Source organism: Chelmon rostratus, chromosome 18, assembly GCF_017976325.1.
Source record: "Chelmon rostratus isolate fCheRos1 chromosome 18, fCheRos1.pri, whole genome shotgun sequence".
Taxonomy (NCBI): Eukaryota; Metazoa; Chordata; class Actinopteri; order Chaetodontiformes; family Chaetodontidae; genus Chelmon; species Chelmon rostratus.
This window is the reverse complement of record NC_055675.1, coordinates 364,160-503,883: the sequence shown is the minus strand read 5'-3', so window position 1 is coordinate 503,883 and position 139,724 is coordinate 364,160. Positions and strand designations below refer to the sequence as shown.

Sequence of the window (139,724 nt, the reverse complement as noted above, 5' to 3'; positions counted from 1 at the left end):
GTAGGAGCAGTGTGAACTGGCACTAGGGGGGGTGACTCTGGGACGCCGGAGTTCACTGCCTAACCTCCTGGAGGTGCAGTGGGACTAAGTAGGCGAAACACTGTTGAAGGGAGGTTTCCACCTGATGACCCCCAGAGACGTGTTAGGAATCACTGCTCTTTGGCATGTATAGAGGCAGATTACAGCTCCAAGGTTCTTCACTGAGAATGAATCCTCTTTTTGAGCACAAGTATCTTGTGTTTAAATTAACTTACAGCAGTTCTAGGTGAAAATAAAACAGATCCAATTCGTGAAGGTAGTGAAAATCACAACATAAAATAGTGGAGTAAAATAGTACAATGGAAAATATTTACAATTTCAGAGTAATATGCTTTCCAAACACATAAAAACTACTACAGCTAAATAAACTAAGCTAAATTGTCCGTAGGTGTGAATGAGCGGTGTGCGTGGTTGTTTGTCTGTATGTCTGTATATGTAGCCCTGTGGTAGGCTGGCGACCTGCCCAGGGTGTCCCCTGCCTTCGCCCGGACTGTGTGAGGTGTCTCGGTGTGAAGGAGGAGCTGTGTTCGCCATCTCTTTCATGCTTTCTACAACAGTAAGATCGTTCCATCAGTAGCGACTGGGTGGACCACCTTCAAAAGTGACCTTAGAACTGAACTAAAGTTGTGCACAACTAAAATAAAATAAGGGATTAAAGCTACAGAAGTAATACAAATTATTATTGTATTGTTTGTGAAACAATACAATAATAATTTTGTTACACCATAAATTTCGGTTTGTGTCTGTCACTCTCTGTGTGAAGTCATTCCATTTCTATGGCCTGAGACTAATTAATTATTCTTTATAAATACATTGTCTTTACCCTCGAACCAGGACTTCATTAGTTAACTGTGATGATCCCAGACCTTGAGTTTATTTTTCGCAGTTTTGTATAGATCTGGTTACACAGACTCAACACACAAAAGGTCTCACACAAATTAATTAACAAAAAGGCACTTGGGATATTACAAGACAAAAACAAAATAATAACGGCGCAAGGTTCTCTGCAAAAACGCAACTAAATACTCAAAATACTCTCACAGACAAAGGATCTCTTGGACTACTCACTTTTCTCAAAAAAGGCAAAAACAAGGAATCAAGGAGCTTTTTGGCAAGGAAGGTCAAGGCTGCTTCAAGACCTGGCACACAAGACAATCTGGCTCAGGACAAAGTGAAACACGGACTATATATACACGAGGTAACAAGGAACAGGTGGAAACAATCCGCCCTGCGCTTCGTCCTCTGCTCACCCTCTCTCTCCCTCTCTCTCTCTCTCGCTGTCAGCTGCTGCCTGGATTAGTAGGCGGTGCTTGGGGTATATATGCGCAGGTACGCACCTGTCCCACATCAGCCAGTGTAAGGTTGTGGTGTGGGATACTGGTCTGTTTTCGGTGTCGGCTGGATTTTTGTACGTCAAATCTGCTTAAATGGTAAGCATCGACACCCTCCTGTCTGTCTGAGCGTTGTGTGGCTGCAGCAGGTGCATTGTTTGGCTGGTGGCAGGTGATCACGCTCATCCTCTGCGTGAGATCAGCTGATCATGGTGGTTTTTCCATCTGAGGTAGGGCTGTTTTGTTGCTGCTGCAGTTGTTTTGTAACAATGAGCTCCAATAATGGCTGCATTTCTTATTTTATCCTAGCTCTCTGTGTGGCTTTAGAGCCGTCCGCATGTCGGTTTCCGGTTCCCCCCACGCCAACTCATCATTCGGCTCCAAGCCAAGTCGGTGTGCGGCCCCGTTAAAGCCAGTCACCACTCTTAACAGAGCTGCTGTTTTACCAATTACCTTTGTTTAACATTAGTTTTATCTCCTCCCAGATCTGAACCTGAGCGGCGTTCTGTTATTCGACTTCTGAGCTAGTCACAGTTTGTCCATAACAAACACCATATTCAAGCACAAGAGTGTCCATCAGTGCACGTGGCACCAGGACACTCGAGGCTGTCCCAGTGATCGACTTTGTGGTCGTGTCATCTGACCTTCGGCCATATGTCTTAGACACTCGGCTGAAGAGAGGGGCTGAGCTGTCAACTGATCACCACCTGGTGGTGAGTTGCATCCGCTGGTGGAGGAGAAAGCTGGACAGACTTGGCAGGCCCAAACGGGTAGTGAGGGTCTGTTGGAACGTCTGGCGGAACCCTCTGTCAGAGGGGTTTTCAACTCGCACCTCCGGGAGAGCTTTGACCAAATCCCGAGGGAGGTTGGAGACATTGAGTCCGAATGGACCTTGTTCTCCACCTCCATTGTTGACGCAGCTGTTCGGAGCTGTGGCCAAAAGGTCTTTGGGGCCTGTCGTGGCGGCAATCCCCAAACCCGGTGGTGGACACCAGAAGTAAGGGATGCCGTCAGGCTGAAGAAGGAGTCCTATCGAGTGTGGTTGGTTCGGGGATTCCTGAGGCAGCTGACGGGTACCGGCAGGCCAAGCGTGCTGCGGCACGGGCGGTTGTGGAAGCAAAAACTCGGGTATGGGAAAAGTTTGGGGAGGCCATGGAGGAGGATTACTGGTCAGCCACAATGATATTCTGGCAAACCGTCCGGCGCCTCAGAAGGGGGAAGCAGTACCTTGCCAACACTGTTTACAGTGGAGGTGGGGAGTTGTTCACTTCGACTGGGAATATTTTGGCGGATGATTTTGTCCTGTTGGCATCTTCGAACCAGTACCTACAGCATGTGTTGGGCCGGTTTGCAGCCGAGTGCAAAGCAGCTGGGCTGAGAATCAGCACCTCCAAGTCCGAGGCCATGGTTCTCGACCAGAAAAGGGTGGCTTGTTCCCTCTGGATTGGAAGAGAGTTCCTGCCTCAAGTGGAGGAGTACAAGTATCTTGGGGTCTTGTTCACGAGTGAGGGAAGGATGGAGCATGAGATTGACAGGTGGATCGGTGCGGCGGCAGCAGTAATGCGGTCATTGTGCCGGTCTGTTGTGGTGAAGAAGGAGCAGAGCCGAAAGGCAAAGCTCTCGATTTACCAGTCAATCTACGTTCCTACCCTCACCTATGGTCATGAAGGTGTACTCCAGGAGGATAGCTCATCGCTTCAGCGACAGCAGGGATACGCAGAGCCTGTGGCGAGGGATACAGACCATCACGGACTACAAATCCCCACCGCAGACCTGTGACAGCTCCACCTCCCTGCTAAATGAGCTAAATGACTTCTTTGCTCGCTTCGAAGCACACAACAGCACACCGGCACAAAAATCCCCATGCCCTCCCGGCGAACAGGTGCTGTCGCTGTCCCCTGACAGTGTGAGGAGGACACTCAGCAGGATCAACGCTCGCAAAGCTTCTGGTCCTGACAACATTCCTGGTCGCGTGCTGAGGGACTGTGCCGGAGAGCTCACTGATGTCTTCACTGACATCTTCAACATCTCGCTGAGCCAAGCTGTTGCCCCCACATGCTTCAAAACCACCACCATCATCCCTGTCTCGAAGAAGTCGTCGCCCTCCTGTTTCAACGACTAGCGTCCGATAGCACTCACCCCCATCCTCATGAAGTGCTTTGAACGGCTAGTGTTGAAACACATCAAGACTGTCCTCCCACCCTCCCTGGACCCCTTCCAGTTTGCTTATCGGCCCAACCGCTCGACCGATGACGCCATCTCCACTGCCCTCCACTCAGCCCTCACACATCTGGACAAAAAAGACTCTTACGTCAGAATGCTTATCATAGACTTCAGCTCAGCATTCAACACAATCATCCCACAACAGCTCATCAAAAAACTGAACCAGCTGGGATTAAACACCTCTCTGTGCAACTGGCTGCTGGACTTCCTGACTGGGAGACCTCAGGCAGTTCGGGTCGGCAGGAACACATCCAGCACCACCACACTGAACACGGGGGCCCCCCAAGGATGTGCGCTGAGCCCCCTCCTCTTCACTCTGCTGACCCATGACTGCACACCGTCCCACAGCTCCAACCTCCTTGTCAAGTTCGCCGATGACACAACTGTGGTGGGTCTCATCAGCAACGACGACGAGGCGGACTACAGGAGCGAGGTGAGCCGCCTGGCCTCGTGGTGTGAACACAACAATCTCTCTCTGAATGTGGAGAAGACAAAGGAGATTGTTGTGGACTTCAGGAGAAGACGCCCCCAGTATGCCCCCCTTACCATCAATGGTGCTACGGTGGAGAGGGTAAGCAGCACTAAATTCCTGGGTGTCCTGCAGGAAGAGCCTCCAGCGCATTGTGAGAGCAGCTGAGAAGATCATCGGTGCTTCTCTCCCCCCCTCCACGACCTCTACACCTCCCGCCTCACTCGCAAAGCCCTCTGCATTGCGAGTGACCCCACCCACCCGTCACACAGCCTCTTCAGCCTGCTACCATCAGGGAGGAGACTGCAGAGTCTGCGGGCCAAGACCAGCAGACTGCGGAACAGCTTCGTCCACCAGGCTGTCAGGATGCTGAGCTCTCTCCCTGCCCTCCCCCTCCTCCACACAAACACTCAACCTGGACTATAACTCCCTGCTGCGCAGGGGCGCACCAGGGAGCAGCTCGATGGTGCAGTCTGAGGATCTGTGGGAGGTAGAGATGTGGCTTTATCTTTATGAAAAACCTCCTTCAGATCCCAGTAGCACCACGGCACCCGGGCCAAATCAGGGTACTGCTCCATCTCTTCCTTCGGAGGCATGACTGGATCTGCGATCTGGGTGTTCACGCTGTGAAAAGATATGCAGGAACAGTTCGTGACACAACCCTCCATCCTCCATCTTGAGGAACCTTGTTGAGGCCAGAAATGTTTCGAATTCAAAAAGAGATGTGAATTTGTCAGCATTCTCTAAGTTTCCACGTGAGTTTCCATGGGGCTGAGCAAGTGCTTTGCAGCTGTATAATTGGTATTACAAGGTGTTTTCTCAATATTTTTAAAATTTGGTTTATATTTGTCACAGACCTGCATATATTGTGGCTGTATGCTGGGAAACACTGATGCAATCTTGTTGCATTGCTATGGTGAACCAGCTGACAAGAGACTACCCATTGTGATTGTCATTCCAGTCTTTTCCAAAGATGTCCAAATGAGGCTTGATGCCAAAGAACCATGTCATGTAGTGCTGAAGCTATACAACGAATAATCAATGCTGTATGAACCGATGGCAGAATACAACCTGTAAGTACTGTAATTAACACTTCTGCTACTAGTAAATTACTACTACTACTACTAATAATAATAATACATTTTATTTGTTAAAAGCACCTGTCAGGACACTCAAGGACACTGTACATCACAAGAAATATCAAACAACAATATGATAAAACACAATAAAATAAAATAAAATAAACAAGTTATAAAACAAATTAGTGTAAAATCAGACTGACCAGTTGACCTCATGTAGGATAAGCGAGTCTGAACAGGTGTGTTTTGAGTGTGGATTTAAAATGGGAAAATGAATCAATGTTTTTAATTTCGGGTGGTAATGACTTCCAGAGCCGGGGAGCAGAGCAACTGAATGCTCTGCTCCCCATTGTGGTGAGACAGGCGGAGGGGACAGACAGGTTGATAGTAGAGGAAGATTTGAGGGAGCGAGGGGGGGGTGTGGACGTGGAGGAGAGCTGACAGGTAAGGAGGAGCGAGGTTATGAATGGCCTTGAATGTTACCAGGAGGATTTTGAAGTCAATGCGAAATTTGATGGGAAGCCAGTGGAGCTGCTGAAGGACAGGAGTGATGTGGTGGATGGAGGGGGTTCTGGTGATGATGCGGGCAGCTGAATTCTGAACCAGTTGAAGTTTATGAAGTGACTTGACAGGAAGACCAAATAGAAGGGAATTACAGTAATCCAAACGAGAAGTGACAAGGCTATGGACAAGGATGGCAGTGGTATGGGGGGTGAGGGAGGGACGAAGGCGATTAATGTTGCGTAGGTGGAAGTACGTAGACCGGATAACATCATTGATGTGCGATTTGAAAGACAGAGTGCTGTCGAGGATGACACCCAGACTCTTAACCTGTGGGGAGGGGGAGATAGAGGAGTTGTCATTTTAAATAGAAAAGCTGTCTGTTTTGGATAGTGTTGACTTAGTGCCGATAAGGGGGAACCTCAGTTTTGTCACTGTTTAATTGGAGGAAATTTGAGGTGAGCCAGGTTTTTACTTCAGTAATGCAATCAGTAAGGGAGGAGGGTGGGAGAGTGGAAGAAGGTTTACTTGAGAGGTAGAGCTGGGTGTCATCCGCGTAGCAGTGGAAGTGAATGTTATGTTTTCGGAAGATATTGCCAAGGGGGAGGAGGTAGATAATGAAGAGCTGGGGCCCCAGTACAGAGCCCTGGGGCACACCTGTACTGACGGAGGAAAGGTTGGACCGGAAAGATTTCAGTTGAATAAACTGTGTGCGATCTGAGAGATAGGATGTGAACCAGTGAAGTGGGGTGTGAGTAATGCCGATGGAAGATAACCTGTTTAGTAGAGTGTTGTGACAGATGGTATCAAATGCTGTGCTCAGGTCAAGGAGGATGAGAATAGTGAGGAGGCCAGAATCAGCTGCCAGTAGGAGATCGTTTGTTATTTTAATGAGTGCTGTTTCTATACTATGGAGGGGGCGGAATCCAGACTGGAACTGTTCATACAGGTTATTGCGAGATAAGTGAAAAGGGGGCTGGGTGGCTACTGCTTTTTCAAGAATTTTGGAGATGAAAGGTAGATTAGAAATAGGACGGAAGTTATTGAAGTTGAATTAGTCAGCACCAGGTTTTTTCAATATTGGGGTAATTGCAGTGGTTTTGAGGGATGCAGGAACGGTTCCAGTGGAAAGAGAGGAGTGGATGATAGCAGAAATGAGGGGGACCAGAGAGGGGAGGGAGGCCTTAACCAGAACTGTGGGGAGGGGGTCCAGCTGACAGGTGGACGGTTTGGACATATGGATTATGTCTGATATTTCAGAGAGGGTGATGCAGGTGAAACGGAAGGAGAGGAGCTATGGCAGAGATTCTGGTGGATTTTGTGGATTTTTGCATCAAAGAAGGACATCAATGAGTTACAGAAGACAGTGGAGTAGAAATGTGGTGGCAGAGAATCCAGGGGACGGATGAGATTGTTAAACAGTGAGTACAGTGACTTTTTGTTACCTTTATGTAAAGAAATTAAACCAGAATAGTAGCGGGATTTGGATTGAGTAATACAGTCCTTATAATGTAAAATATGGGTTTTGTACATTTCTTTATGAATAAAAAGTCCAGTTCTTTTAAAAAGCCGCTCAAGTCACCGACCTTTGGCTTTCATAAGCCGAAGATCATGCGTGTACCAGGGGGCGGAGGTGGAGAAGGACACAGACCTGGTCTTTAAGGGCAAGGGAGTTAAAAATGTTTTGAAGTCCTGTGTTATAATATGAGACCAGTTCATCAGGGGTGGATAGGTTGTGAAAGTCCAGGAGGCAGCCAGTCCGAGAGGAGAGAGCGTCAGAGTTAATGTCCTTAATGTTACGGAATGAAATGACACGTGGGAGCTTAGCGGTAGAGACAGTTAGCGGGATGTTGAATGAAAGGAGGAAGTGATTAGATATTGAGAGGTCCTCAGCTGACACCAGAGCAGCAGATTAAATCCAGAATATGTCCTTTTGTGTGTGTGGGAATGTTGGTATGCTGCTGAAATCCAAGGCTCTCTAAGCAGGATGAAAAATCTCTAGTGACAGGGTGAATGATGTTGTCCATATGAATATTAAAATCCCCCAGCAGTATTGCGTTTGGGGACAGAGTGGATAGATGGGTGAGAAAGGCAGCAAAATCATTGAAAAAGTCAGTGTTTGGGTGTTTAGGAGGGCGGTATATAGTTGCAATAATGGTAGGAGTAGGTCCAGACAGTTCACACACAGTGGATTCAAAGGAGCTGAACACAGGGACAGACAACTGCGAGACTTTCAGTTTCTTACTGTAAATCATCGCGAGACCTCCTCCTCGGCCAGAACCACGAGGTTGACAGATGTAAACAAACCCCGGTGTGGTCGAGTCATTGAGCTGTGAGAAGTCATTGCGTTGTTGCCAGGTTTCGGTTAAACAGAGAAAATCCAGTTTACGGTCTGTAAGGACACTTGGATGAGGTGAACTACTTACAGCCTTCATAGATTGTAAAATAGTTTACATTTTACTTTACACAAATGTATGAGGTTGAGGTATCCTGAGAGATATGGAGGGGAATGGCTATGTTGGGTTTTGGGTTTTTTGTTTTTTTTTTACATATTAATTTATCTGTATGTATACCACATGCCCCTAAAGTGAAAATTTAAAGCAGAATCTGCACCACTTCTATGACAGTGAAGTCAAAAGATGAGATAAGATAAAATAAAATGGGTATTACATTTTTTCTATTTATTTATTTAAAAGGGACAATACAAATTAATGAACATCAGTGTAGGAGCCTAAATGCAGTTTATTTAGTAAGGATAATTTTTATTTTAAAAATATACAAATTCATAAGTAAGATAACTAATAAAGATAAATAATTTCATGATACAGAAAGATTTGAATATTATTACATATGTACATTTCATTTATAGTGTATGAGTAAGATAGGACTCTTATTGTGATATTTAAACCCATCAGTTAACCTGGTTGCCATGGAAACGGGGTCAGTTCCGGGGTCAGCAGGAACAGAAAGGAGACTGGAGCAATATAGTTTTTTGACCTCGCTATCTCTCTGCACATAATTTCTTTACGGTGTGGAAGGTTTTATTTGTGTATGTTTTCAACGTTATGTAATGTTGCTTTAAGTTTGCAAGTAAACAGTTAAAATCAAGAAGTGGATTTATTTTTTGAAGTGTTTTGGATACGAGGGAGTCTGACGAGTGTCAAGCTAAAGCTACAGTAAGGACCTATATTTTCAGTCAAAAAACTTGCTCTACACGGATTACTGGATGCCGAAACTGGACTGGATGATTAAGGACAACGATAACGGAACACTCCGGCATGGATGCGGAGGTTTGTCATTCGAAAGAAGACGACAACTGTAAGTTAAAGCTGCTACGGATTGGCCGTGTTGTTAAGATTAAAAAGATGTCTATCTGTTGAATGACGAAGTGGAACGCATTGGAAAGCTAAACGCTCAACAGTTTGCCAACTAATGTGAAAGATTTAAACTAACATGGAAGATCCAGAACAGAAACGAGCTGTAAAAATGACCGAAAAGGGCACGGAAGATCGTAAAACCAGGCTGTTGAATGCACGCAAAGGCAAGCTCGCTCAGCTTACAAGCATAACTAAGCAACTTGAGGAATTAATGACAGACGATGCGTGCGTCGACCTCGTTAAGAACAAGCTGCATGTCGACTTCAGTGGTTTGCAGACCGAATTTACAGACATAAACTACAGTTTGCAGCAATATATGAGTGAGGAGGAATTCTTGGAAAACCAAGCTAAATATTTTGAGCCCAAACAAGCCTCAATGAACGATTTCTTTTGGAAAATACGAAAATTGGATGAAAGAAGTTATGAAACGTGCTGAACAGGAATGTGGTGCAGAGCAAACTGATAACAGATCAGTGTGCACTAAAAGGTCTAGCTCAAGACATTCAACCATAAGGTCAGCTTCATCAATGAAAATAAAAACAGAGCTGCAGCGTGCATCACTTCAAGCTAAGGCAGCAGCTGTAATGAAAAAATAGCCATTGAACAGGAGGAAGTAGAGCTTCAGGCAGAGTTGAAAGGAAAGGAAGCTGCCATCAAGGCTAAGAAAGAAATGCACGAAATTCAAACAAAATTAGCTGAATCAGATGCAAAATTGGAAGTTTTACAAAAATATGAAGAGGAGCAGGATGGTGTGAGCAGCTGTGAGTCTGATGCTTTGGATGACAAAGGAGCAGTGAAAACCTCTCCACCTGTATTGCCACAACATGCTGTGCCAGCACTGAATTATTCCCAACGTGATTCATTTAATCACAGCTTGCCTGTTAGACCAAAAGTAAACTTAACTGATGCAAGAAAGAATGAAAATAATGCAGTGGTACTGGATAGCTTGTGCCAAGCCATGACACAACAGGCTAATGTCACAGAGTACTTAGTGACGAATCACAAGGCATCTCTGCTTCCTGATCTCACTATTAAAACATTCAAAGGAGACCTACTGGAATATAAATCATTTATTAGATCCATTGAACATGGCATTGAAAGCCGTACTGAGGATGAGCGTGACCGTCTGCAGTTTTTGCTGCAGTGCAAGTGGACAGCCACACAAGTTGGTGAAGAGCTGCATTCACATGCCACCTTCAACAGGATATGCCAAAGCAAAGCAAATGTTGCAAGAATATTTCGGTGATGACTACAAGATTGCAGAGGCATACTTGAAGAAAGCCATGGACTGGCAGACAATCAAACCAGAAGATGGCGCTGCACTGCAGGCATTCGCATTGTTCTTGACTGGTTGCTCCAACACAATGGCAGATATTAGCTACATGGAGGATTTGGACAATGCAGCTTGCATTAAGGCATTAGCTAGCAAGCTACCCTACAAGCCTGCGACCTGCAAGAAAAAACAAAGACAAGAGTTAAATTCAAGGAATTTGTTGAATTTGTGAACAAACAAGTCAAGTACTTACTACACCCTCTCTATGGGAACATTAAAGACAACACCACCAACACAAAAGATTCTGTTCGACAGAAACCAAAGGCACAAGAGAAAGACATGGCTAAATCCAAGAAGGTTTTTACAACATCTGTTGCGTCGTCAGCAGAAAACAAAGACAAGAAGGAAAATGAAGGCTCAACATCTACCAAAACAAAATCAGTGGATGCCAATGGAAAACCATGTCTTTACTGCAGTGGAGAACATCACAGTCTCGCAGTCTGCAAAGGATTTCAGAAGAAGCCACATAAGGAAAAGCTTGAGTTTTTGAGAAGTAAAGGGCTGTGCTTTGCATGCTTGAAACATGGCCATATGAGTAGCAGCTGTACAGAGAAGGCTCAATGTCAAGAATGTGCTCGTCCACATCCGACACTGCTGCACATCCCGTTTAAAGAGTCAAAGGACGAAACGACGAAAGGCAAAGAAGGGCAAGCTGTCACCAACGCTCTTGCTCAAGCATCTGAACTATGCAGTGTCACCGGGGCCGGTAAAGAAGATTGCTTCCTGTCCATAGTTCCGGTGCAAGTCAAGGCACAGATAGGAACCAAGATAGCGACCACGTATGCGTTTTCGGACCCAGGCAGCTCAGCCACTTTTGCTACGGAGTCACTAATAAATGAACTGAACCTGAATGGACGCCACACAAGCATCTTCTTGCGAATCATGGGGAATGAGTCTGTGGTGAACACGCGCATAGTGACAGGACTGGAAATCAGTAACCTGGAAGGTGACCAGTTTATTGAACTTTCAGAGGTGTATTCTCAGAAGGCCATTCCTGTGACGAGGGATAATATCCTGCGCCAAGAGGATGTCAGCAAGTGGCCTCACTTAAAGGATAACTTTCGTTTTTTACAACCTGGACTTTATTTGTAGCATTAAATACGACCATATAGACACCCAGACAACTTTGGTGGCATTTGGAGTCGTTTTGAAGAAATTAGCCACAGAAGAGCGGCGCGTATATCCGTATAATGCGAGTAATTGGGGCACCCGTGCGTAGCCTCTATAAACGCATAATCTGCGGCGAAACTCGTTCATATTCCAATATTTTGTTATGATATGCTGGCGCTATTCCCCTCTGAGCCCATGGTGGCATGTTATCAACATCCAGTGTCTCTAGACAACCACCTCTGACGTGGATGACGTCATTTTCAAGTGCCGCACGCTGTGAGCAACCAGCCACAACATGGCTAACTCTGCAGCGGTCGGCTAGTAGTTTGCGACTGTTATTTTTCACAAAATGGATGAATATTTTTCCGACTCTGAGGTGGTGGACGATGACTTTGTTTACGATGGACGTCCTTACCGTTTGAGCCAGAGTACACGGACAAGGGGCTCGTTGAAAGGAGGACGCAGAGGCAGAGAGAGGAACAGCTGGTCAAACAACAACAAACGGCTGCACGAGTAGACGGTAACTGGTGGTGTTCTTGTGGACAATGTTCATCGGAAAGAAAGGAAGGAAATCATGAGCTTGCCGAATTCAAGATGACGGTGCACATCTTTGGTGCGACCTCATCGCCAAGTGTTGCAACCTACGCCATGCAGAAGTGTGCAGCCGATTTCGAGGATGAATTCGGGCATGAAGCCACCACCACAGTGAAGAAAAACTTTTATGTAGATGACTGCCTCAAGTCAGTAGCTGATGAGGACACAGCAGTCACTCTGTGTTCCAACTTACGAGGCATGCTGGCAAGAGGTGGTTTTCGGCTAACCAAATGGGCAAGCAATAGCAGGAAGTTGCTCAACTCAATTCCTGAAGATGAGCGAGCACAAGGATTTCAAGATCTCGTCTTGAACATGGACAGTTTACCAATGGAGCGAGCACTGGGTATCCAGTGGTGTGCTGAGACGGATCAGTTTAAGGTCAAGATCAAGCACAAAGAGCGTCCGCACACCAGGAGAGGCCTGCTCTCCTTCCTGAGCTCCATCTTTGACCCTCTAGGGTTCATAGCTCCAGTGGTACTGCCCGCCAAGAGAATTCTGCAAGATCTGTGCCGGCAAAGGTACAGCTGGGATGACCGCCTACCAGAGGATGTCATAAAGGAATGGACAAAGTGGACGTCGGACTTGCAGCAGCTAGAGGGGTTTGGCGTTGACAGATGCATCAAAATGGAGACTGGTACACCAGTCTTCGCTCAGCTACACCACTTTGCTGACGCAAATGAAGACGCTTATGGAACAACAAGCTACCTTGTACTACGCTCCTCAGATGGTGAGACGCAGTCCACTCTGATGATGGCAAAGGCACGGGTAGCGCCCTTGAAATCCCCAACCATACCAAGGATGGAGTTAACTGCGGCCTCGGTTGCAGTAAAGATGGACAAGCTGCTGAAGAAAGAGCTTGAAATGGAACTCCACGACTCAGTATATTGGACAGATAGCACAGTTGTGCTCAAGTACTTGAACAGTGAAAGCTCCAGATTCAAGACTTTCGTGGCCAATAGGGTGTCAGCCATCCTGCAGCACTCTCAAGCTTCACAGTGGAGGTATATCAATACCAGCCTGAATCCAGCAGATCATGTGTCCCAAGGTCAGTCTGTTGAAGCATTCTTGAAGTGCGAAAGCTGGCTTTCTGGACTGGATTTCCTTTGCTGCGAGGAAGACCAGTGGCCACAGAATCCAGATCCTGGAATGATACGGATGTGGATGACCCGGAGGTCAAAAGAATTCAGTCTCATGCTATACAAGTGCAAGACTTCAAGGACCCGCTGGATCAGCTGATGCTGTACTACTCATCCTGCATGAAGCTGAAGCAGGCTGTAGCCTGGTACCTGAAATTGAAAGATCTGCTGAAAGAACTGAATGCAAGCAAAAAGAAGGAACCAAGCAAGGAAAGAATGGACAGATTTAAGAAAGAATACAAGGGAACCAGACTTAAATGTGAAGATTTGACTAAAGCAGAGACCGAAATTCTAAGATACAAACAAAAGAAAGGATTCCAAAAAGACCTGGAAATGCTAAAACAGCAACAAAGGGTGAAGAAAAGTAGTTCGCTTCACAAGCTGAACCCAGTGCTACAAGATGGACTCATAAGAGTGGAAGGTAGGCTGAGCCGCGCAGCGATGCCAGACAACTGCAAGCAGCAAGTCATCTTGCCAAAGGACTCGCATGTCACAAGGCTCATTCTTAGACACATTCATGATGTAACAGCACATGCAGGAAGGAATCACATGCTGGCTCAGTTGCGGCAGAGATTCTGGATCCCTGGAGCAAATGGAGCCATCAGGAGAATGTTGTCTAAGTGCATCATCTGCAAGAAGCTGCATGGCACAACTGGCAAGCAACTTATGGCAGATTTACCAACATGCAGAGTTCTGCCTGACGATCCTCCATTCACGTGAGTTGGTGTTGACTACTTCGGCCCATTCCTGGTGAAAAGAGGAAGAGGACACGTAAAAAGATACGGTGTCATTTTTACTTGTCTCGTAGTTCAAGCAGTGCACTTGGAAGTTGCGTCCTCGCTTGACACTGATGCATGTCTGAACGCAATCAGAAGATTCATATCAAGAAGAGGACAAGTCCGAGAAATGTATTCAGACAATGGGACGAACTTCAGAGCAGCTGAAAGCGAGATGAGGAAAATGATAAGCAAGTGGAACACAAGCAAGATTGAAAGGCACCTGCAACAGAAAGATGTACAGTGGCACTTCCAACCCTCCGACAGGTTCCCACCATGGAGGAACCTGGGAGCGGCTCATCCGCTTTGTGAGAAAGGTTCTGAATGCCACAGTGAAGGAGCAGATAATGGATGAGGAAAGCCTCCACACCCTGTTGTGTGAAGCGGAGGCCATCATAAACAGTGGGCCCATTACCAAGGCGTCTTCTGACATCAATGATTTAGAGGCCTTAACCCCTAATCACCTTTTGCTACTGAAAGTCAAGCCTGAGTTGCCTCCAGGAGTGTTCAGCAAGGACGATCAGTACACGACCCGAAGATGGAAACAGGTCCAGTACCTCTCGGACATATTCTGGAAGCGCTGGTGCAGGGAGTATCTCATGCAACTCCAAGAGAGTGTGTTGTTAGGCTCCTTGTGATTTAAGTTTGAGTAATTGTTTCAAGGCATTGATAACAATTAGGGGCCGGAAATGTAGGAGCCTAAATGCAGTTTATTTAGTAAGAATAATTTTTATTTTAAAAATATGCAAATTCATAAGTAAGATAACTAATAAAGTTAATTTCATGGTACAGAAAGATTTAAATATTATTACATATGTATATTTCATTTATAGTGTATGAGTAAGATAGGACTCTTATTGTGATATTTAAACCCATCAGTTAACCTGGTTGCCATGGGAACGGGGTCAGCAGGAACAGAAAGGAGACTGGAGCGATTTTTTTGGAGTTTTTTGACCTCGCTATCTCTCTGCACATAATTTCTTTTCGGTGTGGAAGGTTTGATTGTTTTGTGAGTTAGATTCTTGTTCCTCCAGTTTTTTAGGAATGTATTTTGTTTTGGTAGTATTTCTAGTTCGATTCATTCTGTTGCTCAGTTAATCTTTTCATAGCCATTGTGTTCTCCTTTGCAAGCGTTCACAAAAACAGTTTCTTTCCACAAGCTCTCACCTGATCAACAGTTAGCTAGTCGCAGTTATTTTTAACATACATTACATACATTCATCACTCCCCTGTCACTGTCAATGCAACTTTTAAACCTGTGCCACCTTGCTATCTTATTCAGTTGGATTTGGATGGTAAGGCATGTCAGCACTATATCTCACGAAAGCAAACACTAAGGCCATGTTATGTCATTTCCAGTCATTGCTCGTCATGGTTAGCACTACTCAGCCTCTGAAAATAGTTGTACTGTTGTATTTCTTCTGTGGTTCTGGAGGAATTTTGTCAAGTCTAAGAAACTAACAGTGATGTCATCAGGACAAACTGGAACTGTGGACTTAGGAAGACTTTGGAAGGTGTTTACCTGGCAAGGAGGGTTGACTAGAGTTGCAAAGTGAGAGGGACTGCAGGTTTTGGAAGTGTTTTCATTCTGTGTTCCCATTTTAATTTCCATTTTAAATTATCTCCTCAATCTCAACACAGAAACACAAGACTGTCCAGGATAATGTAAAAATCCTATTTATGTTATGGCCACCGGTTTTAATTATTTTAACTTCAAAATCATGGTCATTTTTGCATTGCAAATGGGTCCAAATACTCCAATACCCAGGCCACCATTGGCATGGAGGAGAGGCAGTCAGGTGCGATACAGTTTTTACAAATTCAAAACACTTTATTACATTTGACAACAAAGTTAAGGAACTCACCCACAGTTCAACCAGAAACAACTTTTAAACCTGTGCCACCTTGCTATCTTATTAGTTCCATGGTATAATTTCCTGGGGGTGGCGTTGTGACAACAGCTTAACTCTCCCCACTCATGTCACACTAAATACTAAGTTATTGTTCACAGTAACATAAATTGTGACCAGACAACAACAAATGAATGGACTAAATGGAAATTTATTAAAAGTTCACACAATTTATTAAAACAATCCCCAAATAAGTTCCAGGCAGTAACTGTAAAAGCCACTCGAATGTCCTCAAAGTTAGTCATACTCACACCTCTAGACCCCTAAAAAATGAAACTCAGGTTCTCTGAGGTTGAGTTGGCAATGGTAACTGAGTTGCTTGGAGTTTCTGATCCTTGGCCGTTGGACCCGCAATTCAGTTCTTTCACAGAAGTCCATTGCGTCCACATACAGTAGTGCTCTTGTTGCTGACTGGGCATGTTAACTCTGCCCTACTCGAACTGGCTGCTGGCCGGTGGCCAAGTCCATTGCCTGCAAGCAGACCCTCCTCTGCAGACTACTGGACCAGCCCTGAGTTATGCTGCTACAGTATAGGATTAGACTGCCAGGGGACTTCCAATGATACACTGAGCTCCTCTGTTCTCTCCATCTATCTGCATGCATTAATGTCATACTAAGGCATGTTAATAACTTAGCTTCTTCCCTTGAGTCTTTGTGCTTTCTCGTCACAATGTCGCACAGCAACGTGTCATTTGACAACATCATTTGATATCAGTAGCACACATGTGCTATATAGTCAGAAGATGTAATGAAGGTATCGTAGCTGATCTGGGGAGTGACTGACAAAAAGTTGCTTTTTGGAGATTTTGACTATGGGAAATAGGAGAGTGGTCTATTCTGTGCCACCAGTGTTTGGACTTACATAGAAAACTATACGTTTTGGCAGGCATCAAAGAATGTTCATGTCTTTAATGCAAAAGAACTTTAATTTGCCATAGTCACACTTTTTTTGAAGTAAAAACTACCAGTACAATGAGTGGGCGGGGGTCTAAGGCATCATGGAGCGGGACCACTAAGCCTGGTCGGCCAAACAGGACTAAAGCTGCCAGTCGGTTAAAAATTCACATCAACAGACAGCAGCAGCTATTGCTTCTTCGTGTTCCTGAATGTCTTCCCTCGTGCCCTCTCTCAGCCAATTGCCGCCTTCTTGTTGAACATCGTCTTCTTCTTGAGCAGCGTCTCGGCGTTGCTTCCTCGGATCCAGTCGTCATGCTGAGCCTCCCACTTCAGCTGCTTCAGGCCTTTAGTGCCCGCTATATTACAAAAGTTATACATGCTCATTTAAAACTCAACTTACTTCAATTCTTCCAGTGGGAATTGTTCAAATGTTGAATTTAAATTGCAACACATAAATTGAACTGAAGTACATTTTTAAATTTGACACTGCTCACAAACCTGGTGGGCTTGGTGTTCCGACAAAGATGCTTTATTTTACATTGTTTACAAGTACATTGCTGACAGTAACTCCAATGCACTACATCAAACAGGATCCAAAAGCCATTGAAAAGAAGAAAAATGAAGGTCCTTTGAAATAATCCAGGCAGGAAATTATATGCAGTCATGAAGTGGACAAAGAACCAGACCAAACCAACTATACAGTAACAACTATGTTCAGTTTTTCTCCTATGAATAAAAGTGCAACAGGAAGATATATTGCTTGCAACATTACATTTGAACAAGGTTTCAATTAGGACTACAATAGTAAGAACAGACAAACAATGCTCTTAGGCCTGGAACACACTGTATGACTCATTATTCACCAGTCTTTTTTATCAGTGTACTGGTAGGTGCACAGAGCAGTAAGAACCAGACAAGGTTTTAACCACTTATTCAGTTGGATTTGGATGGTAAGGCATGTCAGCACTATATCTCATGAAAGCAAACACTAAGGCCATGTTATGTCATTTCCAGTCATTGCTCGTCATGGTTAGCACTACTCAGCCTCTGAAAATAGTTGTACTGTTGTATGTCTTCTGTGGTTCTGGAGGAATTTTGTCAAGTCTAAGAAACTAACAGTGATGTCATCAGGACAAACTGGAACTGTGGACTTAGGAAGACTTTGGAAGGTGTTTACCTGGCAAGGAGGGTTGACTAGAGTTGCAAAGTGAGAGGGACTGCAGGTTTTGGAAGTGTTTTCATTCTGTGTTCCCATTTTAATTTCCATTTTAAATTATCTCCTCAATCTCAACACAGAAACACAAGACTGTCCAGGATAATGTAAAAATCCTATTTATGTTATGGCCACCGGTTTTAATTATTTTAACTTCAAAATCATGGTCATTTTTGCATTGCAAATGGGTCCAAATACTCCAATACCCAGGCCACCATTGGCATGGAGGAGAGGCAGTCAGGTGCAATACAGTTTTTACAAATTCAAAACACTTTATTACATTTGACAACAAAGTTAAGGAACTCACCCACAGTTCAACCAGAATGTTAAAGTAAATTGATAGACCTCTGCCTTTGACGTTTTATCAGAGATGAAAGTAACAGTCCAACGTCTTTTTTACTGCTGATTTAACTGGGAGAGTTTCATGCCCATCTAAGCAGTAGTGTTCCAACTGTGAGTCATATCAGACTGTCTTTGAGAAAAATGAATGGGACTTTTACTTTGAGAACCAGGGGCACACAAAATAACTCCTTCCACTTTGCAAGTCTATAAAGGACACTATTAAGTTGAATTATCAGAAGTGTAGAATCCATTGTTTATAAGATGCCCCACACTAGATACTAAATGTCTGCATATCTAACCTCTCTGTCTTCACTTTTTTTAGTCTGTTATGTTGTTAAGCCAAATATCCTGGCTTCATGAAAGTTAACCACTAAACCACTGGAGTACCCCTTTAAAATCTATTTCACATCTGACTGACTGTCAAGAGATACTGCAATAGGGATTATATGGGGTTTTGTTGGGAACAAGTCTTAGCTGCAGCATTCTGAAAAATTAGAATCTGGTGATTTTCTTTCATTAGGAGACGAATACATCAAGTTAAAAAAATATCTAAATATGTCGCGATTACTGTATGGACAACCTTCTCCTGGACTGAGAAGGATCAAATCGATGAAATGTAGTCTTTAACATTTACTGTGCACCCAGCCTTGATTTTATTTTGAGAAATCATTTTTTCTTTACCAGAAGAACTAATCCAGGGTCACTGCCGGGATTCCAAAGTCATGAGTCCAGCTACCCCAAATGCAACTCAACCCCACCACCTGACCAGACACGAAAAAAAAGTCTTTATTTTTTATTCTTTATTATTCTTTAATATTTATTGATTTTATCATCTGTAAATGCTACTTCTCAAGATGAAGCTCTAAATGCTGTTTTAACTTCATCACACTGTCAGAATGACATTCTGATTTTTTGGTGTAAAAGTAGTCAAACTTAAATATATTAAGTCTAAAATTATTTGTACCAACCTATAAAATATCCACCATGTGAAAAATACACAGAGGAACCTTCAGTAGCTTCAAGTGGTATGGCCCTGATGCAATATTTACATACCAGCATCACTTTGTATGATACAAAGTTGGTAAATGAACTCAGTGAACTGTAGGGGGACTTATATTCTTGTTTCTCCCACTACAATGTAAGTAAATTTGAATCCAGTCTGTATTACCTACCAAGCTTGTTATTGAATGTGAGCAGGTGGATTTAGAAAACCTGTAGGATGTAAAACTTTAGCATATACATGGGTATGAAGCACAAAATTTTTGACTGATATAAAAAGAAAGCATGATATTAAATAAAATTACAATGCCATCTATTTATATGAATGAACATTTTCAGTCACTACTGTCTGCTGTGTTTGATCACAGTGAATTCAACATTTTCACTCACTTTGCTATTTAATTACATTCTGGCACGTCATTTTAAGGTACATTATTTTGGTACATGAATTTCTATCAATTTGGTCATTGAGTGGGTGGAGACTCCATCCATCAATACAGGCCATAAAATGAAAACCTAGACCTACCTGGGTGATCACCTAGCTGCACTGTTCAGCAGACTAGGTACAGTCAGCAGTATTTCTCTGTGTACAACTGTGAGCAGAACCTGGAGGCTACAGCTTACTCACTGAGCCACCAAGTTTACAGACTAAACTCCCTCCCACATTATTTTAGGCTACACGTACAGGAAGCTCGTCTCCTGCCTCTGGGCTCAGGCTGGTGTAGGTTACGGAGGGCTCCAGGACTCCAGGACTGAGCGGGGGCCTGTTGGTGGCTGGCTGGCTGGCTGTGTTCCTGAACTGTTTGTAGACTCGTGGGTCCTGGGCCACATAGGTAGATGAGGAGGAGTACAGCACCAAGCCCAAGGCAATAATGAAGAATGACAACAGATAGAGGCCAGAGAACTGCAACAAAGAGACAGACAGACTTCAGCCTAAAGGCTGTATTTCTACAATGCTTCTTTATGCCAGTTCAAATCTTATCTTGTAAACAGAAATCGCTGCGTAGGGATCAATAACATAGAGACACCATGTCCCATGCTTAGCGGTGATGTCAGTGTTCCTGCGGGATCCATCCACTTCTGTGTATGTACAGAAATGATCTGCCTTTAGCATGTATTGCAGCTGATGTTGAAATGTATGCTTCAGTTTTTTATGTATCAGCTCAGAACCTACAAGTGGTTTCAAACTTCAATTTCCTTTGTGTCACCTTAGCCCTGCCTCTGTGCTTCAAGAAAAAAAAGGTAAATGGGAATGGACTGTATTAATATAGTGCTTTTCGAGTCTGATGATCACTCGCTTTCACAACACAAGTCTGCATTCACCCATTCACACTCACATTCATAATACGTGGCTAGATAGATAGATAGATAGATAGATAGATAGATAGATAGATAGATAGATAGATAGATAGATACTTTATTTATCTCCAAGGAGAAATTTGCATTTTTTTTTTTTTTTTTAAAGGCCACCTGTGAGCTTTTAACCATTCACACACACTGACACACCAATGGCACAGCATCAGTAGTGTGAATCAGTGAATTCAGTATCTCGCCAAAGGATATCAAACCATCAACCTTCTGAGAAGTGGACGACCACTCTACCTCCTGAGCCACAGCCGTCCTTTGTATGTATGATATGCATGTTGTGGTAAAAGATGTTTATTCTGATTGACATGGCCTTAGGGACTGGAATTAACCAGGCTCTTCTATAAATGAGTGGATTTCCTAAGACAGACACAGGGCCATTTTGTAATTTGAAATTAAAACAGGATGGCATTGTTCAGCCATACTGTAAACTGACTTCTGCCTTTCATTTCAACTTTGTCAACTAAAGACTTGACACAGACTCGTTAATAGACTTTTCATGATTCTTTGTGACAGTCACAAACTAGGAAAGAGATCACATTTCCCCCATATTAGCTTCTCTCCCCTGTTCCCTGTAAAATATAGAATTAAAAATTCTTGCAGGCTTACTTGTGGTTCCTTAAGTCTCCAATAACAATACTGCCATTGGTATTGGATAGCCTTCAGCTATCAAACTCCCCCGTAGAACCATCTTCCAGCCTCGGCCTGGGGGCAGACACCCTGTCTACGTTTAAGAGTAGGCTTAAAACTTTCCTTTTAAAGCTTCCAGTTAGGGCTGGCTCAGGCTTGCCTTGGACCAGCCCCTAATTATGCAGCTATGGGCTCAGATTTCTGGGGAACTTCCCATGATACACTGACCCCCCCTCCTCCTCTCCCTCTCCATCTGCACATATTCATATCCCATTAATACATGTTAAAAACTTGGCTTCTCTTTGTGCTTTCTAATCTTGTTCGTTCCCATGGATTGTGCGCTTGATTTGTAAATCATGGTTGTGATTACTGCTGTGGCCCTGTTTGACGGCCACTGCAACTGTTATTCAGTATTGGTCATAAATTATTATTATTATTATTATTATTATTGCTGTTGTTGTTGTTGTTATGTACATATATTATAATAGCTTCTCACATATTAGTATATACATATATTATCATATTATTATATTATACTAGTTCTGACTATGACTATGATAGATGTCATTATTATTGTCATTGCTATGTATATTGCTCTCTCTCTCTCTCTCTCGGGTATCTGTGCATGAAAGAGTATGGTCTCAACCTGCTCTGTCTGGAAAGTGTCTTGAGACAGCTTTTGTTCTGATTTGGCACTGTCTTTGTGTCCTGTATAGAGACTCTGTAGTTAACAGGGGACAGGCTTGACTGTCAGTTAACTGTTACTGCGACAGTCAAAGCTGAACAGTGTACAACAGATTTGTCATTGCACTCATGTGGCACTAGCTGCGTTTCCATTACAGTTGTTCGCAAAATAAAAGCGATATTTCTGAAATTTCGGCAAAGTTCAAATGCTATTTGCAGGTGTTTCCATTGAACAGTGAAAATTCTCTGACGTCCCATGAGATATCATTTTGAGGAAATGGCCGAAAGTGTTTTTCGTCCGCTGACCTTGGTGACGTGTAAATGCGAAAAAAGTGTTTCCATTACACTTTTGCGATACACTTTTATATCGATATTTGAGAGGAAATATAGGTGTTTCCATTACCAGTTTTTTATTGCGATATTTAGGATTTGCGCATTTCTAGGGGCAATGGAAACAGAGCTACTGTCAGATTCATGATGGACTGTTAAAAATAAATCGATGCAGATACCGTCTGTTTATTCAACATATTCTTCTTCCTTGTCAAGACATCTTTTGACCTGTACATCACCAAATGAATGCTTCCTGGCAGTTTGGTCTTACCTTGTAGTGAAAGAGGAAGAGGCCACAGAAGAGGCTGTATAGGTCAGCAGTGAGCAGAGAGAGATTGACTGAGGTGGCACTCGTTCTCTTCATCACCACTGGCATGAAGCTGTATAGGCTGAACATGAAGGCACTGAAACCAACATAGAAAAGACCTACAAACACACAGAGACAGCAAATGATTTTACATTGCATTTACACTGCTATTTAAGACAACTTTTGGATTACCTCTCGATTACATTGTGTGGTAATATTACTTGTGTGTATGAATCCATGTTCTGTGTATGCATATGTGTTTGTATGTGCACGCTCACCTATTTGCCAGTCCCAGGGTACCTTTAGCAGTTCCTTGTGTTCCATGATGGCCCTACAACAGAGCCCATACAGAGAGAGAAGAGGGTCGTATTCCACATTCTCTGCACATACAGTACAGATTTCATGGTATCTACTAAGATACTAAGGTTGTCCCACTAAGCTGTACAAGTGTGTTTATAGACAGTCTCTACATGCATTGGTCCAAACCACTCCCCCTGCTTTATACACACCTGTTACTGATAACTGTGGAATCCCTTTGTAGGATGTAACATGATAACTAACTCATTCATGGTATTAACACTCACTTCAGGCTTCATATTTGCTGGTAATCACAACAATGGAGAATCCCAATGAAGCCCTTGAGCTGCTTGTCCAGATTTGTGGGAATAATCTGGAACTCTGTCTTCTGGACCTCTGTCCAAATTTCAGGACATTAATCTGTCTTGTATTACTTAGGTTAAAGTCTTGTTTATTTTCAATAATACATTTTAAGTTGGAAATAGATAAACTCCAATAATTACTCTGAAATGTGGTATAAAGCAGAATAACAAGAAAATACTCAAGTAAAGTACATTAACATCGACATTGTACAGTACTTGAGCACTGTTAGTTACTTAGTTACTTTCCACTACTCTCTAGCTATCATGGGGTATATCTCTATCTATCCCACCCCAAAAACTCACAGCTGGATGCCACTGAAGAAGGATCCGAAGAGTCCCATCATACCAAGAAACTCAACTCGGCTCAGGTTCTTCACGATGAACTCCTCACAGACATTGGAGATCCCATACAGTGTTGCTCCTCCCAGAACCAACAGATCCCCAAACAGCTTCTGCTCTCCTACACAGATGAGGGAGATTTACAAGAGACATTGACAGAAGGAACAAAGCATGAGCAAGACTGCTTTAAGCAAATGAGTAAGAGACTTACAATGTTGCGTTATTGGTTAATCGCTATGTTGTAAGTTTATTTTGAAAAGACAGGCTTTATTTTGAAAACAGGAAATACATGTCAGGTCAAGTGACTTGCCTATAACCAGGAAGTGAGGAGAAGTATGCTCCAGAGAAGCTGTTTTTGTTAACAATTTCATCCTGTTGAATTTGCTGCATCTTCTGCTCTTTGATGGCATCATACAGTATTATGTTGTTAATTAGCACAGATGATTATTTTGTGATAATGTTTACTTTTGAGAAGTTTATGCAGGGAGTCTGTGTCGTCATTATAGTCACTGACCACTCCGCTACAACTGTTGTCAAAATGTGAATCAATAGTTGATAATAATCTAAATATCTAAATATGCTATGTTAAAATACAGTGGTTTACAAATAAATAAGTAACAAATACATGAAAGGTAACAGTTAAAAACAAGCACTTTAGTTCATTTAGGAATCAGTATATTTTCATTGTATGCGTGCAAGCATAAAAAAGAAGCAATTTTATTTGTATTCATTGTATGTTTTGTCTGTTCTTAGTTTTACTCTTTCTTGCGTCAATAAACCTGTGGACAACGGACGACTGTCTTCAGAGTCCTGATGTCAGGAGTTTCTCTGTCTGCCAAAGTGTATCATAGTAGGCTACTTATTCTGAGGGCAGAATATAAAGAAATCCCAAGAAATTGGCAACATCTTAACACATCTGCACCCTGAGCTTGAACATGTGCCTGTATGTACAAGTATGATATGCCATATGCTATAGATATGCCATGTCAAGGTCAGGAGTGCTTATGTGTTTTCTCAGAGTAAAACTTAAAACTATCTGTATCTTGAAGCCTAGATGAGCTGATTACCATCAAATATACATTTGTAGTGCTGTGTACTGCAAGTATTTATGTGAGTGTGTGTGGGTCCTCACCAACGCCTTGCTGCCGACCAAGTAGAACGTCGGCTCCCACCATGCAGCCAATACCCAGCAGACACAGTCCTGCCCCAACAAAGTGGACAGCCTTGTACCTCACCAAGAGAAAGAACCAGGACAGCAACAGAACCACTGGGATGACAAAACAATCTAACAGCTGAGAGGACAGACAGAGACACAGAGAGAAACACATGCATGAGTTCTTTCATTTAGGATTCAGTTACCAACTCCCTCTGCCTGAACAACTACCTGCCAGCAGCACTCACCTTCAACCATCATAAAGTGCCCTGAGCGGTTAGTCAAAATTTTTATCACCTCATCCTCCCTGACTCACTGGACCCACTGCAATTTATGTACACACCAACCAGTTATAGAGACAACACCATTACCCTAGCCCTCAACACTGCCCTCTCCCACATGGAGCAGAGGAATACACATGAAAATACCGTTCAGTGACTACAAATAGTCCAGCATTCGATGCCATTGTACCATCTAAGCTTGTCTTCAAGCTCTGAGATCTGGGACTCATCACCAGCATATGTAATTAGATCTTGAACTTCCTGATGGGTAGACCTCAGGCTGTGTGCTCAGCCCACACCTGTACACCCTGCTCATGCACAACTATGTGACTACACACACCTCCAACACAATCATCAAGTTTGCTGATTATACGACCGCCATCTAGAATCAAAAAGCTTGTCTATCAGTGTCAAACTGAGTGTTTTTGTTTGCTTCATGGGATCCTGAAGAGGAATTCTTATCGACCCCTGGCCTTGGCAGCCTATATGTCAAAGTATCCTTGGGCAAGATACTGAACCCCAAATGCTCCTTGTGTGTTTGTGTGTGTTAATGACGAGCAGGTGGGCTAACTACCATTGTGTGAATGGGTGAATGCAGGCTTGTGTTGTAAAAGCGCTTTGAATGGTCGTCAGACTAAAAAAGCACTATATAAGTCGTCCATTTACCCGTTCATTGGTAGTTGAACTGTGGGTTCACCCGTTCTACAGAAACTAATACTACAAAGAATCACAAAGCTTGTCTATTAGATGCAAGAGGTGTCACTTGGGCTTTTTTTTATCAGCCAATTGTTGTATTGAGCCAAAGAAGAGGGTTTTTTGTTGAGATAAGGACTGATTCATTGTTCATATTTCATTTGTTGAACTGTGGGTTTTGTATGGAGCACTGAGGTCTTTTCTAGTTCAGTATCTAGTTATCATTGTGGATTTTCCATGTTTTTTAGGAGTCTATTCACACTGATATGGACTTATAAAAATAGCATTCATTTCGTGAGAGAGTGAAATCATTAAACATTAATTGGCTTAAATAAATGCAACTTAACTAATTAAAATCATACAATATTATCATAATTTCAATACATAAATTTAATGTTATATAATTTGCTAGTGACTTGAAGAACTCAAGAATGGGTGTGTGTGTTGGTTGGTGGTGTAGGGGCATGGCAACGCTCCCACTGGGCTATGCCCCATTAAAAAGTAAGAAATTATTGAATGCACATATGTATATGTGTCTGTATTCATATCCTGTCTTTACCTCTCCAGAACTGGTTCTCATTGAGCATATACATTTACTACATTACTGCACAACCTGTCGTACAGCCATTTTATCCTACTGTACACCAATCTACAATAGTATTATACATGATACTACATTTTATTTTATTCTATTTTATATAGTATTTTATTCCTATACTTTAATGTTACAACTTCTAACTGCACTGTTTTATGTCCAAGATTCCCTTTTTCTCGTTTCTCATTCATTTGTATGATTATCTTTACATACATGCTATACGAGCACAGCTGGAGGGAGAGTGAGAACAGGAATTGCATTGCCAACGACAGCTTCAATGTGATTGTTGTGCACATGACAAAGAACTTGAACTTTGTACAACAATATAATCTTCCCGTGTTTTTGAGCTGGGCAGTCATATTTAAATCACTCTAGATGCTCTGTGACTGGCCTGTCTGTCCTGAATGGATGCTGCCAGATCAGTTCTATGGCCCTTGCCTTTTCTAGACAGATACTGTATGTGCTGGCATACAGCCTTAATCTACTCTAAAATATTGGATTTGCGATGTGTTAATAGGCACTATGTAATGTGAGCCAGATAAAGGGATATTTCTGTGTTTTAGTATATTATTCCATTAGGGTAAGAGACTCTCAAGAGACAGATAAAAAATACCTCTTTCATACAGTTGATGTGTGTATAATAAACTGCCGATGCAGATTTGACTCTGTTGGTTTGATTTGGATAAACAAGTGTGCAGTCTTGCACATCTGTGAGGTTTGAGTTAAACATTTACTATTGTTCCAAGGTGGAGTTGTACTAACCATGACAAGGATGACAACATTCTGTGTCTGAGGGTAAACAAACTTTTACACACAAACACACACACACTAACCTGTACACTGGAGAGTGTAGTGTACTGGTAGGCTTTAAGGACCAGATAGTTGGCCTCTATGTCTATCAAACCCAGAATCATATAGTTCCACCAGCGCTGTTTCAGAATAGCAAGCAAGTTCCCTTCCCCTGGTAAGACAATAGAGATAGAGAGGGAGACAGGTAAAATAATGAAAGCATCAGTGAGTTAAATATACAACATATCATCAGAACAGAGAGGAGACATTATTTTTTTAGCTGTCCTACGAACATTCTGATTTGCCTTGTATGTAAAGTCCTTCACTGTTTCCAACTTTGAATCAAGAATCATGCAAAATGCATCTGCAATAATCTCATCCACAGCTAGGCTTCAGTATATGGGTAAGTTTTTTCAATATTCCGTTCTTCACTTATGTATTATGTGTATTGCTGTTTTGTTTATTGTAAAAATAAATGACATACTTTAATGGTGACATTTACTGCCATGCTGTCTAGCTGTGGGTGTGTTATAAATACTTTGTTTAAAGTGTGAAAATCTCTTTCCCTCTTTGTATAGAAAGCATAGGCTGAAGAAAATGCAATAAATAAATAATGAGAGAAAGACCATACACTCACTCTTGAGATACTGTATGTTGTGAGGAACATATGTTGCATTAAGTCACAAGGAATAGAATTAATAACAAAAAAAATAATTACTGAGTAAAGCACTGCGTGCAAAACAATCATCTGCTTTTAGAAATAAAATGCATCGATATTGGTGATTCTGGTTCTGCTATTATTTGTTACTGGATTGCAACCACAGTTTGTGGTGTTGCGCGCTCCTAGTTTCAACACACAGTAGTCTACACACACACACCTCAGTTTCTGTCTGTACCTTGCCTGACGGCCAGTGTGGTGGTGTAGACCAGAAACAGTAGGATGTAGTTGAGAAAGCTCTGGAACACCGGCGTGTTAGCGTGGAAGTCATCAGCCAGGTACTTGCTGGTCAGACCAATAGCACAGACTAACAGAGACAGGACCTGACCCAAGGCTAGGGTCACCAACAGATCCCTGCAGAGGAGAGGAGACATGGGCAAAGGGTAATCAATGTTTCATTATTTTAGAGCAGAAACATAAGAAACATAAGAACAAGAAGTTTCTGTCCACCTTACAAACCGCACTCGAGAGGCGACTTGTAAAATTTGAAGATATGAGCGCTTCCAGATGGCTGCAACTCTTGATCTAAGATTTAAGCTAGACTGGTGTAACAATGAAGAAAATAACACAATCAGAAACCTCCTTGCTGCAAAAGTTGATTCTCTATGTCCAAAAGCCACTTCTGACATGAATACCCAAACACGCAAACACCCCAGACTGTTTTCCTACATGGGCACTGAAACAACTTCTGTGCCAATTGATGCAACCTCACATGAGCTCCCAGCTTACTTGAGCGCCCCATGTTCGGCAGAGGGTACCAACCCCTTGTTGTTCTGGAGAGAAAACCAAAATCGTTTCCCAAACGTTGCTCTACTTGCATGCAAATATCTGGCCATACCTGCTTCCTCTGCACCTGTTGAGAGGATATTTAGTGTTGGTGGAAAGATATTCCGACCAGAGCGATGCCGCCTCAATGATTAAACGTTTGAAGAGCTGATGATCATCAAATGTAACACTGTTACCCCATGAAGTAAATAACACACTTATTGCATTCACCACAGCTTTAAGTTATTTGATTATTTTAAAATGAAAATATTGTTTTTTAATATAAGTTTGTATGCTTAATAATAGTCTCTGTATTGCATTTATTGTGTTTCAGAATTCCATATCCTCTGGGGGTGGAGCCAATTCAAATTCAATTCACTTCCTGAATTGAACTGAATTCTGAAATTCTGATTTTTGTACAAGCCTGGTTTGCACTGATGTGTGATTTATCATACTTGTCTATTTCTGTTGCTATTTTTTTTTCCAACTGCTATTGCCTGCTGCTGTAATACCCAAATTTCCCCAGCTGGCAATTAACAAAGTCTAATAAAATCTTATCTTATCTTATCTTAACTAACACTGTATTAAGTTTACTCGACTGTGGTAAAATTGGACTGTTTTAAGTATACTAAATATACTGTAAATATACTAGTTATTTTATATTCGCTTACGTTAATCTTCGATTTAAAGTACAACTGTTATTACATTAATAGATTACAAATACATCTACATTGGGATACTACGTATTTTACTGCTTGAGCATTTTCAGTATGGTAGAAGGTAAATGGACTATATTTATGTAGCTTTTTTCTAGCTTAATGACTACACAAAGCCCTTTTTCAACACGAGTCAGTATTGACCCATTCACACTCACATTTGTACATTGGTGGTGCCACCTGCTCATTATGAGCAGTAACCATTCACACGCACACTCGCACACTGATGACACAGAATTGAGTTTGGGGTTCAGTATCTTACCCAAGAATGCAAGGTACTGTGACTGCAGGGACTGAACCACCAACCTTCTGATGGGTGGGTGACTGCTCTGCCGCCACAGCCACCCCTTTCAGTGTACAGTGCATGACGATTTCCAGTACACTTTAAGTGCAATACCTCTCCTAAAAATAGCCAACTACTGTACTTTTAGGTAGTTCTTGAGAATTTTCAATTAACTTTAATGTGCTTTAAAACTAAGGATGAACAGGATGTACTGTACATATATGTCCTCAGATATATTATGCATTCAATGTAGATTAATGCCTGTCTGTCCTTGAAATATTTGACACCTCTTCTTGTCTGATCCTTGGAAAATATTAGTGACTTCCTATTTTTCCTGTCGACAGTATGATACAGCATTGTGGATGTTCGATCCTACGATGATGTTTATGTATGAGGTAGGCATTTTATAGACATGCTTTTGTACATGTGTATGTGCTATGCTGAAGGGTAAATAGATATATACAGATGAGTGAGTAAAAATATGCTTTTGAATATGTCATGACAGCATAAAATTAATATACTTTTAATCTGTAAGTCTATTTTAAGTGCACTTAAGCAAATAGTATTCTAATACACTTCCTAGAAATATACTACAAAGCATTTGAGAGCAATTATCTAAAAGTGCACTTTAAATAAAGAACTTGAATTTTACAAAAAAATATATTTTACTGTATCTTATTTATTTAAAGTATGCTTTCAATCTTTAAAGTTGGTACACAATTGATATAAATGTACTGTAAAAATACTTTGAAATATACCTTAGGTACGCTAAAGTATATATTTTTTCACACAGGGTGTCTGAAGATTTGTCAGTTGACTTCATGAAGAAGGAGGCCAAAAGACATCTGTTAACTGTGGAGGTACCCAAAAATCCCAGGAGATCGGCAGGTTCTGAGATACTTAACCCACCCCGTCTGACACACCACAGTCAAAGTCAGTTGGATTTCATTTTTGCCCCCATTCTGATGTTTGGCCTGAACTGAATCTATTGATCATGACTGCATACTTTTATGCATTCACTTGCTGCAAAATGATTGGCTGATTATATATTTCCTTACCAAGCAAGTGTACAGTTATATCTAACAAAGTGGCCATTGAGTGTATTTTGCAACTGTAATATGTCATGCTCAGTATATATCTTTATCACAACCTTTTAATAACTAAAACTAAGGAATCTTCATCAAAAGGAAAACTAATATCAGCCAACATATCTCTATTGGCTTAAACTTTTATGTCAGTATCAGATAGACCCTATAATCCATTATCTTATTTTTGCTGTGATTAAAGGGCAGCACACTGCAAAAATGTATCTTGGGTTTGTCCACTGAAATGAAGAACTCTGAGAGACTGAAATTAATTCCCATTCGATTCTCCTCATCTGAATGAGGTGGATCACTTTGGCCTTTAGAATAGCTAATAGTGACTTGCAGCTACTTCTTAGCAGCTAGTTATGACTGGAACTCTTCGTTTGGACAAATCTGACGGACATGAGTTTATGTGCAACCTCTTTACTGAGAGGACAACCCAGTGTAGTGTTCATATCTATCATTCTATTATTTGTGTACATGTACTGTTTTGGGTTTGTGCTCTGTTCACTTGCCAGACATGTTGCAGGTGCTTGTATGAGATCCTGCTTTCGTCTGTCTGCTTACTTTCAACAGTTACATCTCTCTGTGCCTGTAGCGGCATCACCAGCACGCCCACATGCGCGCGCGCACACACACACACATGCACACACACAATGCATACAGTGACATGGGCCTGATATCTCAAATTCATCTTGCAGCCAGGCAGCCAGTTCAACGGCCCCATGCTCCACATTCACAAGACAGGGTAGGGATGAAAGAACAGCAAATAGCAGGGAAGGGTAGGGGACAAGGTGTGTGTGTGTGTGTGTGTGTGTGTGTGTGTGTGTGTGTGTGTGTGTGTGTGTGTGTGTGTAGTCCTTCAACAGTATGTGTGTAAGTGCATGAGAAATGCAAAAGGAGAGTGCGAAACAGTGAGAGTGAGGCAGGTACCTATAGATGAATGATGCTCAAAGATAATGACAGCAGCCATTGTGCAGCACAGCCTCACAACAGGCTGATAAAGCCACCACAGCAGCCCCCTCCTGTGCCAGAAGGCACCAAACCAGCACACCGTGTCCAGGCTCCAGTACCATAGTACAATAATGTCCTGACTCCAACGCTTTAACACACTCCACATGTGATGAGATGTTCACGCAAAGGGAAGATGTTGTGTGGTTATGTTGACATCTGTTGCACAACATGATGCAGCAGTAGAGTGGATGTGAACGGTCTGGTGTTAAAGGCTGTGTACGGAACAAAAGGCAAACGAGCTCCCCTGCCTGCAGATGTGCTTCCGTTCTGAATCTGTGTGGACTTAATACAAACGGACGCTGGCCTCGGATCAGTGCCGTCATCATCATCTTACCTGGAGAAGACCTTCCTGATCCGTTGGTAAAGGCTTGGCACCGGAGTACCCGTACCTCTGGGAACGCTCTCCACAGTGGAGACGACAGAAATCATGCTTTCACAGACCGATCGTTGATCAGCGCATTCTGCTCCGAGGAGGAGGAGGGGGGAGCAGGCTCACCTCAGCGGTGGCGGCGGCGGAGAAGCAGGATCCCGACCGATCTGCGGGCTGCAGGAAGCCGTGCAGTTCAGAGAGGACACACAGCAGTGCCGAGGAGCATTACTGTTCAGGTGGTACAAACCTACTGCTTAGATGCACGAGAAACTACGGGATTCAGAACCTAATCCTGCATTTGGGAGCTGATTTGACCACAAGGTGGCGTTCTGTCACACAGACACCCTCGTAGGATGAAGACGTAATGCATCAGCATACGAAGTGTCAATGTTTCACCCACAGCATGTCTGCTGGAAAAGTTTTTTTTTCGTTTCATCCTTACACCAACACCTTATAAGTCAACAATAACTACGTTTAAAAATTGATCACATGTGATTTAAAATTGGAATCATTTTGTGGGTCACTGCCTGAATTTTACGCGAGCCCACATTTCTCCCACGCCCCACCCATTGTGTTTTTTGTTTTACTTTTTTCAAAAATGTATTAATTGTGCAAACTCGCGTTACTGTACATTTGGATATTAACAATGTGCATTTTTTTGCAAAGGTTTATGTTTAACTCATCAACACCGGTGCCACCAAAGGAGAACAAACACTGGCGATCGGCTCTCAGGGAGGAGTGAAACAAGGGGCATTGAGCTGTTTGCAATCTGGATCCGCATCGCTAGATGACACTAAATCATACAGAGTGGTCATTTAATGCTGGCCGTTTTGTTTATGTTGTTTTCACACTCCTCTCACCTCTTGTACAGGTTGACAGCGGGTACGCAGAACTGTTTGGGATGGTCGGACTGAAGGTGGAGTTTTCTTGTTCATCACACATAGGGATGGTAACCTACTGAGCAAGTCAATTTCAAACCATCCTGAGTACAAGTCCACAAGCACAAGATTATGGTGCTTGTTTCATTCAAATATATCTGTGGCAACAACAGACCAGTGCAGATCAGGACCTGGATGTACTTTTGGTGGCTGTTTTTGTTGGTGGGACCTCAGGCTGTTACAGATACTGCATGCCTGAATGGCAGGCTCAATATCACAAACACCTTCCCTTGTCCTTCTCTTTCTGGATTCCACACCTTGGTGTCCTTTGTATGATGCTTTCAGATATTCAGAATGCAGGCATGCAGGAATACTGCTCTTCTCCCTTGAACAGTGAGTTCATCATGAAAACTAAAAAAATGGTCTCACCTCTATGGGCACACTGCTATCTGTCTTGAATGAAGCAGGTGGGTGTCTGGAGGGTGGTGTCTGCAGCTGTGTGCTTACACCGTTCCTTGAGCTGCTGTGGTGATATCAAGTGAACCAGCATTACCTCAAATTCATGCTGTTCCTCGTTTTGGGGACACATCATGCCTTGCTGTGAGAGGTTATCAGCAGAGTGGAGGTGTTTTCTCTTTTTTGTAGATGAGAGCCAAGTTGATTTTTTTACAGTCTTAACATCATGCTCTGTAGGCATACTGGAACTGTGTGAAAAGCCTTTGGTTTGTCAATTGTAACCAAAGGCTGATTGTCGGTTTCAGTCACAACTGGTCACAACGCAACCTGCAACAAGAAAAAAGCACTGCTAGCAACTCTCTTGTTCTGTCTGTGTGAACCTTGTGAAGCACTGGAGAACTGTCTTGCCCTCTAGAGGTGGCATTTCACTAATTGTTGTGATTCTTGTTGGATTTACTTGAGTCCTTTGTCTGTAAACATGTGTCTGACACAGACCTGTCAACCCTCCCATTGGCTGTAACGTTGACCATAGGCAAAGACTGTTGCTGTCCGTTAACATTTATTGAACAAGGACATTCACCCACCTATCAGTTTGGTATGCTGTGTGCATTAATCTCAGGGATAACATTTCTAATCCAGACAATTGGTTGCAAAGTACACAAACCTGTTTGCTATAAGTACTGTTTTTTAACCAAGTGTCTGTGCTCAAGCTCAAACATTTTCTGTCTGAAAACTGAGAACACAGTGTCTCAGAACAGTCCATCAACTGCCAAAAACTATTTTAAAATGCAATCGACCCCAGTGAAGATTGTGATCTATCACTATGAGCAAGTTCATAAAGGTGAACTGTATGTTGTTTTGGAGGTACTGCTACAAGTTGATCAGGAAAGTAACACAGAATGGAGAGACATTAGGGATTCTGTTGTGGAATAAATTAGATAATGTGGTATGAGAATGAAGATATTTGAGGACAGCAAAGCAAAGAACTTTAATGCAACCATGTATGAGACATCTGCCAATAGATCCAGACAGAGGGTACATGTTGGATATGGTAGAATGTCTGTGTTAAGATAAAGAGGACACAACAGCAGTCACATGAAGTGATGCAGTCCTCAAACACCACAACAAGTGGGTTTGGTTTGATGGCTCCTTGCATGGAGGTAAAAAAAAAAAGGTTAACAGACAAAAAATACATGCAATACAGGAAGACAGTGACATCATATGAGGACGCTGTGGCTCTGTGATATGGACAAAGCCATATTTGCAAAGGCAACCACAGTTGTCCTCACAGACAGACAGACAGACGATGCTCTACCACTGTTATCTTCAATATGTGATGTTTAACACAGACCAGGAGAGATTTTATGCAAAAGCGAAGTGAAGTGGCTCATTCTTTTAGTCTTGCTATCTTATGGTCAAAACTATGTTCTCTTCAGATAACAAATGCTCTTTCTATTTCATTTTTATGACCTTTCAAGATAACCATTTAATTACAACATTATGTCCACATATCACACATTATTTCTGGTGGTCAGGAATTAAATTTTTCACATACAGCCATACTTTTAGGTACTTTGGTACTTTTCCCTCCAACTTTACAGAAAGGCATGAGCCACCACTCCATATTACCATCCTGACAACCAGCCGAGGTCTTAACAGATGTAATTATACAACTTTTCAAACGTGAAACACAAGCATGAACAAAAGTATTTGTTGTTTGCCCAAAAAACAAACAAACAAAAAGATGCAGCCAAAAGCATCACATGGCCTCCCCCAGCGGCTGGAGACGGCTCTGTTCTGTGGAATTAAATTATGACTTTTCCATACTTCAGCCACATAGTATGGAGCAAACTCCGTCAGTTGAGGACCATGAGATGTAGCTGAAAGCACAGAAAAAAGCTAGTAAGTGGACCATGAGTCAAGACTGTCTTTTCAAAGCACTGCTTTTCAGGCCAAGAATGAAATGAAGTCTCTCATCTCATTTGCGATTTTGACTTGAGAAAAGATCATTAAGATACGACCTCAGAGTAGCACTCTCCACAAACACAGTCACTGTTTATTTCTGTTACTTCGTAGGACATGTTTTCATTTACTTTTATGTTGTGCCAACTTTGCCACAACTTTGTCAGATGACTGTGATGACCGTTACTCTACAAACATCTTGTGGCTTCCCAATTCAATCACGTTCCTTTACTCTCTTCACAGTAGACATTCTTGACTTATCCTCACAGGAAATGCAGAAGTTAAATTAAATACACCAATGATTGCTCTGTTAAAGTGAATGTTGAAATGCAAAGCAGCAGTTCATGCTTTCAAGCACTCTGACCCGTGCTTGGTAAGTCAAAATGTCTGTCTGTGAAAAAGATGTATTTTTTCCCCTGGTCAGGGCCTGGCTCTCAGTTTTGGAATGACTGATCCTGTAATGAGGACAATTAAAGGATAATACAGTTTCATTAGAACTAAGATCTTTTTTTCACAGATTCATCCAACATTTCTATCAGCAATAACAGCATTGTGTGGACTAAGTCAGATGAGACGAAAAACCTGGGAAGTCGGGTAAGTAGGCCAAAGCAGAAGCAGGACCCTTATCTTTTTCTTCCCTAAATAAGTTTTTTAAAAACTTGAAGGATTGCTTCCAACCTGTCTGATTTCCTGACTTCTTTTTTAGTGGTGTTTAGTGTTACCAGATCTCGATTACCAGAAGTTATTATAGTGATATGTCTGTCCCAAATTGAGTGTGAAAGACCGCTCATAGAGTAGTTTGACAAAAAACCCAAGGCCCACTTACTAACTTTTAGTTAGAGTTGCATCATTCAGACATCATGTCATGGTCTGCATCAACACGCGTCTCAACACGAGACACAATTATGGAGATTATGAGTTAAGGTTACCTTGTCATGGAATTACCCTTTATCCCAGCTCACACAAAACTTTTTATATGAACTGTCAGCAGATACTGCATTTCTTTATTTCAGAGTTGGTCAGTCTAACAGAAGCCTTAAGCAAACCTCTGCGTATGTCTGAGGCATGATGAACACATGACTGCAAGCTGGAGGGCACAGGGACAAACACAGAGCCACATGAATTTCTCATATTTACACATTATTAACCACTCTGTCTTCCTAAAAAGCAGCTGTAATTCCCAGGATGCCTCACGAGCATGGGCACAAAGCCTTGTTTCTTCTTCGTTATCTGCTCAGTGAAGGCGAGTCCTCAGCAGTAAACAGCAGCTGGAGACTGAATGTGAGCCAGAGGGTCTGAGAGGACAGAACAGGGTTTGTGGAACACTCTCCTCTCATGTCAGCGTCTGTCTCTGATATGCTATTTTCTCTTGGCTTGGAGAGCATGTTCCAGAAGTCCTGGAATGTGAGTTCATCATAAGACAAGAGCTAGTGGCAGGAAGTGAGCTTGCTGGCTATGTCTCCTGGTTTCCATGTCTTTGACTGTCTTAGTCAGTTAGAGATCCAGGAGATGGAGAGGAGAGGAGCAGTGAGAGACACAGCGAGGCATGGAGGTGTCAACCCCTGTCCAAACTTTCCCCTGACTGTGTGAACCCCACATTTCTTTCTGTCTGAGGAGCGTGACGCTGGCCTTCACATTACTGGCCGAGCCGCTGCTGACAGGCACCGTACTGCTGCAGGGCACCAAACAAGTCCTCATAGGAGACATTTCTGTGGGAAGGCAGGGAGCTGAGGGCAGAGAGCAGGAGACACACTTCAAAACAGGAAATATCAAACTGTACACAACTGAACTACACCCAAAGAGAAAAACACACCTGCACTGAAAGTTCAACACTGCCATCTACTGTTCCTGTTGAAGGGTCTTTTTTGCTTTCGTTCATAATATTCAAAGTAGCAATGCACTTTCAGAAATAAATCAGAATGTTCTGCACGTGTATGCCTTACCAGGCCTAACCTAAATATTTCCTACTTCAGTCACAGATTTATTCACTTGACACATTTAAACAGAAAGACAGACAGTGGCATACATGAACTCAGTGAGTCTGATGTGCCAGGGGAGGAAGCCCAGTGTGCTGTCCACAGGACCAAACTTCACCACCAGCTCAGGGTCTGGGATGTTCTTTGACTCTGAAGAAAGCATAAAGATAGGCAGCATGTCATCAACTCATTTATCCATATAATCACAATTATTTCTAATAATTTAAGTAGGCCTTCAATAATAACAAGTTCAGTTTAAAAATTAAACATGTGAAACCTGCATTTAAATAGACCTAATTTAGGTAAATACAGTGGGTACTATTCAGTACTAGTATTAGGTGTGGAGAAATAACATTTGTGTGCAGAAAAAGATGATGTTCAACAGTTAGTTAACAGAACAGTTGTTCACCTGAGCCATTCATGGTTTTACACTGATGGACTACATTGAACACTGTGACAGACTGAAAATCCAAATAATTAGCAGTAAGAATTTTCTTTGGTCTGACTCAAACCCCAACTGTTTGAACCACATCAAACCTAACTGTCGGGTGTGATCAGTGGTACATGCATGAGAAAGTGGTGGCAGGCAAAGATGTTTGTGAGCCGACAACCCCTCCCTCACACTGGAGCAAGTCAAGTAATTGTAAAATTGGTTACCACAGCACATCATGTTTAAAATAAATGCAGTCATTCACTGCATATTCCAGTGTGACTGCTCTTCAACAGAAGAACTGGAGTGACCTGGGCACACAGTACCACACCGATATGGCTTGTGGAAGATAAGCATCTAATCTTAAAATAACATTAATCTTTATTAATCCCAGGCCAAGGAAATTAAATTGTTATATGCAGCAAACAATAAAAGACAAAGAAAGACCACAAGAGTCAATAAAAAAGGTATACAGGATAAAAAACTGAAAAAAACAGCTATAAGAAAAACAGTTATAAGAGTACTATTGCACAGCAAAGCAGTAAAAAATATGCAATATTGCACAATATGTAAAGGATATAACTGCATGATGGCATAAATAACATTAGTGCAGTAGATTTGTGACGTATGGGAAACAACATCGACAGTCTTATGATGCACTATTTGTCATTCTATTAGTTGAACCTTGCGCTTGCAGTTCATTTTCTATGGCTTAAGCATTTTATGTTCTCTAGAAACATTTTTGTTAATGATCAAATTTAATTAAGAACTGGTGTTATGAATAGCTTATCATTCACCCACATCACAATGAAAAGGTGCAAGGCAATTAACAACACCATATATTGGTGTTTTTCTACATTCTGTTTGTGTCTCTTTACTTCCCTGTGTTCATGTCCTCATGTATTTTGTAAAGTATTTTTTAACAAAGTTAAGAAAAGTGCTAAGTAAATAAAGTTTATTATTATTATAGGACTGGAACATCTTCAAGGACCTTGATTGATAAATGACCAAAGTGCATTTATGTCTACATTACTACAGGAATACGTGACATATACCATCAATGATGGTGGTGGGATAAATGATAGCAACTGTGATATATTGTGATTTTTTTTTCTGGCAAAACATCATCAGTTCTCTGGCAACAATATTGTGACACTTTCTGTGGAGGCAGATATGTTTTTCTATCTTGTTGAACTTTTCTGGCAGTTCAGCCATACATCAGTTGTTGCTGTTAGCTGGAATATTGCCGTGTGTGTTTGTTTGTTAACAGGTGCATAAAATCCACCAAAGTATGAAATCTCCATAGACAAACATTTACAATTTAGAATGGGTCATGAAGGGCTCAGTAACTTTTCATGTGGCAGGGCCATAGGCTGCCACCTTTGCCACAAGGCAGTTTGTGAAATTTCTGCCCTACTACATCTGCTCAGTTCAGCCACAACGTGGGAGTCCACCCAAACTCACAGAATGAGGCTGATGAGGGCTGAAGCATGCAGAGCCAAAAAACAGCTGCACATCACCACTCCGAGCGTCGGCTGATGTTGGCACATGTCATGTGTGGAGTCAGATTTTATGTCCTTCTGTCTGTGCACATGCTCATAAACAAAACATGTCAAAGTGTTGTTTCAGTGCTCGTCATTTTACCTGTCCTCCTTCATCCAGAGCACCACTCAGGAATTTAGGAATACAGGCTACTATATGTGGCTACAATGTGGAGTGTGGAATCTCCTTACAGTAATACTGATAATGGGGTGGGCACAGAAGATTTGAGACATTTTCTTGAAACTAGATCTGCTGATGTCGTGCATCCTAATCGCTTTAATGCTCAACCCACTCGGTGAACAAAGGAAAAATATGGAAATCTCCTCATTCAATCAGTAATTGAAACTGCACCATTTGTACTGCCTGAAAAACATATGTTTCTAATAATGAGACATCCATTTTTGAGTAATCTAGAGATGTGAATGTCTCACACTGTGAAGAAATTGTTTAGGAGGCCACAATAAAAAAGCAACTTACTTATTTTTAAGTTACGGCCACCCAATGCACAACACTTCTGATATGGACCTCTGAGCTGGTAGATATGGCAGGTAGGACAGTGATATGGTAATTTATGATTGTTTATACTGTCCTCTATGGTATACTGCACATACAGGATAGACCCTCAGTCCCTTTTCGTTTTTTAATCAATCCAACTGTAAATAGGTAATGGCATGCGTGTATTTTATCGTCTTTTACACATGTAACTACTGATTATGTGGTGGGCTCTGAGTGCTGCTAAAATGTGAGTGCCCTACACTCATACTGTGCCTGGACGCATCCTGTGTATACACTTAAGCTGCTGCTGTGTTCTGCGAACAGGCTGCTGATGCTACTCATCCTGTGTGGACAATGTTCAAATGAAAAATAATGTCCCAGCTGTGACAGGTGCAGTCGTTTGCTCTGTTCAGTGAGGGTACATTAAAAAACAGCTGTAATGCTGCAGCACAGCATGACTTGCGTCCACCATTGAGGAGCAGATGATTATTAGGATCTCACTTGTTTTTTGCTTGTAATTTGTTGCTGCATGATGCTATACTGTTATGATGTTTAGAATGTATAGAAAATGTGAAGCTGAGCCATATTGGACTTTGCCTGACTGACCACAATATGCACTGCATCCCAAACATGACACTCATTCAGAGTGAGAGATGTGTTGCCACCAGACAAATGAAAAGACATCTGGAAAAATGTTTTTCAGAGGTTTCAGTTTTCAGAACTTTTATGCACACAGCCATGAACTAGTACCTCTGAGCAGTATGTCCAACATGGAGACACTGATGTCTTTAGAGCTCCTCTCTTTGTTCTCCACAGAGCGACAGAGCTGCTGCGCTGCCCTGACAATGCTCTGCTTCCCATCTTCTGGAGACAACACCTTGACTGTGGGCCTGCAGGACACCACTGACACACATAGACACATAGACACAAACACACACACAGACACACACATTAGGTTTCCATTACTTTTGGGGACAATACATAGACTTACAATAACTTCCCGAAGACTTAACATAACATATACAACATGACCATAATCACTACTTGCCTAACTCTAACCTTAACCACAAGTCTTCACCCATGATTTCATGATTTACAAAAGCATAATGTAATAATATAATATTACATTATTACAATATGCATTTGGTTCCCTACAATGTCACTGTGTGAAACACACACCTTCCACTGCCATGATTGAAAATTTGAGCATGACAATTCCACTTCTGCTTCTGTATCTTTAAAGCAAGACTGTATGTTACAGACTGGTATCTTTAAAAATCAAAACAACAGAGTGGTGCTTCTTCTCTATGAAACCATTTTTTACCAACTGTACAGCTTCACTGACCAATTTCTACCCCGTCTTTCTTCAGTAATCTGGTCCTTAATTATTATCAAAGCTTTTCATATCAGTACAAGAGGTTAAAAAAACACTATTTTACAACTGAGTTTTTCAAGATGTTGGCCCTAATGGCTGCCTTGGTGTGTTGGTGGGCGCTGTTTTGTTTTTTAATTCAGTGTTTTGTTTTAGTACCCGAGTTCCTCTCACCTGCCTCATTTGTGGAATTATTGGACATTCTGGTCAATGGTGCCCTTAACTTTGTCCATGCTTTGAAACACTGGAGGAGAGTGAAACCTGCCAAGGCTTGTGCAACTCCAGTGTGACACACCATTACCCCGATTTTTAAAAATTTTCATAGCTAATTTTTTGTTTTATATCTTTGATTCTTAACTTTTACAGTACTTGTTTTTTATATATCAAGGCAAAGTCCTTCTATGTGAAAACCTACTTGGCAACAAACCTGATTCTGATTCTAATGAGGCAATAGTAGTGGGATTTCCAAACCCACGTGAAGAGGCACTGATATCCCTGATACTGAAAAAAAAAAAAAGGTAGGGACCTTTTCAACCTAACTAATTATAGGCCTATAAGTTTAAATAATGTGGATGAGAAAATTCAGGCAGCAAGATAAAAAATTTGGTTATGGGTTGGTGGTTATGCCAGACACTACACATGTTGACAAGGAAACATGCAAAAGGTAGGAGGCGCTCTAATAATTATTTCAGAATTCTTCCACCTAAATCAACCAAACAAGGGAGTCTATTACCGCCTCCATTATTTTTGATGGCAATAGAGCCTTAGTCATTGCTATTCGTGCTGCATAAGAAATTCAAGGAGTGACTACTACAGAAGAAATAGAAGACGTTTTTGTTTGCAGATATTTTGCTGCTTTAAAAAAAAAAACACTCATTGTTACCACCACTTCCTAAAGTAGTTGATAAACCGGCATAAGTAAGAGGAAATAACTCATCCTGGAGGAAATGTCTGGGGAGAAGGAAGTCTGGGCATCCCTGCTTAGACTGCTGCCCCCCCCGACCCGGCCCGGGAAAAGCAGAAGAAGATGGATGGATGGATGGATGGGTATCTAGGAATAAGAGTAAGCTAATCGGAAGATAAGTCCCTGTAGCTAGCCCTCCGGTCTAGCTGGCCCAGCGGCCTGGTCACCCTCCTCTGTCACCTATGATCTTAGCTTTTGCAACCGCCCCTCCTTGGCTGGCCTTGACGCATGGCAGTGCAAGGTGTTGACCTTTATAGCGTCACAAAGGACTGTGGAAAGTCTTGTTTTCTGGCCCCATTCCTACTCTTGGTCATGCTGCAGAGTGCTTTAGCCATATCCTCAGCCTCAACTCCCTCTTCCTCTCCTGCCTCATCCCATGACACCATCTATTCCACTAGCCCCCTCGTCGTCTCATCGGGCATTAAAACCTCCACTGGTCCTCCAACTTAACCCTGAAAACACAGAAGTCTTTGTTATAGGCCCAGAGAGCAGCATTGTATTGGTCTTTTGGCAGCTAGCATGACGCGAACATAAAAAACCCATGGAGTTTTCTTTCATCAACATATTAGCTTTGAGTGTCACTTAAAGGAAGCTGTCAAATTCTGTTTTGTTCAACTAACAAACATTGCTAAAATCATGCCTGTCAACACCGGGTTTTGAAAATTAGGGAAATTTTTCAGTGCCCCACTCTTGGCCATCCCACAACCTTGAGCTTGACTTCTGTGCAGTTGTTCTTGCATTTACTGTTGGTGTGTCTGTCTACTGTCTTCCTTTCTGTTTAGTTTTTGTGTTTCTACCTTTTCTTCTGTGTTTGCATTGTTCGGCAATCAAACCAGAGTTGGTGGTGATGGTTGGAACATTGAAAGACGAACAAACAATGCTTTGGTGAGTTTCTATTTTGTTTCTGTCGAGTTTGAATGAAGCATGTTTCAGTTCAAAAACTAAACTAATTTAGTCCTGCTGAATGTTTTGGTTCTCGTCAAATGCTGATAGAATTAAAACACACCAAAACACTTCCTGTAAAATAACCAGTGTTTCAGAATGATAACAGTTCCATACCAGTTCAACTTTAACTTTGATATCTTCTGACATCATATTCATGTTGATTTTTTCAATTGTGGAAGCTTGGATGCTGTCAAACAGTAAAAATAGGCAGCAGAAACATTCAAGAATCTTATCTGATAAATAATGAAAGTGATGATAATATTTACTGGGGCATATAAATGGTGCTTTACCAACTGGTGGGCACAGAGTTGAGGCAGGTTATGTGAAAACTAAGGATGCTCTTCTTTCTTCCTATCATTGTTTTCCAATGCTTCCCAGCAGTGCTGACACCACAATGAGCATAAAAAAGCAAAACAAAAAACAAAAAGGCTCTATCCAGAACAGACATGTCAAGGATTTGTTACTTAGCAGAGAAATACATGTTAAAACACTTGCACTGTGATAACTGCCTTAATGCTGGCTTAGGTCTCAGTGCAATAAAAACATTGCTGCTTTACATTCCCTTAATTCTCAGTCATTTGAATAAACTTAATTAAAACTATCACCTAGTATGAGTGAGGCAATAAATGATTTAATTACACACTTGCACTACCATCTTGTGTCACATCTTGTGTTTACATGTACTGAGGTAACCAGGTTAATCGGAGAAAACAGGTTACGTGGGTAACCAGGGAATGCATTTACCTGCACTGTAGTCACCAGGTTACTGTTAATCTGTTTCTGTACAGCAGGTCTGTGATCAGATCACCTCACCTTGACCTCATTTTGGAACTACAGCGTACTTGTTTTAACTGTAGCATTTTATATACACTTACTTTTTCAACTACTTCTATCTATATAATATAATAATCCTATGCAGGGGTGGGAAATATAGCCAAAATCTTCTGTCACGGCATACGTGATTTTATATGTTTGGTAACGGCATATATCACGGTATAGTAATTGTTGTAAATTCAATTACGAAATTGTTCAAACCAACCATATCATATCGTACTTCATCACATTTGATTATTTTCTTGTATTTGGACTTGAGTCAACACAAAAACAAAAGACTCAAAACAGTAAAACTAACTGTCTTTGAAAATGTAAGCTTTATCGTTCTAAATGAGAACAACAGAGATGCAATACAGGTGGATTGTCACCACCAACTGTCACTCTCAGGTGATCTCAGTCTCTCTCACACACACACACACACACACACACACACACACACACACACACACACACACACACACACACACACACCTGTACAAAGATACCAGCAGTAGTTGGTTGCTGGGCTGACGGTGGTCGGTTGGAACATTTTAACAGATCGCCCAACCCTAGTATACATAGAAGAGAAATCTGCATTCTCTAGGAGAAATCTAACCGGGGAAATCAGGTTTCTGTAATCCACTATCCTGATTAGGGAAAACAGGTTTCTGCTTTGCAAGATATAAGAAATCAGGTTACAATAAAAAGCAGACTGTAACCCAGTTGCACTTGTGAATGAAGTTAATGTCAACACGCTGACTGACATCACTGTAGAGCCAGCTGTTCTAAGTCCTTACCATGATGCTGGTGTTTGTCACTGCCATTGCTCAGGAACTCCACATTGGTTTTGGATCCATCTAAACCCAGCAAGTCTTGCTGCTGCCTAACTATCTCCTCCAACATACGGTTGTTCTTCTGGAAAATACCTGAGGGAAGAAAACAATGAGGGTAATAAGCACACTGTTAAATCCAGAAATGTTTTATTATTAATTTCACTATATCTCTAGAGGAGAAAGTAGCAAAGGCTACAAGTTGAAGATGAAACATTACAGCTCTGACTATATAGCTGTGGTTAGCTACGAAAAATATTGGTTTCCCTACAAAATGCAATCACTACAAGTAACAGTTCCCACAAAAGTCTGTAAGTGCTAAACAAAGTGATTAGGTGTCCTGTTCATCCACAAGCACAGAGGACAGCTCTAAAATGTGCAACACTGACTCCAACTCTGTGGACAACAGACATAACATAAGACATACCAGCATTGAGAACTTGGCACTATGTATTGCTGTACTTTCATAGTTTCCCTCTTTTATCAGTTTTAATCTCTACTACAACTGAAGTTATTGAGCAGTACAACTTGTACTTGTCAATATCAGATATCCAAAGATGACTGCCCCTGAGAGAGATCCCTCATTGAAGAGAAGAGAGAAACAGATCAGATCATGTACATGTGTGCATGGCATTACATCAAAACTATAAGCCTCGAGAAGAGTTGTAAATAAGTATGGGTCCTGTATCTAACCAGGGAAATAATTTAGTCCCAAATAATAATTATCAGATTTTAGGCTATGCCTAGTAATAGTCTCTGTATAAATGTAAAACTGAGGCACATAATGTGTAACAAACTAATATAACCTCTGGAGTCATGTGACATTCCTGAAATAAACCAGAGGGGGTGGATCATTTTCCTAGTGGAAGGGAGGATCATTTCCCAATTGCGTAATTATGGTTGAGTTCTGAAATATTATGAAAGCAAAACTTATCAAATTAAACTAATGAAACACAAAATGGTACCTGCAAGATGTATTTTAGTCTTTAACCGTCTTCAGAACATGTATATGAGCTCACTTCTGGATAAAATTGTAGTAATGTACACTTTGATTTAAACATTTTCAGATTGAAGAATTTACTTTAAAACACGAATGAAAACTCCGACGTGAAGGCAGTCAGTCCTCTCCCCAGATAAAATGTTGGTTTTATTCGAGAAAACATGGTTTTTGAATTTGGGGGAAGATGGGAACCAACATTTTTCTTCTAACCTCTGAGATTTAAAATTGTTGAAAAGTTGACATGAGAGACTAGTCAGCAGCAGAAACAAGATTATTGCGTTAAATTGGATATGTAACTGAAAGGTACATCCAATAGCTGCGTGCTTTTATTCAGCAGGTGTAAAAACAGAGACAGTCCTTGCCAGGCATAATAATAGTTGGGTGAAGTGTAAAATGTTTACCGTGATTATCGTAGACGCTGACATAAGATATACCGACAGCCATACACCACACCACCAGGTTTGCTATGTCCGTATAGCTGGGCTCTTCTTCCGCAATCAACAGGCCGATGTGGACTGGCAGTTTGTCCAGAGACCTGCCATCAGACAGCCACCGTGACCGTCGACTGGCCGAGCGGTTTCCAGTCACCGGGTTAACGTTTGAATCAGTGTTATGATTTAGCTTCCTCTGATGGTCCGGGAACCCAGCTAAGGCTAGAGGCAGTAGCAGAGCGGCCATCGCCCGCTCCCACAGCCGGCCTTTCCAGCTCCGAAACCGCACACGGAGCCAGGAGACGAGCGCTCTGTTGACGTGTACCAGAACCAGCAAGAGCCGCCATAAGAAACCGTACAGGGACGCCATTAGTGTTCTTATTCCTTCAGAGCAAAGTCTCAAATAACAGTGGTCAGGATCTGCAGTACAGGAGCTTGACCCGTCAGAATTATCTGCCGACTAAATCAGTTACAGCGTTGCCTACAGCTCAGTCTGCCTGTCGCCATCTTCCTCGCTCCTTGGCAACCCCTGACCTGTGAACCCCCAGCGTGATACACGTAGCTCACTGATTGGGCCATGTAATAATGACGCACTATAGCTCAGTGCTGTTGAAAAATAGAGTTGCGAAGCTCCCACAGATTTTCTGTTTGAATCGTGGAATGCGGAAGTATCGTGGCGTTGGCAACAGACTGTCTAAAAAGAGCGCCAATGAAAAAGAGAGTTGCGACACTCGTGGATCTCGCCCGCCAAGCGGTCAAGTGGTGTGGCCATGTAGCGCTTAATATTTCCAAACTAATCTGTGCTGTCAACCTGTTTGCATGGTTACAAGCAGGGCAGGCAGTGGCAGCGACTATAGTTGCAGGAATTTTAGGTCAATAATAATACATACTGTGCATTGACCACATTTATATTCTATGTAATTTTCTCTGGGGAGTGGCCCCCAGACAGCATTTATCGATTGTTCTGTGTTAAATTTTTGGAGGAAAGGGGGTCTGCTCCCACAACGGATAATACATTTACAACAGCAGTAGAAAGTAACTAAATAAGTGCCGTACTTCAGTACGATTTCAAGGTATTTGTAATTTCCACTTTCTACTTCTACTCCACTTTCAGAGACAAAATATTGCACTTTTTTTACTTTGCTACTTTCATATCTCAAGTAACTGTGCAGATTCAGGGTTAGAAGGTTTGACATTGTTGACAAGATTATCCTCAGAGTAAAAAAAAAAAGATTAAACAATGTTAAGGTTAATATTCAGTTGTATTCAAAATAGGCATAAACCAGTTTACAACCCCTAAATGTGTCTGTTGCTAAAAACTTAAAGAGACCCATGGAATCTTTCATATTCATTTAGTTTTAAATGTCTGAAGATCTTATGGGTCAAAAGTACAGCTTTAGGTACTGCACAAATCTAATTAAGTCTAATTCAGTAAAATGCGCCAAAAATGGCCTTTCTCTGTCTATAACAAAAAAACTGAAAACAACAGAAATCCATGTTGTCCTTCGTAATTATTCAGTTTTCAGTTGGATTTCTTTCTGTCTTATCAGTTACTGTTAATAAACGCCACATCTTCATTTTTAGGGCTTACATAATGATTAAGGTTTATTTAGACTACTGCAGTACCCAAAGCTGCAGTTTCTTGCCAGAAACTCCTAAAAACACATCTATCTTCAGCAGAAACATCACTTCACATGATGCTTCAGAGGAAAGGATATTTGTGTGTGTATTCAGAAGTTTATCTGAAGAAGGAAAATGATGCAGAGAGAACAAAATATGAAAACATGTAGGCTTTGGGTAGAAAAGGCAGTATAGCTGGTTGGATTTCAACATGGGAGACTTGAAAAGGGCACGAGAGAAAGCATTAAAACAGGGAGTCTGGAGAAACCATTGCTATTATATAACAAAGTATGGGAGGAGGGAAGAATGCCAGGGAACTGATAGAAAGAAGCAATAGTCATTCCAATAAAGAAACCTGGAAAAGATAGCAGTAGATCTGGAAACTGTCGGCCAATTGCCTTGACATCGCACATTTGGCCTATGGCCATTATGGTTACTTTGGAAGCAACTGATTACCAAGTATTGGATCAGAAAAGGGGACATGGAGATAGCCATCTAACAAAAAAAAGTGCTGCAGATACCTTGGGAGAAGGACAGAACACAAAAAGAAAGTTCTGGCTGGACAGCAGATCCAGTAGCTAAAGATATGGGAGTCTATGATGAGTTTGGCGCAACTGTAGTATGGCCAGTTAAACCTGATTAGAACATCCTCAAAAAAAAAAAAAAATGCAACAGGGTCTGCAGTTGCTCAGCCGAGATAACAAGTGGGAATGAGAACATGAAAATGTATGCTGATAGCATCAGAATGGAGTGAACAGGTTTACTGCAGTAAAATGTTAATATGTAGTGATTCTGTGTCAGCCCTTACAAGCATTAAGTCAGGCACATCCAGAAGTCATCGGGATCTGGTGTATGATTTTCTGGTGTAAGAGATCTTGAGTGCAAACTCAAGAATAGTTAGACAAGGGAAGAACATTACATTCATGGGCGTCCCAGCACATCAGGTGTCCTGAGAAACACGAGCAGACAAAAGAAGGTAAAAGGCAAAAGAAGCAGTTAGAAAAGGAGTGGGTCAAGTCAATGTTAAATTATCCAAATCAGAGGGGACAGGCATAATGTGGAGAAAGATGACTCAACAACATATTTGGTATAATGCAATAAAAGGGAGACATTTACATCCAATATAAACAGTAGGTATGTTAAGAAGTAGAGGAAATAAGAGGAAAGAGCAAGTCATATGAAGCAGTGGGGCTTAGAATTGGGCAAAGCCACCTAAACAGTACACTTTTCATCATAAGGAAACATCCAATGGGCCTTTGCAATCAGTGTCATGAGGCCTGGACAGTTGAGCATATTATCATGCAGGAAATTTATACAGTCTACAATTTACACATTTACGGAAAATTGGGACAACATTAAATGTATTTTAAGGGATAATGTGCAAGGGAGGAAATGGACATTTCGTTTTCTAACGAGGACTGGACTGGAGAGGTGACGCTCACGGAGTGCTAAAGGATATCCCCGTAAAACACAGTTAATAAACATCATGGATGCTGGCTGCCGTAAAAAGCTCAAGGAAGAAGATGAAGAAGTGACGGAGGCGGCCGCTGAAAGCAAAACGCTGTAGTGACGCTGCAGTTTCCCAGCATTCAGTGGGGCATCATGGCGGACACCAGAGAGAAAGCGCTGCAGGATTATAGGAAAAAATTACTCGAACACAAAGAAGTTGACGGCCGGTTAAAAGAATGTAAGAGACAGTTTAAAAGTTTGACGTTTGTAGTGAGGCAGAAAACATCTGGTTTGTGATGATTAGAGACATATCACTGGATAGCTAGTATCAGCTAGCTGGACAGCTACCGAGTGCTTTGTCATGCCGTTAGCATCCTCATAGAAATGAATGGAAGTGAGCTGGTTGACGCTAGCAGTGCTGTCTTAGCTTAGGAGTAGTTAGTTGACAAACAATAGCAACATTAATGCCAGCGGTGTGCCTAACAGTAAACTGGTTGATAACTTGTAAAAGTCAGTTAACGTAAGCAATGTAGAAAGACAATGTAGCCATTTTATATATAGCTATACTACATAATTTATTTTTGTCGTAAAGTTATCTGTTTATCATATCAAGAGCTTCACGTTAAGCTGTGGACAGCTAATGTTGCCTTAACTAACCTACATTAACATGGATGTTTGACAATGTGAGCCTCCAAGTTAACCGAAGCTGCAACACAAATGGTGTATTGGCTGTGATTTTGTTTAAAAACGAAAACTACAGTCAATAAGTTCTCATTCTGGGTATCTATTTTTTTCAGTGAGAGAGCAGCTGAGGGAACAAACTAAACAGTACGAGAAATCAGAGAATGACCTAAAAGCTCTGCAAAGTGTCGGTCAGGTAAGAATATTGTCTCTAACTTCATTGTTGCTCTTTGGAGCTCACTTGTGGTTTATTAATTGCAATTAACAAATTATATTTTCTGCTGCCATACAACTGCTTAACTATTTAAAATGATTAGACCAAGACCTGGCCAGCCAGGACTAATAGTGTTGGTGCTGTGCTATTTAAGAACTTCAGTCACATCCTTCTGTATTATTTCATATTGCCAGGAGAGAAGACAGAAATTGACTTTTTTCATTTCTGACAATGTGTTGGGAAGGTTTCTTCAAATTCATTTTATATGCAGATATAATTGTATTCTGATGATGATGTTAAACATGGAATGGATAAAAATTTCTATTTAATTCAGCACCACCCAGCCAACTTATTTTCACAGTCTATACTTTCAGCGCATGCGTATATGGTAATGCTAAAATAGAACACTTGATGGATTTATCATATTTTCCCTCATGTTTATGACACGTCACAAATTTTGTCTACATGCTAAAATAGAGTTAAAGATTTTGGTCTGAGTGTGGTTAAGAGAGATGAGAAGATTCTGTGGCTGGAGACTGTGGAAGGGACCTTACTTGACAAATGGCAGTGAAAGGATCAGAGGCTGATTTTATTCTGTCTTTACTAACTACATCTACCTGCCTTATTCCCTGCAGATTGTTGGAGAAGTGCTCAAACAGCTGACTGAGGAGAAATGTAAGTTCATTGGTAGAGATCTCACACATTTACAGGTTTCACAGCAAAGGTAGTACAGGCAAAATTATTGCAGGGGAATAATTTTAGTTTATTAATTACCACAGACCTTTTCTCAATCAGTCAGAAAAGGGTACATGACTTGCATGAAACCGTGGTGAGCCTTGCTGATTTTCTACCATCGCTCCACTTGGTCCCTGCAGTGCTGTCCATATGACTGCATGGTTGTTTCCAGCCCCACATTGATCTTCTTGTCGGCTTAACAACTGTGCACTGAGCTCATTTGGTTTCTGTTCATTAAGTTAACAAATAGATGCAGACAGAAACTACACCAAAATACTTCCAGAATGAGGATCATCAGTCATTCTTCATCACGGTCTCAACAAAATATTGCTGTGTGCATTAATCGGCAGCACACTACTTTCATGTTTTCTTATGGCCCCTCTCCTCTCTTTTTCCTCTACTCTTGCTTCCCTCGCAACTGCTCTGGCAGGTTACGGAGGATCGAGCTCTTGAAGCTTGGCAATCAATGAAAAATGACGAATAACAACAACTGTGTTATCTCGGATGTGCTAATGTCTTTTTTGTTCATTTCCAGTCATTGTCAAGGCCACCAACGGCCCCCGATATGTGGTTGGATGCCGCAGACAGGTAGGTGCTGAACAGATATTTATATGTCAAACATTTTGTAATGTATTATCTTCTCCAGGGTTTCCTAGCCCTTTCTGATCAATGCCACAACTTATAGGGCTAATTAAATTATAACACCATGTATTTGTGCGTTGTCAAATGTTATGGGATTCGATTGTGGCATATTCAGTTTCATTTTCAAGACACTGAAGGACATTTCCATCAATCAAAAATGAATGTATTGCAAACTTACTTGCATGTATTTGTGTCCTGACCCAGAGGTTCAGAAGCTGTCATAAACTGTGCAGAACATTGGGATCACCTGTAATAGACAGATCAATTGACACTATTTAACTATGTAGTATAGATGAATGGAAGCCGATATGTATATAACGATTCTAGGTGTTTTGAATATGAGAAGCATGCAAAAGAGCATAACAATTTAAATGAAATTATTATTCGGGGTGGATGACTTGAAGTTAAGTGGCATTTCACCATCTGTTTGCAAAAAAAAGTAGGATAAAGATTTTAGTGTCTCCAGTGGGAGCTGTGTTAAGTCAGGGTAAATGTCCTCAAGTGATGTCACTTCAGTTGGTGTCGATTGGGGCTGAAGTCAACAAATTTGAAAATCTGGGGGTGTGGGGTTACAATTGAGTCATCTTTGTAAATTTCTCTTTGGAGATTAATAAAGTACCTACCTACCTAACTAAATTGTTGATTGGTAGTTTTTCCTGGATAGGACAAAAAGTTCCAAACGTTGTGGAGTTGCTACAATGGTCATTGGACCACTTGGGTTGTTCGTGCTCCTGGCTGGGTAACAGCAGTCGTTTGAGTCGTTGAAGTTACTGGGAGCCAGGTGTGGATGACAGTTGTAGGGAGTTTTCACATGAGGCCAGCTGTGAATAGTTGTTAACTCTCCTAGAAAGGGATGAAATGACAGTATTGTGGGTTGGGGATAAGTGGAATCTTAGACGACCTCCTCTAGGATTAGATGGTTTCTCTATTTTTATGTAAATTGTGTCCTTCACTCCTGTTTTAAACCTGTCCAAAATATGTATGCCGTTGTCCTCGAAAGAGTATCCCTTATCTTTCAGATGTAGGTGAACTGCTGAGTCTTGACCTGATGAATTAGCCCTCCTGTGCTAAGCCATGAGTTTGTTGGCGAGTTGTTTAGTTTCCTGTTAGTTTCCTTTCTGTCTTATGCTGGGATCAGACTACACAAATGTAGCCCGATTTTTTTTGTGGCTGACCAATTACCAGCATTGTGGTAATCGTGAACGACAATTGGGCGTCTTTCCCTGTGTAAGTGTGACATGCTAAGTGACCTGACGTGCAGTGTCTGGGGCGCCTCACGACACCCTGATGAAAAGTTTAGCCTGTCAGAATTTTTTTTCTTGCCAGGTCCAGTGTCACATGTCCCATGACATGTTCCTGAGCGTTGACCAATCAGGTGCTTTCTCCAGGGTGCAGTCAGGTAACCATGGTGAAGAGGAGGATGAGGAATTCTGAGGTTGCTGCTGTCATGTGGTACAACGTAAGAGAGGATATGTTTGTTGAGCTGTGGCAACAGTACCCCTGCCTATTTGACATTTTCTCAAGGGAGTACAATGACCAGTCAAAACAGACAAATGTTGGTGAGAAATAGCAGAAGTGCTTCATTGGCCAGGCGAGTAGCTGGCTATACTGTCATAACATAATGCCCGGTCCTAACTGCGGGAATATACTCATCATTATAAATTCCAGATCTAACATTATGGCCAACACAGCCAAGTCTGCTCCTTATAGAATAAATATTGAAATAAAATGACTATATATGAAACTCCAATGTGCCAATGTGTAGTCTTGCCAGTCACCTGACCAAGAGTTTATGGCACTGTGTTTGTTAGATCTGATACAGATGGACAGAGGACACTTATGGAATGAAAGAGTTATGTTTTTTTTTCTGTTCTTCACCACCTGCAGTGTTCCTGCATCTTGTGGATGTTTTCACAAAGGCGTAGTTACTATATCCACAGGCTTTAAGTGTATCCCTCAGATGTTTGCGCTCCTTCTCTTGGGCCTGGGCCTGGTAATTTTAGGCTCGAGTGGGTGGTGAGAGTCAAAGAGTAAGTATTGGTATGTGTGTGTTGCTTTCCTATATACTCCAACTTGGAGGCTCCTGTCCTTTTCACTGTTTACGGCAGTCCAAAAAGGCCAAGCTGTTGTTTCTGACATTGTCTCGTATGATCTCGTATGAACGTGCTTCTGTCCATTGAGTTCTGTGAAGACGAGCACTTGTTCAGTTTTGATTTTGATCCATGTGTGGTCCGTGTCTGTGGTTCACACCTGCGACTACAGTTTCACAGCCACAAGCACAAACAACCCAACTGGTTTCAATAACCATGATAATGACCCCGCAGAGGTTAAAATCGTGGTAATCCCCATTGATCAGGTTGAACTGAAGAAGCCCCTTGAATGAGAGCTGAACCATTTTCAGGTTTCTAGAACCAAGTCCAACTGCCTCTGATTTAACCAAGAATCTTTAAAGACATGTTATCCACAATGTTTTTCATCCCAGTTGGACAAGTCACAGCTGAAGCCTGGCACAAGAGTGGCTTTGGACATGACTACACTCACTATAATGAGGTAGGCTGGATATAATCATCACTTAGAATTGGTTAAACAGTGTGACAGGCTAATAAAAATGTTTTTATTGATGCTCCCTGTATCACCAGATTTCCCCAGCTGGTGATTAATAAAGTTGATCTTATCGTTATAGGGATCTAACAGTACACATGTTTATGCTGAACACTGGGTGGATAATTATATGCTGTATCTTGGCATATGTCCTTCTCTGTATAACATTTACGCAATGTCTTGCTGCAGATTTATACAGGACAGATTGATATAAACGACAAATGATTGTTTATCACAGAAGATGGCCACCAGGTGTTCACTAGGAAATTGTTAAGCTGAGGTGGTAAACCACCCAGATCAAGACCAATCCTGTCCTGTGTGTGCCTTTCAGAAAGGTTTGCAACCCATGAACCACTTTTTAGTGTTCACATTTGTAAGCTTTAAACATGTAGTATCTAGCAGTGACTAAATGAATGCAGTATGTACTAAACTGTGAATTTATTGTACCGTTACGCCTCTCAACCAATGAATGTTCAGCAAGAGATGATAGTGCATAGTGGTTTGATAAAGAGCAATGCACATATGGTACACGTTCATATAGTTTGTGCTCACCACATGTTTCATGTTCTTTTGAAGGTACCTGCCCAGGGAGGTGGACCCTCTGGTGTACAACATGTCCCATGAGGACCCTGGCAGTGTCTCGTACTCTGAGATTGGAGGCTTGTCTGAACAGATCCGTGAGCTGAGAGAGGTACAAAAAAGCCTCAGCAATCAATCAGCAATTGAATTGTACAAGACAGACTTTTAGGCAGTTTTTTCTCATAAATGTATTTGCATGATTTGCATTATGTGTTTTAGTTTAACACAGACAATATGTGTTTTTTAAGGTGACATTTGCATGGTTGCATTTTGTTCAGGAAGATCCTGATTAAGATAAGAAAGGCACGAATACCAGATCAAAACTTTCATTTTATTTTTTATCACTGCACAAATAAGGCTGCTGTTATTTCATGACAGGTGATTGAGCTGCCTCTGACCAACCCTGAGCTCTTCCAGAGAGTTGGGATCATTCCCCCTAAAGGCTGTCTGCTTTACGGGCCTCCAGGTAAGTAGATCAGTGAAAAGTTTTAGTGGAAAAAAAACTTAATAAATCTTTAACAGGCTGCATCACAAACCAATCACATCCATGCCATTTGAGAACAAAAACATTTAAGCAAGTATTTGTTTATGAGAAATTATTTATCATTATTCATTTCTGAGTCTTATTGTATTGCTATAAGGTCCATATGTGTTTTAATTTTATGATACACATATGATTACACTATAAAAGTGTAACGTAATTACAATTACCAGTTGCCCCTTGGGTACGAATAAAGGTCTTGAAATTGAACATTTAGCAGTTTTAGATTCACTGTTTATCTGATATTCAGGATAGATTCTTTCTGTAACAGGCACTGGGAAGACTCTTCTTGCTAGAGCAGTGGCCAGTCAGCTGGACTGTAACTTCCTCAAGGTGAGTTTTGGCATGTCATGGTGCACTGCCACAGTGCACTCAAGTGTAATGCAATGCACTCAGTTGATGATGTCTGTGTGTGTGCTGCAGGTGGTGTCCAGCTCCATCGTGGACAAATACATTGGTGAGAGCGCCAGGCTGATCAGAGAGATGTTCAACTACGCTAGAGACCACCAGCCATGCATCATCTTTATGGATGAGATCGATGCCATTGGTGAGTGACCATGAAGATCTGGTTTGGGTTTTGTCTTTCCTTGAGTTGTACTATTTTAGTTTAGGTTTAATGTTTTTTAAAGAGTATATGCATTTTTCATCATCTCAACTTGACGCTGCAATTAAAGCTTTTACATATCTGCTAACTGTAAGGCTTCTATTATGAAGCAACAAAATCTTCCTGTACCCTTCTTCAAATATGTTACTGACTGTTTTGAGGTTGTGTAGTTCCTCACCTGGTGCTTCCCAAATTCCACAATCAGCTCCTTGGTTTTGCTGACATTCAGTGAGATGCCGTTGTCCTGACACCAGAGTGTCAGATTGTCCGCCTTCTCCTGGTTGGTCCTCTTATCCTGATTGGCAATCAGGGCTACCACAGCTGTATCATCTGCAAGTTTAATTCTCAGAGCTTCCACAGCCCCAGCGGACCACTGCGTAAAAGATTGCAAATGCAACTGCAGAGTCATAAAAAGTTTTGCTGCTTTCAGCAGATGGAGACGACTTTGGTCCTTCTTGTTCAGGGCATCTGTACTGGTGGTCCAGTCCAGTTTGTGATTGAGGTGCACGCGCAGGTATTTGTACTCCCCAACGCTCTCAATGTCCAAACCTTCGATGCTTATTGGTGTGATCTGTGACATCTTCCTGTAGAAGTCTATCACCATCTCTTTGGTCTTGCTGCCATTGATGTGCAGGTGGTTCAGTCCACACGAGTTGACAAAGTTGGTGGTGTTGTTCAGAAGGTAGCACAGGATGTTTCTGAAGAGTTTTATCAGGATTGCTCAGTGTGATAGACATGCCCACTTTCAGCAATCATTATGAGACTTCAGATTTTGGTTAAGCATGTACTCTTGAATTAATGTGATTCTGTCTGCTGGGTTTTGAGGTACACATTTTGGTATTTGTGGCACCATCAGGTTGCATGGATTTTTAGGCCTTGATTACAGCACCACCATCAGAGTGACCATATTGGTCAAGCATCATGTTGTAGGTCATTCCGTCTCACGGCAATTTGAGCCGTTGTGGCACAAAAATTATTGTAAGAAACAAGCAGACAGACAATCGGGTTCTGCCAGTTCGGGGCATTACACTAGACACTTCAATTAGAGTACTTATTAACTCCAATAGGCACTGAATATACAGTGTTTTTCATTATTGCAAACAAGGAGCTGCACATCAATACAGTGGTTGAGATTCTGTTCTCAGGGCTTAATTACTTGTCACTAATTACTATGACCTGCCACCCTTTGTGGTCATCTATTTTGTTTGTGTGATGTTCCCTGTAGGTGGCCGTCGTTTCTCTGAGGGAACCTCTGCTGACAGAGAGATCCAGAGGACTCTGATGGAGGTAGCTGAGCCACTGTAGTGTCCCAGGCTTTTAAGACCAAAACACACATCACAACATCCACCAACTAACAATTTGCTGACCTTTAAATGAAATAGGGACAGATGCTGTAGCACACTACAGTCTATCTGCAATAAGAAAGCTCTGCTCATTTTAAATAAATGAACTTGTGAAGAGCAGTATCTTTCACTTATTCAGTAAACTTAACTTTATAACTGCAAAGCACGTCCAATGTGTTATGTTTAAAAGATGTTTAACTTTTATCATTTTTGTTGCAAGTGCAACAAAGTCAGCATCGTGGATAGATGATTAAAAGCGGTGATTGAGTGGTTTAATGCATCGTGTGTGTCATGTCAGCTTCTGAACCAGATGGACGGCTTTGACACACTGCACAGAGTCAAGATGATCATGGCCACCAACAGACCTGACACTCTGGACCCTGCCCTGCTGCGGCCTGGCAGATTGGACCGTAAAATCCGTAAGATTTCCTGCTCCTGTTCGTCATCTATGTGTCATCTTTCTGTGACCACGCAGCAAATCTGGTGTCCTCTTCTGTTCTTCAGACATCGAACTGCCCAACGAACAGGCTCGTCTGGACATCCTCAAAATCCACTCCAGTCCCATCACTAAACATGGAGAAATAGGTTTGTGTGCAAAACTGACATCTTGATGAGTTTGCCTCCTCTTCATCATAAAAACACACTTCATTCAAACAGAATAGAAACAAAATAAAACTCACCTAAACAGTCTGTTAGTTTATCCACTTTTTCAGCAACCACCAAGTCTGTTTGGTCGAAATAAACCCTTAGTTTGCAGAGTTAGTTGTGGAAAAACTGTGGCTCTACATGCTGTTTATCACTGCTCTTCATTTTACTGGGCTCGCTGCACAGAATCTGTCACTGGATGCAATTCTCACTCATTCTTCAGAGGCAGACTATTAAATTAGCAATATAAAAATGCCAAAAATCTTCATTGCTGATAGCCAGTATATTTGTTCAATTGCCCAACGTCCTTGCATTACATAAATAAAAACGAAAGGGCATAAAATCGGCAGTTCATTTATTTAAGTATTTATAAGTATAGTTTACTTGAAGGATATGTAAACATAATTACACATCATACTTAACTTGTGATTTTGAGAGGCAAGTGAGACAATTAGAGGGAGAGGACGAGTAAGATAACTTTATAACTTTATTAATCCCCAGCTGGGGAAATCTGGTGTTATAGGCAGCATCAATAAAAATAGCAAAGGCAATAGAAAATAAAAAATATACAAAATATGAAATAAGAAGTTGACTATGTATATGTGCATTTTATACAAAGGACTATAGAAAATATTCTGCCAATGGAAAGTACTTGAGAAATATTGAAAAATAATTGCACATGGTTATGGATATATCAAGTACAGTATTTGCTCAGTTGTACAGTAGATGAATATAAATATCTACTGTACAAATAAGAATATGTGCCACAGTGGAAATAAAAATATGCGTTGTGTAGGATGGATTGGAAAAAGGAATGTAGTATTGCACAGCTTATATATCATGTATGGCGTAGAAGCATGTTTTACGGTAGTGCAAAGGAAAAACTGTGTGAACACAGTGCTACATTAAACAGTGCTGGAGTTGAATCACCTGACAGCTGTTGGAATGAAGGACCTGTGGTAGCGCTCCTTCTTACACACTGGATGCAGCAGTCTGTTGCTGAAGCTCTGAGGGCCAGCACAGTGTCATGCAGGGGGTGAGAGGGGTTGTCAGTGATGGATGTCAGCCTGGCTAGCATCCTCCTTTCGATTAGAAAAATTGGTGGAAGAGATAGTAAAAATACAGTCATTTGTGGACCAAAATTCTGTGGCTCTATGGAATGCTTCTGTTTGCTTGATTTGTCATTCTGAGGTTAAAAATTATGAGATTTGTGGGAAAATATTTAAACGGGAGGACAGAAGGAGAGAAGGAGGGCTCCCAGGTCTGGTTAATACTTAACCCCATGCACACCTAAGTTGGTGAAACTGGTCCACTGGGTTTTCAAGTACATATTTTTAGTATCTGTAATGCTCTTATGGGCCGACCTTTAATCAAAATGATTTGGTAGGCTTATTCCCAGTCACTGCCTGAAGATATCATTTGTGATGATTAGACAAGTCCATAACGAGTTATGGCCATTTCCTGCTAAGCCCCACCCTTTGTGAAGTTTTTGGGGTGATGGTGGCCATGTTTTCAACAGATCTTTCTCATTTGTGATGAAATGTGCATCTCATTTCTTTGAAATCAAAATGTTTTTGAATACATTTTGTTTTTGGAAATTCATTGATATACTTTGGGTTTTGGTGAATAAACACCATGTATATTTATTTGCCATCCCATAAACATTTTTCAGAACAGGAGATTTTATTCATTTTCTTGCTCAAATTTGGGTGATGAATAAAGTCTATGGAGATAATGGGTTACTATTGTTGTTACTTAGAGCTGAATTGGTCAATTGATAGCAAAAAGCTTGAACTACATTTTGGTTTTGGCTATTTCATGAAGTCAATTATAAATTGATTAGTTAAATTAAGTTAAACAGATTAATTGACACTGAAAATAATCAGATGCAGGTCTATTTTTATTATTTCTATGCATTCATTAAAAATTTAACCTCAAGCTGCTTTTGCCTTTGGTTGTTTTCAGATTTTGAAGCCATTGTGAAGCTGTCAGATGGTTTCAATGGAGCTGATCTGAGAAACGTGTGCACAGAAGCAGGTTGGATATTAAACTGCCATTCAGTGTCATCATTATTTCCATTTCCTCAGTCCATGGTATCCATGCACAGCCCTGTTCATGTGGACGCGTTGTGTTTGTTTGCAGGTTTGTTTGCCATCCGCTCTGACCGTGAGTACGTCACCCAGGAAGACTTCATGAAAGCTGTCCGGAAGGTTGCTGATTCAAAGAAGCTGGAGTCCAAACTGGACTATAAGCCTGTTTAAATTCTCTCTGTGTAATAGTCCTTTTCTGATATTTTTCATTGCTTTTTCATGGATTTGCTGATTTGCTCTATGCCTCAAGGCCAGAAAAAAATTAACATTTGTCGGAAGCTACAGGAAAAAGTATGTTTTCCCCACAGCTGCCAACAAAGTGTCTAAATAACAGTAACTCCTGTTTCCACTTGTTTGTCTGACCCACCTCAGTGTTTACACTGGATCAAAGACTGATCCTTCTGGTATCCTACTAAATACTTTTACAACATTTATAAACTTAAAATAACTTAATGTACTGAAATATAGCATATATAAATTTATGACCATTCATTTCTCTCATTACCATCAATTGAGTATGATGGACATTCAGCATCTCAGTGACCGCGTTGTCAAAAATTCAATAAACGCATGACATTTTGAGTGTGAAAGTTTGTTCCTGACATTGGAAAAAGTTATATGAATTCACAAGGAAAATACGTCTTCAAGGGGGAACTTGAGGTTCTCACCAACTGATAACAAGCACAATTTACAACTCCATCGTCTGAGCACTGAAAAGGTTAAAGCTCTGGAAAAGAAGTAAACTAAGTCAAATTAGTTTGTCTAAATTTAAACTCAGTTTTGTGGTGAAAACAGAATTTGAATGTGTATTGGTAGCTTCACGTTGTTTTACAGCAGCATTTTAAATAATTTAATACTAAAGTCCTGTTCAATATGCATATATTGTTGAATAGGCAGATTTAGAAATACTGTCAAAAAATCATCAAATTGAGAAGACACTACCTTCCTTACCTTCGTGTGTCAATTCTCATTCATAGGCTGTCCTATATTTGAAAATATTCAGCTGACTCCCAGATACTCACTTGACCTTCACTACAACAAATTTGAAATGAGAAATGTACAACATATAGCATTATTGCCTCAACTATCAATATTGTAAAGCTCTGAGGTTTAAGAGTAGGCTTTCTTGCACATGACTTTGCCATGTAAATATTTTGATAAATTCAGCAGTAAACCAACATTAAAGTCATGACAGAAGTATTTAAGGACCTGTTCTACATCCACTGCTGCTCTGAGCTCTGGCTGCAGCTGGGGCAATCTGCAACGTGCTGCAGTAAAACAACCTGATAATAATCACAGAGGCATGTGAGGACCTGTTGTACAAGAATATTGTGGACTTTGCTGACAACAATTTGTTAATGTTTTTTCATGGAAAATTTTCAAATATATCTATATGGAAGTACATGTCCATTGCCCATTTGACTTCAGCAAGTACTTATTAAAAAGCTGAAAATCATCACAGAAGAATATGGATGAGTTTGCTGATAAAAAAATTCACTTAAGTATCATTATTCCTTTTTTTCACAAATCCTGAATCAGTTCTCTCTTTCCTAAATATATATGATATAGATATATTAGACCTGTTAATCCTCCCGCTTTCCTGTTAAAATATTTGTCTGTAAAACATCCATATTTTTAACCTTTCTATAAAAGAAAAAAAAAACCAGGTTGGCTGTAACAAGTAGTCATTCACTCAAATGGCACCCACCAGAAGAAGAAGAACAACAAGAACCTGTCAAAAAGTCTCAAAGCCTTTGCAAGTTTGTCGTCAAATGGGAGGAGGCTTACCTTCACTCAGTGAAGAGCAACATCCGTCAAAGTCATGTCTGACTTTAATGCACCACCTGGAGGGAAGGACTAAGTGATCCAGCATGACAAATCTTTCAAGCATAAGAGCACCCAAAAGATGCAGGAAAATGCTCCACCAATGACTGCATTTATACTCTCTCCAATCTCCAATTTTCCTTATCTCCCTGTCATCACGACTGAAGCTCAACGTGAGCTGCTCTGTTTCTATATAAATATAAATTTTTTTGTTGAAGCTTGCTAACCAGTATGTCTATGTGACATTTCAACACAAGTTTTTGATCCAGCCAGCCACATCCAGCCAAGATATTTATACCCTGAGACCCTCCCATTACGATGTCCATTCAAAGTGGCAATATGCAAACCAATGTCAACAACATCTGTGGCTCTAGAGAATAGCAAACATTTAGCCTTGTTTGCATTCAGGACTACTTGCAAGTTAAAAGATGTATCTTGCAATTTATTAAAGGCTTGTAGGAGGTCAGTGCTCAATGTATAATATTAGCAAAGCAGTACAGAGCTGTATCGTCCACATAAAAATGGGTGTTTGGTGATGAGGATGTTATACTGTTAATAGAAATTGTGACCAAGACAGGACCCAATATTAACCATTGTAGGAAGTCCTGAAGCCATTTACATGACTTAGCTTAGCTTCTAGGAGCATAGTCTAATAATAATCTACAAAGAGGGCAGCACAATATTTCCCTATATATAGAGGATTTGCTTTTATTTACCTTTACTGCTTGCAGTTTGTAAGAGAGGTAGAGATCAATTGTATGTCATAATTGGCCTTGCTTCTCTGAAGGAGGATGTGCATTTATTTCTGAGTTGTCTCAGAAAGCAAGTTGTCAGAGTAAGCAAGTGGGCTACTTCACCAGTTCACCTTGCTATTGCCCGGTCTTTTTCCCTTACCTTGAACATCATTGATCGTTCTGTGGGGAGCCATGAGCTTGAACCATCTCTAAGCGGGCAGTGCATACTTTTTTGGTGAAATAAAACTCCACCACAGAGTCCAAAAAGGTCCTCAGGAATGTCCCCTACACCCCAAAAGACCAGAGTCTCCTCAGCAGACACAGTCTGCTCTGGCCTTTCGTTTAACCCCCCTCGATGTGAAGTGTAGTTATTGTATTGTATATTGTATTAGGAATCAGCCTGTTCGGAAATTTGCTTTGCTAATTGCCAAGCTAACTGGCTAGCCTAGTTAGATTGCCCAATATTACTGTACAGACATGCATGCATTTGTTTCTTGGCACTTTATTACAGAAATTAAAAAAACAGACACCACTATGATGTACCATTTGTAGCTCTTGTACTATTACAAAGAGCTATGATTCAAGGGTCCCACCATGTTATGCACAAAATTTATGTGCACTTGTTGAAACTTGAAATCTATAATAGAGGTCTTATACTTAACATTCCTAAAACAGACAACTTTTACTCGTGATTCTCTGAATTTTGTCGTCTTCCATAAAAATCGCTTATGATGCAGCACAGATTCTTTTAAATGCATGAAAATGCATTATACTATACTACAGCGAAAGATTATGATGAACCATGCATTACTCTAGATCAGGCATGTCAAACCTATTCCATAAAGAGCCATGTGGCTGCAGGTTTTCATTCCACCAAGGAAAAGCACACCAGACTGGACTCATTTCATCAGCTGATCTCAGTCTTCAGCTGACTAGCTACTAAGCTACAAATCATTGCAAGTTACATCTGTTATGTTTCGTGAAAGCATTATGTGTGTTTAGGAATGCAATCACACAGCATTATGAGTGTATTATAATTCACAATGAATTCCTATGTAACATTCTCTCTCTCTCTGTGCATATATAAATGGAGTTAACATAAATAGTAATCTGTATGTTGCAGTATCCGTGTTTTTTATGTAAACATGAAAACTTCATTTCTTCCTCTATAATCTCAAATTGATCACCTCTGTCATGTGACAAATTTCACAAAGGTTTAAAGTAAGAAAATCATGCAGGTTTCTGTCTTTTGCCACAACAAAGCTGATAGGTCTGTGTTTGGTTCAGTGTCTGAATTCAATGATGGCAGCCTCTAGTTCATAATATACACTACATGGCCAAAAGTTGGCAGACACCCTTACCAATTATTGAATTCAGGTGTTTCAGCTACACTCATTGCTAACAGGTATAAAATCCAGCCCATAGCCATGACATTTCAGATAAACACTTTAGAATCTAGAATGGGTCACAAAGAGCTAGGTGACAAAACACTTGAAATTTATGCCCCACTAGATCTACCCCAGTGAACCAAGTGCTTGCTCATGGGGGAATTGTTGGGTCTCTGTAGATAAAGAGTTTGGTCTGTACCTGCTCTATATGGAAAGTGTCCTGAGACAACTTCAGTAGTGATTTGGTGTTATATAAATAACACTGAATTGAGTTGACTGTAAGTGTTACTATTGTGTGAGAGTGGGGCCAATGAGTGCTGAAGCACATAGTGCACCATGTCTAACAAGCTCACTTTGTGTGATGGTCATATAGTGTGCTTATCTACTGAAACCACTTATCACTTTCATGTTTCCACCATACCAGTTGAGCTATAAACACTGAAACAACTGTTACCAGAAAAGATGGGATGCTGTGTAAAACTGAAAAAGAAACAGAATGTGATGATTTGCAAACTGAGAAATCTCTGCATCATTTTTGAAAATGATACCCTCATTTAGAATTTAATGGCAGCATCATGCTTAAAAAAAGTTGGGACAGTGGCAACAAAAGACTGGATGTGCTGAAAGAAAACAGCTGCTGGAACATCTTACAACTAATTAGGTTAACTGCCAACAAGTTAGTAGTATAATTCGGTACAAAAAGTGCAGCAGAGAGGCTGAGTCTTTCTGAAGATGGGAAGGGGTACAGCACCAATTTAAGAACAATGCTAAATTGTGTGTTGTTGTAAATGTTGTTAAATAATATAAAACTGCCAAGACAAGGCCGAAAACCAAGACTGGATGGCCATGATCTTCGGGCCCTCAGATGGCACTGCATTGAAAACAATCACTGCATGGGTTCAGGAACACACCAAACCATTGTCTGTGAACACAGCTAGTCACTTTATCCACAACTGCTAGTTGAAACTCAACCACGCAAACAGAAAACTGTATATAACCCAGATCTAGAAATGCTGCCACCTTTCTTGATCCCGAGCTCATTTAAGAAGGACTGAGCGAAGTGGAAAGCTGACAAGTCAAAATTTGAAATTCTTTTTGGAAATCATGAATGCCGTGTCCTCTGGGCTAAAGAGGGGAGGGACCATCTGGCTTGTTATTAGCGCACAATTCAAAAGCCGGCATCCGTGATGGTATGTGGGTGCATTAGTGCACATGGCATGGGTAATCTGCACATTTGTGAAGGCACTATCAATGCTGAATGATATGTACACACGTACACACACACACACACACACACACACACACACACACACACACAGGTGGATGGTCTCCACCTATCTCCACCACCCCCCCCAGCCCCATTTGGGTCCCCCCCTTCCCCCTTCCTCAGAGGGGATGCCTTGCATATTTCAGCAAGACAAAGCTAAACCACATTCTGCACGTATAACAACAGCATGGCTGTGTAGTAAAACAGTCCAGATTCTAACCTGACCACCAACTTGTCACCAATTGAAAATGTTTTGTGCATTATGAAATGTAAAGTACAACAAAGGAGACCCTGAACTGTTGAGCAGCTGATCAAGCAAGAAAGGAAAAGCATTCCACTTTCAAAATTACAGCAATTGGTCTCCTCAGTTCCCAAACACTTACAGAAGGTTGTTAAAGGAAGAGGTGAAGCAACAGAGTAGTAAACATGACCACTGTCCCAATTTTCTTTTTTTTTGCTGGCATTAAATACTAAATTAAGATATAATTTTCTTTGTGCTATTTTCAATCACACATTCAGTGTCTTACAAATCTTCCCATTCTGTTTCTATTTACATTTTACACACTGTCCCAACTTTTTGTTTCGTTGTATAAGCATATTGCATTAAATAGTCCATGTGATGTAAACATTGTTTTTGGCTACCATGTAGCAGAGCTGTAACCACAGACGTGAATATGTTAGAGTTCTTATGTCTCTGCCAATGCTTTAAAGCTAATTTGTGAAATGTGATGAGTTTCAAAGCAACAGTGACTTGTAAGGAATGTTGCTTTCCACTTTACTTAAAATTTTTAATTAATCACAACATTTTCTGGTCCATTTTGTCTGAATAAAGCTGGTTCTGATGAGTGCCAGTGGTCAGGTTATACATACTTGGTTCTCACTCTTTTATAGAGATCATTTTCAGGGACTTTTCCAGGACATTTTCAGTGATGAACAAGCAAACAGACACAGAGATCACACTGCAAACTAATATGTTCCCCTTTGTGGAAGTCTGGTTAAAAAGTGTATACTGGCATAACCTTTACATATTTTAATGTCACCACTTTTACGATTGTCTCCACTTACTTTTTTTTTTCTTGCCCAGTTTTAATATTGTGTTTTATTTTGGAAAGCCCTTTGTTTGTGAAGAGAGAGATACGTAAATAAAATGTATCATCTCTTTTTTCTTATGAATAATATTAACCTTTGCCAATAATACCAATAACGCACATAGTAGCCTACTATTTTGCCTACTGAAGTTTATATAGCTTGAGTTGGGTCTGACTGTATCACACCACACTATGGCCCATTAGTAATAATATCAAGTGGAGTCTTTATCCAACTCGATTAACAATGGCTTACACACATTGGAAACCACTGCTCCAAGGCAGAGCTGAATTGCAAACCTTAAACCTTTGCAAGAAAAACAAGAAAGCAAGCTCATCAACTTCAGCAACTGAATCAAACATGCTTACCAATTTAACATTATTCAACCATTTAAATCAAGTTGGGAAGAAACTATCTATCTATAAACCTGCCAGAGTTACCAGCCAGAAGTGACAAATATTTACACGTGAAGGATAATTTAACTTCATCCGTCATCCAACCTGCCTGTGCTACCATACAACCAAGAGCAGATTAATAAAATACTCTTGTCCATAAACTACAACTGAAACCTTCTGATCCTAAAAATAACTTGGCCTTTCAAATGGCAATGTTATCCTTTCTGGTCAGCTCTGACAGATGACCTCTTCGTTCACTCTCAGCTACAGGAAAATAGGATAATGTTGGAATAATTTTCCAGGACATTTTACTTTTTCTCATTTCATGTGTTTTCCATGACTGAAAAATTGGTCAATTGCTAAGTGCTGAAAACTGCTTAGCACTCAAACATCATCATATATGTATGTACATTACATTCATGCTGAAAACAAACTTTTATGCTTATGTTATTTGTAAATGAGACTACTCATGACAGGCCTGTAGCAAACACAGATAAGGTTGAAACAGTATTACTTTTAAGGCAGACATATGTGATAAAATCTAAGTGGTGCACAACACCCTGGCAGCTCTGCTGCCAGACTGAACATCATCACTCATCACCACAGGCAAACTAAAGCTGTATCACAAATCCACACTCGCAGCTAATTCTGTCACTATGCAGACTAACAAACACTTTTTGTGTGTGCTGGTAATGTTCAATATTGTCCCACAATGAAATAACCAAGGAAATGAAGGAGCTGCGCTTGAATGGTGATGGGACAGCTCCAGAAATATCTTGTATACACACTGTAAACAGTTAATCTGTAGGTATACAGTACACACTGTATACTGTTAATCTGTGGGTATATAGTAAACAATGTATACAATTAATCTGTAGGTATATGGTAAAATAATGGTAAATAATGTATAGTTAGTCTGTAGGTATAGAATAAATAATGTATACAGTTAGTCTGTAGAGTGTATTTGGGTAACAGCGTATGACTCATGTCAAAGTAAAGATTCTGGTAGTGATCATGTGTTGACAGGCTACCAGACCAGTGATTCATACTGATTAATATCTCTGTGTTATTACTCCCTACACCTCATTCATTAAGCAAATTCATTACTTTGCAATGACTGTCTTGCTCCATATCATCTCTTAAATTACATTCACTGGTTCATTATGCGGCCATTGTTCTGTGGCTGGTCCCTGTGTAAGTGTGAAGGACTCCAGGATGAAGGCCCTGCAGATGGGGCAGTGCTGAAAGTGTGACACACAGCTGTCACACACACAGGCATGTCTGCAGGGCAGCAGGACCCTGTTCACTTCTGCATTCTGACAGACAACACAATCTCTGCCCCTCCCCTCTGACCAGTCCACATCCTCCTCCAGCACTGGACTCTGCTCCACTCTGCAGGCCTCGTCGCTGGGTTCCGGTTGGGTACTCTGCTCTGAGTCGGGAGGCCCACACACCCCCACACTGTCAGCTGACATGAAGAGAGGCTGCAGGAGACAGATGGCATGGTTTCTCACAGCAGATACTTTAACTTGCAATATGCTTACAATGGCTCCATTCCATTTCGGCTCCATAGTTAGTCAGAATTGGTAATACAAGGATCCTAAATGGAATGTAAACCAAAAAATCATCACTAATTTTACACATCAAGATCAGTTCACTGCACACAAGAACTACCACTCCAACATTACCACAGTATTGTGTCATGTCTCGTCGTGTCTGTTAATGTGTTTTGTTCACTGGCATCATGTGTTGTTATGCACTTCCTGTTTTATTGTGAAACCTAACTCTCCTCTCGTTTCAGACCCTTGACTTCCTGGTGTCCTTCCCGCCTGTCTGATTGTCTGCCCTGCCCTGATTGTTTCCACCTGTTCTTTGTTACCTCATGTATATATAGTCCGGGTCTCCCTTTGTCCTGTGCCAGAGTGTCTTGTGACTCCTGTCAGTCCAGCATGCCGCCTTGTATTCTTTGCCTTGTGAGTTTTTTTTTTTTTTTTTGAGAACAGAGAATTTATCCTTAGCGTCTTTTGTTTGTACTTTTGATCATCCTAGTGCCTTTTGTTCATCATTGTCTTTTGTTATTAAATACGGCCTTGAGCCTTTTTCCCTTCCTTGGTGTTAAGAATCATGCATTTGAGTCCAGAACTTTGTGCCTGAGCGCTCCTGATATATTATCAAGGTAATCACACACAGTAATCAAGGTTGTCTCAGGTCAGGTTTGGAGGAAACACATTTAGAACCAACAACACTAACTATATCCACTTCTAAAAGCTGCCTGATGTGGTCACGTGATTTGGGCTGCAGGACCGCTTGCCACATTCTCATGTGACCTGACTGAGTTGGTGGCGATAATGAACGAACGTCTCACATGAGACAACACTTTGTGTTCAATGTGGGGCAGTTGTTTTTGTTCATACATGAAGTCCAAAGAAGAATATACAATCCTGTTTCCAAAAAAGTTGGGCCACTGTAAAATGTAAATAGAAGCAGAATGTGGTGATTTGCAAAACACTGAAATCCCATATTTAATTGAAAATAGTACAAAGACAACATATCAAATGTTGAAAGTGAGAAATTTCATTGTTTTTGAACATGGTATCCTAATTTAGAATTTGATGCCAGCAGCATGTTTTAAAAAAAGCTGGGGCAGGGTCATATTTACTACTCTGTTGCATCACCTCTTCTTTTAACAACACTCTGTACGCCAGGCATGTCAAAACTTTTCCATAAAGGCCCGTGTGGCTGCAGATTCATTCCAACCAAGGAGGAACACACCAGGCTGGACTCATTTAATCAGCTGATCTCAGTCTTCAGCTGATAATTAAGTGATCCCTTGATTGGTTGGAACAAAAACCTGCAGCCACACGGCCCTTTACGGAATAGGTTTGACATGCCTGCTGTAAGCATTTGGGAACTGAGGAGACCAACTGCTGTAGTTTTTAAAGTGGGAATGTTTTCCCATTCTTGCTTGATGTAGGATTTCAGCTGCTCAACAGTTCAGGGTGTTTTTTTATCCTTTTTTAAAATTTCATAGTGCACCAATGGGTGACAAGTCGGACTGCAGGCAGGCCAGTTCAGAATCTGGATTCTTTTACTACGGAGCCATGCTGTTGTTATACGTGCAGAATGTGGTTTAGCATTGTCTTGTTGAAATACGCAAGGTATTCCCTGAAAAAGACAATGTCTTCTTGGCAGCATATGTTGCTCCAAAACCTCTATATATGGTTCAGCATTAATGGTGCCTTCACAAATGTGCACTAATGCACCCCCACACCATCACAGATTCTGGACCACAGAGGACACGGCATTCATGATTTCAAAAAAGAATTTCAAATTTTGACTTGTCAGACCACAGGACAGCTTTCCACTTTGTCTCAGTCCATCTTAAATGAACTCAGGACCAGAGAAGGTGGCATTTCTGCATCTGGTTTATACACGGTTTCCTCTTTGCATGGTAGAGTTTCAGCTTGCAGTTATGGCTGCAGCGATGAACTGTGTTCACAGACAATGGCTTTCGGAAGTATTCCTGAGCTCATCCAGTGATGCCCACTACAGAATCCTGTCTGTTTTCAATGCAGTGCCATCTGAGGGCCTGAAGATCACGGCCATCCAGTATTGGTTTTCGGCCTTGTCCCATTTCTTCAGATTCTCTGAGTCTTTAATGGCATTATGTTCTGTAAAAAGTAGACAATGAAATCCCCAAAATCTTTGCAATTTTAAGTTGAGAACAATTGTTCTTTGTTATTCTTTAATGGTTGCACTATTTTCGAACACAGTCTGTCACAGAGTGGTGAACCCCACCCCATCTTTACTCAAGACTTTTTTGATAACATCATGCCTGTGAATATTCTCATTCATCCAGGTCATTGTAAGCTTTAGGGCATTCAATCGTTCGAGGTCCAGTTGCGAACAATTAAATGCCCTAAAGCTTGATAACATCATGTTCACAAACTATTGTCAGTTAACCTAATTAATTGTGAAATGTTCCACCAATTGGTTTCTTTCAGCATTTCACAATTTTTTTTAGCCTTTTTGTTGCTACTGTCGCAACTTATTTGAAACGCGTTGCTGGCATCAAATGGGGATATCATTTTCAAAAAAGAAAAGCAATCTCTCAGCTTCAACATTTGATATGTTGTCTTTGTGCTATTTTCAATTAAAAATGGGGTTTCAGTATTTTGCAAATCATCATATTCTGTTTCTATTTACGTTTTACACAGCGTCCCAACTTTTTTTGGAAACAGGATTGTAATAAAATGTGATGAAGTATGGTTATTTTAAGCCATTTCTCAATTGAATTTAGTTGCAGGATTGTAGTACTAAATTTCCTCTTTGTGTTTTCTCTGGCAGCTGCACTGTGGGGGCATTTTCTAAAAAGGCTTAGGAGTAAATTTTTACCTAGACAGAAGACTGTGGATTTTGTCCCCAATAACTCAAATTGAAATAGATTTCAGAAGGGATCTCTTGGTGGCCAATATGAACAGGAGGAACAATTAGGTGCCCTGTAGACCTTTTAGTGTACATATGGGAATGTGATAACTGTAAAAAGAGAAACAAACCAATGTAACCTTATAATTTAATAGGATATGATTGAATGCAATACCACACACACACACACACACACACACACACACACCCACGCACACACACACACATATATATATAAATATAGTAAATATCACACTAGACAAAATACAGAGAACCTGGCTGTGAGTTTGACAAAAAAGCAAAACAAACAAATTCCTTCAATAAAAATATGACCGACCTTTAACTCATACATGTTCCCTTGTGAGGTCAGAAGGTACTGAAAGAGAACCCGTGCAGAAAGGCTGTACTTGTCATCAGGAACATGAATAACGGTCACACTGGCCACCTGAAAGATGACAAACAGCATAAACTCTTAAATATGCATTTTTAATCACTCCTCTTGTAGTTTCTCCTTTCTATGCCAAGGGTTTTTTTTCTTTTTAGAGAGCTTTGCCTCATCAGGGTAGTTGCTGTGGGCCTGAAAAGCCCACTGACAGTGTATGTGATTAACAAAAACTCTTTTCTTTCCTTTGTGCTAAACTCAGCTAAATGTCCTGGAGATATCTGTGTAGTGACAAAACAGAAACTGGGAAAATGATGTGAGTCAGGTCATATAATTCAAAAACAAACAGCAAACAAGCAAGTACAAAATGTCTGAATGTGAGATGGACTCACAATATTGTAGGTGTCTCTGGCTTTTGGCTCTGCCAGCGTCAGCACTGCCACAAGAGGGTAGCGTTCCCTTGGCAAAGGCCCAAAATCTGTGATCCCCTGGTCAGAAGGAATCTGTGTACGATATTCCTTTCTGTCTTCACTGCCGATACTGGAAGAGTGGAGTCAAAGAAGCTAAAATCATCAACTGTTGGAACAATGTATATCAGCCAAACTCCGGATGAGACCGAATAAATATCTCATCCTGATTATGTCATATATGTATTATGTCACCATGATTAAATGATAGCATTACTTGTTATTGATTGATTACTGCTTCAAAGCTCGAAAAGTTATGCTTATGTATCCAGAAATATTACATTTAGGTTTCACATGTGCTATATGCCTGTAATATAAATAACAATAATAAATAACAATGAATCACATTAAGTGCTTTTCTGTGTACTCAAAGACTTATAAGATAAAAAGAAAATGAGAACACAACATATGTAAGAGTATAATACTATATACTATAATATAATACTCTCTAAAATTAATCATATTGAAAAGAACAGGGGGTTGGAAGCTATCTGTTTGGTTGGGAAGGAGAGTCAGAACAGGTAATATTAACCTGTAAATTATTACAATCAAATAATCAAGATTCAAGATTGCCTTTATTGCCATTGACCATGGACATGTCAATGAAATTTGCATTGCAACCCCCGTGTTAGAAACAAAGATAATAAGAAACATAATAAAATAATATAAAGATAATAGAATAAAATAAACTAACATGCAATAAAAATATGCGTAAATAATAAAATTATACCAGAACTAAAAATATACCAGAAATAAAAATATACTAAGACAATAAAATATACCAACAACACCTGAGAATATACTAAACTGTATATACTGAAATGCAGAAATGCAGTACTTAAATGTGAAGTACACTGAAGGTGGACAAAGTGCATTGTGTTTCTTGTGAGTCTTAGCACTGTAAAGGATACTGGAAGCTTTGGCAGTGGTGGTAACAGAGGTGCAGGGCCTCCTTGAAATGTTGGAGGGTGCTGAACCTCGAGCCGTGCTGGTGTGCCTTCAATCCTGCCTGCAGGGCACTGACCTCACAGCCCCAGAAACAGCTCAGGACACAGGGCTCCAAACAGCAAGGCCTCACTGACACACCGTCTGTAAGGGAATGTTCACTCATGTCAACATGGTCTGGGCTACAAAAGATAAGGGTATTACATTAAGATATTATAATTAGATACAAGCTGCAGACATTTGCAGACAGGATTCATATCACTGCATATTAAACAAGGGATTAATTTGTGGTTTTCATATGAATGACATGAATATTCTCAACTCCACAACATACAGAGAACAGAGATTATATCTGTATTCCATACCCAGAAATTATTTACTAAGCAGTAGTTACAGTAGCTTTACATTATAATTATTCAGGTACAGATCTTCACACATGGGAACTGTACAGCACAACCACAGTCGTTTACCTATAGCACACTGGAACTTTTCATCCTTCCCTGGCAGTGCTATATTACCAATAATGACTGTTCTCACCAATGACAGATGCCGGCCCAGAGCCCATCTCCAGGGCGAAAGGATTGGTCACCTGAACCATTTGTTTCTCAGGGGTTGGCAGGATGGACTCTGTCTCATCAGAGCTGCGAAGGATCACTGGGACATCAAAGCCAAACCTGAAGGACAGGTGGCAGGGTGAACAAAGTGTGAAAGAGAGTGGAGTATTTATGTTCTGCTCTCAGCTTTAAAATCTGAGAGGTGTACGCACAAGAACAGTCTGCTCAAATCTTTTATCTTTTGTATATCAGACCGAACTACACTGATCTGCTTTGGCTTTCTTCAAATCAAATGGCTACTCTGATGACTGCATCCAATACTTAAGAGCAATACATCGTAACAACTGTTGGTTACGTTGCCGTGAAATCTGTGAAAGATTTTTGAGTCCTCCTGACCTCTCGTCCATCACTCTGACTTGTGCACATGTAATATTAAAACTAAATTTGGAGGCTGCCAAGGAATTTTGTGAAGCTTACTCATGAACCCTTTTCATTTTGAACACTTGATGAGGTTTCATCTTGCACGAGCTTCCAGTCAACATGTCAGTTTTTGAGCGTGATATGTCATAATCCAATCAGCGCCTGTTTTAATGTCCTCTTCTCTAGTGCCACGCTCAGGACATATGGGAATATGAAAGCAGGGGGGCTTAAAGACAACATTTAAATATATATAGTGGTAATAACTCTATACAAGCAACTACAAAATGTCTGAATGCGAGATGGACTCACGATGTTGTAGACGTCTCTGGCTTTTGGCTCTGCCAGCGTCAGCTGTGTGGTGGTGTACAGCAAATGCTTACTTATATACAAATATTTTACGTTGCGTTATATATATGTATATACAAACATTAAATAAACAACAAAACTGTAAAATAGTTCTGTGTTTTGTGACCTTTTACGATAGCTTTATTTGTTGTGTCTCTAATAACAACTTAATTTTTTCTATGTGAATAGAATTGGCCAATATACGTTTGTGAATATCAGCGATTAGAAAAATCTGCTCCAGCTATGTTATTGTATTATGTAATATAATATCAGGATTACTTTGGAGGTAGTAATGTTGTCCAAGTCACCAAGTCGTCAAGACAAAACTGGATCAAAAAAATAGAGGACACGCATTGACGTAACATTAATATGTGGAAATAATATATCAGTGTTGTTGGCAGGACAGCAGCTAAGCTAATGTGGCTAAAAATATCACTTACCAGCCGAGGACCATAGCGGCGGTAACAACGAAACACAAAGAAACCACACTAATGTAAAACAGCGGGGAGTACTCATACAAGGTCACCAGGAAAACCGCTACCATTTCATACAATTTATATCATAGAATAAACCAAATTAATAAAAAATCTTCTGATGAATACTTTCCATGGCTGCCATGATAGGACCTCTCAGCCAGAACTACGGCGGCCTGTAAGGTATAGAAAGTGTACAACATATACGAGACTTATTTTCAAAATATTAACTTTTTGATCGTTGCTTTAAAAGTACATACTTATTTCAATTACTTTATTCCCTAACTTACTACCGCATTTAAGTACCCGTGTAAACTGTCTGCAACACGAGTCAGGCAAGCCAGAAAAAGCTAGAGTAAAGCTATTTACATGGCGAACTGGCCTTCAAATTAAAAGCGTATATATAGAAATAGAAATAAGATTGGAGGAGCTGACTGCACGCTATGTTTTGAAAATTACACAGTAAACAGCAGTAAAAACTACGTACACAGTTGTATTTTATTCAATATACATACCTCTTATTTGTATACTTGTATTTCAAGTATTTCAATTGTATTATTAATATTTAAAATCTGCTTATTTTGTCTCGCGGATATTGAGTTTATTTTGAATAGTTGTACAGGAAGTTATTATTTGTCGTCGTTTTCGTTATGAAGCAACTGAGATTACCATCCTAGCTAGAACCGTTCATTGATTATTTCTGCACAAATTACGCCAGGAACGAGAATATGAGCGAGAGTGTGTGCAGGCAGGAAAGCAGGAGGTATACGTGTCGTTGTAACAGTTCGGGCAAATGTTTTTAAATCTGTAGCTGAAATGTTAATAAATATTTTCTTGGTCAGAATAGCTCGGTATACAGATGTTACCATCTGGAGAGAAAGAAACAGTTAATCTGCTAACGTCGTATAGTCTGACGGCATCATTGTGGTTGTTTTATTAGAATATTTCCATGTATTGAGTCTAATAATCTGCGGCCAAACCATGAGCAATATGAAGGATAAACCGACTATCCGCCAGCAGAGCTCGGAGAATAACTCTGTCAGCAGTAGTGAATGGGATATGGCAAATGATGTGTTTGTGTCCGGATACGACGACAATCCGATGGGAGATAGTGGTGCTGCTGGGGACAGGGACCCAGCGCAGCCCGGCTTGGATAGACATCTGCCGCTGTTACGGGGTGACTCGTTATCCCAGGATGGCATGATGCTCGGCCTCGTTGGTGAAGAATATTCGGGCTCATCGTATCTGTCCATCGACCCAGACTACACCGAAAGTGACGGGAATGTCACAACCAAGAAGCGCATACGGTCCAATAGCTCCAGGCACCGTGGTGAGGTCGTCACGGAGCTGGGACCAGAGGAGGTCAGGTGGTTTTACAAAGAGGACAAACGAACGTGGAAGCCATTTGTTGGACACGACTCTTTAAAAATCGAGATCGTCTATCGGAGATTCTGTGAGCAGAATCCTGACAAGGTCAAACGCCCGGTCGATCCCACTGAGGCCGATGGGAAGGAAGCAGCCACGTCCGGCGAAATCCCGCCGGATAGCGGAGCGCTGGACGGTGGAAGTGTCGGGCCTGACTCGGCAGAGCAGAGGGGCGGAGGGCAGCGGCTCTCTGTGTCAGAGGAGATGAAGGACCCGGACGACATCAGCATCAGCGTGGAAGCAGTGTGTGTTAGAGGGGGACTGTATGAAGTGGATATCAGGGAGAAGGAGTGCTACCCTGTTTACTGGAACCGTGAGCATGTCAATGGTTTATGTCCATAATGATAAAGCTGTTACAACATATTGCTAGAATTTTAGTACTATAATTACTGTTAGTACTATTGGCACCACCAGCCTACTATTTATACAGTAGCCTACTACCCGCCTTTCACTAATATGTGCAATTACTGTCAGCACCATCACCACTTTGTACTACCAGTATTATTAACCACTATTAGAAACAGCTGTACTACTTATACTGCTGCTGCACCAGATAGACCTATTACAGTTGCCACAGTACCATGAAGCATGGCTACCACTACTCGGTGGAATTAGACCGTTTGTAAATTCATTAGTTAAATAAATTAACAATTGCTTATTTGACACTCGAAAGAAATGTGATGGCACAACCACATTCTGCTCCCTTGTCATAGGTTAAATGTGAAATAATTTCAGAGCTCAATGTGACGTCTTCAGATGTCTTATTTTGTCCGAATTCAGATTTCATTTTAATATAACACAACACAGAAAAAAGCAGAATATTCTCACATTTGCGAAGCTGCTGCAAGAGGATGTTTTGCATTTTTCTTAATAAATGAATTGTGTGTAGGTGAATGATGTATTAATTAGGCATCAAAACATTAAATAAATAATCAGTAATGAACATGTTAGATGCAGTTCCCTCACTTGATCCATTTTTACTTGAAAAAGAAGACTTGATTAACTAATTATTAAGATGGTTTTTGCGTTTCTGGTGCACACACACACACACATGCACACTCATGTTTCCATCACTTTTTGGGACATTACCTCTAGCCTTATTGGTCGAGGCAGATGGCCCAGAGCCTGGTTCTGCTTTAGGTCGCCAAGTGCTTGCTCAGGAGGAAATTGTTGGGTCTCTGCAGAAAAAGAGCTTGGTCTGTTCCTGCTCTATATGGAAAGGGTCCTGAGACAACTTCTGTTGTGATTTGGTGCTATATAAATAAAATTTAATTTAATTTAATTACTTGACAAACATTAATTTCCTGTAGACTTACACTAACTATTATCATAACCACTAACCCTAACCATAACTTGCGTGTTCCCCATAAAACTTAATGCTTTACATTCTCGTTACTTGCGTTTTGTCCCCATAGGGAAGACAACGCCCCATAATGTGACTGTATAAACAGATTTATGTCCCTACAATGGGAATTCACGTCCACACACACACACACACACGCACACTGAAAACACAGTTGACAAATAAAGTAGATGTTCCTTTGATCCAAAGATTTAACACCTGTTTTCCTCATAGGAATTGCGATGGGCAGGTTCTGTGTGTTTTTGAGTGTGTGTGTGTATATGTGTGTGTGTCTCTCTCTGTGTGTGTGGGTGTTATTACATCTCTGCAGCTATCCCCACCAACAGCACTATAATGTTGTTATATTCAGCCAGACTGCCTTGTCAAATAGTGTCAATATGTGATACTACTGTTACTGCAACTATTAATACAATTTGTCCACAAATACACTTCACACTGACAGACAGGACAGTGGAACAATTTAAGCAGAGTACACTTCCATGGTGCAAATCCTCCCAGTGTGTTTTCAAACCCCTCTCCATGATGTTTACTCGTTAAATTACATTAATGTATTTCTCGTTTTTTCACTTTATGTCTCATGAGTCCAGCCCCACTTTCTATCTTTGTGTGCTTCATGTACTGTTTAAGATAGGGAAAAAATAAAACAAAGACAGACAACACAACCTTTCAAATAGTAATAAACATCATGTGGTGTCCTTCAGAGCAAGACCGTATTCCTGTGATGAGGGGTCAGTGGTTCATTGATGGAACGTGGCTTCCTCTGGAGGAGGACGAGAGTGACCTCATCGAGAGTGAGCACCTCGCCCGTTTCTGGGGACAACAGATGAGGGACACCTATGAGATGGAGATGGTGACCACCACAGTGGACAGCAAGGATGGTAAGGAATGTAAGACAGAGCGTGGAAGAAAGTACACCTAGAGAGATATACTAGGTCTTGGCACCATGACCAAACGTCACATGCAGACGCTTGGTCAAGACTCCTTGGTATCACTTTTTAAGGTGCTGGGTTACTTTAGCAACTTTTTTCAATGTGCAGGGTAGTCCGATTGACTTCTATAGACAGCCCATTCTCACTCCCAACTCGTCAAATGTCATAGTATAAGGAGTGAGAAAAGTCTGCCTTTGGAAGAAGGAAGGTGAGGTGGCTGGATGGGTGGAGCTCAGGACTTTCACCCAGGAGACCAGGGTGTGTGTCCCGTGTGAAACAAAAAGTGAAGGTTGATTTCTTTTGTAATTAACTTTATGTACACAAGTAACTAGCACACTTATTTTAAGCCAAACAATGACCTTAGGCACCAAGTAGTTTTGGTGCCTAAACCTAACCAAAGTGCAACTGTTAAATAATGTTAACCACATGTTTATTATGCTGTCAGCAACCTTTATTTGAAAGTGTATGTTGCTAACTAGTCGCTGTATATTTATTATTGCTAACTTGACTGCTGAGCCCTGAACATTAAAAAAATATGCTTTACGGGTACCTAGTGCTATAAAAACTGACACCAAGGAGTCCTCCGTCCATATGTGACGATTTGGGAGTAAGAATGTGTTGGAAGAGGCCACAAAACCAGTCAGCTGATGTTAAGTTCCCTGACTCCAGCTGAACCAGTAGGTATCCCATGTAAGAGAGGTGGAGGCACTGAGTTTGTGTACAGTCTGTATCATGACTTTTGTAAATTGATTTCAATGCCATGGAGTTTAACAGACACACACACACACACAAATTCTATACTCCCTCATGGGGAATCGTAAGTTAATTGTACTTTATTAAGTGTGTCAGTAGCTATTAATCACTGTGTCCCAGCTATTCATAGTCTGAAGCTGAGCAGGAGTCATGTGGACTGGCACAGTGTGGACGAGGTGTACCTGTACAGCGATGCCACCACCTCCAAGATTGCACGCACCGTCACTCAGAAACTGGGCTTCTCTAAAGGTAATGGAAAAACGTCATGTGACATACACAAGAGAAGAGATCTGATGGAATGTCTTGTTTAGTCCATCACTTCCATGAGCAACTCTATCAAAAATTTGACATGGTGAATAATGTTACAAGTCTCCCACAACAGGAACAAACAAAAGGGACTAAAACTAGAGTGCACACAGGGAAATATGGTGTGGTCAGAGTTAGGGGAGGAAAGCAATTTAAAAGAATTTGATAAATTATCTTAAACAGCTAAAATATTAGAGTGTGTAACAAATGTGTCACTTTGCAGGAATGTACGAGAAAGTATTTAACGTCTTTCACATATGCATTCTATTGAATCGTGGATTATTGCTGATTCCTTTTAATGTTGTGCAGACGTTTTACCACTATTTGTTCAGTGATTGTTAAAACTAGTTTGGCCATTGATGTAGTGTCTCTCTGAGCTGAAAAACTGAAATAAAGGCTCAGTTCATCCAAGTTACAAAAAAAGTTACAGCAGTGAAAAATTACTTCCAGAAAACTCAAAGAAAGCAGCAACAACTCTTTCCAGAAACAGCATCCCTGATAATTCACAAACCTCACTGTGAACAGTCTTCACTGAAACTGCTTCCTACTGAAGTAACCACTATGAAAAGTGTCAGCATCATGTTCTGTGGACTATTCAGAGTAAGGCTGCGTTCAGATCAGTACTGCATCAAAGCACATGCAGTTTACATAGTGATCTTTGAGATTTTGAATATTGTTACGACTATCAAAGATAACAATAAGCTGCTAAGATTGCTAATGTAGGGAGGTCTGTCCGACACATTACACCCAAAGCAGAAAATAAGAGCTCTCTACTCACTCTGTCACAAACAAAACTGATAACGAACACTACACTGCATTAACACAGTATATTTTTGGGGGACACTGTTTTTAGGAAATTTTTCGTCTGTTAAATTTTCAAGCATACAATTTGTACGTTACAGAACTGACTTGGAAATAGATATTCATGAAAACCACAGGAAACTTTACTTCCATGGTGTACTCTCAAAATATCAATCTCTAAAGGGCTGTTCCATGGCACCATACTGTGTGGCCTGCATATAATATACATCCCTTTTCAAGATAGGGTAATTTATGAACATATGACATAGTGTGCTTGGTGATGTAGAGGGGTTTCAGAAAAAAGATACAGTTTGCCTTGTTCATTGGTGTAAGAGCTATGAATTAATTCAGAAAGGAATACATTTTTAATATTAATAAGGTTTGTATATTTTGGTATTGTCATTTGTTAGTGTTAATCACACTGTAATTTCTTATTGTGTGAGTGCAGTAATTATTGAAAAGGCTGGGTCACATGGGTTTGTGTGGTGGCACTTATAGTTGATATAAGCACTTGATCACCTGTGTGCAGTTGGTGGGAGGGAGGTGTGTGGGTCACAATATAATAATAATTTGTTTGTGCACATTTTAATAGTTTGACGTTTTTCAATGATGAAAGTTATTTGACACCAAACTGACTTAACACAGGCATGATGCAGTGGAACACATCAACTGAGGTTGTAATGTTCCCTCTTATGTCCTCAGCTTCCAGCAGTGGGACACGTCTCCATCGGGGATATGTGGAGGAGGCAGCACCTGAAGACACCCCACCTGAAACCACACACATTGTCTTTGTGGTGCATGGCATTGGCCAGAAGATGGATCAGGGCCGTATCATTAGGAACACAAGCATGTGAGATATCGGGAGGTTTCCAGTAGGAGTACAGAGAACTGAAAGGGAATCAGAATAATTCTGGAAGTAATTGTTTTGTCTTGGTTTATGTCCAGGATGAGAGATGCTGCCAGAAAGATGGAGGAGAAACACTTCTCTGATCGCACCACAGAGCATGTGGAGTTTCTTCCTGTGGAGTGGAGGTCAAAACTGGCTCTAGATGGAGGTATGCTGCACATCAGCTCACAACTATTGTAAACAAATGCTGTGGGGGGCAGGGCCGAAGTTGGGCAGAAATGTTTTTTTCACCTAAATGGTATTAGAGAAAAGTTAATTTGATCAGCAATTTGTATGGTTAGATTATAAGACGTGTCACTATTTTTTCACTAGAATATGAAACTGTGTTAAGAAATAAGTAATTTTCTGCGTGACAGCTGTGTTGGATGCTTTTGTTGGTTCGTTCTGCAGACACAGTGGATTCCATCACCCCAGACAAAGTGCGAGGTCTCAGAGACATGCTTAACAGCAGCGCCATGGACATCATGTACTACACCAGCCCTCTGTACAGAGACGAGGTGAGACTGAGACTATGTTAGAAATCCAGTCTGAAGTTTAGCCTTGGTCTATTTCCTTACAGCTGTGTCGCTGCATTTTGACACCCCTCTGGCAGTTTTGGAGCATTAATCCCATGAGTTCAAATCAACTCCCCTCTGGTACAACTAAATCCTGACTGTGTAGCATTGAATTGTGGTCTATTACCTGACTGTGAAATAACAGATGATTAATCAAGACAATAAAGCATGGACCATAACCAAAAGTTTTGGAATCTTACTGACACAATTATCTGTTGTGTGTGTGTACGTAGATTACCAGGGGTTTGACTCTGGAGCTGAATCGTCTGTACTCACTCTTCTGCTCGCGGAATCCAGACTTTGAGAAAAATGGGAAAGTGTCCATAGTGTCGCACTCGCTGGGCTGTGTCATCACTTTCGACATCATGACAGGTTGGGACCCTGTTCGCTTTCATCATCAAGAAGCACCAGACCCAGAGGAGACAAAGGTCCGCTGGCCGAGTGACGAGGAACGCCACCTTCAGGAGCAGCTGAGGCTCACACACCTCAGGTATTGTACTGTTAATTTTTCTGGAACAGGTAAGGCATAAAATTTACATAAAGGTACAGAAGAATCCAGTGACCCTACCAATCCTTGTACAATTTTCTATTGTATAAGAAGATGTTATCTTTACAAGAAAAACACTTTTTCTGAACCTGGACGTCAAAGAAAGAGAAACATACTCAGATCACTTCCAAACAAACAGACCAGTCAGAAATGAATTCTTATTCCCAATAGATTAGTTTTGGCATGACATATCATTGGTGACATTTCTGCATTGCAAGAAAAATGAGTGAGAAAAAGCCTGGGCTGAACAGAAGCTTGCTAAATCCTGTCTTGCCTTTCCTGCCAAAACAGATGCCAGCAGATCCCACTGACACTCCTCTTGGCATACTTCTTCCATATCTATTTATAGCTACATGTGATGTGAAGTTACAGAACACACCAAATAGCATTTAGGCTAGGATAGGTATGGCTGTAGTGTGTGTAGGTGGTATGGTGTAGGCTTGTGTAAAGGTAACTGAGAAACCCCATTCAACAAGAAACTAAAGATTGTTTGTGATGAACAAATACCCGAAGCTGTAACAGTTAACCGTGCCCGTCAAGATGCTCGGTCATCCAGGTCATGGTTTATCTGGCAGTATTTAGTCAAAAGAAAATTGGTATGCTTAGCTTAGTGGAGGCCTTGTATCTTTCACTCAAAAGGCTTCTTCAGTACTGCAGGGGTTCAACAGAACTGAAAAGCATTTTGGATGAGAGGAACAATGTCTTGTCCTTCTTTGACTGAGCAGCATCTAAACCAGGAAATAAGGATAATAAAATGTAAAAGTAAAAACAAAAACATCGTGGAAGCAATTAACACTAAATAATTACATTTTTAAGAGCTGGCATCTACAGCACAGTTAATGCCACTTACTCACACACGATTTTGAGTTTCCTGCACCCTGAAAACTATTCATTTGTAATTCAAAAATAGACTTTAAACTCCTTTAAACACCACCAACAGTTATCTACCTGCTCAGACCATCATTTTTTGCAAATGCAAGGCAATTGTTGGTGTCTTTAATTAGCAAATGCACCTCACCAAAATCACTGAACATTTTTTTCATTTATGTTCACTTTTAAGTAAGTTATTTTAAGCGATAATATCAATATAATATCAATAATATCAATCTTCCAGGTTGAGGGATTTGGAGGATCAGTTCCAGGGTCTGCAGACCTCGTCCTGTGTCGCGGTGCCAGCCTTGAAATTCAAGGTAAAGTTGAAAATTGTAGTCCAACAATTTTCAACTGTGTACTGTGTCTTTCATCACTTGTCCACATCCATTGCCAACATTTTCAAATATTCTGTATTATATATTCTTTTCTTTTTATATATTTTTCTTCTGATTCAAACTTCAAACCCCATGCTTCAAGCTACAAACCATCTATACAAACTATAAATGTTCTCCCTATAAGCATCACAAACATAAAGTCTAGGATGAACACAAACTGCTACAGAGTATTTTGCAGATGTTTTCCAAGACCTGAGTATGATGATTACAAGGTGCGTATTGAATTATTAATTAACATTTTTTAAGAAGTCAATAAATTAGCAGACTTGGAAAACCTTCCAGACAGCCATTGGTTTCACTTGGCTCTCTGCTTCCCTCTTGGATTTATTGGAGTTTGAGTGAAGAGTCAGCTGGCCTATTGTGTGTCCAGTCATATAGATTGCACATGAACATTTTCCATTGATTTTAGATTAATGGTTATTTAAATAAGGTTTGGTTAGTGCACATGTTCATTTTCATAAACATGGGTACACACTGGCTCAATACAGCCATAGTTCTCTGTTACAAGCCAATGAACAACTCTGTAGGAGCTGTTCAGCCTTTCAGGGGGGAGTGTCTTTTGTTCACTTATGTTGTATTTACCCTGTTCTCTGTGTTGTAGGTAGAAAATTTCTTCTGCATGGGCTCCCCTCTGGCTGTTTTCTTGGCATTGCGAGGGATCCGGCCTGGAAACAACGGTGTGCAGGATCACATCCTCCCCACAACTATCTGCAAACGCCTCTTCAACATATTCCATCCCACAGACCCTGTGGTGAGTTTCACTGCCCACAACCGAGTGTGTTACCATCCTGCTTATATCGAATTCACCACCCACTTTTATGAATAAGAAATGTTGGGAGAAACTCCCATCTGCTCAAACATTTGTATATATTTGTTTGTTTCAGGCGTACAGATTGGAGCCTCTTATCTTAAAGCACTACAGTAACATTACACCTGTTCAAATCCACTGGTAAGACGAGTCATGTGGCTCTATATGACAGATAATATGCTGGTTATTAATGAAATTTCCTTTGAATTTATCTTAGCAATAGACACTGTGATCAAGTTAACAATAAACAGCAGCAATGGTATAATAAGCTTTAAACAGTGATAATTATCATGTTACAGTCTGTTATTATATAATCCAACTCTGATTGAAATCACAGTATTCCTAGTTTGTTGAAATTATAGTTGAAGACAGAATGAGGACTGAGGATGTTTCAGTGACCTGAGGTTGATGTGAATGCAATGTTCAGGTATAACACCACCAGTCCAACACCGTACGATCAGATCCGGCCCACACTGCTCAACCTACCAAAGGAGACCACATCTGTCTCAGACTCAGACAGCATCCCCAGCCCCTGCACCTCCCCGCCCCAGGCCCGACGGCATTACGGAGAGTCCATCACCAGCCTGGGCAAGGCCAGCATCATGGGTGAGCATAAAGAAAGGATTATGGTTACATGGATGGCTGATACAATAGAACATAAAACAAGTGGTGGTTTTGTTCTCGTGGTTAAGGGCAACCAATGGAAGGAAACAGGAAAAGGCATGCAATGGATGTGAAACCTGACTCAGAATTAGTTTAATCAGTCACAACAGCCACACACTTACTACACAGTAAGTATGGTTAAGATCTGAGCTGAGAGATAGAGTAGGTGCTGACTCTGCTGATACTGTAGAAAGGCAAGATGTTTTTGACAAAGATTTATGTTAAGCCTCTTTCACACTGGACAAAAACCCACTAACACGCACTCACATCTGGCTTTTGTCTTCAGTAGAAAAGGGTTGGAATTGGAATTAATTCCAGAGTGACAAGCCCGGAGGCACGAGGTTTCTGGACTCAAATGCAGAACTCAGACACCACAGCAAGGTTTCAAAATCAATGGGTAATTTATTAAACAAAAGGCGCTCAGGATAATAACAGCTCATACAATGTATGGCAGAAAAGTTCAACAAAAGACGCTAAGGAATAATTTGGAAATGTAACACAAAAAGGGCTCAATCGGCAAGATTAAAGTATCAAATGAAAATCAAGACAAGGCTAGAAAAATACTATACAAAACTAGGACTTACTTACAAAACAAACTAGGAACAACAAGGAGACAAGGATCTTGGAATGCTGGATAAATCATGGCTTGGTACAAAGACATGGCACGAGACAATCTGGCACAGGACAAAGGGAGACGCGGACTATATATACACGAGGTAACAATGAACAGGTGGAGACAATAAGGGCGGGGAAGACAATCAGACAGGCGGGAAACACACCCGGAAGTCAAGGGACCTGAAACGAGAGGAGAGTTAGGTTTCACAATAAAACAGGAAGTGTAAGACAAGACATGACGCTCGTGAACAAAAACACTTAACAGATCTGACGAGACATGACACAGAGTCAAATGACTCTGGAGTATTGGTATTGATTGAAACAATAACAACATTATTCATTTAATGCTAGTGGCTATCAAAGTTCTTGGCAAGGTAGGCAGTTGACAATTCTCTTAAAGGAGATTTTGACATTTTGGGAAATATGTGCATGCACATTCACTTTCATGCTGAGATGTTCAGATTGATACCACTCTCATGTCTGTATGCTAAATATGAAACTACAATCAGTAACCGGTTAGTTCGAGATTAGCATTAAGACTTAAGAAAAGGGGAACAGCTTGTTTTGGGCTGTCTAAAGGTAAAATCCACCTATCGCTAAAGCTGCCACCACCTGCTGCTGACCCAACTTTGTATTTTTTCTCAGTATCCAAGAAAAACCAAGACACAGGTGTAGTGTGTGTGTGTGTGTGTGTGGTGTGTGTGTGGATGTTATGCTACAGGTCCACAAGGAAGTCAGACAAACCCCATAGTTTGACAGTAGGAGTAAGACACCAGAGGTCCGTTTCACAAAGCAGGTTTACTGAAAACTCCGAGTATGTTAACCCTGAAATGAGGGAAACTCTGAGTTTTCCGTTTCACATAGGAAGGTAAGTCAAACCAGAGAAAGAGGGGTAACTCAAGCCTGTTTCACAGACAGAGGTAAGTTAAACTCCGAGTCAGTTACCGCAGTAACTGACTCTATGAACCTAACCTGGTCGGGACCAGGTTTTACTCAAGGAACCTCGAGTTTCTCTGTGTCTCCGCCCTCTTTCAACCGCACACCGTATTCATTTCCTCATTCATTCGTTCAGTCGGCAGACGAGTTTTGGCATAGTTCTGCCGTCTGTTATTAAAAAAAATCATTAAAAATATCAGTCAGTGGGAAGTCCATTAGGCACAGTAGGTGGTGACTTTTTTCGTTAACATGGCATGTTAACGTCTTTTGATCACGATCCCGTGGATGAAGGTGCAGCGATACTGCGCAGAAAATTAAACATTCGTCGGGAGATAGTTATCAGACCACGATGTTCTTGCTTTTCCAGACAGTTATTGATTATCGGCCACCACCCGTTCTTCGTGCATCTGCCTTCTTTCTGTTGGCTGAGTAAAAGTCTGTGTTAGTTTAAATATAGGCTTAATTATTTAACATAACGTGATATAGATGAGAACACTTTTTTCATTTTTAAATTTTATTTCATTCGTTAACAAAAAACAAAACATTATATGAACACAATATAACCAATTTTACAATGAAAGGGAGCCACTTAATATTTACTTTACAATGTAAAACATGATCAAAATGAGGTAGCTACCTCCATGAGATCATGCCGAGGTCTTACCTGTTTCAACCATGTTTTTATATTTCATTTTAAGCTGCTGCCAAGTGCGCTTCTCCCCCGCGGGATTGCACCTAAATGAAAGAAATTAATAGGCAACCATTCAAGCAGTTTTGCCCTGTAATATTATTGTGATTTCAAAGGACTACATTTATACTCCCGCATTGACCCGAGCAGCAATGTTCTCCCACGCCGTCTCCCTCTCCTTCGCAGCTGCAGCGGTGTTGGACTTCCGTCTAAAAACGTGTTCATATTCGCTGTATGAGCGCATTAAAATGTCTAATTTCCAGTGGCGTGAAGTACGCAGCCTTCCGTTTCCCCGTTGCCATGGTGAATCCTTAAATCGGGGTTCCATTGATGCTGTCTTTTTAAAGTTGCGGTGCACGCGCTTAACTCGAGGTGAACCTACTCTGAGTTAATCAAACTAACTCAAATCTGCTGTTGTGGAATCGAAAACTCAGAGTTTCCTATCTCAGAGTAGATCAACTCAGAGTTCAGGGTTACACTCAGAGTTTGTTGAACCTGCTTTGTGAAACGGACCCCAGAGGTCTGTTTCACAAAGCAGGTTTACTGAAAACTCCGAGTATGTTAACCCTGAAATGAGGGAAACTCTGAGTTTTCTGTTTCACATAGGAAGGTAAGTCAAACCAGAGAAAGAGGGGTAACTCAAGCCTGTTTCACAGACAGAGGTAAGTTAAACTCTGAGTCAGTTACCGCAGTAACTGACTCTATGAACCTAACCTGGTCGGGACCAGGTTTTACTCAAGGAACCTCGAGTTTCTCTGTGTCTCTGCCCTCTTTCAACCACACACCGTATTTCACTTCCTCATTCATTCATTTAGTCGGCAGACAAGTTTTGGCAAAGTTCTGCTGTCTGTTATTAAAAAAAATCATTAAAAATTTCAGTCAGTGGGAAGTCCATTCGGCGCAGTAGGTGGTGACTTTTTTCGTTAACATGGCATGTCCTTTTGATCATGATCCCGTGGATGAAGGTGCAGCGATACTGCGCAGAGAATTAAATATTCGTCGGGAGATAGTTGTCAGACCACGATGTTCTTGCTTTTCCAGACAGTTATGGGTATTAAGCCACCACCCATTCTTCGTGCATCTGCCTTCTTTCTGTTAGCTGAGTAAAAGTCTGTGTTAGTTTAAATATAGGCTTAATTATTTAACATAACATGATATAGATGAGAACACTTTTTTTTCATTTTTAAATTTTATTTCATTCGTTAACAAAAAACAAAACATTATATGAACACAATATAACCAATTTTACAATGAAAGGGAGCCACTTAATATTTACTTTACAATGTAAAACATGATCGAAATGAGGTAGCTACCTCCATGAGATCATGCAGAGGTCTTACCTGTTTGAACCATGTTTTTATATTTCATTTTAAGCTGCTGCCAAGTGCGCTTCTCCCCCGCGGGATTGCACCTAAATGAAATAAATTAATAGGCACTCATTCAAGCAGTTTTGCCCTGTAATGTTATTGTGATTTCAAAGGACTACATTTATACTCACGCATTGACCCGAGCAGCGATGTTCTCCCACGCCGTCTCCCTCTCCTTCGCAGCTGCAGCGGTGTTGGACTTCCGTCTAAAAACGTGTTCATATTCGCTGTATGAGCACATTAAAATGTCTAATTTCCAGTGGCGTGAAGTAGGCAGCCTTCCGCTTCCCCGTTGCCATGGTGACTCCTCAAATCGGGGTTCCATTGATGCTGTCTTTTTAAAGTTGCGGTGCACGCGCTTAACTCGAAGTGAACCTACTCTGAGTTAATCAAACTAACTCAAATCTGCTGTTGTGGAATCGAAAACTCAGAGTTTCCTATCTCAGAGTAGATCAACTCAGGGTTCAGGGTTACACTCAGAGTTTGTTGAACCTGCTTTGTGAAACGGACCCCAGTTTTATGATTTGTTCCTTGGGATTTAATGAATTTCAAACATGTTAGGGCCAGCAGTAAAACCTAAACTTCATGTAAGTATGTATAAGAAGGTGCAAATTCACTAATATAATGAAAAAACAGATACAGGGCCTTCTTAATTACTCCTTAAAGTAGCACAATGTTATCAAACCAAATTTGACCCTGATAAAATTCATAAAAAGCAAACTGAAGAAAAAGAACAAGTGTTTTGTTTTACTTTGGGGCCAAAGGACTTTAAGGTTATATTAAAATGTCTTTATTTTACCTTATTAAAACAAGTGAGATTCATAACAAACTGCCAGCATTTAACACAAAACCTGAATACTTCATACTCAGTTACAACTGCAATACAATACATTACAATTCCATTATTCTCAGACTTGGCAAAGCTCTTGGTTTGTGAAACCGCTGCTTGTGCTCTGTACAACTGCAGCTATCATGCACCAGCTCAACAGGGGACAAGTCCTTCAGCCCCACATGTAAGAAAAGAAAGTAAAACAAAATACTTTTTGTTTTCTGTTCAGTTTGCCTTGTGAGAATTCTATCAGTCAAATTTTGGTTTAATAACATTGCGCTATATTAAAGAATAAATAAGAAGGCCCATCTGTTTCTATTATAGGAGTGAAATTATACTTACAACTTCTTATACAGACTGAAAAGAATTCATTTATTTTCATGAAAAGCAAGAACTTCTAAACAACAGAACAGGAACAAAAACACAACAATGAACTTTGCTTGCAAAAACAAAAACAAAAAATAAAGAATAACTTAGAATACATTTAGAAGAGTCATGGAAATTAACTTAACTTTAACTTTAACAAGTACTGTACTTAAGTCCAATTTCAAGCTACGCATACTATAGTATTTACTAGAGTAGACAACTAGAGTATTTCTACTTTCTGCTATGTTCTATGTGTATGCCACTACATTTCAGAGGCAAATATTGTACTCCACTACATTTATTTGCTTATCCTTGAGCAAGACACTAGTGTTAATGCTTGTAATGAGCAAGTGGCCAACGTATGATTGTGCTTGTGAATGGGTGAATGCAGGCTCGTGTTTTAAAACAGACTAGAAAAGTGCTATATAAACACAAGCAATTTACCTACACCTAAGTGTACGTGACACAATTTCTATTATTTTGACTCTGCACTCCAGTACAGAATCTGAAATTAAATAATGACTATGGACTTCAAGTGTAAATTCTCATCTTAAATTTGTGGGTATTTTCATCTTACATACATGAATCATATGTCCCAGAGGAGCAAAGTGGGGAATCCCTGCTTGAGTTTGAAGGGATCTTTTAGCATCGAGGTCATAGTTGGTGGTGGTGCTGAGATGCAGTTTATTCAGAGGTGTTTCTAGTTTTCTGCCTTCTTAGTATATATAAATAGGGAGGACAAAATTTAGAAATACCTCTCGTTATACTGTAATTCAGTACAACACCATCTCTTATTAGGACCTCAGTAATAAACTTATAACAGGATTTACATATTTGTGACAAAAACGGACCATTCAAAATCCTTTCTTAGAGACACATTGAATGTTTAAAGTGTCACCTAAGCAGCAGTGTATATGTGGAAGTTGTAATCACCAGAGTAAGGTCTCTCACTTCCTTGCAAGCCATGTTTTCTGGGAAATTAAATTTATTAGTCACAGAGAGCCATAGACAAGAGGAGTTGTGTTGTGCAGCTTTAAGCCATCACTGTATTTTGTCAAACATCTGTTGAAAATATGACTTCAGTTTCATGGTTATGTGTGAGCAGCTGACCAAAGATACTGTTTTGAGGGCAAGGGAGAGTGAATACAATTCTACATGCCTTGGTTGTTTTTTGTGACAGGTCTTCTCTCCCTAGACCTGGAGACCAGTAACCGAAAGGAAGGATCTCTAAATTCCTGTGTAACTCAAAGTAATTGTATGTCCCATGTATACTATTTACATATTCATCAAAATGTGGAAGAGAGCCTATCTTGAGTATTGTTGATGGGATATGGTTTGCACTCCACTAATCTTTTAAATATATAATGTTGGCATGTTTCTATGAAACCTGTAGGCATGTATACAGTTGCCAGTTTATTAGGTACACCAAGCTAAAAGTAATGCAGACTAAAAAATCCTGCAATAAATCCTCACTTCATGAAGATTGTTTTAGAGGCTATGAGCTGACAACTTTGAATCTTGTTGCTTTTTGGATCCTTTCCTTAATCGGCTTGCAATTTCAAGTCAGTCTCCCCTGGTTTTAAATTTCAGCATTTGAACAGAAAAATATTTATATATTAAATGATTAGCTCTCTGCAGTTATACATAGTTTTTTATTGCAATTGTCCATATTTATGTGGCTGATCTTATTAACTGTCACTAATGCATTGTGTAACAACTGATGTGTAATGTTTGAATTAACCAAGGAACAACTTGATAGATATAAGATGCCATGTTATCTAGCTGAACTGGCTACCATTCATTGTAATCATGTGTGCTGATATGGTCACAAGTGTTACTAATTTTAACAACAAATCTAATAACTGAAGATAAACTTTCTATGCCAAACAAACAACAATAACTTAATTTTAATTTGAGGTAAATGTAAGCCATCTTACATCTTACATCTGGCTATGGCAATGGCTATGGTCTGCTCATGCTAGCTAATGGCAATCTAGCTATTATTGTACGATAAACATAACACGTAACAAAAGCTGGCTACATAAAATACCACCACTGTCGATATTAGTGGGAGGTCAGCAAATGTGAAAAAAATGCAGTCGTTTCATCAATTTAATGGTGAGTGTGCCCCACGAGACATGCTGATTCCACATTCCCCAATTACAACAGAAGCCTATGGAAGTGTTGCCACTCTCTTAACAACTCTTAACTCTCTCTTAAAAATGCTGATGCGTGCAAATATGGTTACTTCTAGCTCCAAACAACAAAGATGATGACTGCCATAATGCCAAACTCAGTAGTCCACAAACCAACGGGTGATGTCATGGTGAGATTTGATTCATCACAGCACATGTTCAAGCAGCTGTAAGTTACCATGTCAACATAACTGAATTACTGATGACAAAGTAACTTGCTTATGTAGTTGAAAAACTGCTCAGTTACCAACTTATCTGCAGCTACTGTAAGGACTGTACAGTGTCAGTGTCCGTAACTTTGATCTGTTCATTTGAGAAGATCTGCTGGTGGAGTTGAGTCCGGTTGCTCACAGGTCGATCACAAAATCCTTTTAGGATAATGAGTGTATGTATCGCTAATAATCCCAGATAATAATCATTATTTGTTGTCACATACTGCCAACTGCTGTCAATAGTTAAGATGTAATGGAAATCTAATGCAAGTACTGCAATGGAATCAAAGCGAGAAGTGGACTAAGCTGTGGTGTTGGCATTCTTGTTCTTAGCAAAACAAAGAATGGCTACTGGAACAGATAAAAAAGTTGATGAGATTTTTTCCTTGTGATGTTATGCATAAAATGTGTGTGCCTGATACACAAAGCTTGGAACATGCTATCAAAGAAGGGTGACCCGGAACAAAATTTAAAACCTGTACCAACAAGAGGGAATTCCCAGCCAAATGTGAGCTCTGAAAAATTAAGATTCAAGAACTTAAGAATTCAAGAAAGAGGAAAGGGCTGTAGTATACCCTTTTGCACAAAAGGTGCATGAAAGCACGAAAGCCTCCAACAACCCGACTTAACTGCACCGCACTGGACCAATAAACTCTCCTGCTGGTGGGTGAGGTGCTTGGTTTTGAAAATCAAGCAGGCACAAAATGTCGAACTTGTCACAAAGTTTCGGATGAACATTGCAGCTTGACAGCATATTGAAATCTGTTTCTGAAAACATTTGAAGCAAGAAATAGGTAATGCAGCTACAGAATCTTGATTCATATTTGATTTGAGCACTGCCCCGTTTTGACAGTTTGTGAGCTGCCCCTCTCTTCTTTTAAGAGAGGGAGACACATTTTGCATCATCATTTGCAAACTTTTGCAGGCAAGTAAGTGGGGAGAACTGGGTGCAGGGAAAAGTTTAACATTGTCCATGTGCATATACTACCCACATTATAATGATACAAGCTGACAGTTTCCTGTAGAATTAAAGACTGCAGTGGACCCACACGCACTCAACAAGCAAAAAGAAAAAAATTGCAATCAGTTCTGTGTGTTGCTCGGGTGCGTTAAGTAAAGAGTAAAGAATCTGATATTTATTTTCAACAAAAAGTGAGAAAAAACACCTTGCGGGGAAAAACACTAGAGCTAGGATTAAACAACTGAAAATCATTGTAACGGGAAAAGTAACAAAGAAACATAAAATAACCTCAAAGGGGAATGCTCACTAAGAAAAAACTAAAGTTGTCCAGGAGCGAAACTCAAACTGGTTAGGTAACAAAAGAACTTAAACAAATTACACTGAGGAAACAAGAGACACAGGAGGCAGGAGATCAGCTCGTGAGCAGGGTAACGCTAAGGCTGCTACCGTAGCAAAGGGAATTGTCTGGCACAGAGGTGAGTTGGGAGGTGACTTAAGTAGCTGGGCTAATTGCAGAACAGGTGAGACTAATGAGCTCTGCTGCCAAGGAGATCGCCCGGCCTCTCTATGCTCAGCCTGCAACAGAGGGAGAGAGAGAATACAGAAGAGAGGAGGGAAGCTCAGACAGGGCGAGAGACAAGTATTACAAAATAATCACAGGAATCTAGACCACAACACAAAATTCTTATTCTCAGCAGAGCAAAGACACAAAAGGTCAAAATCATTGTTCTGCAGGTGAAGTCCTCATCAGGAAGCTCACAAACAGTCCTTCCTGGTCAGCAATGGCATCCTCACGTCAAGCGACTCACAGACTTCTGCTTGGCACAGACACACATAGACCTTAACTGAATAAGACAAAATTACTTTGTATATTCATACAATTATTATGAGCAAGGCAAATAGTATATAGCTAGTAAAAATTAAAGATTAAAATCTGCAATAAAACTGTAGAGTAAAAATGTTCTGTGCTGTCTGAAGGTAGCGTTAGGTGACATAATTCTTGTCCGGTGCGCACAAATCTTTGCCACCTGACTCTCGTTGCACATACAGTTTGGTCTTCTTTAATACAAGGGATTGGTGCTGGAAAAGTGCAGCCTTCAAGGTCCAGCTTTTTTTTGAATGCAGATGGTTTACACGTGTTACGCCTAATGGGCTGTCTGACATAAAATGCGCCAGAATGAGCTGTTGAGCATACATTTGGAGGAGCCTTGTGCAACACACGAAGTGTTTAGCTAGCTATAATGGAGACAGAAAATTCAATTGCATCACTAAAGATAACTCCTTTCGAGAGAAGACCATTCCAAGACAAGCTCGAAGAGTTTTGACCTGATCAGCCGGGCATTATAATTCAACAAAAATCACAGGCAGGAAAGGCAATATACTCATTTTCAAGGGGCAGGAGAGTGTAGCTACAGAGGTGAGGGAGAAGCTAAATGTGTGGTGTGGTTTTTAAATTGCTGTCGTGTTGTACTGTGCAGAAAAGTGGGTAGCACACCTTAAAGTAGGCCCTACATAATAATGATAATAATGATAATAACAATAATAATGATAACTAGACAATTCCGGCGCCGCCGAAATTTTGACAGTGGAACATCTATACCACTGTTTCTCAAGCCTGGTCCGGGGGTCCGTTTCACAAAGCAGGTTCAACAAACTCTGAGTGTAACCCTGAACTCTGAGTTGATCTACTCTGAGATAGGAAACTCTGAGTTTTCGATTCCACAACAGCAGATTTGAGTTAGTTTGATTAACTCAGAGTAGGTTCACCTCGAGTTAAGTGCGTGCACCGCAACTTTAAAAAGACAGCATCAATGGAACCCCGATTTGAGGAGTCACCATGGCAACGGGGAAGCGGAAGGCTACCTACTTCACGCCACTGGAATTAGACATTTTAATGCGCTCATACAGCGAGTATGAACACGTTTTTAGACGGAAGTCCAACACCGCTGCAGCTGCGAAGGAGAGGGAGACGGCGTGGGAGAACATTGCTGCTCGGGTCAATGCGTGAGTATAAATGCAGTCCTTTGAAATCACAATAATATAACAGGGCAAAACTGCTTGAATGGTTGCCTATTAATTTATTTCATTTAGGTGCAATCCCGCGGGGGAGAAGCGCACTTGGCAGCAGCTTAAAATGAAATATAAAAACATTGTTCAAAAAGGTAAGACCTCTGCATGATCTCATGGAGGTAGCTACCTCATTTTTATCATGTTTTACATGGTAAAGTAAATATTAAATGGCTCCCTTTCATTGTAAAATTGGTTATATTGTGTTCATGTAATGTTTTGGTTTTTGTAAACGAAATAAAATTTAAAAATGAAAAAAAAGTGTTCTCATCTATATCATGTTATGTTAAATAATTAAGCCTATATTTAAACTAACACAGACTTTTACTCAGCTAACAGAAAGAAGGCACGAAGGCACAAAGAACGGGTGGTGGCCTAACACCGATAACTTTCTGGAAAAGCAAGAACATCTATGCGTGGTCTGATAACTATCTCCCAACCATTATTTAATTCTCTGCGCAGTATCGCTTCATCCACGGGATCATGATCAAAAGACGTTAACATGCCATGTTAACGAAAAAAGTCACAACCTACTGTGCCTAATGGACTTCCCACTGAATGATTTTTTAAATAACAGACGGCAGAAGTATGCCAAAACTTGTCTGCCGACTGAATGAATGAATGAGGAAATGAAATACGGTGTGTGGTTGAAAGAGGGCGGAGACACAGAGAAACTCGAGGTTCCTTGAGTAAAACCTGGTCCCGACCAGGTTAGGTTCATAGAGTCAGTTACTGCGGTAACTGACTCAGAGTTTAACTTACCTCTGTCTGTGAAACAGGCTTGAGTTACCCCTCTTTCTCTGGTTTGACTTACCTTCCTATGTGAAACAGAAAACTCAGAGTTTCCCTCATTTCAGGGTTAACATACTCGGAGTTTTCAGTAAACCTGCTTTGTGAAACGGACCTCTGGAGTACCACTGCCCTGCATGTTTTCGATGTATCCCTGCTCCAGCACACCTGATTCAAATGAATGGCTCGTTATCAGGCCTCAGCAGAGCCCAGTAACAAGCTGAGCATTTGAATCAGGTGTGTTGGAGCACACCTTACATGGAGCATGGAGTATTGACTTACATGGAGCAGCAGAGCAGGGCAGCTGGTGCAAAATCCCTCTTTATTTAAATTTGGTGGGGGCTAACCCTTTAAAATTGAAATCAGAGGAAAGAAGAGATGTTTGTCTACAAAAGGATCCAAAAATCATGTGTCTCACTGTTTGGAGTTTATGGCAATTAAAAAAAAACAAAATCAGGCGATTTCTCACTGCCTCTCGCACTCTAGCTGATGACATCACCCACTCTAGGGGCAGAAATTCTGAGCATTTTTTGAGAAACTTTATGGTCTTCAGATGGTCAGGGATTGAAAACCATTAGAGATATCAAAAAGTGAGCCGAGGTTCATTTTGAGCCGACAAAATTATCTACGTTTTAAAGTTTGAATGAAGTCTCTCGGAGAAAGTATGGCAAGGCAGCAGAAACTTGAAAAAGGCTGAAATTTGAGGAAATTTTCCATTCATTTCTTATGGGAAATTTTTCACATTTTTTTTCCAATAACTTTGCGAATTATTAACGAATCCTGTCATAAGTACATAGCACACCATTCCCGATCGAGCCGCACGTTTCGATATATAGTTTGCGAGGGTTTTCTCAAAGCTGCGTGAGTGGCTCGTGCATTGCCTTGTACCATTTATAATAAACAATTTGTATAGCACCTTTCATACAAGAAATGCAGCTCAAAGTGATACATGCATGTGCTTCAAATGCAAGAGCTTCACATAAAAAAGACAGAATGAACATAAAAACGGGGTTAGATAATTATTGTAAACGGATGAAAATTAAATAAAGAGAATGCATAACATAAAATGCAAAAGAAAACAGCTGAATAATAGTAGTTAATTAAAAATAGAGAGCATGTGTCTGGTAGAGTGAACGCTGGCACGACTTGCTGCCGCTGCTCGCCGGTAACTAACTTTTAAATTCTTTTAGCGTAACTTCTCAAAACTTGTTTTACAAGTGACTGACTGTGCAGTTATCCTCAGTGGGATGATTTTTTTGCGTCTAACCTGCGATCGATAGTACCGTTTGGGTTTGGACTATACATCAGCTGATCTGTCAGTGTGCTTGGCTAGCATTAGCCACCTGCCCCGTCCTGGCCGTCCTGGCTACTGAGACTCACCTGGTATATTCTCCCGACGTCTTCACCTCCTGACACCTCTTCTACAATGTGGATCAGCAGGATATCCATCTGGACTGTGTGTGTTTGGCTTTTCCTGTCGCCGGTCTACCACCCTGTGACGGGTCTATCTCAGTACACGGCTGCTGAGCTCCTCCGGCTACGCTGCCGCCTGTCTGAGCCCCTACCGGCTGTACTGCACCTTCATCCAGACATCACCTTCCTGCCTTCCCGGAGATACATCCACCATGGGTCCCGCCGGAGTTTCCAGACAGACAACTCACATTCAATACAGTCCATCTGGTCCAGCACCCGACGTCGTCCACGCAACACCGGTCGGGACGTGAACCGCAGTGTGTTAGCCACCTTTCCCAGGTCGTCTTACACTGACACCAACTGCGACAACACTACCGTCAACTTCGGTCTGCTAAACATCCGCTCTCTCACAGGCAAAGGACACCTCATCCAAGAAGTCCTTACAGACCGTAAACTGGATTTTCTCTGTTTAACCGAAACCTGGCAACAACGCAATGATTTCTCACAGCTCAATGACTCGACCCCACCGGGGTTCGTTTACATCTGTCAACCTCGTGGTTCTGGCCGAGGAGGAGGTCTCGCGATGATTTACAGTCAGAAACTGAAAGTCTCGCCGTTGTCTGTCCCTATGTTCAGCTCCTTTGAATCCACTGTGTGTGAACTGTCTGGACCTACTCCTACCATCATTGCAACTATATACCGCCCTCCTAAACCAAACACTGACTTTTTAAATGATTTTGCTGCCTTTCTCACCCATCTTTCCACTCTGTCCCCAAATACAATACTGCTGGGGGATTTTAATATTCATATGGACAACATTAATCACCCTGTCACTAGAGATTTTTCATCCTGTTTAGAGAGCCTTGGATTTCAGCAGCATACCAACATTCCCACACACACAAAAGGACATATTCTGGATTTAATCTGCTGCTCTGGTGTCACCCCTCTTGGCTTTAAAGCTGAGGACCTCTCAATATCTGATCACTTCCTCCTTTCATTCAACATCCCGCTAACTCTCTCTACCACTAAGCTCCCACGTGTCATTTCATTCCGTAACATTAAGGACATTAACTCTGACGCTCTCTCCTCTCGGACTGGCTGCCTCCTGGACTTTCACAACCTATCCACCCCTGATGAACTGGTCTCATATTATAACACAGGACTTCATAACATTTTTAACTCCCTTGCCCCCTTAAAGACCAGGTCTGTGTCCTTCTCCACCTCTGCCCCCTGGTACACGCATGATCTTCGGCTTATGAAAGCCAAAGGTCGGCGACTAGAGCGGCTTTTTAAAAGAACTGGACTTTTTGTTCATAAAGAAATGTACAAAACCCATATTTTACATTATAAGGACTGTGTTATTCAATCCAAATCCCGCTACTATTCTGGCTTAATTTCTTTACATAAAGGTAACACAAAGTCACTGTACTCACTGTTTAACAATCTCACCCAACCCCTGGATTCTCTGCCACCACATTTCTACTCCACTGTCTTCTGTAACTCATTGATGTCCTTCTTTGATGCAAAAATCCACAACATCCACCAGAATCTCTGCCATAACTCCTCTCCTTCCGTTTCACCTGCATCCCACCCAACCACTCACTTTTTTTCCACCTTTCAGCTCCCCACCCTCTCCAAAATTGCTGACATAATCCAAATGTCCAAACCGTCCACCTGTCAGCTGGACCCCCTCCCCACAGTTCTGGTTAAGGCCTCCCTTCCCTCTCTGGTCCCCCTCATCTCTGCTATCATCCACTCCTCTCTTACCACTGGAACTGTTCCTGCATCCCTCAAAACCGCTGCAATTACCCCAATATTGAAAAAACCTGGTGCTGACCCTTCCAACTTCAATAACTTCCGTCCCATTTCTAATCTACCTTTCATCTCCAAAATTCTTGAAAAAACAGTAGCCACCCAGCTCCGTTTTCACTTATTTCGCAATAACTTGTATGAACAGTTCCAGTCTGGTTTCCGCCCCTTCCATAGTACAGAAACAGCACTCATTAAAATAACAAATGATCTCCTACTGGCAGCTGATTCTGGCTTCCTCACTATTCTCATCCTCCTTGACCTAAGCGCAGCATTAGATACCATCTGTCACAACACTCTACTGAACAGGTTATCTTCCATCGGCATTACTCACACCCCACTTCACTGGTTCACATCCTATCTCTCAGATCGCACACAGTTTATTCAACCGAAATCTTTCCGGTCCAACCTTTCCTCCGTCAGTACAGGTGCCCCTGCTCTTCATTATCTACCTCCTCCCCCTTGGCAATATCTTCCGAAAACATAACATTCATTTCCACTGCTACGCGGATGACACCCAGCTCTACCTCTCAAGCAAACCTTCTTCCACTCTCCCACCCTCCTCCCTTACAGATTGCATTACTGAAATAAAAACCTGGCTCACCTCAAATTTCCTCCAATTAAACAGTGACAAAACTGAGGTTCTCCTCATCGGCACTAAATCAACACTATCCAAAACAGACAGCTTTTCTATTCAAAATGACAACTCCTCTATCTCCCCCTCCCCACAGGTTAAGAGTCTGGGTGTCATCCTCGACAGTTCCCTGTCTTTCAAATCGCACATCAATAATGTTATCCGGTCTACTTACTTCCACCTACACAACATTAATCGCCTTCGCCCCTCCCTCACCCCCCATACCACTGCCATCCTTGTCCATAGCCTTGTCACTTCTCGTCTGGATTACTGTAATTCCCTTCTATTCGGTCTTCCTGTCAAGTCACTTCACAAACTTCAACTGGTTCAGAATTCAGCTGCCCGCATCATCACCAGAACCCCTTCCATCCACCACATCACTCCTGTCCTTCAGCAGCTCCACTGGCTCCCCATCAAATTTCGCATTTCAAAATCCTCCTGGTAACATTCAAGGCCATTCATAACCTCGCCCCTCCTTACCTGTCAGCTCTCCTCCACGTCCACACCCCCTCTTGCTCCCTCAGATCTTCCTCTACTATCAACTTGTCTGTCCCCTCCGCCCGTCTCACCACAATGGGGAGCAGAGCATTCAGCCGCTCTGCTCCCCGGCTCTGGAACCCATTACCACCCGAAATTAAAAACATTGATTCATTTTCCCGTTTTAAATCCACACTCAAAACTCACCTGTTCAGACTTGCTTATCCCACATGAGGTCAAATGGTCAGTCTGATTTTACACTTATTTGTTTTATCACTTGTTTATTTTATTTTATTTTATTGTATGTTATCGTATTGCTGTTGTTTGATATTTATTGTGATGAACAGTGTCCTTGAGTGTCCTGAAAGGCGCTTTTAACAAATAAAATGTATTATTATTATTATTATTAACATAGAATGCATAAAATAAGTAGGCCTGTATCCAGAAAGTCATAGCTAGTTAAAGGCTAAAGCGAAAAGATGAATTTTTACCATTCCTTTAAGAAAATTTAGTGAGCTGCCTTCCCTGATCAGTACAGGTACTTAATAGCTGAGCTGCAGAGTTTTAAATGAGCTGAAGTCTCTGTTTTTTTTTCTTCAGGAGGCCAGTAAATAGTGCATTACAGTAATTGAGTCAACCTGAAACAACGGTACGAATCAGTTTTTCAGCATGTTTTTGATTTATAAATGGTTGTAGCTATGGTGGTAGCTATGTTTTTAAGGTGGAAAAATAAAGTTTTCGTCACCTTGTTGACGTGGGAGTCTAGGATAACACCAAGACTCATAACCCCAAATTTAATCCAGAGAGTTAATTTCCACAGATTAAACTGCATTTCTCTTTTTGTTTGAGAGATAGTAGGATTTCAGTCTTGTCCTCATTTAGCTTCAAGAAATAGTTGCTCATCCATTTATTTATTGCCAAAAGACAGTTAGTAATGAAGTCTATAGCTGCAGCATCATTTCATTCAGCAGAGATCTATAGATATGTGTCATCTGCATAACTGTGGAAATGTACATATTTTACAATATTTAAGTATAATACTACACATCCACTTGTTGAAAAAGACCTTCAGATAAACATTTCTAGATAATACTGTAGATATGTTAACTACATTAAAAAACACAGATTGTGCCTTTAGTTTCAGCTATTTTATTTCATTACTGTAAGTATCAGTCAATGCCACCTGTGGTAATTGGTTGTAGACAAGAAAGTGAGTAGTAGAGGGTAAGGTCAAGAGAAGAGGGGAGAGACCCAAGGAAAGGGAGAGATGCAGGAAGTGGGAGAAATGCTGAGAAAGGGTCAAGTAGATAGTGAATGAATGGTGAATGCTTAAGTAAACAGAAGAAAACTGTAGCTGTCGACAATAACACATGTCTCTTGCTTAATCACAATTGATTACAGTCAATGTTCTGTGCGAGTGTGTCTGTGGTAAACAGAAGTCGGCATGCCGCTTGACAAGATATTGCCATTACCAACAGAAAGGACTGTTTGTGTGCTTCCAGGTAAGGATTTCACCTTCTGCTGCCGTCTGGTGGCATTTTTCAGACCACAAACTGTTTCTTCCAGACTGATTTTAAACTGTGAGTTGGACTTTTTGTGCTCTGCTGAGGATAAGGATTCTATCAGCTGCACCACACCCGAGTGATAAAATTTCTGTCCAACCTAATTCCAGCAGATAGAATGGAGGAAGAGGTAATGTTTTGTTTTTTGTTAACGAATGAAATAAAATTTTAAAATGAAAAAACAGTGTTCTCAACTTTATCATGTTATGTTAAATAATTAAGCCTATATTTAAACTAACACAGACTTTCACTCAGCCTACAGAAAGAAGGCAGATGCACGAAGACCTGCGGCGGTGGCCTAAAACCGATAACTGTCTGGAAAAGCAAGAACATCGTGGTCTGATAACCATCTCCCGACGAATATTTAATTCTCTGCGCAGTATCGCTGCACCTTCATCCACGGGATCATGATCAAAAGGACATGCCATGTTAACGAAAAAAGTCACCACCTACTGCACCTAATGGACTTCCCACTGACTGAAATTTTTAATGATTTTTTTTTAATATCAGACGGCAGAACTTTGCCAAAACTTGTCTGCCGACTAAATGAATGAATGAGGAAGTGAAATACGGTGTGTGGTTGAAAGAGGGCGGAGACACAGAGAAACTCGAGGTTCCTTGAGTAAAACCTGGTCCCGACCAGGTTAGGTTCATAGAGTCAGTTACTGCGGTAACTGACTCAGAGTTTAACTTACCTCTGTCTGTGAAACAGGCTTGAGTTACCCCTCTTTCTCTGGTTTGACTTACCTTCCTATGTGAAACAGAAAACTCAGAGTTTCCCTCATTTCAGGGTTAACATACTCGGAGTTTTCAGTAAACCTGCTTTGTTAAACGGACCTCAGAGCAAGAAGGAGAGTTGATGGGGTACCACAGCAAACTCCTTCCATCTGTGAAAAAGCCTCTCGGTGAGAAAGAGGAGGAGACTTCCCTGCCTAACCTGTAAAATGTATACAGATCCCCATTTTTCAGTTTAGTTTTTAGTTTTTGTTTTTCTCTCGCTTATTATTTCTACTTCACTTGTTGAGTGGTGTGAAGTAGAGTTAATTTTGTCAAGACTAAGACGAGACAATGAGTAGATGGCACAGGTGTCATGAAACACCAACCGTGACTACATCAACATGCCATATTGTTGCAGAAAGAAAGATGAAACTAAAAAATATTTTTAAAAATAAAAGAATTTACCAAAATCTTGCTTTATTTTTTTTGACAAAAAAACTGGAGATGAAATATTTGTAATGCAGTGCAGCAGTTTAATTTCCTTTGGTGCGTGTACCAAGTTCGTGTCCTGTGCCATCAAGATGTTCCAAGATTCAAATGCCCAGACTTTTAGGCAATTAAAAACTAAAAAAAAAGATGAGATTGCTAAAATATGGTAAAAGCTAACAATGACCTTTCCCACAGGACTAAGACTAAGACTGGGAAAAAAACAGCTGACAAAATTAACGCTACTGGGAGGACGTTATTTTCAAGGAATGAAAATAATTAGCACTTTATGGTGGCCTACATTAAAACAGTGACATTTAGGGAATTTGTTTCAAAGTTGGACTTTGATTTGCTGAAATTCTACAGAAATTAGTGACAGTGTCAATGGTCAAAAATGTATTTTAATTTGCCGGTCTGCAGAAGTGACACATAAAATTTTGAAATTAAAATGCAGCAATTTAGAGGCCTGCTGAGTGACATACAGAAACTAGTTGGAAGTTGGCATGATCAGCAGATGTTAGGCAGAAACCAGATGGTTAATGAGCTTCTCAGGTGCTGCCCAATAGCCAAAAACAAACTTTATCCACTCAATCCACAGGCTGGGGGGCAACGTAACGATTGCTGCTGGTCTGTGCAGCCAACAGCTGAGCAGTTCCTAAGCTTAGCTCTTAGCTTCAAGATATGCTAGTCCAGCACTTGAGAGAAAAACATGGTGCACCTTCACAAAGGTAGTTGTCAAGTTGTGGGTGGAGATGGGAAGGCGGTATAATTCTAGTGAGCCTGCACTTGACGTAGGACGGGGAGCCAAATTTGAATGGCTTGTTGAATCCCGTTTTCTGACCAAAGCAGTCCACAAAGAACTGACTGGGTTGTCTCACTTCACTGTTGTTGGTAGGCACTCCAGATAGCCACATGTATGTGCACAATCAAAAGAAGTGACTTTTTAGTGATTTCCCCTTTAAAGGTACAGGTCAGGGCAAGAGAATAGTGTTGCCTCTCAGAGGGCTCATTAGATTTATGATGGCACAGCCTGATTTCCGTGATACATCAAAACATAACATGAAAACTGGGCTTCCAAAGTTATGCCTACTCATCTTTAAGCACACTTTATTTGTGTACTGATATCTGTGTATATTAATTAATGATGCATAAATCCTACTTTCCCTTAGGTGCTGCAAGTCTTGGAAAGGGAATTGGAGGAATCCTGTTTTCCCGCTTTTCCCGTTCCAGTGGCCAGGTGGGCGGAGTGGAGGAGGAGCCGTCAGATTCTGAGGGTGGAGTCTCTGAAGTGGAAAACATGGCCTCAGGAGAGGAAGGGGTTACAGTGGCAGAGAGTGAAGAGAAGGACAAAATTGAGGAAGAGAGGAGGGAGGTAGAGCCTGCCATGTCCCAGTCCACCTCAGCTGTCATGGACAGCACCTCGTGTAAGTACTGTGCTTTTGGTGAGGGACTCTGTTAAATTTACCTGCAGCTCGTTATCAGATAGTCAAAATCAGTCATTCCCATAAAATCTTGTTTCCTGTAGTCAGTGTTCATTCGTTCACACATTTCTACATCCAAACTTCTCTCAAAGTTTATCTGGTCCAGTTCCAATGCCACCTGTCTTAGCACCAAACCCTGACAGACTTCAATCAGCATCACCTGTGACATTACCATTACCAGCACCAGTATTGCCAGTATTTCTGTGGACAATGAAGTTTGAGGCTGATACTTCAAATTGGACTGTTTGTTGTTTGCTTTCTGCTTAAATGACACTGTTCTGTCAGCCTAAATCATCACATTTGAAGTGAAAATCCTGTCATCATAAGACAAATAAATACACATACATAATGATGGACAGCAACAGGTGATTATAATTAAAAGAAAAATATTGTGCCTTGGTTGTTTTTCACTGTGACTGCAGATTTAACATCACAACACAATGTATTGTGGATTTGTCCGTTAAGTGAAATCTTGAGTTGTGGAGTTGTGTAGCAGAGTGTGTATAAAGGGCTCAAAAAGTAATTAAAAAAGACATCATGTGGATGGCAGCATATTTTTCTCCAAAACCTGTATGTACCTTTCAGGATTGATGGTGCTTTCACAGATGTATTACAGTATTTATGCAGGTGGATGCTGATCTGTCATTTTCTCTGTTTCAGTGGAACTGGAGAGACGCATTGACTATGAGCTGCGGGAGGGCTTGGTGGAAAACCGCTATTGGTCAGCAGTGACCTCACACACGGCCTATTGGTGCTCTTATGATGTGGCTCTGTTCCTCCTCACCTTCATGTACAGACCACAAGAGCTGTCTGAACCTGCAGAAGACAACCCAGACACCTCATAAATACAAACTGACACATGGAGCCATCATGGCTAGGTCACTTCACTCTCTATTCACATTTTTGAAAAAAAATAAATTGAAAGCCCAATTTATGAAACAACATAAAATTGACTTAATTTTTCATTTTCTAATTTCTTAATTCAGATAAAACAATTCTATGCTCCAGAAATGTTTTGTGTGGAATATTAAATATAAATAATTTATTGTTTGATATATTATTAAATATACATTTTTACAAATGTGAAATATTGGAAGACAAATTCTTATTTTACATTTTTTATTGTGTTTGGCCAAATGATGATTAATACAACTTAATTGTCACAATTTGTTGAATGGATTAGAAGAATGGGTAAGTTTAAACTTCAAGTTAAAGCGTCAGTAGAGGCCTTGATGCTGCAATGTTTATTAAACCTCACAACATTACAGTAGTTTGGACTTAGATCATAGCCTGAAAGGTACAGCGTAGGTCTTCCCAATTTACTGTGTAATTTTTGTACTCATGGTATACCAGTATAGAAAACCCTAATTCCAAAAAGTTGGGACACTGTGCATTATGAATAAAAACAGAATGCAAAATGAGTCCATGTAGTAATATCCTTAATACAACCTTAATGTGTTCACAAAATGGTGAACCTTGCTCCATCAATTCAGTTCAAGTCAATTTTATTTATATAGTGCCAAATCACAACAGAAGTTGTCTCAGTTGTCTTTTCATATAGAGCAGGAACAGACCATAGTCTTTATTGACAGAGACCCAACAATTCCTTCATGAGCAAGCACTTGACAAGCAGTGAGGAAAAACTTCCTGTTAACAAGCAGAAACCTCAAGCAGAACCAGACTCTGGGTGAGCGGCCATCTGCTTCAACTGGTTGGGGGAGAGAGAGAGAGACAGAGAGAGAGAGAGAGAGACAGAGAGAGACAGAGAGAGAAACAGGGAGAGAGCAAGAGAGAGGTTTGGGGTTGGATGGAAATGACAGTTTTGACACCTGTAATAGATTTATAGGTATACGAAGTGCTATACACATATAGCATACTATACACATATGATATATTTATGTAAGTGATATATGTACACATTAATAACAGATAATTACATATATAATACATCACTATTAATCTATTAATAATGGAAGTATGACTAATGGCAATAGGAGGCAGGGCCATGGCAGGAGATGCAGTTGTAATCCACAATTCTGGTTCAACCACTAGCCATGGGAACCTGCAAGGTGAGAAAACACAAAGACTCCGTGGAAGAAGTTAGTTGGTAACATACCTTAGTAGGACATGAGTGCATACCGATGGACAAGGGCAGAAGAACAGAGGAGCTTGTTGTGTCATTGGAAGGACCCTGACAGTCTAGTCCTGTAGCAGGATAACTAGGGGCCGGTCCAAGTCAAGCCTGATCCAGCCCTAACTGTAAATTTTATCAAAAAGGAAGATTTAAGCCTACTCTTAAACATAGAGAGGGTGTCTGCCTCCTGGACTGAGACTAGAGGATGGTTCCACAGGAGAGAAGCTTGATAGATAGGATCTGGCTCCCATTCTGCTTTTAAAGACTTTGGGAACCACCAGTAAATCTGCATTCCGGTAGCACTGTGTTCTAGTGGAGCAACAGGGTAATATGAGCTCTTTAAGATAAGATGGTGCCTGACCATTTAATGCTTTGTAGGTAAGAGGATAGGTTTTAAATTTTATTTGGATTTTACAGGGAGCCAGGGCAGAGCAGCTAATATGGATACAATCTCTTTTGCTCGTTTCTGTCAGAATATGTGCCATAACGTTCTGGAGTATCTAGCAATGAACTGGGGCAGCTCATCCTTGTGAACAACTGAGCTTTTTGAGGATGTCTCTTTCATACCCAATCATGACATATCACCTGTTGCCAATGAACCTGTTTACTTGTAGGATGTTTTCTACACTTCTACACTTTCCCAGTCTTTTGTTGTTCCTTTCTCAACTTGTGTGAAATACACATTTGTTGGCATCAAAATTATGAAGGAGGATATATTTTTACAAAAATCAAAGTTGATGAGGTAAAATATTTAATATATTGTCTTTGTATTCATTTCTAGTTGAGTGTAAGGATTAGCAAATTATCACATTTGTTTTATTTATGCTTTACACAGCGTCCCAACTTTTTTGGAATCAGGGTTGTAGTACGTACCCTACATACATGTAGGCACCAGGAACCAGATGTGAAGTTAGGGAATACAGTGGTAACAATATGTAGCAATTTAAAACTACATAGTTTGACAAAACTTCAGGATAAGTTTGTGTTTTTGCTTTGGAACAAATAGAAGTCCAGGGAAAAGAGTACTGTCAGGGACACGCTGTAGGGCTATAGCCTATATATTACTGTGTATGTTGTAGTGTAATGTAGGCCAATTCCCTGTATGGAGTACAACATTGTACTCACAGGGGACTCCAGAAGCCTGAAGCAGTTCAAATTTATTTATTTATTTTTTTAAAAGTTCCCTGGGATTCTGGGTGTCAATAGATTGCATGCAAGTTCAACTACAGGCCCCATCAGAGAATGCTCTGATATATGTGAACCATAAGTGAACCCATTCCGTCAACATCCAATTGATTTGCCATGCAACGTGTAAGGTTAGATGTGTATTCACATCTTGGATCAAGCCATGACTCCTTTATACTGGCCAACTCTTCTATTCTATTCTTGCAGTCTTTCAGGGGGATCCGATGCCAGAGCGGTGGCTGTTAGGGGACAATGACCATCCACCAAAGACATCATGGCAACAACAGCGCATAATGTTTCGAAAACACGAGCATTTACTGCAATAGACAGAATATTTGAGGGCACATTACAGTACTTAGGAAGGCGTTATGCTCAACTGTGTGTGCCAATGCCAATGAACCTAAAAATGCCAGCAGCAGCAGTAGCACTGAGGGATGAGCCGACAGAAGAGCTGCGTCATCTGTAGTCTGGTAAGCAAACGGACTGGCTTTGTGGAGGAATTACTGCATTTCATTTATACAGTTTCATTCACTAGGTTTAAAAAACAAACAAACAAACAGTTTACTCAAATAGAATAAAAACTAGACTTAAGAAAAAATAAACCTTACCAATATTGTGTAGTTATAAACCTGAAATATAAATATACCAGATATGTCTATGTAAATTTGATCAAATTTGTCAACACAGCAAGCATGAGTGGGCATTGGTGCATATGATTATTGAATGTCTACATGACTGTGAGTCGCTAAACTGAACCATTTTTAAAGAAAAACTAAACTGAAATGAAACATTTTTAAAGAATTAAAACTAAAATGACGACCTAACCCACTCTAGAAGCTGGAAACAAAACAGAATAAAAACAAAAAACTAATGAAAAATGCAAAACTATTATAGTTCTGGTTTGCACCATATTGGTCAACACAATTTAAACTGGTGGTCTTTTGCCCCTGGTTTTCAGGCAGAGAGCACCACAACGTGGCTGGCCACAGAAGGCTCCGGGGGCAGCAGGGGGGTTGTCTGCGTGGGATTTGGTTAGAGGAGGAAGAGTTGCAGGAACCAAGTGCTCAACTGCTTCAGTGAGCCATTCCAAGAAGATACAGCAACATCTTAATGCAGTTCAAATGAGCACTCATCCCTATTGTACCAAATTCCCTTTCCATCATCTGGAATCCGAACAGCTAGGTTTTGAAGAATGGATGGTCCTCTGGCCGAATGATGGGTTGACTCGTTTCTCCTCTTAACCTCGGCAATGTTTCTCGGACCCTTTTTTCACCCTCCACAACTATATACTGCTCTTGCCAACTGGCGGCTTCTGTTAGTTCTCTGGGAGAAAGACACAGTAATTGAATCGGTCAATCAGACATTTTGTTGTTTCACTGAATAAAAGTTGTTTGCTTGACTGCACAAAAGTTCTGCTGTTCTGAAATCTTACTATATGAATTATATTCTACACGACAGTTCACAATGATTCATTGTTATCATTACCTTGATTGGTCACCTCTGGTCCCCAAAATCCCTCAATGCTCTTGGCACAGGGGGTAGAGAAACATATGCCCTCAGTTGAAGTTAGATCCACAGCAGCCTTAGTTGGTGGTCCTCTTTCCATTTCCACTTGATGTTTTCAGTGAGCAGTGAGCTTTTGTTTTCCACTGTCTCCTGACATTATAGGCCTACCACTTTCAGCATTGTGCAATTGCATTGTGCTCACTGCTACCTCCTCCCACACTTGCTTCACCTCAGGGAGTTTTGGTGCATTCCCTCTGTTCCAGTATATGGTCTGCTTGTGTTCTTTGACTTTGCACACAGGCAGATCCGTTTCCTTAGCAGAAATCTGTTAATTTCCCTTACTTCACAAATCCTCCATTTACATAGCAATGTGCCAGGTGCAGGCATACCTGGATATTTAAAGGGAAAGGCACATAACACTTTAGGTTGAATGGTTGAATTCATGTTATGCCCAAAACACACCTATGCCTTAAAGGATAACTTTCGTTTTTTTACAACCTGGACTCTATTTGTAGCATTAAATACGACCATTTAAACACCCAGACAACTTTGGTGGCATTTGGAGTCGTTTTGAAGAAATTAGCCCCAGAGGAGCGGCGCGTATATCCGTATAATGCGAGTAATTGGGGCACCCGTGCGTAGCCTCTATAAACGCATAATCTGCGGCAAAACTCGTTCATATTCCAATATTTTGTCATGATATGCTGGCGCTATTCCCCTCTGAGCCCGTGGTGGCATGTTATCAACATCCAGCGTCTCTAGACAACTACTTCTGACGTGGATGGCGTCATTTTCGAGCGCCGCGCACTGCGAGCAACCAGCGGCAACACGACTAACTCTGCGGCGGTCGGCTAGTTTAGCTGTGTTTGCGACTGTTATTTTTCACAAAATGGATGAATATTTTTCCGACTCTGAGGTGGTGGACGATGACTTTGTTTACGATGGACGTCCTCACCGTTTTGAGCCAGAGTACACGGACGAGGAGCTCGTTGAAAGGAGGACAAGGAGGCAGAGAGAGGAACAGCTCGCCAAACAACAACAAACGGCAGCGCGTCCACGAGTAGACGGTAACTGGTGGTGTTCTTGTGGACAATGTTCATCGATGACAACAGAGGAGGAATGCCTCTGTTGCTCAGAGTGGGACTTGCGGCCAGGAGATACGCGTCTGGATGTGTCAATAAATGTCTGTGTCACAACACTGGAGGATTTCCGCGCAATGATAAACTTCTGTCAAACAAAACCAAGGCAAATAAACAATCTATACATGTGTGTAAGCTACTTACTCAATCGAAAGTTGCCCATTTGGTCCAGCAGGCTTTGGCTGGGTCTTCCAGTTCACTTTAGGGACACGAAAAAACGTCTCCACCACAGCCCGGTTTATCATTGCACGGAAATCCTCCAGTGTTGTGATACAGATGTTTATTGACACATCCTCCTCTGTTGTCATCAATGAACATATCCTCCTCTGTTGTCATCGATGAACATTGTCCACAAGAACACCACCAGTTACCGTCTACTCGTGGACGCGCAGCCGTTTGTTGTTGTTTGGCCAGCTGTTCCTCTCTCTGCCTCCGCGTCCTCCTTTCAACGAGCTCCTCTTCCGCGTACTCAGGCTCAAAACGGTAAGGACGTCCATCGTAAACAAAGTCATCGTCCACCACCTCAGAGTCGAAAAAATATTCATCCATTTTGTGAAAAATAACAGTCGCAAACTACAGCTAAACTAGCCGACCACCGCAGAGTTAGCCGTGTTGTCGCTGGTTGCTCGCAGCGCTCGAAAATGACGTCATCCACGTCAGAACGTGGTAGTTGTCTAGAGACGCTGGATGTTGATAACATGCCACCACGGGCTCAGAGGGGAATAGCGCCAGCATATCATAACAAAATATTGGAATATGAACGAGTTTCGCCGCAGATTATGCCTTTATAGAGGCTACGCACGGGTGCCCCAATTACTCGCATTATACGGATATACGCGCCGCTCTTCTGGGGCTAATTTCTTCAGAACGACTCCAAATGCCACCAAAGTTGTCTGGGTGTCTAAATGGTCGTATTTAATGCTACAAATAAAGTCCAGGTTGTAAAAAACGAAAGTTATCCTTTAAAGAGGAGTTGGACATGACCTAAATGTGTGTGAGTCATATCAAAATTAAAACAGACTATGATACGACAAGCTATTGATCATGTCTTAACTTTCAAACTAAGCATGTCTCTTCTAATGGCAAGATGACTTCAAAATATTGATACTCCAAGACTGAGCAGGCCTAATGCCAATTCCCCTGCAAAAATCTGTACAAAACATTCCTATAGCATCTCTGAACAGGCAGTCTCAGCTGCCACTCACTTCACCATCAAATCCTGATGGTGGATACTTGTTTGTGATCTGCGTTAAGGTCTCAAAGATGGTCATGCTCATATTAGAATTATTATCCAGTTGGTCTTATTAAAGTCCTCCCAACCTCCACATTGTTTCACAATATGTCACACTGTACCTCATAATATTTGAAAAGGTAACCATTAGTTAAAAAGTATCTACAGCATAAAGTTTTAAACCTGATACCCCATGTATTCTCCAACTTAACGTCCTGTTCCCTTGTACCTATGGTACGTAGGCCTACTGTAGCCTACTTGTAGACTGTTACTACAAAATTCTTGCACTGTAAATTTGGAAGAATTATGTAGTAGGCCTATGTTACGGACTGTAATGAAAAGTGTTAGCAAAATTTAATATAAATTTTGGCAGTGAAGATTTTTCCGACTTGACAAAATTGTATTTTTTAATGTGAATTTGCTGTACATGATACACCCACAAGTACCAAATAAAATTTCAATTTGATTGAAAGACTTCATTTTAATTTTGGTCATGTACTTCCATATCCCACTAGCAGAGGCGGTTCTGGCTAGACTTTCGCCCTGGGTGAACCATCCCTTGGCGCCCCCACCCAAAGTAAACAACAAAGTAAAAAAAAATATGCAAAAATGCACACATAACACCACGCACACAGTCATGCACACACACACACACACACAAACACACACACACCTGAGGACTCCTGCAACGACCATGTGGCTGGGGAGGTAGATGGCTCCTCATCAGACTCCAGGACCATGGCTGTGGCTGTTTTTTTTTTTTTTTTTTTTTTTTTTTGGCCAGTGGGTGCTCCAGCCCCAAAATATTTCAGAATTGCCCCTGAATTTACAATTAAGATACAACATGCAAGTTAGATCACACTGACATCACACATGCATCAGTTACCCAATTAAAATGAACATAATGCACATGTTATTATCATTTGTTAACATTCTATTAACTAAATCTGCATACCTTTTTCTTTTGCCCGTTTCTCCTCTTCTTCTTTTTTTCTTTTTCGAAACTGGGCACCTGATGGCTTCTTTGGTCTTTTAGTTTGATCCATGATCTTCATTTAAGACACGACTCCATAACATGACCTTTCGCTTTACCTTTTGCCAACACTGTCCGTTCACCCGTCAGTCAACCGGAGTCCGGAGTCAGGTGACGTAAACAAATTTACGTAGATTTCTTTCTTTCCTTCGCTCTTTTTTTTTTTTTTTTGCATTTTTATGGGGTAAGGTTACTCCCCCATACATTTTCAACATAACCCAATCAATTACGTGTAGACATATGGCCCATATCGCCCAGATTGCCCATTGCAAAAACCGCCCCTGCCCACCAGCGCAGCAAACTAAAATGACTGAGTCAATTGAAAATTAATTGACCCAACACAGACACAAGGGCACACGTCACTTTCCTGTCACATTACACAAACTAATGTTGTACCCCAGACTGGACATATACTGTGCCCTGTCCCAGTCCACAGAGAGGTGCTTACTCAAAGCCTGTCCTGGTCTTCTAATGACATCAGCTGTTTTCTGTTGCCTGCTGTGTTCAGCTCAGTGAAGTCCTGCTGAAGGTTTTACTCATCAGACCAAAAAGCTCTGTTGGTCCTTGACTGTCGATGTCCTGCTGAAACTGTAGCCACAAAGAAAGCCTCAGTGCTTGTTCCAGTTTCTAACTATAAGCTTGTGAGAAATATGTTCAGATGAGAACACAGGTCATATGATAGAGAAAGCTAAAGGGAGTTATTTTCCAACACAATGCACTACACATCTACACTAAATCTTAAAACCTGAATACTTAACAGATAATCAGAAACAGTCAATATCTAAATTAAAGTAGCATTAAATGATACACCAGAGGGCACAAACAATACAAACCTTCTGCAACAGAGCCTTCATATACGGTCAGTTTATGATGTGGCTATTTGCAAACAGTTGCCTAACTGTAAGGCTATATCTTCTCAGAAGGCATAGCATGAGCAGCATGTAAGCAGTGTAGCAGCAGCTTCAGTCCTCCTTTCATGGCTCTCTGGAGTTTCCAGTTATTTCTACAACTCTGTTTTTTCTCTGATAGAATGATTCGAACAGATCCTCCTTTTCACAAAAAACATCCATGTAGTTTGGTTCTTTTATGACTTTATTATGGGTTAACAGAAAAAGTGACCAAATCTGCTGGGTCAAAAATATACATACAGCAACATGAATTAGCAATTTTGGTGAGTTATAAAGTTGTGTCAATGAAAATGAGCTTCATAGCATGGCCTCTTAACTTGTTGTGAGTGATTATGAGTGACTACAGCTGGTGACTTCTCTGAGGCCACTTAAAGGCTCATTGGACACAAACGCCCACAAAAGCTACAATGGGAAAGTCAAAGGAGCTCAGCATGGATCTGAAAAAGCGAATCATTGACTTAAACAAGTCAGGAAAGTCACTTGGAGCCATTTCAAAGCAGCTGTAGGTCCCTAGAGCAACAGTGCAAACAATTGTTTGTAGGTATAAAGTGCATGGCACTGTTCTGTCACTGCCACGATAAGGAAGAAAATGCTATCACCTGCTGCTGAGAGAAAATTGGTAAGAAAAGGTGAAAAGTCAACCGAGAGCCACCAAAAAGCAGATCTGCCAAGCATCAGAAGCTGCTGGAACACAGGTGTCAGTGTCCACAGTTGAAGACAGCTCGCAAAGAGCACAGCTACCCTGGACGACGGGCAACAGGATGACCAGACTTTTAACCCTTTATATGGCACTCATTGAAATACTTTGAAATTTAAAAAAAATCAACCTTAGGGTGTTATTGGAGGCCATAACAAGAGTTTATTTCTCTTGTAGCATTTTCAAAAATTTGCTGATACAGACACCTTTCAAAATAAACAGTATAACATTATGTATATGCTGTATAACACACACAGTATAACACACAGTACAGCTTTATGTACTGTATAACAGTATAACACATAGTACAACTTTCTACACTGCATAACATAGACATTATAACTTTAGACACCATTCATGTGATCTGTGATGTGATCTCTTCTGATGGCTGAGTGAGGACCACATGGTTCTTGACCTCACTGAAGTACAGGAAGGTGGCCATCTGTAAAGGCTGCAAATATAGTCACTTGCCTTATAAAAGGTTAAAGCTGCTCAGGAGGATGGCAAGGAGGTTGGACAGATTGGCGGTGCCACTCAGGAGGTCATGCAGAACAATGACCAGGGTCACTGTCGAAGTCAGCCTGAAAGCTGAGCAGGAGTGGGAGACTGGTGGTAAGGGCAGGACCTCTCAGTGGGCTGGTCAGGAGGAGAGCGGTGCAGATGGAACTCATTTGGATGCTGGAGATGTGGCTGGAGATCAGAATGGGAGTATGGCTGCTGGAGTGGGTAGCTGGCTGGAGAGCATATGGTTGGCTGTTAGCAGCCCGGGAGGTTGGCTCAGGACAGGAAGGCTGCAGGCTCACCAGTCTGAGTCTAATCAACCTCAGGGCTGGCTGGGAACTAGCTTGCTGAAGGCTAGCAAACCAGGATGGAGACATGAGGGTAACAGGCTAGATGCTAGCATGCCGAGGTGCAGACCAGAAGCTAGTGCGCTGGATAATAGAAGACCAAAATGCAGACAGGAGGCTAAAAAACTGGATGCTAGCAGACTGAAGGCTTGATAAGCATAGCATAGCATAGCATAATAGCAGGGGAGACAGAACATACCACTCTGAGAGGGTTTGTGTGTGTGTGTGTGTGTGTGTGTGTGTGTGTGTGTGTGTGAGAGAGAAATCCTATCCACTGCTGTGGGGTTAATGAGATCGTTCTCAGCTCATAAACGTTTGGAATGAAACAAGAGAGGGGATATACCAAGAAAACAAGAAATGTACTACAGCTATATTAAAATGTACAAAAAAAATGAAATTACAGCAGCATGTAATAGCAGTTGGAAGAGAAATAGCAACAGAAATAGAGAAATTCAAAGCACAAAATAAAAAAGCGGACTATATATATATATATATATATATATATACATATTATACAAGCAAAATGTTTTTTTAATATATAAAACACAAAGAATATGTTAAAAAATATTGCACAAGATGTAAAGGAAATATGTAATATTGTACAAAATGTACAGATATTAGTGTATGTTATTAGTGTATAGATTATTTGGCAAACAACATAAACACAATTTTATGTTATGTGATGTTAGAGTTGAATAATCTGACAGCTGATGGAATGAAGGACCTGTGGTAGCATTCCTTCTTACACACTGGATGCAGCAGCCTGTTACTAAAGGAGGTGCTGAGGGCCCCCACTGTGTCATGCAGGGGGTGGGAGGGGTTGTCCATGATTGATGTCAGCTTGGCTAACATCCTCCTCTCACCTACATCCTCAGTGGTGTCCAGAGGGCAGTTCAGGACAGAGCTATCTCTCCTGACCAGTTTATTCAGTCTCTTTCTGTCCCTCTCAGAGCTTCCACAGCCCCAGCAGAACACTGCGTAAGAGACTGCAGATACAACCACAGAGTCATAGAAAGTCCTCACTAATGTCGTACATACTCCAAAGGACCTCAGTCTTCTCAGAAGATGGAGAAGACTTTGGCCCTTCCTGTACAGGCATCAGTGTTCGTGGACCAGTCCAGTTTATTGTGAGGTGTACACCCAGGTATACTCCTCCATGATCTCAATGTCAAATCCCTGGATGCACACCCGTGTTGTCTGTGGTGCTTTCCTGCGGAAATCTATCACCATCTCCTCGGTCTTGCCGGCGTTGATGTGCAGGTGGTTTAGTCCACAGCAGTCGACTGAGTTAGTGACGACTTCCCTGTATTCCAAATCGTTTCCCTGTGATACACATCCAACGATGGCTGTATCATCGGAGAACTTCTGGAGGGAGGAGCTGGTTTTGTTGTGTCTGAGGTCCGATGTGTAGAGGGTGAAGAGGAAAGGAGAGAGAACAGAACCCTGCAGAGCCCCGGTGCTACAAACCGCCACATCCGACACACAGTCGTGAAGCCTCATGTACTGCAGTCTGATGGTGAGGTAGTAGATGGTCCATGTAGTCTTCTTCGGCTCCTTCCAGCTTCCCCCTCAGCAGTGATGGCTGGATCGTGTTGAAAACACCAGAGAAGTCAAAAAACACGATCCTCACTGTATTACCAGTGCTCTCCAGGTGGGAAAGAGAGCGATGGAGCAGGTAGATGTTGGCGTCTTCCACACCAATGCCTGGTCAGTATGCGAACTGTAGGGGACCAGCTTGCTGCTCACCAGGTGACGAAGACGTTTAAGTATAATCCTCTCCGGTGTCTTCATCAGGTGGGAAGTTAAGGCTACAGGCCTGAAGTGGTTGGGCTCCCTGGGATGCACAGTCTTTGCCACTGGAAGCACACAGGAAGTTTTCCAAAGGGCAGGAACTCTCCAGGCTGAGGCTCATATTGAAGATGTGCTGAACAACCCCACAGAGCTGATCTGCACAGTCCCTGAGCGGTCTGGAGCTGATGCCATCATGACCAGTAGCCTCCTCACCTGATCTATGGGGGGGGGGGGCTGGGTCAGTGGTCTTTGAAGTGGATTGGAGGGGGGTGAAGTGGTGTGAGGATGGAGCTGCTGGTGTCATGGATGCAGTGGAGGGGAGAGAGGGGGTGCTGATAGGTAGCGCCGTCTGGTCTGTGCTCTGGTTGGGAGGGAGTGGGGGTCGAATCAAACCTGTTAAAGGACAGGTTCAGCTCATTTGCCTATTCCTGGTCTCCAGATTCTGGGCCCCTGCCATTGTTGCTGCTGTGGCCTGAGATGGTTTTCAGGCCCCTGTGTTGTGATGGTTTTCAAACCTCTCTGGCGTTGTTCCCCTGCGGGTGCTCCTCCAGTTTCCTCCTGGAGGAGGAAGCTGGAGGAGCACTTGCCTTTCCTGATCTCTCTTTTCAGCTACCTCTGCACCCTCTTCAACTCAGTTCTATCCCCAGACTTAAAAACCCTTTTCTTCTCGTTCAGTAGGGTTTTTTAGTTCAGGGCACACAAAAGTTAATGTTGTCCGTGATGAATGCTGTCAAACTGTCAGTGTCCTCCCTGTAAGGTAAGGACAGCACAACACTTCCCAGTCGGTGGTGTCAAAACAGTCCCTCAGCCATACTGGACTCATCGGACCATGTCATCACATACCTAATGGTTGGCCATTTATACACCAAAGCTATGTAAGTAGGTTGCAGATGACCAGGTTGTGACCAGATCGGCCCAGAGGGGGGAGGGGTGAAGAGCTGTAAGCATCCTTAGTGTTTGCATACAGTAAGTCCAGTCTTTTATTGTTTCTGGTGTGACATTTCACATACTTGGTGAAGGTGGGGAGAGTTGAAGACAGGGAAGCATGCATGAGTTCTCCAGAGATGAGGAGGAAGGCCTGGGGGTGCGATTTCTGCAGCTGTGAGACCACAGTGTATAGGAGCTCACATGCTGCTGCCGCGTCGGTCGACACTTTTGTGTTATTTATTTTAATTAGCTGGACAGTCATTTTTTTTGTTTTTCTTGGCCCAATATTATACTTGAATATATGGTAATAATAGGGAATGGTAATTACATTTTTTTATTTGTCATGTGAAAAGAAACGCTAGATGTAAGCAGCAACAAGGTGGAACTTTTGGCATGGAAGCAGTTGTGCCCCAGTTCGTCTCGGGGGGAATTTCCACTGAATCTTTATTTTGTCTCCCACACATACTGCAAGCTGTGATAGTTTCAGAAAAATTTAAGCGTTTTAGGTCCATTGTTCCACGGCCGGGAGGTGCTTCGGGAGTATGGAGTCCGGGGCCCTTTGCTTCGGGCCGTCTGGTCTCTGTATGACCGGAGCAGGAGCTTGGTTCGCATTGTCGGCAGTAAGTCAGACTTGTTCCCAGTGCATGTTGGACTCCGGCAGGGCTGCCCTTTGTCACCGGTTCTGTTCATTATTTTTATGGACAGAATTTCTAGGCGCAGCCAAGGGCCGGAGGGAGTCTGGTTTGGGGACCACAGGATCTCATCTCTGCTTTTTGCGGATGATGTTGTCCTGTTGGCTTCTTCGAACCAGGACCTCCAGCATGTGTTGGGGCGGTTTGCAGCCGAGTGCGTAGCGGCTGGGATGAGAATCAGCACCTCCAAGTCCGAGGTCATGGTTCTCAACTGGAAAAGGGTGGCTTGTCCCCTCTGGGTTGGAAGAGAGCTCCTGCCTCAAGTGGAGGAGTTCAAGTATCTTGGGGTCTTGTTCACGAGTGAGGGAAGGATGGAGCGTGAGATTGACAGGCGGATCGGTGCGGCGGCAGCAGTAATGCGGTCGTTGTACCGGTCCGTCGTGGTGAAGAAGGAGCTGAGCCGAAAGGCAAAGCTCTCAATTTACCGGTCAATCTACGTTCCTACCCTCACCTGTGGTCATGAACTTTGGGTCACGACCGAAAGAACGAGATCTCGGATACAAGCGGCTCAAATGAGTTTCCTCCGCAGGGTGGCGGGGCGCTCCCTTAGAGATAGGGTGAGGAGCTCTATCACTCGGGAGGAGCTCAGAGTAGAGTCGCTGCTCCTCCACATCGAGAGGAGCCAGCTGAGGTGGCTCGGGCATCTCTATCGGATGCCTCCTGGACGCCTTCCTGGGAGGGTGTTCCAGGCATGCCCCACTGGGAAGAGGCCCCGGGGAAGACCCAGGACACGCTGGAGGGAATATGTCGCTCGGCTGGCCTGGGAACGCCTCGGGGTCCCCCCGCAAGAACTGGAGGAAGTGTCTGGGGAGAGGGAAGTCTGGGCTTCCCTGCTTAGACTGCTGCCCCCGCGACCCGGCCCCGGATAAGCGGAAGAGAATGGATGGATGGATGGATAAAGCGTTTTATTGTTAAGTGCCTTAAATAAGAAATAGATAATACAGAGCTACACTGGTTTATAAAGCTTCTGAATACTTTAGTGGCTGCTATTTCAAGACTAAATATGTAAATTAAGTGTATAAGTCCAGAATCATTGCAATAAGTAACTCCTTGCTTAAGTACAGTTGAGTAATGCTATAATTTACACTTTATTAGTAGCCCTGACTCACATATGAGTAATAATAAGTACATTGAAAATGTGAGATAGCTTAGATTCTGTGAGATATGGAAAGACTTGTAATAATACATGTTTTATGCACTTAAGCAACAGTCAAGGACTGAAACAGAGACTGACACTCAGAAATATGTTGTGGAATGTATTGTATGGATTTTTATTGTGAATTTGATAATCAAAGCAATTTGGGTGATGCACAGCCAGGTTGTGGGACCCTTAAAATGTGCATATGTGTTGTGATAACAGTAGACAGACAGTCCATGCTGGTTTTTAGCCCTTCACTGTTCACCTTATAAATAGACTGCACTTTGGTTATTAGTCCCCAATCCCAGGGATGTGCCCTGTAAGCCAGGGTTGAAATACTGCATGGCTGATCAGATGATGGTGGACAGGTTCAGCAGGTGTGCCTCATCAGCAGGGGTCCAGGGCACACAGACCCTGTTTACACCTGGCATTAACATGCATCCTGGGAGATCAAATCACAAATGTACAGCTCTAAGTACAAGTGTACGACCACCATGATGCACTGAGATCCAATCGCTTGCAGAGGTGTTCAGTGACCACATGTCATTTGCAGTGTAAACACTAATGCGGTACGCATCGGTATGTGGTAGTTATTTTGGTTACAGCACACCAATGCTTGAAAAAATTGCAAGTGGAGTGCAAGTTACATTTTTGTCTTGTGCTGCACTCATCTGCAAATCACAAAAATTACTTTGTCCTGCTAGTCTCAACAGTCTGAATAGCTTGTACAAGTGTATTAGTAATTCACACCGTTTTGTTTTCTTAGCCAGCTGTTATCCAGTGTGAAACAAACATGGCAACAGGTAATAACTGTGCGCAGGGCACTTTGATGCAGGTAGTAGCTGAATCTGAGCACAAGTGGTCAGCTGGACACAAACATAAACACAAACACAAAACAGAATGAATTTGAAATATAGCAATTAATTTGTGGTCTCACACTGCCCTCTGATGGACACATCTGTCTCTCTTTCAAGGTCACTGCTAGACCTAAGACTTTTATGCTCTGAATACACACACAAATCTGTAAATGCATAGTCATATTTAGAACCATGTACACTACTTTCTTTGCATATATGTTTGGAGATCTGTCTATAACTCAAAGTTATCTTTTCCCTGAGCCCAGCCTTACAAGCTTATGCTGCAAGGCTGAGCCTTCTCACAAAATATCTTCTGACCAAAACAATGGAGCTGTAAATGTCACAGTGCTGTTTCTAGCTATTTTAACATCAAGCACTGATTGCATGCTGTGACAGGGTAATTTTACAGTCTACAAATACATTAGGGAAATTATATGAGGAAAAATTTTAGTTAAAAGGAGCTGAAAGCTTCAGTGATCATTTTGTGTGTTGCATTTAGAGTGAGCCACAAGGACCGGTTATGTATTTGTCTGCTGTCATCTGATCAACTTGCTGAGCAGAGTCCTTGGTCTGCTGAAGTAAGATGGCAAAATGGTAAATTATATTGCGCCTGCATTCACCCATTCAACCACACTCATAGAATGCTGGCTAGACCACCTACTCATTACAAGCATAAACACACTCAGACACCAGGAGCAATTTGGGGTTCAGTATCTTGCCCAAGGATACTTTGACATGTGGACTGCCGAGGCCAAGGATAAAACCACTGACCTTCTGATAAGTGCACAACTACTCTACCTCCTATATACTGAACAGGTAATCATTTCAGCAGGCTGGAAATGTGTTACGCACCTTACAAGCAGTGTTGTACTCCATCTCTTGTCAGAATGACCAGGCAAACTGGTCGCTCAAAGCATAGGAATGGCTGCCATGCTCGATTATGCAAATAGCGGGACACAATGTTAAATAAATGAGTCTTACTTAGTTTTGGTGAACTTTTGAACTTTTTTACTCTTGCTTGCCTATTTACCAAAATACTTAATGTATTAATATATGTCTATTTGCTGTGTCTAATTTTTGTATTTCTGTATTGTGGGACACTGCATTGCTTTAATTTCTGAAACTGTGCTGTTGTGGTGGAAACGCATCTCTACCTGCAAAGATAGAAAAGACCCTAAGTAACTTTTTGATCTCATACATATTATTCTAATTACTGTGGTCATTTTCATACTAATTAATCCTTGACTGATTTAGAGTATAGTAGTGATCTAAAAAGTGATCTACTTTTTATGTAAATGTCCCACAGGTGGCACGTCTTTGAAGTTGATGTGCATATACCGTCTCAGAGGATTTTATGCTGTAATGACACACTGTAACAGGTCAAATGCTGCTTCACAGTTCTTTCGGTGGTTCATTTCATGTTTTGTGAATAGTGTGAGTTGTGACAGCACAACAAACACTTGACTTGACTGAGTTTAAAATCATTTTACAAATCTAATCTACATTTACTGATTTGTGTACACAATCACAAATCTGAATTCATGTTTGCAGATTCCTGTAATGTTCACAAATCTGAGTACACAAATACAAACTGAGATTCAGTTGCAAATACGTTCTCCATAGATGATCAGCATACATCCATTTTCTCAGCTGGTGCCACCCCTGCCCCTGCAGTTAAAAAGCTAGTCTGCTCTGGCTCTGTCCATGAGACAGATGGTGACTGTTCTCTGACTTGCACCCTTTAACCACGTGTATGCCAACCTCTTGAAATGGGATGGACTGGCGTTTATTTGTGCCTTCAGAGCAAGGCACGCTGTTTGGTGTACTTGGGTACACATTCTGGGAAAATTTAATTAATTTAACAGACTACTAATTTAACATTTGGACTAACAAGACAGTCTCCCTTTACTAGAGGCCACCAGAAGATCCAAGACTAAGGCTTTTGGGCAAAGAAAAAGACAACAACAGGTAGGCTTGCTTGTAGGTAAAGCCTTTTTGATTTACAGATGTAGAGTCATTTATCATAAATGCACAGTAGGAAATGAAAAGATGAATCCATCATTAGCTACTTTTACTAAGCAGGCTATTAAAATGAATGTTTAACGGTGGGTATGTAAAATGTAACTGATTTCCATCAGTATCACTATTTCTAAGAGACAAGGCGTTGTCTTCAAAGGTTTTCTTTCTCTGACCAAAGCAAAATGCAAAGACACACAAATCAGCAAATCCTCACACTGCAGAGGCAGCAGCCAGATAATGTTTGGTGTTTATGCTTGACAAGTGATTTATACAATAGATGATTAGAATTGTTGTTGATTAACTTTCTGTCAGTTGACAAATTATTTTAGCGCTGAGTTTTATACTAGACTTCATGTCATGAGCATTCTTAAAATGTGTTTTTATTTATCTTATATTACTTATGTGAGTAAGTGCTGATATATCACATGAAGATACTAACTTTTTCATCGTTTTAAGTCATGACTCAAAGTGAATAGTCAATATAGCAAATGAAATGTACATATATACAAAGTGCTGTATGATACCATACTGATTATACTCTGAAGAATACAAAATCATTGTTCTGGTATTTTTTCGTATTTAAGCACCACGCTCAGACTTATTGGCAGAAATCAATTCCTCTGATTTTTTAAACCAGAAGCTATATACACTACAATGTCTAAATAGGCCTAACAAGCACAGTTGTGTCTGTCCATCTCCTGTGTAGGTCACAGGGCTACGATGAACATTCAGTCTGCCATCAACAAAGAAGTCTTCCTCCCTCGGGATGAGCGCATGCTGGTGGCAGTGGAGGTGCAGAGGAGGAAAAGAAAGAGGATGTCCTTCCTGCCTATTGAACCCTACACCACCTTCATCTGTGTTTCAGGTTAAATTTGACTTCTAGACTTTATTTTTTTGGTGAAAATCAGCTTAGCATTCTGAAACTTCTGTTTGTAATTTACTTGCAGCACTAGAAATGAAAGGAGGTCCAACCCTCAGATCAGTAGAACAGAAGCTCTGATTGGCCGGCTATCCATTTCATCTTGTAAGAAAGAACCTCTTTACAGCAGCGATTGTTTAGGAGAATACAGGGTTGGCAGAGACGTAGAAGCAGAGATTTCAGAGGTAATGGAAGATGAAGAGCTGCAGAAAGCTCACACATTTAATCCCAGTGACAGCTTGTCCATAAAAAGTGCTGTGTACTGTAGTTATGCACCAAAACCACCAAAGGAACTCACCATAACACCTACCATATATATATAAAGAAACAGATGGAAAAAAGATGGAAAAAAACTTGCAATGCAAAGTAAAGTTTCATCTGTGTAAAACAGAATTCAGGACAGACTGCTCACACCTCCTCCCAATGCATTCTACAGTGTGTGTACTAATTCGAAGCATGTTTGTATTGTATTTAAACAGAAAGAGAAAACAAAATGAACTTAAAATCAAACCTTCTGACAAACATTTTTCCAACTTTTTATTTCAAACTTGAATTTGGCAGTAGTGACCTAATGTTTGATTTATGTCTGTTGGTTCATGCTTTCATTTCCAATAGTAAAGTATGTTCACTTGATGTTGTTATTCATCATTTTGTTAGTAAAGGGAATTTGTAGAGTTCAAGGTTCATTGATTTGTCATTATACAATACAGCCAAGTAGCCAGTCTACAGCAGTGCATACTTCTGTATCCCCTGCAGGGTGAACAGGCTGTTGGTAGGATTAGTATTGTCTTTTAGTATGCTTTGGTCTCACCTTACCGATATCACTGATGCTTGGTAGATGGGTACCAATGATGTTCTGCCTGGTTTTAATCACCCTCTACAGAGTCCTTCTGTAATGGGCTGTACACTAACAATACCAATTCATAATGTTTCTAGTAGAGTATGATTTCTATCACTCCTCTGTTAAAGTTAAATTCAATTCAGTTCAACCTTTCTTTTACCTCGAAAGATCATTGAAGAGGTATCCTCATTTACAATGGTGTTGAGATACTAACCAAGCGGCAGAAAGTCCAAGTGTAAGGCCTTCTGCCTGTTGTTCCATGTAGAAGGTGCAATGTGAGAAAATGACATTTTCCCAATTATAATTCTGATCAATGGAGTGTGGAGCATCGGCCTATTCTGTGAGTGAGCACCAAGGTTTTGTGAGTTCAGAGTTAAAAGGGATGAAATGTAGGGTGAAAGCAACTGCATTAAAGCTTTATACATGAATAAAAACCCGTGCTGGCCTCGCCTTACAGCCAAAGAAGGCCAGCTGACCTTTTGGTGAAGGACACAGTGATGGGTGCTGTAGGGGTCACCAGTTATAAATCTAAAGGCTGAGTGGTAAACAGCATCCAGTGGTTTCAATGTGACAGCTGCAGCTTTTCCATAAATAACATCCCCATAATCCAAAACAGATAAAAATAATGATTCCACAATGTTTTTCCTGTGGCAGATAGGAAAGCAATTATTTTTTCAATACAAAAAAAAAAAAAAACAAGTATTGTTCTCAGTTTAGCAATCATTGTATTAATGTGATGTTTGAAGTTTAAATTGTTGTCCAACCAGATACCTAGTTATTTGTATTGAAGCACTCTTTCTATGCATATGCCATTAACTGAGTGGATGCTAGCAGATTCAGTAGTAGTGGACTTGGTGAATAGCATCCATTCTGTTTTATCAGAATCAAGCACTAAGTTGTGCCTATGCAGTTAAGCTGGAATGAATGAATGATTATAAAAGGCTGTGCAAATTTCTTTGAGCTCTGTCAGTTGATCCGACCCACTGCTAATGTTTGTTGGAAATGAGCTTTCTACAATTAGAGAGTGATTAAACAACTTATTTACCAAAACCTACCTGGATCACGGGAAGAGCTGGTAAAAGAATGCAGGCAGTAATCAGGCTTTTCTGACTGCAGCAGTACAGCGATGGCAGTTGTGTAAGTAAAAGCCAATGGAAGGAGTTTTTGGTGCATCTAGCTTGAGGCCAAGCTCTGTTTCGTGAATTAAAGAGGCCAGCTAGGTCAGCAGTGAACCACAGACTAGATCTGGCTTTTACCCTAATTTTCTTAAAAGGAGCATGTTTATTAACAACTGAATTAAAAACATTAATAAAATCATTTAAAGCAAGTTCTGTGTCTGGGATTGTGCTAACATCAGATATAGAGCTTTGGTACAAATCATGAAGAAAAGCTTGATCCTTAAAATTGTTTAGATTCCTCCTCACATGTGAAGTAGCTTTCTTTATGCTCACATCTCTGATACATGCTGTAAGATAGTGATCACCTATCCCAGGATCAAATACACCACTAAGGATTCATTTATCAGGCTTGTTAGAGAGTAAGACATCAAGTAAGATGGATTTTAAGACATCATGTGGATTTGGTCGTGTGGGTTCAGAAATAAATTGTGTCAAAGTCATACCACTACAAATCTCTTTCAGCTTGTTTGATGCAGACGATAACCAGTCATGATTGAGATCACCCAATATAACCAGCTCTGAGGTTACTAAAAGTGATAGTTGACAAGAACTTGGCATTAGAATTTTGCTTTATTAAGTTTTCTTAAGAATCACAATCATTTCTGAGCATTCTTAACCAGGGTGGAGATGTGTCACAGGTTCTCTGTGATGCTAGTTAACAGGAAGATAGACCTGTTCATCTGCTCTACCTCAGATGAACCTCTTGATTCAAGCCTGGCTTTCATTCAGGCTTTCTTGTCGGGGAATGACTATCATTGTCTTTGTGATCAAATATCATCAACACATTTGCCAATGTATGTTGTCACTGGTGTCACTGATGTATTCCTCAAGAATGATGTGGTTCTCCTGAGTGGTGGCATCCCCGAACACGTGTCAGCCTGTCCACATGATTAACTGAAAAAAGCCTGTTTCAGCCTAACCCAGGATGCCTTCTTAACTTCATGGGGGAATTATCTGTGTTGGGCACAGCTCGAAGCTGCCCCAGAGATCCACTCTGTTGTGGTGCTGTAGGGGTTAAAAAACACACAAACCACTTTCTTTTATGAGATGAATAAATAACACAATAGAATTTTAAACCCAATTAACATTCGTAACAACATAAAATTAAAAATAGGCACGTTCCAACAAGGAAATCCCAAGCACCAAGTGTTTCACGTAGTTAAGAAACAGAATGAACGTAAAAACAAGGACAGAAAATTTATGTCAAATAAAATGGAGAATAAAACCCACTTGATAATAATATTAAAAATAAGGTAGAGTAAGAATGAAAATAAAGAGTACATAGAATGCATAAAATCAAGCTAAAATACAACAATTTAAAAGAAGTACAGAAGTGCATAAGTGTAAGGCAAAGCACAAACGTTCCAGACCTGTAACAGGAAAGTCATAGCTAGTTAAAGACTAAAGTGAAGAGATGATTTCTATAGGTAGTGTGTTCCACAGCTTTAGTGCTTAATTGACAAGGGCTGCAGCTTTGATTTTCTTTCTGCCATTGCTTCAACAAACCAGCAGCAGATGATTGCAGTGTTCTTGAAGGCAAACAGTGAACAAGAGATTTAGAAATGTGTCTTGGTCCTAGCCCATTAAGGGCTATGTAAACAAGGAGGAGGACCTCAAAATCAATTCTAAAAGGAAGCCGGTGCAGAGCAGCTAAAACTGGATGAACGTGCTCTCTCCTCCTGGTTCTGGTCAGTAGCTGAGCTGCAGTGTTTTGAATTAACTTTTTTTTTTTTTTTTAGTAATGTCCATACCTGCAGAGATGTATTTATGATCTTCAGGACATGACTTGAAATGTCTGTTTTAAAAATGCCGTAGGATTAACACAAGGTGGATGAGTTAGACTTAGTGAGAACAGTTGTAGAGCTCACTTAGTGTATTACAGGTGAATTTTCCCATGGTTATATACATTACAGAGCTTGACATCATCTGTGGTCACATCAGCAGCAATGCTGTTTCTAAGTGAGCCTATTGTGTTAATGAAGAACAATGCAAGTTCTTCACAGTTTAATGCAGAGAACTGAGGATGGGTGGACGGACCTTAGAGCCACTTTTCTTTTGCAGAATGTCAAAAGATCCAATGTGATTTGGATGTTTAGAGAGGATGACTGACAACAGCTCATTAGCTCCCTGTCAGAGTTGTCAATCATTGTGAGCGCAGTCTTTGCCATTCTTACATGCTTGTTTATAGAATCCACAATCAGAATGGTATCTGGCTTGTGCGGTGTGAGTTAACCAGTATTATTTCTGGCTCTTGGCTTATCAGATGGGGAATTTGCAATATTTCACTATTATCACAACTTTCATAATTTAGAGTCTGTGGTTTGTAGCTGTTTTGCAATGAGAGTTCAGCTGATGCAGTGAGTGTTGGTGCTCTTTTTTAATTTCTTGGTGGTTTTGCCATTGCAGTGGACAAGGTCAGCCCTAGTCCTGGCTGTAGTGGATGCTCTAAGTCTGTCACCGGTACCGATGCTTCTTACTGTGCCAGGAAGCTTAATTTGAGAGGGGGATGGACAGAAATGCAATCACAGTATTGTCAGCTCGACTATATTAGTAGCTGTATGTAGTACATTTGGCATAGTATGTACATATGTGGTATATTTATGTATGTGATGTATTTACATATTAATAGCAGATAGCATGTGAACATAATACAGCACTAACAATCTAATAACAATGGTAGTATAGCTTACAAACTAAAATCGTTCTGAAAGGTTGGATTGAAACCAGCTAAATATAATAAAGCAATTCCCTTGATGCTAATAGAGTGTTCCCTTGATACCATAGTCAGTGGTCAAATGCAGCACGAAATGCCAACTGCGGCCCACATTTTTGATTGGCCCGCAGGAAATTTTAGAAATAGAATAGAATATAGCCCGCTCTTGAAACTTTTGCGAGTGTATTGCACTTCTTAGTTTTAACCCCAGGGTACTGTTGAACAAGGCAGCTGCCCCACCAAAAAAGGACAATCACAGAACAAATTTACCCCAGATTACTAAACATGGCAAAACCAAAGAAATGTAAGGTAGAAGGCTCAAGGCAGCATCACTGCTCCCACTGAGTGCAATGCCAGTCCCACTTAACCCTCCTGTTGTCTTCGGGTCAATTTTGACCTGTTTTCAAGTGTTTGCATATCATAACTATGGTTTTCTCACATATAATTGCTTGAAAATGACATGGATGGTTACATACTATGCTCTTTGCAAGTAAAATTAATTATGACTATATTCTTTGAATTATGTGTGTTTTATTAAAATTTATAGCACCTGTGGTCTTCCCAGTCAAATTTGAACTGGCCACAATAAGTGGTATAATGGATCATACTATTGTGCTTTCCAGTACAATAAACACACACACACACACACACACACGCACATGCTTTATAAACAGTCAAACCACACCGGGTCAATTTTGACCCGGGAGGACAACAGGTGTGACTATTTGCTTCCATTAAAAAATTTTACATTAATTTTACTAAACTTTGACATATGCCAGTCTGTGATAATACGTCAATTTATGTGCCTCGGATCATAACCATAGTCAAAATAATCAGAATTTCTGTTTTTTTTTTAATCAAAAATGAAGTGTAATTTTTAATAAATTACATCAGTTATATCATACATTACAAAAATAAGTGTAAAATATATGTTGATGTGTTGGAAACAAGTTGACTAAAAAGGTTCAACACAGAATTTGATGATTAGTTTATACTTCATGCTTTACAAGCAGTCAAACCAGACTGGGTCAATTTTGACCTGGGAAGACAAAAGGTGCATAGTAGATGGGAAGACAATACAAGGGTTAAACTGATTTAAATGCACATGCGTGCACATAACTAGTATGCAGGTACACATGCGACAAATATCAATAATGCCGCGTCAGTTCTGTCACTACTCTGCTTTTGCGCACCACTTTCTTATATGTGTGTTTCTTGTTCACACACAGAGTACACACCGCTGTGCACAGCGCACACACTGTGCAAAATCAGCTGGTCTCAATTGATGCAGATTTGATCGCTCCTTGATCAAAGTGACGTTTGTGCGGATTTTTGGCACGAGTGGCATCGGATCAGCACTGCAGCTGGATGGTCAGCACCTTGACAGATTATAATTTACTAAAATTATATGCACTCCTGTTATTAAGTCCAATTCAGTCTGTTAATTTGATAATAGTTTCCAATGAACGTTAATAGGTGTGTTAATAGACCTAATAACTTAAATAACGAGCTTGAAATGAACCCATCCCAATTTCCGCTTTATTGTTCTTTTTCTGTACGGTGGGGGATCACCATCCTCACTCAGAAGAAATCTGAGGCTGCTGTTCTGAGAATGAGCTGCCAACCCCTTTTCTGAATAAATCACTAAAAATCCATTTATGGAAAGCTGCGATGAAGGCAGTTTTTTCTATAATTATATTCAACAATAATGCATATTTGGCCAACTTTTAATTGATTTTTCTAACTTTAATACACTAAAGGTGAGGCTATATATCTCACCTCTAGAAAGTGGCCCATCCCCTCCTATATTTTTCTGTATGTGGCCCTCAGTGAAAAGCGTTTGGACACCCCTGATCTAGCAAGACTAGTACAGAGACAAGTCCTTTGTCTGATGCAATTAGAAGGTCATTTGCGACTTTAACCAATGCTGTCTCTCTGCTATGATGCACTCTAAATCCTGACTGGAAATCCTCAAATAAACTCTTGTTATGTAGAAAGTCGCACAGCTGACTAGCAACTGTTTTCTTAAGGATTTTAGAGAGAAAGGGTAGGTTAGATACAGGTCTATAGTTGGCCAAAACCCCTAAATCAAGAGCAGGCTTTTTGAGAAGAGGTTTTATTACAGCTACTTTAAAGAACTGTGGTACATAGCCTGTTGACAGAGATAGGTTGATCATGTCTAATAAAGAAGAGCCAACTAAGGGTAAAACATCTTTAAACATCTTGGTTGGGATGGGATTTAAGATACAGGTTGATGATTTTGTGAGGAAATTGTTGAGATTAGTTGGTGAAGCTTGACAGGAGAGAGTCTAAAAATACGACAGGTTTAACAGTTACTGATATGGTTTCTGTCATCAACCACTGTACTATCCAGCTGATATATATATATATATATATATATATATGTGTGTGTGTGTGTGTGTGTGTGTGTGTGTGTTTGTGTGTGTGTGTATTAGATTCTCACAAACTGGGGTTTAACTGATGGCAGCTACTGTTCGATCTGTCCCGGGATATGAGTTTTTTTAAATTGTAGTAAACATAGAAAGAGTTCTCATTTTCTATGTATGATCTATTTACCTAGTGACAAACACAAGGCCACATCAGCTCCTCATTACAAAGGTGAAGCAGATGGTTGGCTCATCATCCTTCACCAGGAGGTCCCATTGGACAGTGGAACAGCTCAGACAGGTCAATGGCATCAACCCCAACAAGGTCAGTCACATTCAGACATTCTGTTCTTACCCGTAGACGTTTTCAACATCTTCTGTACATGATATATGGGGGCCCAGCTACCACTCAATAAAATCTTATGCTCTCCTGGCTCTACAATGGTGGAACAAACTCCCTACTAACATCAGCAGCAGAGAGTCTACATATCTTCTGTGACAGCCTGAAAAAATGGAGTGTCCCATTCGTTCAATCTTATTTTTTGTAAATGTAGCAGTTGTCAGCATATGATGAAGTTGATGTACTTGCATGATTCTTGCAATTTTGGGGTTGTATCCACATTGTTGAGTGCTCTTATAGTAAGTTACTTCGGATGAAAGCATCAGTTAAACAAATGTAATGTAATTGTTTCCTGGCTTTGTTCTACTGTACTCTGCTCTTCCAGGACAGCCCAGAGTTTGACCTGGTGTTTGACAATGCTGTGGACCAGTGGGTAGCCAGCTCATCAGCAGAGAAGTGCATCCTTATCCAGATCCTGTATCACGCTTGCCAGACCTACTGGGAGGGAAAAGCAGGGAAATTGGGAAAGGCAGGGAAGCTGGACAAGAAAGTCCGCCAGAGGAGAGCAAGTCAGTGCACTTACCATGAGGTCCCAGGTGGTTCCAGTGACTCCCCACAGGGCTCTGCATCCAGAACCCTGCAGGCCCGACGGAAGAGCTATGTTCCTCCCAGACAGGCAGAGTTCATCAACTGCCAGTCCAAACTCACAGGAGGTAGTATCACATAATTACTGAGGTTTATTATAGTCTGGAAAACATTCAGTTCATATGTGAATGCACCCAGTTGTAATGTGCTGTCCTTCTTCTTTGAGATGCCTGTACCATGAATCTGGTCATCTACCGCTGCAAAGCCTTCTTGAATCGTTTGAAGAATATGATGGTTACAAACCAAAGATCACTAGGCCGAGGTAAGGTAGTGATTAAAGGGGCCCCTAGGTCATGACCATATAAGTTTATTAGTCATGGTTAGTACTGCTCACCCTGTGAAAACATTTTTTTTGTAAATATTTTTATTGAATGGTTTCTGATATACAAAAAGTACACAATAAGCCAGCAGACCAGACAGTATCAAAGGGGAAGGCTATATCACGCACTAAAGAAACATAGGGGAGATCACATCCCCATCAATGACAGTGTCTTCAGAGTTTTGCACTGCCCTATATGCTGTATGGCATCAGAAACATTTAGACGCTGACAAATGCACAAACCAGTACAAACAAACACAAAAAAACCCAACAAATTAAATAGTAACAAAAAAAAAAAGAAAAGAAAGGGGTGGGGGGGTGATAGGGCATGTTACACGTCAAAAAAAATCAGGGACAGCGTCCAAGTCTTGTATTCCTTTACAGTACAGCATCGCCAACACTTATATATATTCTAATCTGTGCGACCCCACGGAAAATCAGTTATACATTCCTACCTGTGATCCCCCAGACCCTTAAGTACAATGGTCGAACGGGGACTGATGTGATAGAATACCTTAATCATACACAGAAGTCTCCTGGAATGTGTACTTTTAAGTTGCGTGTCTGGCAGCCCAAACAATAAACACAGGGTCCTTGTTCAGTTTAATGTTAAGAATTAGGCATAATCTGTCCACTATGTTTTTCCAATAATTATCTATATATTTACAAGTCCAAACACAGTGAGAAAAAACCCCAATTTCAACATTACATTTCATACATAGTTCAGATTTATTATGATCCATTTTATGGGGAGTAATCTGCAGACAGTGTAGACTGTCTACACCGAGTTTCTTTCATCCTATTACAAACTGAAATGGTATTTGCCGATTTCCTTACTTTCCAGGTTGCTGGTTGATGTCCATCTGTGAAAACATTTGTACAATGTTTTCAATAATGTGACATACTAAATTGCTTGAGTAATCCGTAACTCAGCAGTGGAAACTACTAAATAAGAGATACAGTAATTAAAGTCAGAGTAAAATGAAAAATGCCTTTTTAACCATTTTAGATCACACCCGGTCATATTATGCACCTATTTAACAACAGCTGTGTCTCAATTCAGGGGTCACATCATTTGATGGTTGCATTTGAAGATCAAGTGCATCACAGCATTGCGACAAGGCTGTCCCATTTTGAAGACTCCTTCAAACGCGACCGAGAATTATACCCTTCTTTTCCTGAATTTTGGGGATCCAACAACTGGATCCTTCACGGCTCAGCCTGTACCAAGATTCATTGTGCGCCTATGATGATTAGATATTTTTTCCCAAAAGACAAATATGATGGACTCCCCAAAGGAAACAACAGCAGTGGCTGAGGATTACACTTTTAAATGTAAGTTTTGGGTTTCAATGCACTCGAATAGCCAATGATACAAATCTTTAAAAAGCAAGGGGTGTTACAACATAACATTTTCATTAAAATAATAGGCTATGTTAAGTAATGTTGTTAGCTAGCTAGCTCACATTAGCTACTTGGAGACACTGCACTTGCTGCAGCTCTGCTGCCCACATCTGACCTAAGTTTCAGCCTTTGAAAGCAAAACCTTTAAAGCCTCCACTTTTAAATGTAAGAGTTTCAGAAGTTGACTTGTACATTACCAACGATTTTATAGATAATCTGTACTTCATATTATGCATATAAATGGCCCATGCTGAACATATTCAGACAGTCTGTAAACCCTGCTTGGTTTTCAGACAATTGAATATCGCTTTCTAAGTCCAGTACAAATGTTTGAATCGACTACACGGTTACCTGAATTCAGTTATTTGCTACTTAAACAGTTGTTCTTGTTTGGTTTGGTTTGGTGGTGTGAAGCAAAACTTACTATAACATTTTTATTTGTTTTAAGCAGAAGGAGAATACTGCTCAATTTATAAACTTGAGGGGGGAGAATGATAACCCCTTCACGAGCGGGGCACAAACCTGCTTGGAGGTAAGGCAATGATCGTCCCTTTGCATTATCTTCATCTTATACAAAGCCCATTAAAAGATGACCAGTAAATGGGGCAACACTCTTTTTCTTTGTTATGTTTTGGTTGTGCTGTCAAACTAATGCAAACTGTCACTCACCTTTTTTGAAAATGATTTCTGGGGGATTTTATGTTTGTCCAGCAGTGTCACCTTTTCCTGTCTAACTAAGTTTGTATCCCTGTGTTAACATTATCAATAATAATAAGGCTTTCTTTTCTCTTGTTTTCTCTCCATGACTAGGACAATTCTGGAGAAAATGGTGACAGTGAAGGAATGATGTCTCTCTCTCTCTCTCTCTCTCTCTCTATATATATATATATATATATATATATATATAATTGTTTTAATCATACATCAAGTTAAGAAAGAAACTTTGCTAAAGTTTTAATTTGTTTTGCTGCTGCTGTTCTTAACTGTCATGAGTGTCCAGGGTCAGGGGAGGGTGTGAGTAGACCAGTGGCCCTGGTTTGTCCTCATGGATGATTTTTTTGATTCTTGTGGACACACCAGAGCCAAATGCAGCAGTGGATGACCAGGAGTAGGAGATGGAAATCCACCCAGCAAAACAAATAGAGAGAGAGAAAGATGCAAGATGAGCTTCTTGAGGTTATAAGAGAGACATAAGGTTGCAGAGAGAGGCAAAGGAGAGAAGACCACACGAGAGCAGGGAAAGAATCGACAGGCTCTTCTTGAGAAATGAGTTAAAAAAATTAATTGTTATTTATTTATTCTTAAATTGTTTTTAAATCATTTGAACATTTTTAAACACATAGTTTATTTATTTATCTATTTACAACAAATAAAATAGCTAATAAACAATACAAAAAGTGGACTAATGATGTCTGCAGGTCCTTAAAAAGTCTATATTTCTAACTATGTATATGTTTGGTTAGCTGACAACTCCTAGACCTGGATGGACTGCCGCAATAAAGACGCTGGTGTCCTCCGTCAGTGGGACATCATCTGGGGTGGTCTCCAAAGTGTGTTTTGGGGTGCATCTCTTTTGTTTCCACCACATCGTCCATTAAATGGGGGTGCAGCGCTGACTCAATCAATGACATGTCACAATAATGTTTTTAGAAGGAGAAAAGAATAAGACATACATACAAAATAACAACCTTATTTTGATAAAAGAAATCCCACTACAAAATATTTCATAACATTTCAAATAAGCATGAATTATAGCTTTACAATTATTTACTTGCCTGTTAAACATAATTGTGGTCAGGGAGTACCTGACCAGACAGACACCTGTGCAGACACCTGGTCATGCCAGGGAGCAGCATTGACAGTGTCAAAACTATTCTCCCCCTCATCCTCTGCCACAGCGGCCTCAGGCTTATATCCTCTGTGTTTATGGCTGATGTTATGGAGGACAGCACATGTTGTTACAACCTGAAATGGTCAATGGTTTAAAAAAAAAAAAGAAGAGAAATTCCACTTCCTGAAAAGTGGTTGAAAATAAAAGAAAGAAGAAACAGCTGTGGATGTGCTATAACAGTAAAAGAAAATGCAAGACACAGTGTAAACTTCAGCCCATTCAGTCATTATCCGTACACATCTATGGGTAGCATCTGGACAACAAGTACAACAGGTACAACAAGTTTCACATATAATAATTTTATTTCTGTAGTTTATTCTACAAGGAGCAGGCTTGGATGTCTTGGCTGCATTAAACAGGCTACTTTAACGTTCGATCTGGAACCATATGCTACTGGAGTAATTATAATCATATCCCAATTAGGATAATGTTATAACAGCATAGCCAGCTACTCGCCTGGCTGATGAAGCACTTCTGCTATTTCTTGCAAACATTTGTCTTTTTAGACTTGGTCATGGTACTCTCTCAAGGAAACGTCAAAGAGGCAAAGAGGCCTCTAGCGATACACAGTCACATGAAAGTTCATACCCAAGTTTAGGAGTCAGTCTCTGTCTCAAGGTTCAAAGGCAGACAAACTTGATGGGGATTTTGCTAGTGTTAGGCCCACTTGAAACCTTTGTATACTGTCTTCATTATATTTAAAACATTTCTGTATTTCATTTTACAAATACAGTACAAAAACTTTCCCCAAAGGTCAATAGGTCACTCAAAGGCATCTCTTACACTATGACATAAAAAATGCTAAATAAATAGAATAATAAAAATAAAACTTCTGCTTGAGTGTTTAAATTAGTTCCATTCTGGCTATATTTAAACATTCAAACAAACCAAACATTTATGCATTTCACTACAAAATTAGCACATCTGATGTGCTTCCATTCACATATCCCACAATGGTAGAGCAAAAAAAAACTTGCGTTTCATTTGAGCTAGTGTGAGTGACCTGCACGCCAATCATTCCCACATCGATGACAGACAACTACTGGCAAGGTTGGAAGCATTTTGGGATTTAGTGTCTTGACCAAGGACACTTTAACATGTGGACAGGCAGGGTTTGGGATGGAACTGCCAACCCTGTGATCAGTGGACGACTTGCTCTACCTTCTGAGCCACAGCCACAAAGATCACTGAACATGTCACACAAAAAATAGCAACTATCTCACTCACTGTTTATTTTCCTTTGTCTGTCTTCCTACAGTCTGTGTGGTCAGATTGTTGTCAGATTGCACAATGTTGGAGATATTTCCAACAGTCCTTCTCCTATAATGACATTAAGTGAGCCTAAGGGGACACAGATTGTTTCTTGTCCAAGGATGCTTCGACATGTAGGCTGCCGGGGATCGAACCCTCACCTTTTGTTAGGTGGACAACAGCTCTTCCTACTGAGCCACAGCCACTTCAATGGTCAATGGTCAATGGGGTCACAGGTCATTACATTAAACAACATTACTAACAATTTTCTTTATGAAACAGGTAGACTCTTATTCTGGGATTGGAAGCAACAAACTTCTAGTCACAGATTTGCACCCTACCTTCATATATATGTATACCACTATGACTCCTCAGGTCACATCACCATGGGCTTGTGTCTCTCTGGGTCATTTTTCCTGCTGTCTTTTTGTCTATTGTCCCCACTGTGCTGCACCTCTCTGCTGCAACAGAAAAGTGTCTCTGTGGTGTGGCGGTCAGATGAAAGGGGGCTTTGTTTTTTTCGGAGATGTCAGTACAATTACCAGCCTTTTGGGAGCCTGGGGCTCTGAGACTGAACACCATTGATCCCGCTGACAGAGGCAGTGTAATGGGAGGCAGACGTGCCAGGCTGCAGCAAGGCACCAAGTTACAGTTTAACAGCACTTCCTGCTTAACCGCAGTCAACCTTGGACATGTGGTGCTACTGACAATGATAGTACAGTATTATGCTCTGAATTAGATATGGAAAATGTCTGTAGAGTTCAGGAGTCAGGTCTTGCTCACAGACGCTTCAGAAGGGTAATACTTGCTGACACAGGCAGTGACAATTAAAAATGTGATTATATCATATTTGATACAATTGGATACAAACAAACAGAGCTGGCAAACAGTTTAACTCAAGAGGCGGTTAATGGGAGTTTCCCACCAGTTTCCCCAGTAATTATATGAATTTAAACGTTTTCTTCTGTTTCTTTGCCTTTTCAATGCCAATTGAACCATGAATTAGCAAGACAAACAGGTTTTGAAGAACATTAATTTCCTCTCCTCGGTCCGTCTGTCCATCCATCTGTCAACAGTTTGGCCAGTAGTTGTTGAGATATCTTTCTCTGGACCAGATTGTCATGACATTAGGTATTCATATTCATAGTTCAAACATGACTTGAGTGGCACTGGCACCATCCCCGGGTCAGAATACTTACTGTGGAAACGGATGGAGGATTGGTGCTTATGTATTTGCTGACAGCCTGACTTTTCCTCTGCACCACTTTCAGGTCAAAATTTCCTTTCACACTAGGAGTAAAATTTATGTATGGGGAGGAGTTTTGTTCTATACACTATTTTATTGCTTTTTTACTTCCAATACACTGACTGCTGCCTTGAATAAATTTCTCTTTACATGCTTTCTCTTTTTTGTGTGTATGAACAGGTCAGCCTGTACAGCGTCTCACAGGGAGCACTACGGGTAATGTAGTTCAGAGGGTGAATGTGTCTCTGGGGGAGCGTGGAGACAGACTGACTCGTGTTGAGAACAAGACTGTGGAGCTGATGCACAAAGCCCAGCAGTTTGCAGACACTGCTCACAAGGTCTCATAAACATACAGCTATTTCTACCAAATACGCCTTTTCTCTAAGATAAATAACTGATAACATACATATATGTAGTAAAGATAAAAGTGTTCAAATTTGAATGTGTTGGTGTATGTATGGTTTTTATTACAACAAACATATTTGATATTGTGTTTCCCATGCAGCTGGCCCTGAGGTATTCAAAGTAAAGTAGTTTGAAGGATGAATGGAGTTCTTCAAGATGTTAAGGAAGAATCCTGTAACATGGACACTAATACTGTCTGATGCTCAGCAGATGCAGCAAATGCCTCATGAAAACCTGTTTTTTAGAAGACAGCTGGAAAAGAGTGACTGTTATAGGCTTTGGACTGTAACTAAAACTGCTTCTTTTCTAACTGAGTGCATTAGAGACAACTAAATACTGTGCTCTTGTGATTTTACACACCTGTCTATGGTTTGAGGATCACCTGCACTGTGTTCAGTTTGAATGTTTTGCCTGATAAAGCTCATGCTGTTCATGAGAAAAAGAAAGTTACTCTTCAAGAGTTAAGATGCAGTTACTTAACATAGTTTTTGTGTGTATTATTAGTTTTTAACACTACCATTGATTTTTTAATTTATTTTGTCATTGAATAGTTTTTCCCCAGCACTTATGACATTGTCTTAAAAGACACCTGCCTAACCAAAGATCAATGTGACAGGTAGTACTGCTCAGGGTTAAATTGTGATTCATTTATTTATTTATTTGGTAGTGTGTTTTTATGGGGTTTGGACTGCACTAACTGCACTAAATGTTTTGATTTCACATTACTCTTTGTTATTGTGTGTGTTTGCAGTTTAGTATTGCAGTGTCATGTTGTCAAATCTGTGTTCTCCTCTATGCTGATATTGATATGTCCTGAACACTTAAAAACCCACTGTATATTTTGTCTGCTGTACTGTGTCTTCTCGTCTCTTTATGTCTTTGTGTTGTTTAAGCTTGCATTAGAGGTCTTGTCTTTGAGAGTTGAGTGAAGGTAGATCTGGCAAGTTACAGTATTTTTCATTGAGATAACTTCTGTAGTGAGCTATGCAAGTCAAGATGGTCTGTGTAGAAAAGTCAGGATAACTTAGAAGCTCCAAATATTGACCTTAGTTGAAACCCTTAATTTCTTTCATTACTCTTTCAGTAATTTTGTGTAAAACTGATTGAGACAGTAAGTATTTGTTCCTACAAGCTTAACTCAGTTTGGACCTGGAGTAATTTGTTTATGTTTTGTTTAATGCTTTTGGCAGTTTAATGTAAGTGATGTGAATGTCTCTGATGTATTGACTTCACCCTACCACTTCTGTCTTGAACCAATTAAATAAGCCTGGACTTGTATATTGAGCTGTGCCTTGCTTTTACACTCATCCAGGATATCAGCTGTTCAGCTTTTGACCATAAGATGGCACTCAGAGAGAACACAAGACAAACACAGCTGACACAAACACAGCTGAAATGTAACAGATGAGATTTCTTTTAACCAATAAATATTAGGTTTTGGCATGTAAGTCAGGCTAAATAGGAAATGGAGTAAACAACTTTTTCCAATTTTTAAAAATCTTTT

At 40.9% G+C, this 139,724-nt stretch overlaps 6 protein-coding genes and 1 pseudogene across 7 annotated transcripts; 3 read left to right on the top strand and 4 right to left on the bottom strand.

Moving 5' to 3' along the window:
- Positions 1-4,472: 4,472 nt before the first annotated feature.
- Positions 4,473-8,077, bottom strand: LOC121622344 (annotated as a pseudogene).
- Positions 8,078-19,999: 11,922 nt separating this feature from the next.
- slc35f1 (solute carrier family 35 member F1) lies at positions 20,000-32,164 on the bottom strand. The gene is made up of 8 exons (XM_041959136.1): positions 32,070-32,164; positions 28,051-28,226; positions 27,199-27,326; positions 24,776-24,935; positions 23,608-23,764; positions 22,924-22,976; positions 22,610-22,764; positions 20,000-20,233 (listed from the first exon to the last, which is right to left on the bottom strand). Exons 1-8 carry the CDS (start codon positions 32,162-32,164, stop codon positions 20,000-20,002), a joined length of 1,158 nt encoding a protein of 385 aa, XP_041815070.1.
- Positions 32,165-34,166: 2,002 nt separating this feature from the next.
- On the bottom strand, positions 34,167-46,715 carry nus1 (NUS1 dehydrodolichyl diphosphate synthase subunit). The gene is made up of 5 exons (XM_041958778.1): positions 46,170-46,715; positions 44,736-44,864; positions 40,595-40,747; positions 37,428-37,527; positions 34,167-37,128 (listed from the first exon to the last, which is right to left on the bottom strand). The coding sequence occupies exons 1-5, from the start codon at positions 46,567-46,569 to the stop codon at positions 37,038-37,040; spliced, it is 873 nt and encodes a 290-aa protein (XP_041814712.1). The 5' UTR covers positions 46,570-46,715; the 3' UTR covers positions 34,167-37,037.
- A 2,701-nt stretch (positions 46,716-49,416) lies between these two features.
- On the top strand, positions 49,417-60,533 carry psmc6 (proteasome 26S subunit, ATPase 6). Its single transcript, XM_041958335.1, has 14 exons — positions 49,417-49,506; positions 50,066-50,145; positions 50,799-50,838; positions 51,434-51,486; positions 54,023-54,090; positions 54,718-54,832; positions 55,099-55,186; positions 55,533-55,594; positions 55,685-55,808; positions 57,091-57,152; positions 57,507-57,627; positions 57,713-57,793; positions 59,819-59,890; positions 59,996-60,533. Exons 1-14 carry the CDS (start codon positions 49,422-49,424, stop codon positions 60,112-60,114), a joined length of 1,170 nt encoding a protein of 389 aa, XP_041814269.1. The 5' UTR covers positions 49,417-49,421; the 3' UTR covers positions 60,115-60,533.
- Positions 60,534-65,283: 4,750 nt separating this feature from the next.
- On the bottom strand, positions 65,284-74,977 carry cgrrf1 (cell growth regulator with ring finger domain 1). 2 transcript variants are annotated; one of them, XM_041958662.1, is made up of 6 exons: positions 74,616-74,977; positions 73,394-73,530; positions 72,823-73,000; positions 71,837-71,984; positions 71,400-71,507; positions 65,284-68,121 (listed from the first exon to the last, which is right to left on the bottom strand). In XM_041958662.1, exons 1-6 carry the CDS (start codon positions 74,717-74,719, stop codon positions 67,777-67,779), a joined length of 1,020 nt encoding a protein of 339 aa, XP_041814596.1. In that variant the 5' UTR covers positions 74,720-74,977; the 3' UTR covers positions 65,284-67,776. The 2 variants fall into 2 exon arrangements, with proteins under 2 accessions (XP_041814596.1, XP_041814597.1); XM_041958663.1 differs by lacking the exon at positions 74,616-74,977 and adding an exon at positions 74,140-74,349.
- A 368-nt stretch (positions 74,978-75,345) lies between these two features.
- Positions 75,346-105,562, top strand: ddhd1b (DDHD domain containing 1b). Its single transcript, XM_041958864.1, has 13 exons — positions 75,346-76,386; positions 78,138-78,314; positions 79,239-79,367; positions 80,928-81,075; positions 81,171-81,280; positions 81,523-81,629; positions 81,920-82,176; positions 83,348-83,423; positions 84,103-84,252; positions 84,386-84,450; positions 84,737-84,915; positions 104,265-104,519; positions 105,237-105,562. The coding sequence occupies exons 1-13, from the start codon at positions 75,630-75,632 to the stop codon at positions 105,419-105,421; spliced, it is 2,595 nt and encodes an 864-aa protein (XP_041814798.1). The 5' UTR covers positions 75,346-75,629; the 3' UTR covers positions 105,422-105,562.
- Positions 105,563-123,401: 17,839 nt separating this feature from the next.
- Positions 123,402-138,344, top strand: stxbp6l (syntaxin binding protein 6 (amisyn), like). Its single transcript, XM_041959300.1, has 6 exons — positions 123,402-123,546; positions 130,914-131,044; positions 131,445-131,772; positions 131,871-131,966; positions 137,996-138,153; positions 138,321-138,344. Exons 1-6 carry the CDS (start codon positions 123,402-123,404, stop codon positions 138,342-138,344), a joined length of 882 nt encoding a protein of 293 aa, XP_041815234.1.
- The last annotated feature ends 1,380 nt before the right edge of the window (positions 138,345-139,724 follow it).

Bases quoted from the DNA above. Each gene is read 5' to 3' on its own strand.
- slc35f1 (XM_041959136.1), bottom strand. From the start codon at position 32,164: ATGATTTCTGTCGTCTCCACTGTGGAGAGCGTTCCCAGAGGTACGGGT. The intron at 27,327-28,050 runs GTACAGACAGAA...TTGTCTTACCAG, and splicing joins CACACTGGCCGTCAGGCAAG to GGGAAGGGAACTTGCTTGCT. The intron at 20,234-22,609 runs GTAAGACCAAAC...TCTTTGTTGCAG, and splicing joins TCTTCCTCTTTCACTACAAG to TTCTCTGGCCTCTATCTGTT.
- nus1 (XM_041958778.1), bottom strand. From the start codon at position 46,569: ATGGCGTCCCTGTACGGTTTCTTATGGCGGCTCTTGCTGGTTCTGGTA. The intron at 37,528-40,594 runs GTACTAGTTCAT...TGCTTTCTTCAG, and splicing joins GTTGGACATACTGCTCAGAG to AGTCAAAGAACATCCCAGAC. The intron at 37,129-37,427 runs GTATGCCACTGT...CTCTGCCCTCAG, and splicing joins ATCAGACTCACTGAGTTCAT to CTCCCTGCCTTCCCACAGAA.
- psmc6 (XM_041958335.1), top strand. From the start codon at position 49,422: ATGGCGGACACCAGAGAGAAAGCGCTGCAGGATTATAGGAAAAAATTA. The intron at 55,595-55,684 runs GTGAGTTTTGGC...TGTGTGCTGCAG, and splicing joins TGGACTGTAACTTCCTCAAG to GTGGTGTCCAGCTCCATCGT. The intron at 57,794-59,818 runs GTTTGTGTGCAA...GGTTGTTTTCAG, and splicing joins CACTAAACATGGAGAAATAG to ATTTTGAAGCCATTGTGAAG.
- cgrrf1 (XM_041958662.1), bottom strand. From the start codon at position 74,719: ATGGTAGCGGTTTTCCTGGTGACCTTGTATGAGTACTCCCCGCTGTTT. The intron at 73,531-74,615 runs GTAAGTGATATT...CCTGTCCTTCAG, and splicing joins GCCGCTATGGTCCTCGGCTG to GTTTGGCTTTGATGTCCCAG. The intron at 71,985-72,822 runs GTATCCTTTACA...CCACTCTTCCAG, and splicing joins CACCACTGCCAAAGCTTCCA to TATCGGCAGTGAAGACAGAA.
- ddhd1b (XM_041958864.1), top strand. From the start codon at position 75,630: ATGAGCAATATGAAGGATAAACCGACTATCCGCCAGCAGAGCTCGGAG. The intron at 84,253-84,385 runs GTGAGTTTCACT...TGTTTGTTTCAG, and splicing joins TCCATCCCACAGACCCTGTG to GCGTACAGATTGGAGCCTCT. The intron at 104,520-105,236 runs GTAAGTACTGTG...TCTCTGTTTCAG, and splicing joins TGTCATGGACAGCACCTCGT to TGGAACTGGAGAGACGCATT.
- stxbp6l (XM_041959300.1), top strand. From the start codon at position 123,402: ATGAACATTCAGTCTGCCATCAACAAAGAAGTCTTCCTCCCTCGGGAT. The intron at 131,773-131,870 runs GTAGTATCACAT...TTCTTCTTTGAG, and splicing joins CCAGTCCAAACTCACAGGAG to ATGCCTGTACCATGAATCTG. The intron at 131,967-137,995 runs GTAAGGTAGTGA...GTGTATGAACAG, and splicing joins CCAAAGATCACTAGGCCGAG to GTCAGCCTGTACAGCGTCTC.